Here is a 124,642-nt window from a genome sequence, read left to right as displayed (position 1 = left end):
ATGAACTGTGCTACTTCCCCTAACCTGACATACTTCTTGTCTTTATGATCATATGAGGATATTAAGTTAAGACTCAACTTCTTCTTTCTACCCCATTTCCCATATGTGTGCTTGGCTGGGAGAGCCATGGGGGCTAAGCCTCTTTGATGCTGATGATGTTCTCCTGTTACTTTATATTAAACTGAGATTGGCTTATAATTTAGCATTGCAGTACTCTGCTTCTTTTCAATGTCATCTTGTTCTTCTTTTTTGTTTAAAAAATAATATTTTTGTGCTTACTTTGTAATTCCTTACAATTTCATCAATAAAATGTTTTGAAACCTAATTGAGAGAAATGTAACCTTTGCAGAAATAATGCAGGTGGAAGTGAAGGAATCAGAATGAACAGAACAGACACTATGTGGCTGCACTACATCGAATATACATCTACAGCCTTCTAAAGGGATTGGGAATATTTCCGTTTTGTAATGGTTAGTCATTCAGTCATGGGAAAGTAAGGATCCCTCTTGTAGTGAAGTGTGTTCATGTAGACCTATTCATTTCTGATGTTCAGAAACAGTATATAAATATAAAGGTGATGGTAATTGAACAAAATAAATGAACCATTTAATTCTGCAGCAATTTATTAAACAAATTACCAGATCACAGATTACCATATATTTATCTCTACATTAATGACCTAAAATTAGAATCCGAGATACAAGATACATTTTAGAATGATAAAAATGTCAATATAGGGATTGCATTTGGTGGTTTTGACACTCAAAAGTGTGAAATTACTGATGTACATACACCCTTGGGCTGAGTTTACATAATCTTTGTGCTCTTTTGTAGATGTGTTCCTGGGGGTTTATTTTTTTAATGCAATTAAAAGGGGGTGTCTGGGATTACTATTACACTACAGAGCTGCTCTGAAGGGCTGAATTTTCTGTGCTTAAAAAGCTATTCTCTTCACAGGCATTACGCTAAATAAATAGTATATTACTGAAAATGAAGAAAACATTGCACCATTTACCAATCAGCATAAATAATATGTTCACTATATTGTGCGGCTTATTATGATTACAGGGATACCAAATACTGTTTTGTGATATTTCATACTAAATATATTACAAACACTAATGGTTTTTCTGTCATTATTATTATTATTATTATTATTATGTGTTTTTTTGTAACAATAGCTTTGCACAAAATTTTTACTTTTTCCATAAAAGCTGAAAAATAAAAAATTCGATTTATCTGCCATAACTTTTACTATAAAGATTAGTTTTACAGGTCTCAATTAGGTTTGAACCCCAGACCTTCTGTACAGTAAGCAGAACACCACCCTGAGAGGCAAGGTAATTAGTAATGTCTACAGGACAGAGCCTTACTAGCCTTGCCACGCCGATGTAGATGTGATGTCATCGAGATAGGGAACCAACACAGTGGAAAATGTCATGTGACCACAATAGAGTTCGGATAAATGGGGCAATACAGATAAGTAATCGCTATTAGTAAGTGATGCATTGTTTCCTGTCAATTGATGCTGAACATTGCAGAACTGGAAAAATCCTTTAATACCACATAGGTTTAGTAAGTAAGTCTTCCTCTACAAAGTTCACCTGTTTTTCATCCGGTTTGACATTTATCAACACTGCCATTCCCATATGCCAGTCTTGATCCCCTGTGCGCCAGAGTAAGATGCTCGTAATTTATTAAGAGGCATATGACTCTTAATAATTAGGCACATCTCTTGCTCTCCGTGTGCCAGAAACTCAGGGGGACATTTATTAAGACGACCTCTCCATAACTTCGGCCCATTTTAGCTGTCTTACATTTAGACCCTTTTCTACGCCTAAAAAGGGCATAGAAAATGGTGAATGAGATGGACCTGCCATCCGATCCCCTTCCTCGCCCACACGTCGTCCACAGTTGTAGACCTGAGCGGGGCAAAGTCCCAGATAGCAGCACAACTAACCGTTGCGCCGCTATCTGCGCCTGAAATGCGCCTAATTTAGGTGTATTTCAGCATAATAAATGACCCCTCCAGTTTCTAGAGTAAGTTATAGTAAATCTATCCCTGACGACATAGTCGAGCTCTTACACTGCAGTGGGAGAATTGGATATTCCTATATGTGATTAAAGAGGACCTGTAACCTCTCACACCTGTCTGTTTTAGCAACTTACCTGCATTCTCCTTGTGATAACAATTTTGGTTCATCTATTCCTCTATGAATCTATGTTGTACAATTCATTATTTCTTCTAGAAGTTATGAAAAAATTACTAGCAGTGAAGATCTAGATGGGTGTTGCCAGTTGGTTTGGCACTGGGAGCACTCATTGGATAGTGTCAGACTGTGCAGGGACACACCCATAGGTGGTAACACCCATTTGGACCTTCATTGCAAACTGCTATCAATTCATTTATAATCTCTAGCATGAATATTAAAGGAATGGCATAATAGAGTCACGAGAACAGATGCTCCTGAATTATTACATGGGGAATGCAAGTAGTTACTAAAACAGACATATTAGGGGAGGTTCCAGGTTCTCTAGACAATGTCCAGTGTAAAGATTATTCTTTGTGGAATGCAAATCTTCAGAGCAAGCTTTATACACTGAGTGAGCAAAGAATTGTGAAGATTTTAGCGCTGAAGTCTGCAGAAATGTGAATGCAGCTCTTGTCTAGAACACCGGCTGTATCTCAGGATTGGTCCAGGAACAGACAACTCCAATGCTGGTAACCTGGGGCCAATTAAGTAAAAAAAAAAACAACACCACTCGCGTTTTGTGGTTCCACCTTTCCCTGGTTGCTGCTTTGTCCCGGCATGCTCCCAGTCACTGGAAATGGATTAGTCTCATAACTGCTGCAGCCAATGACTGGCCTCAGCGGTGACATGTGCTTGAACAGCATGTCAATGCTAGTGATGTGACTTTCTAGCACGTGACCACTGAGTCCAGTCATTGTCCACAGTGGTCATGAGATCAAGCAACTTCTGTTACGGAAGGGAATGGGCAGTGGTGTGGGACCACGGATAGGTGAGTTTCTTTTTATTGACCACAGTTTACCACCATTGGGGTTGTCTGCTTTTAGGCCATACTACCCCCTTTAAGATATACTGGGCAAATTATAGAATTCATCAAACAAGTCATTTGATAGTTTTGTACTTTGAATATTCTTCTTTACATTAGGCTACTTTCACATCTGCGTTTTCCTTTCCGAATTTTGAGATCCGTCATACGCTTTAGTTTTGTCCCCATTCATTGTCAATGGGGACAAAACTGAACAAAACGGAACGGATTGCACCAGAATGTACAGGGTGGGCCATTTATATGGATACACCTTAATAAAATGGGAATGGTTGGTGATATTAACTTCCTGTTTGTGGCACATTAGTATATGTGAGGGGGGAAACTTTTCAAGATGGGTGGTGACCATGGCGGCCATTTTGAAGTCTGCCATTTTGAATCCAACTTTTGTTTTTTCAATAAGAAGAGGGTCATGTGACACATCAAACTTATTGGGAATTTCACAAGAAAAACAATGATGTGCTTGGTTTTAACGTAACTTTATTCTTTCATGAGTTATTTACAAGTTTCTGACCACTTATAAAATGTGTTCAATGTGCTGCCCATTGTGTTGGATTGTCAATGCAACCCTCTTCTCCCACTCTTCAAACACTGATAGCAACACCGCAGGAGAAATGCTAGCAAAGGCTTCCAGTATCCGTAGTTTCAGGTGCTGCACATCTCGTATCTTCACAGCATAGACGATTGCCTTCAGATGATACGAGATGTGCATCAAAAGTTGGATTCAAAATGGCCGCAATGGTCACCACCCATCTTGAAAAGTTTCCCCCCTCACATATACTAATGTGCCACAAACAGGAAGTTAATATCACCAACCATTCCCATTTTATTAAGGTGTATCCATATAAATGGCCCACCCTGTATTCTGTTTTGTTGGGTTCCCACGCCGGACACAAAACTGCCGGAAGAGTGCCAGCATAAAAAAAAAAAAATGTTAGCCAATGGTGCTGGATCCGGTTTTTTCGGACACGTGCTCATTGACTTACAAAGGTATTTGATGCCGGCATGTTCATTTTTGATATAATATAATCAGATCCGTTCTGAACAGATGCAGCAGGTTGTATTATTCAAACAGATGCGTTTTCCTCCAGTTTTGAGAACCTCTGCAAGGTCTCAAAACCGGAAAGTAGCCTTATCCTGAACATGAACATTTCTAAAATTGGTCTCGTTTACAGGATGTCCATTTTTTTTATCTGCATATCAAAGATGGTGAAGATCTCTTTTTTGAACTACACAGACTTTATAGGGGTGAGGCTGTAATGTCGTTTTTACAATATACTTTGTATTAACTTCTGTCACTCCTTCTGGAAGTTGGAATCTGAATGTCCTCATTAGAGTAATGAAGAAAATGACCAATTCAAATCGTGCTAATTGCTCTCCCAGACATATTCTGTGTCCTGTAATAAAATGTAATAATTTGAATGTATTAATAGTTTTCCAACATGTATTTTTTTTTTAAATGGGTAAGGCTCTATTGTGCTCTTGCACTGCATGTTTGCCATATAAGCTGGTAAATGCTCCCAACACATACACCTAACATGCCCATAGACTTCTATCCCTTTGGGCATACCTCTGATCAGCATGTGTTGGTATACCTTTTTCATAATTGTATTAAAAAGCAAAGAGTTGCATACATCAGGGGATACAGTCATTCCAGAGAAAAGCAGGCATGAATAGAGTCCACGACTATGTTCACATGACAAAAATACGTTGCATAGAACAGGCATTTCACATGGCATAACATGCGGCCAAACCGCTTCCCATTGATTTCAGTGCACATGGTCGTGTTGTTAATGCTTTAGAAGTGGCAGGTCACTTCTTTGAAGAATATTTTAGCTATATTTTCTATTGAAGTCAATGGGAAAAAGCCAAAATACATCACGTATTTGGCAGTGTTTACACCTCCAAAAATGACCTGTTCTCAAAGGCAGATTACCCTTCTGATCTGCTACTGGTTTTTTTCAACGTCTTTTGCCGTGTGAACATAGCCCAAGACATGGCAATTAAAATTGGGTTTACATAAAATCAACTGATTATCGCGCTGGATTCATTTGTAAATGGCATTGGCTCAGATTTACCAATCCTGTAGGTGCTGTAAGCTTAAACAGGCTGTCCTGACCTGCATCCGATTTATCACAGTGAATCAGAGCTGTTGCAGGCCTAGGCACTTTGTCCAACTCTGTACCATCTATTGGGTTACTTTGAGACTGAAATTTTGCCAGAATTTTGGTTAAATTTTGATGCAAATGGAGTGCATCTTAGACCACACCATCTTTCCAGTGAAGCCCTACCTATTCCCTGCTATGTCCAACCCCCTGCTCCAAAAATATTCTTGCCACTTTGTAGATGGATTCACACAGACACATTAATTCTGGGCCACTGTCTTCTTTAGACTTCCTTTTAAGTGAAGGCCGAGTTCAAACTTTATTTATTTGGTTAGTTATTTCCATCAGTTATTGTGAGCCAAAACGGGACCCTAATGGATCCGTTTGGGTCCTGTTATGCAAGACTGAAAACAAAGTCCTGTCGACAGGACTTTTTTCTCCGTTCTGCATAACGGAAACCAGACGGATCCGTGAGATTCCAATGGACTTCTATTAAGACGGAAAGCAAAACGGAATGCCTTTTAAAGGCTTCCGTTTTTCATTCCGTCATAATACAAGTCTATAGGCAGCATAACAGATCCGTCCTTCCGTCTTATGGATTCCGTTATTTTCCGTTATAACAATTTTATAGCGGAAAGCCATAACGGAATCCAGAACACAGATGTGATCCCACCCAAACTGATATAATTAACTGATCAAATAACTGATGTATGAACTCAGCCTATGCCGTATTAATTTTTCATGATGCAAGCAGAAACGCTCTAAGGCTACTTTCACACTAACGTTTCTATTTTCCGGTATTGAGTTGCGTCATAGGGTCTCAATACCGGAAATAAACGCTTCTATTTTGTCCCCATTCATTGTCAATGGGGACAAAACGTAACTGAACAGAACGGACTGCTCCAAAATGCATTCCGTTCCGTTTGCTTGCGTTCCCATACCGGAGAGATCTGATTAAGTGGAATTCGATCCGAATTTCAGGAATTATAAGATTCGCACAGAATCCGAATTTTCTCACGTTTTGTGTTAATGAATCACATTTTTTCCTAAAATGGCTGCTGCACATGTTAGGACATTAAGCAAGGAACTCTGTGGAATGAGGGATCACCCACAATGCCATGCATGCAGCAAATCAGCAGACAGCCAACCCTCTGATGTCACAGCCCTATAAATAGCCTCAGCCATCTTGGATTTAGCCATTTTCCAGTGTACTTAGTGCAGGGAGAGACGTTAGCAGGCGCTAGGGAAATTGCTAGGAAAGATGAAAAAACTTCTATTTTGCTCAATAGAAGTTCAGGGAAAGAGCATTAGAAGTGTAGGGAAAGGATAGGGAGGAATTATTACACAGTATTGAAGCAGAACAGCGTCCAATAGGGGAGTTTACAAACTGGGTAATAGGAACAATCCTATTACACCTTGCTGCACTGACTGTGGATCCAAATTACCATTATACTGCTGCTTTCAGGTTTGCAAAAGATGATACCTCTGTAATTCCAGCAAACCGTTCTCTTTATTGGGGTCTTAGCGATTGTGCGGTGCAGTTATATATATATATATATATATATATATATGTTCTAAAACCTTTTTTTGTCATGTATTAGTGGGGGGAGGAAAAAAGGGGCTTATTAGCCGTTGTGTGTTGAAGTGAGAAAATGACAGCCCTTTTTGGCGTGTATTAGTGGGGAAAAAAACTGTTTTTGCCGTTCACCGCCGCAGTTATATGTTCTAAAGCCTTTTTTTGGCGTGTATTAGTGCGGCGGAAAAAGGGGCTTATTAGCCGTTGTGTGGTGAAGTGAGAAAATTACAGCCCTTTTTCGCATGTATTAATTTCCTTTTTATTTACCTATTTGATCTAACAGTATGTCAGACAGAGAAATGACAGGTCCTGCACAGGAGAGGGGCACGGGCCTAAATGTTTCTAGCGCAGGCACAGGTCACAGCAGGGTAAGGGGGCGTGGCAGCAGGGGTCACTTAGAGAGGCCTGAGCTCCCAGTGTCAGCTGGCATTTGTGTCTTGACCAGCAACCCAGCGGTTCTTGAATGGTTGACTCTATCTTCAACTTCGCCGCAAGTGACATCCGATACCCCGATCCAACAGTCAGTGGGTTCGTCAGACACAACCCTTAGTTGACACGGCCGGGGAGCAGGCCCTTAGCCCTCAGCCCTCACCTGTCCTCAACCTGCCTCTGTCCTTTTCTGTTCCCTCAGCCAGAGAAGTACTATATGCTGTGGGCTCAGCTCCACTATACAGCAAGGACTAGCTACTAGAGGAGAGTCAGCAGCTACTGCCCAGCCAAGATCCGGAGGAGACATCCGCCGCTTCCTCCGGTAGGCGGGAAAGTAGTCATGAGGAGAGTGGCGTGGGAGCTGGTGTTATGAGCGGTCAGGCTCATGGCTCAGAGACTGTTGAGGAGAACATCAGTGACGTGCAGACAGTACTCGATGATTATGTAGCCGATCACAATTGGGAGCCGGGTGATGAAGGTGCTTCATCATCATCGGGAGAAGAGGGTGGCAGCTTGCGCGTGAGGCAGCAGCGGAGCCAGCAAGTTGGTAGCGTGGCTGGGAGTCACGGTGGCAGCAGTGGGAGGGAGCCAAACGTGCCCGGGGTAGACCACCTGCTTCACAGGAGCCTACCAGCCGGGAAATTAGTGGTGCAGGGGCTCACGGAGGCAGTAGCAGTTAGTCAGTGCCGAGTGTTGGGGGGTAAAATCACCTACTCGGCAGTTTTTTGTTAAGCCGCCGGGGAAGGTGAACATGGATCTTTGTTGAATCTGTGGGCAGAAGGTGAAGCGTGGCCATGGCCCTTCGTCAACATATGCAGCGTCACCATAAAGTGGCCTGAGAGAACCGTGGCTCCAATGTGGTGGTCCAGCCTGCCGCAGCAACTGCTGAATCGACCAGTGGCATGCACCAAATTAGGCAGTCAAGGCTCCACCAGCTCAGCTGAAGGAAGCTGTCTGTCCTTCCCATCATCTGCTTGTCCTGATGCTACTGCTCCTCCTCCTCCTAGTCAGTCATTCCGTCAGCAATCGATCACCGAAGTGACTGCCAAGAGACAACAGTATGCGTGCACTCATCCAACGGCGCAGAAGCTTAACGTGCTCCTGGCCAAGTTGCTGGTACTGCAGTCCCTCCCTTTCCAAGTGCTGGACTCTGCACCTTTCAGAGAGCTTATGGCTTGTGCCAAGCTGAGGTGGAGAGTTCCAAGCCGTCATTTCTTTGCAAAAAAGGCAGTATCAGCCCTGCACACATATGTATAACAGAAGGTAGGCCAGTCCTTGAGCCTGTCTTGTCTACCAAAGTGCACGGCGGCACCGACGTGTGAAGCTGTAACTACGGTCAAGGACAATATATGTCCTTTACGGCCCACTGGGTAAATGTGGTTCCTGCCCACCCAAACCAGCAACTTGGCCAGGTGACGCCGCTTCCGCCTCAACGTTCTCATGCCGTTGGTCCTGCGACAATGTCTGCCTCTGCCTCCTCATCCTCCACCTTGTCCTCAGCCTCCACTACAGGGACAATTCACAGTGCCCAACCAGCATACCACATGTGCAGGGCACGGCAGTGTCACGCTGTTCTGCACCTGGCTTTCTCCACGACAACTCAAAATCGGAACCATGGTGACCGAAAACGGGAAGAACATGGTGTCTGCGCTGCATCAAGGAGGGCTTAGCCATGCACCCTGCATGGCACGCGTGTTCAATCTGGTTCAAAATTGTTTCCTGGTCTTCCACCCATCTGCAAGGCATCCTAAAAATGGCCAGGAAACTTTGCATGCACTTCAGCCACTTGTACACCGCCAAGCACACCCTCTTTGAGCTACAGCAGCAGAACGGCATCCCCAACATAGGATGATATGCGACTTTCCTCCCGTTGGCATTCCACCCTTCATATGTTGGACTGACTGTACAAACAGAGAAAGGCCATAAACGATTTCTTGATGATACAGGCGGACAAAGGTACTCCCCTGTGTAACTTCGATGTTAGCCAGTGGCAGCTCATGTGTGACACCTGTCGTTTGCTCGTGCCCTTTGAAGAGACCACTTTATTTGTCAGTCGCTAGGACTACGGGATGAACAATGTCATTCCACTGATTCATATCCTGGAAAAGATGCTGGTAAATCTGGCTGGTCAGGGGACTGCAGACGTGGCACCTACATCTCATGGCCACATGAGTCTAGAGTCGCTGATGAGCAGCTTTCTTCTCTTGCATAGTGAAGAAACTACTAACCAACAGCTAGACATAGAGCAGAACCTGAACCAGCAGGTGGTGGCATACTTGGAGTGCACCCTGCCAGCCATCATTGAAGATCCGCTGTACTACTAGGCAGCCAAACTGGATTTGTGGCCGCAACTGACCGAGTTTGCCCTGGAAAAGCTGTCCTGCCCGGCCATTAGTGTGACATCAGAGCGGGTGATTAGTGCAGCGGGGGCCATAGTTACCCCGAGGAGAACTCGTCTGTCCACCCAAAATGTAGAGAGACTGACCTTTTGTCAAGTTGAATCAGGCATGGATCAGCCAGGATTTCCACCCACCAATGCCTGATGCATCAGATTAGATCATCCATCAGATTGCCTCACCTAAACCTTGATAAAAGAGACTAGTTTCTTCTGGCTACTCGCCGCAGCTACTATTCTGATGCTGCCACCCGCCTAATGCCACACATCTGATGCCAAGTGCTCCTTCTTACACCCACCATCGTCAGCAGGTACTGTTATTGCTACCCCCCACTCTGTCACCGGGTCACTGTGGTCTCCTCATGCTGCTGCCACCTCCACACTGTTACCTTGCCACTCTGTGGCCTCCTCATGCTGCTACTTCCACCTCCACACTGCGTCATTGTGCCACTCTGTGGCCTACTCATGCTGCTGCTACCTCAACACTATGTCACCTTGCCACTCTGTGGCCTCCTCATGCTGCTGCTGCTGCCACCTCACCACTATGTCACTGGGCCACTCTGTGGTCTCCTCATGCTGCTTACACCTCACTACTATGTCATTAGGCCACTCTGTGGACTTTTCAATCTGTTCTCCCACCCTCCTCACTCAATGAGTGGGCCACTATTTTGCCTTTTTGGCCTGGATGACATCACCATTTATTTGACCCTTCTTCTGATCTGTCAGAAGGAAGGAAAGATGAGACGCACAACGGATCCTGTCTGTGAATCAGCTGTAAGGCTTGTATGGTCCCATCAGAATTGGCTTATGATTAAGAGCCAAAAGCAGGAGTGGGTACAAAACGCAGAAGACATGCAAATATTTCATTCACGTGTCATCTCTGTTTTGGATCCACTCCTGTTTTTTTTGGCATTAGCAATACTGATGGATTACTAACCAAATGCTGATCGAGTGAAGGCGGATGTGATCAGTGACGTCAACATAAACTTACTGCTGACACCCTCTCCACTCTGTCGGGGGGCTCTACTTGTATAAGCGTTTAATAGAACAGGTTCTGTAGACATCTATGTGGAATCAGCTGACAACAGTGTAAAAGGAGTGGGCTTTTTCTTGACACTAACATCGACCTGTAAGGCTGAGTTCATACTTGAGTTATTTCGTCAATTTTGGCCCCGTAACTGCCCAAATAAGTGAAGTGTGCAGTGATTCTAAGAGCGATGCCTGTCATCTGCGGTTCATACTGACTAACAGTATTGTTTCACTATCACAGCAGACTCCCTATGCACGTTACAGCAAGGCACAGTGTTGTACACCACTATACAGGCTCTCTGCAGCCAGGAAATAGCTGTTTTTTAATGCGATTCAACGCAAATAAATTCGTATCGAATCGTTTCGGAAAATTCTGCGAACCCGCCGAATCAAATTTTTGAAAATTTTGCTCATCTCTAGTCATGACGGATCAGTCTTGGCTATATTAAAGACCGGATCCGTTCATAACGGATGCAGATGGTTGTATTATCAGTAACGGAAGCGTTTTTGCTGAACCCTGCCGGTGCTGCCACCTCACCAACATAGTCATGACTGATCCGTCTTGGCTATGTTAAAGACCGGATCCATTCATAAGTGATGCAGATGTTTGTATTATCAGTAACAGAAATGTTTTTTCTGAACCCTGCCGGATCCAGCAAAAACGCTAGTGTGAAAGTACCCTAAAATTTCCAAAGTACAAAAATAATAATATTGTAATAGAATATACGTATCTTTAACCCCTCTCGACATCCAGAGTACATTTACAGCGCATGTCGGGCCTTTAGCCCCTTAGGGACGCATGACGTACCGGTACGGCATGTTTCCTGAGTCCTTAAGGACCCATGATGTACCGGTACGTCATGGGTTTAAACTGCGATTGCGGCGGGGGTTAATCGGAACAGGATGCCCGCTGAAATCATTCAGCGGGCATCCTGTCACAACGCCGGGGGGGTCATGTGACCCCCCCGTATCGGCGATCGGCCAATTCAGACCTGCGGTTTGCGGCTTTACCTGCGGTTGCGGCGGCTGTGCGGCGGTGCCATCGGGTCCCCATGCGGCTGTAGGGGGGACCCAATGGCAAGGAAGGCACCGCGCTGCCTTCCGGTGAAGAGCCTGTGAGATCCAGCCCCCTGGATCTCACAGGCCCCGGAAGCTGTATGAGTAATACACACAGTATTACTCATACAGCCAATGCATTCCAATACAATAAGTATTGGAATGCATTATAAAGGAATATACCCCCCAAAGTTCAAGTCCCAAAGTGGGACAAAAAATAAAGTGAAAAATAAGTTGAAAAAATAAAGTTTTCCCCCCCAAAAAATTTAAGTTTCAAGTAAAAATAAACAAAACTTCATTTTCCCCAAATAAAGTTAAAAAAATTGGTAAAAAATAGGGGGGGGGGGAGTATACATATTAGGTATCGCCGCGTCCGTATCGACCGCCTCTATAAACATATCACATGACCTAACCCCTCAGATGAACACGGTAAAAAAATTTAAATTAAAACTGTGCTAAATAAATCATTTTTTGTCACCTTACATCACAAAAAGTGTAATAGCAAGCGATCAAAAAGTCACATGCACCCCAAAATAGTGCCAATAAAACAGTCATCTCATCCCGCAAAAATCATACCCTACCCAAGGTAATCACCCAAAAACTGAAAAAATTATGTCTCTCAGACTATGGAAACACTAAAACATGATTTTTGCTGCTTCAAAAATGAAATCATTGTGTAAAACTTACCTAATATGTATACTTTTTTTTTATTTATGTATCGCCGCATCCGTGACAACCTGGTCTATAAAAATATCACATGATCTAACCTGTCAGATGAATGTTGTAAATAACAAAAAATAAAAACGGTGCCAAAACAGCTATTTCTTGTTATCTTGCCTCACAAAAAGTGTAATATAGAGCAGCCAAAAATCATATGTACCCTAAACTAGTACCAACAATACTGCCACCCTATCCCGTAGTTTCTAAAATGGGGCCACAAATGGGAGATGGGGCCACAAAATGGACGTTTGTAAAATCTGTTTTGAATACCTTGAGGGGTGTAGTTTCTTAGATGGGGTCACTTTTATGGAGTTTCTACTCTAGGGGTGCATCAGGGGGGCTTCAAATGGGACTTGGTGTCCAAAAAAACAGTCCAGCAAAACCTGCCTTCCAAAAACCGTATGGCATTCCTTTCCTTCTGCGCCCTGCCGTGTGCCCGTGCAGCAGTTTACGACCACATATCGGGTGTTTCTGTAAACTACAGAATCAGGGCCATAAATATTGAGTTTGGTTTGGCTGTTAACCCTTGCTTTGTAACCGGAAAAAAATTATTAAAATGGAAAATCTGACAAAAAAGTGAAATTTTTAAATTGTATCTCTATTTAAAACTTTTAATAAATAATAAAACTTTTTTTTTACTTCATTTTACCATTGTCATGAAGTACAATATGTGACGAAAAAAACAATCTCAGAATGGCCTGCATAAGTCAAAGCGTTTTAAAGTTATCAGCACTTAAAGTGACACTGGTCAGATTTGCAAAAAACGGCCAAGTCCTTAAGGTGAAATAGGGCTGAGTCCTTAAGGGGTTAAAGATGGCACACGCTTTGGAGCAGAGAGGGCGCCATAGCAACCGGATGCCTGCTGCTAAAAAGTAAAAAAAAAATTGGAAAAATATAAAAAATGTAATAAAAATCAAATCACCCCCCTTTCCCCAAAATCCAAATACCGGTAAGTAAAGAAAAAAAATAACATCATGGGCATCACCACATGCAAAAACGACCATACTATTAAAATATTTTTTTAAAATTAGCCCATACAGTAAATGGCGTAACGAAAATAAAATTAAAAAAACGGCCATCCCTATCTCCCAAAAAAATGGAATAAAAAATGATCAAAGAGTTATACACACCCCAATATTGTATTACGTAAAAAAACTACAGATCGTCACGCAAAAAATGAGCCCTCTCACATCTCCATAGACATAACTATAAAAAAAAAATATGGGGGTCAGAATATGGCAATTAAAAGAAAATAATAATTTTCAGTGTTTTTTTTTTCTATTGAAATGCAAGAAAAACAACACATATGTGGTATTGCCGGATTTGTACTGACCTGGAGAATGAAGAGTACAAGTCAGTTTTACCGCATGCTGAATGCCGTAAGAAAAACAAACAAACATAAAACTATGGCGGAATTGCATTTTTTTCCATTTCCACCAATTTGGAATTTTTTTCCCCAACTTCCCTCTACAGCCTATGTAATAATATATGGTGCCACTAGAAAGTGCAACTTGTCCTGCAAAAAACAAGCCCTCATATGGCTATGTGAACGGAAAAATAATAAAGTTATGGCTCTGGGAAGGCAGGGAGCGAAAAACAAAAAAATAATTGCTGCTGCAGCCCCTTAGGGCTCAATAGTGGGGGCCAACCACGGCTTGGTAATGTCACCACTGATGATGTTACTGGGGCTTGTCAAAGGCAGGAGCTGGTGGGAAACCATTGGATGTGGTAGCATCACAGTAGCGATTGTAAATGCTTTGGTGATGTCATCGGAGATGAACATGGGGTGGTGGAAGCACTGTAGGGGACCAGTGCTTTTGGTGATGGTAAAGGATTAATGACATCAAATGTGGTGACTTTGTAATGGTCAGTGACATCACCTGGTGTGTCCATTTTAAAGCCCTAGTTTTGGTGGTGACCTCTTAAAGGATGCCAGTCGATGTACCGCTGATAATTTCATTGAGGTTTTTCAAGAATATAAGCTGGTTGGACATCAGTGCATGTGGTAACATCACAGAGACTAATATAACTGTCCAATTGACATACTCACAAGGAGAATTTCCAGGGATATAGGCTGGTGGAAACCCTGTAGCGACTGATATGTCCTTTTCAAAGCCCCTAAATGTTAATGAAGTCTTAAGGAGTGCCAGGATTAGCCTAAGATGATCAGGTGGTGCATCCCCTTTACCAATCCGATGATTTCATATTGTCATTACTTGTGATGCCATTGGGAGTTTCTCTTGGACAAGAGCTGAAAGAAATATGGCAACAGTGCATTGGCGACCTCACAGAGTAGGCAATGTCACCGATGCTAAAGTCACCATTGTGGTTATATCACATATGATGACATAGGGGGTTATTGAGTCTTTTCCTAGGTGTGTTACCCTCCCAGGTCAAAATGTGTAATATCCGTGACATTGTTGATGTGCTGTCTTTAAAGCACTAGAAAGTCATAAATTATTTCACAGGTGAGTGCTGATGTCACAACGAGTGTTTGTCCTATAAAACAAGCCCCAGGGCTGCACCTAGGAGCGGGGGTAGCCCATGCAGGAAGTGTTCCATAGTGGGTATGAGGTTAGAGAAAGGCCAATGTCACTGCTGTGGTGATATCAGAACAAACAATATACAGTAATTGGAAGGGTAAGGGGATTGTCAGGAAGATAATCTTGTGGGTTCTCTATAGGGAAGCAGTTCATAGGGTGATGTTAATAGGCATTTACGGTGAGGTCAGTTGGGGATTAGTGATGACGTCATGGGGGTTTGGAAGTCCCATTGCTGGACATCTGTTGCATCATATTTAATGTTTGATAGTGGGTGATGACACCATGAAGGCTCCAGATGCTTCCTTGGTTATGTTGCTGCTGCTGACATCATATAGATGCCGGCCTGGGACATATCATGCTGTATAGGAAGTGCAGTGTGAAATTAAATACACATAAACCAGTGGATTTGTGTGTATGGATAATTGATTTTGAAGAGTATAACATTTTGCTGCAGCCTGACATTGGAAACCTATAATAAATATATACCTGACCATTTTTGGGGCCCCCAAAAGAGCTGCCTTATACTATAGACATCCTTATTTGGCTCTAGCAATAGGTGGCACCAACAGAATGTATACAGGTGCCAATAAATTAGAATATCTCTGAAAAGCTCGTACGATCGCTGCCTTCTCTTCAAACAGCTAATCAGTGGGGTTGCTGGGAGTCGGACTCTTGCTGATCTGATATTGACGACCTATCCTGAGGAAAGGTCATCAATAGTAAAAAGCGGACAACCCCTTTGAGTCATAATCATCAACATTCCAAGGCCACATGCCAATAGTGCGTATTATGCATGGATTTTCATGTGGAAAATCTGCAGTGTAATATAGTACTAGCTACAGTAAGTACATGACATTTTCAAAAGAAATTATCTGTGCAGAAATTGACCTGTGGTGTGAATTTTAAAATCTGCAGTCATTTGTGTGGCTCTTTAATGCAGATTCATTATTTTGGTTAAATTCACGTCAAAATCTGCATGTAACATGTGGATCTTGGTTCGGAAACGCAGCAAAATCCATATAAAGTACACTGGCATTTGCATGTACCTTTAGGCTGGGGCTACACAGCAATCTTGGTCATGGCAAGATTTTAAAATAGAAAAACAAACTAAAAAGTTCACCACTGCGTTTCTTGATGTTAGATCAGCTTTGCTGACCTCCGTATGATGCAGGTAAAATCACAATAAACCAGTCTTTGTAAAAAAGTTGGTCGCGCTGCCAGGTATACGTCCCAATTCACAAGCTCAGGAGAAGCGGCAATCTTCTTTGACACAACCAGCACACCCGAATCCCGTGGGTAGTAGCCTTTTCTCAAAGCAACCTTCCTACGGAATCAAAGTTTCGGGTACATAGTGAAGGGCCGCACAGTTTAGTAAATGGAACTTTTTTTTATTATACTCACAATAAAATCGTGATAAAAAAGTCTTATAAAATTATACAATCAGGTCCATCAAATCCAATGCCCTAAGGCATTGGATTTGATGGACCTGATGGACCTAATTGTATAATTTTGTATAATAAGGCTTTTTTATCACGATTTTATTGTGAGTATAATAAAAAAAAAATTCCATTTGGGGGGGCGTGGCCAGCTATGCAGGAGTGAAGACGTGCGGCTGTGAGCTCCTCCACAGCACCGGAGATAATCCACCACCAGCGGCCCTTTAAAGATGGGCAAACTACCCAAGAAAGCCAAGGCTCGTTCTGTAGCCCCCCGGGCGTCTCCACAGGGGGACATTTCCAGGCTTTTCGCCCGGCAACCTGCAACTCCAGGCCCCGGCCTGACTGAGCGCGCCAAGCGCTTCCAAGATGGCGCCGCCGGCCCTGGAGAATCTCAGCTCCCAGCAGCAGCTGAGCCTGAGACTGAGCACCGGAATCAACGGCGGTACTCACCGGATAGAAGGAGAGTCAGGTCTGCATCGGTGCCGTCCTTGGGCAGTGGCTCCGACCGGACCCAGATGATGCATGCCCAGGTGGAAGGGGACTCTGAAGCACGCGCTGATCCCTCCTCTTCAGCCCAGGACAGAGGCCTAGCAGTCGCAGTGATGTCTCCCTGCGACCCGGCGATCCAGGTTAGTGAGGAAGAGTTCCCCCCACTTCAGGGGACTTCTCAGGTGACCCCTCACCCTGTCGCCTGGGGCCCTAGAACCCCCACCTCTCCTGCAGCTCCACTTAGCCCACCAGTGAGATCCCCCACTGGGTCCCCTTGGTCGGGTACCTCAGCCAGCCTTATGGGGTACCCCCAGTCACAGAGAGAAACTTCTCACAGGGGGCAACCTGAAAAGGATGATAAAAAGGCCTCAGATTCGCCACAGGCTGCGGCCTCCTCCCCGTATATGCTGCGGGAGCCCCCTTTAACTCACTCTCCTGAGCCGTCCCTAGCAAATTCCCCACACTGGTCCACGGGCTCGTCGTGGGACGGATCTCACCCACGCCAGGAGGGCATCGTATCATCGGGCACACAGACACTGGCTGCCCCTGCAGTGCCGGCCTCATGGGGCTCTCCACCCTTGCCCCAGAGATCTGGGTCTCCTGTCCCTCTTCCGGATGAGGACTCCCGGCCACCTACTATGGCGGACTTACGCAACCTGATGGGCTCACTCCCCACCAAGGCGGACCTCTCTAGTTTTGCAGCTAACATTTTACAGGAATGTAAAAAAGAATTCACGCAAGTACGCTCTGAGATGGCCTTGATTGATACAAAAGTGGACACTGTTCAACAGGAACATGATCACCTATCTGCAGACGTGCAGGTATTGAAAGACAAGCTGCAAGCCCATGATGCACAGATACACGCCTTACAATACCATCTGGATGATGTCGAAAACAGGAGCCGTCGCAATAATATTCGGATCAGAGGTCTCCCGGAGTCTATAACGCAGGCGGTTCTTTTACCCACCATTGTAAAAATTTTCAATGACCTCCTGGGACGTCCGCCAAGTTCCAGCATTGAAATTGACCGAGCCCATAGGGCATTGAGGCCTCCCAACCCTGACCCCTCAAAACCAAGGGACGTCATATGCAGAGTTCATTTTTATGCCATCAAAGATCAGATTCTGCTCAGGGCTCGACAGATGTCGTCTTTGTCCTACGACGGTGTCCCCTTTATCTTGCTCCAGGACTTATCCCGTTACACCCTAGCCCAACGTGCTGCCTTGCGCCCACTGTTACACCTTCTCAAAGAGCGCGGTATCCCTTACCGCTGGGGCTTTCCTTTTGCTCTATTTGCCGGCCCTAAAGACCAAGTCGTCACCCTGCGGGACCCCACAGATCTTTCCCATTTTCTACAGCAGCTGGACTTGCCACCGGTTGAATTGGGTCTCGGGCCTTCCCTCCTCCCGCCTGCCTCTGAGTCGAGGGGGCGACAACGTCCATTATCTGTTGAAAAAGCGCTCAGCTCTTCTGCTCAGGCCTCAAGGGGACGACGCCAGAGAGGACCAGATTACTCAAGTCGTAGATCCTCACCTCCCCTTACCACCTGAGGGGATCCCTGCTTTTGCTACCTGGGACTACTAATGATCTAATATACTGATTGTTTCTTATTGGTTTTTAGCCGTTTGCTCATTTTCTTTATCTGTATTTATGCTCCAATTTTGCTGGTGCTTATAAGTTTTCACTTGCATCCATTGGTGCTGTGGGGGGCCAGCTCCTGTTTGGCTGACACTTTTTCCCCCGAATAAGCGGAGACTCTCCCTTGGGGTATCTTCCCCAGGTGACAGCCTCTTTAGACCTCTGGGTCACATAAAAACCCCTTTTCGGGGTACTCCACCTGTTTATTTGTTTATAACTGTTGTTCTTCTCTTATTGTTTTTTGTCAGTTGTCTCCCCGTGCCTTCCTCGTGTTTTTTCCCTTTCCCCCTCCTCCCGTAGCAATGGGGTCTCTGAAGATTGCATCATTCAACGCGAAAGGCCTCAACACTCCCGAAAAGCGGGCACAGGTACTTCACCACTTTCATCGCCAAAAGGTACATATTATCTGTTTCCAAGAAACGCATTTTAAGGAGGGTAGCGCCCCGAACATCCGACATCGACACTACACCACCTGGCACTTAGCAAATAACGCGGTGAATAAGACCAAAGGAGTCGCCATAGCGATCCACAAATCTTTACCCCATCAAGTGCTAGCTTGTACTGCCGATCCAGATGCAAGATACCTGGCACTCACATTACTGATTGGTGGCCAGGAATTAACCTTCCTTAATGTATATGCCCCTAATCAAAATCAAGCTCTCTTTATTGTAAACCTCATTGATAATGTCATACCGTTGCTTAGGGGGACAGTTATCTTATGTGGCGACCTTAATCTGACACTTGACCCAACACTTGACAATTCGACGGGACGTGCATCCCTCACATATCCCACCATTAAAAAGGTAAAACGGGCACTGCTCCAACTGCAACTGAGAGATGCCTGGAGGATCCAACATCCTTCTGATAAGGATTACACCTTTTATTCCGCCCCCCATGGCTCATATAGTCGTATTGATCATATCCTTATTCAGCAATCGGCCCTAGCTTGGCTTGATTCCACACAAATAGGAAATATCCTTTGGTCGGACCATGCCCCCATATACTGCTCCTTGAATTTGCCCTTCCTCTCTAGACAGGAGTGGACATGGCGATTGAACGAGAGTCTCCTTCTTGACGCGGGGTGCGCTGCTGACCTTGCTAGCAGTATAACGAACTTTTTAGCGGATCATAAGGAGGATTCTACTCCAATACCGATCCGATGGGAGGCCTTGAAGTGTGTTCTTCGAGGTGTACTCATTAAACACGGCTCCCGCCTCAAGAGGGAGAAAGCCCATTCACTTAAACTTGCTCTGCAAAAAGTCACATCCCTGGAACTGGCCCACAAACGAGCACTTACCCTGCAAACCTTACATGATCTCCAGAATGCGCGTATGGAAGCTAAGCGCCTCCTAGATGCATCCTACAAACGTATGGTACAAATTTGCAGGAGTAAGTTCTACGAGTACGGGAACAAAAGTGGCCGTATGTTGGCAAGGGCTCTAAAGGGAAGACTGGCAGCCTCCCATATCCCCGCTATCAAAAATGCCCAGGATCGTTTGATCCACACAACCACTGATATTGCGGCTACTTTTCACTCCTTCTACTCGAAGCTTTACAACCTGCCCCAGACATCCTCTCCAGCAGTGGGCAAACACCCCGACCTACCCCTCTTACTTCCCAAGCTTTCTGAGCTTGATTCTGCCACGATGGAGGCTCCATTCACAGACACTGAACTCCATATGGTACTTAAGTCGCTCCCGGGTGGTAAGAGTCCAGGCCCTGACGGGTTCACGGCTAGGTTCTATAAGGCCTTTTCCTCTAATCTTTCCCCTATTATGCTCCGGGTTTTCAATGGGGTGTCTCCTGGGCTCCCCTTCCCGGCGCAGACCACAGAGGCACACATTACGGTCATCCCGAAGCCAGGAAAGGACCCGCACCTGTGTGCCAGCTATCGTCCTATCTCCCTTTTAAATGTAGATCTCAAGATCTTTGCCAAATTAATGGCGAACAGATTGAGCGCTTATCTGCCTTCCCTGGTTTCTGCTGATCAGGTTGGGTTTGTGCCGGGGAGGGAGGCCCGGGACAACACTCTTAAAACCCTGGACATTATCCACTATGCCAAGTCCAAAAAGACCCCCCTCATGGTACTTTCCCTAGACGCAGAAAAGGCCTTTGACCGGATATCTTGGCGTGCCATCCATGAGACCCTTTCACATATAGGTCTGGGCCCAATATTCCTGTCAAAGATCCTGACACTGTACCAACATCCTACCGCTAGAGTCAAAATAAATGGTGCCCTTTCCCCCCCCTTCCCAATCCACAATGGGACACGACAGGGATGTCCACTATCCCCCTTACTATACGTCCTGGTTATGGAACATCTGTTAGCTTCTATTCGGGCCAATCCAGACATAACAGGGTTAAAGATCGGATCACGAGAGTATAAATGCGCGGCGTTTGCGGACGATCTCCTTCTCTACATAACCAACCCACGTATATCTTTGCCGTCCGTACTTCGGGAAATAGCTCAATTTGGTACCTGGTCCAATTTTAAAATTAATATGTCCAAGTCAGAGGCCCTGGATGTCTCTTTACCGAGCGATCTGGCTCCTGCTCTTAAGGCTTCCTTTCCCTTCACCTGGCCACCCAAAGGCATAACATATTTGGGGATCAAAATGACAGCAGACCTCTCATGTCTTCATAAATTGAACTTTACCCCACTCCTCGTGCAGTTTCAAAAAGATTTAGATGGTTGGCGTAAGCGAGACTTTTCTTGGTTTGGAAGGATTAGTATAGTAAAAATGACCCTTTTACCAAAACTACTGTACCTTCTACAAACTATTCCCATCCGCATACCGTCCACCTTCTGGTCCCAACTCCGTAGGTGCTTCACACAATTTGTATGGGCTCCTGGCCGTCCACGAATCAAATGGGAGATAATGACCCGCACCAAAGAAACGGGAGGGGTGGGTCTGCCAGATTGCAGACTGTATTATCATTCTGCAGCATATGCCCGACTGTTGGACCTAACATGTGCTGAATCGCCCAAGGCGTGGGTACAAATTACAAAAGACACTTCAGCGTGCGCGGTATCAACCCTCCCATGGTTAATGGGCTCTTCAAGCCAGACGTCGTCACACTTGTCCTTCTCTGCTCATCATACCTTTGCAACTTTAGCATCCATTAGTCGTGCGACCTCATTGATTGACCCAAAAGGCCCTCTGGTGCCAGTCACTGACCACCCTAGATTCCCTCCAGGGCACTCTTCCAAACACTTTCTTCAAAGCTCAAGATCCCGACCGATCAGGTTCTATCACGTTCTCTCTGGCCCTGCACTAAAACCCTTGCCCCAGATTTTAGAGGCTCCACTAACCCGCAATTCCTTTGAATATCTGCAGCTCCAACATTTTCACACCTCTCTAAGCAGAACTCACACTCTGGCCAGGAAACTCACTGAGTTTGAAAGGATGTGTGTCTCATCCTCAGCGATCTTACACCCCATATCCTCAGTATACAAACTTCTGATACATCAGCGATCCTCGTGCCTTCCTCCATATTGTCAAGCCTGGGAGCGGGATTTGGGGGATCATTATACCCCAGCCCAGTGGAACAGATGCTTCCTTCTAGCACACAAATCTACGATCTCGGCCAAAGCTCAGGAAACGAGCTACAAAATTATATCTAGATGGTACAGGGTACCTGCGCTACTTCATAGATGGTTCCCGACGGTATCGGACCGTTGTTGGAGATGTCTTACAGAGGAAGGCACGATGATTCATGTGTGGTGGAACTGCAGCGGCTTAAGGCCCTTCTGGAATTTCGTTCATAAAATTATTAAAGAGGTCACGGGTATCCCTATCCAAAACTCCCCAGAAGCTCTCCTACTCTTTGATAGTGTCCTGAATGTCCCAGCATATAAGAAATCCCTTCTAAAATACATGGTTCAGGCAGCGAAGGCGGTGATCCCCAGGCATTGGAAATCCCCTTCTCCCCCTTCGTCTGAGGAGTGGTTTGACGAAATTGCCTTATATCAGAGGTTGGAGGATCTCATTAGTACTACACCCGCAGACATCACACGATTTGTGCAGACTTGGGGCCCCTGGGAAGCCTTTCGCTCTTCAGCCGCATTTCGTGATGCGCAGGTCTAACCGCTTTAGTAGAATTGTACCCTTTCCCCTTCCTTTCCCTCCCCCTACTCCCCTGTCCAATGTCTTGTCTGTCTATATGTTACTGAGATTTCACATGTCCATTCAGATATGTCTAACTCATATTTTCTCATGAGCCATACTATGTGATAATGGGTATCTACCCAACACAGTTTTGTAGACATGATGTTTAAATTGTTAAACGCTTTTTACATTTGCATATGTCTTTATTTTGGCTGTACCGAAAAATTTCAATAAAAATCTTAATTGGAAAAAAAAAAAAAATTCCATTTACTAAACTGTGCGGCCCTTCACTATGTACCCGAAACTTTGATTCCGTAGGAAGGTTGCTTTGAGAAAAGGCTACTACCCACGGGATTCGGGTGTGCTGGTTGTGTCAAAGAAGATTGCTGCTTCTCCTGAGCTTGTGAATTGGGACGTATACCTAGCAGCGCGACCACCTTTTTTACAAAAAAAAAATCTTGGTCATGGCACTATTTGCGTGATCAGTGATTGCTGTGTAGCACTGCAGCCAGTGAACTGAATAGGGTTGCAGCTGAATTCGCAAGTTGCCACAACTGCGGCCCTAGAATTTAAAAAAATATCCAGAAGTCAGGTATGAGACAGTTATAAACTCACCTGCAGAAAATGGGATAAAAGCTTCATTTGATTTAAAGTTTCCATCTTTATCTAAGAAATGTTCAGGGTTGAACTTATTAGGAGTTTTCCAGTGCTGGGGGTCACGTAGCACAGAGTCCAGATTGGGTAAAATATTTGTGTCCTGAAATGATAACAATAAACAGAACATTTATTTGAATATTCTGCCTACAGTGTTATTGATTTATTGTGCTTGTGGTATGTTCATTTTATTTATGTGACTTTGTAATAACTAAAACTGATCTTCTTTAATAGAATTGGATATGTACATGCAGCCAAACCAGGAGTGGATTAACAAAATTAATCTGTCCTTTACGGGTCATGCACATGGCCGTAGACGTTTTTACAGTCTGCAGTCCTTTCCTTGTCCATAATACGGATAAGAATAGGACATGTTCTATTTTTTTTGCGAGGCCGGGGAACGGACATACGGATGCGGATAGCACGCGAGTGTGCTATCCGTATCTTTTGCAGCCCTGTTGAATTGAATCGGTCCACAGCCGACCCGCAAAAAATGCGGATCAGTTACTTACCAAAAATACATTTGTGTGCATGAGCCCTTATACTTTCTCTTTTTTTTATTTTTTTTATACTCTCCATATTTTGGCTTTAAAAACTGCTTAAAAAAACTGTGGGTATGTTCACATGACTAAAATCTGCCACAGATTCAGTAGCAGAAAACGGGTATTTTCCGTTGCTAAATCCACAGTTTCCCCTTTAACTTTACAGTTTCCCAATTGACTGTAATGTAAAATTCTCCACCTTGTGCACACAGTGTAAAATGATAGTTTTTTTCAGTAGCTGATTTGAAAAATGCTTTAGAAGCGACATGTTATTTCTTGGAAGCATATTTGATTGAGGATTTCATGTCAATGAGGATATCAAGTCAATGGGGAAGCTGGAAAACCTAAACCAAAAACTCTTGTAAAAAATCCACCAAATTAGAAATCTGCAACCAAAAACAACCTATTCATCAGCTACTGATCATAACCTCAGGGTGTGGCTGCATCCTAAAGTTACCCATACATGTTCAACTTTTGATCAGGTTTGGTTCAGGTTCTTTGATGCGGTTTTGAAGACAAAACCAGGATTCTATATGTCTCCCCTGCATAACGGAAACAGGACAGATCCGTTATGCAGGCCACAGACTTCTATTATGACGGAATGAATAACAGAATGCCTCTAAAGGCATTCCGTTATGCATTCCGTCATAGAATTGCGTTATGGTCCGTAGTAACGGAATCCATAACGCAATTCACCTTTAACAAACAAATGAAGTGTGAGCGAATTTCTAAATCTGAAATTTGCTCATCTCTAACAGAAACCGTTGACAATGGGTCTTTCAGGATTCCAGTACTGTCGACAGCAAGAACAGTGTTACAGCCTGTGCTATTCTTGACATTAAATATACTGGAAACCCCAAGAGACTGGCAAAACACCAATGTGAACTGGTCATGCAGCCATCATCCATTATATGTTCTTATATGCTCAAGCTCATAGCAAGCAGATGTACTTACCTTCTTTATAGGATAACCATCCAGTGTGATGTCCTTTATGCTGCGTCTCATGACTCCAACAGATGCAATATTCCCAAAACGTTGAATTTCATGAATCACTGCATTTGTGTAAGGAAGCCTCTTCCTGTCTTCATATGTAATGGCCGAAGAGTCGTGAAGGACCTCATCTAACTCTTTATGTATCTTTTCTGTGATTAGAAAGTTCAGAATGTTGGTGTCTAGTTAAGTTTGGCACAGAAATTTCAATTTCATTCAAAATGTTCACATATACCCCCTTAATAGCAAAAATGGGAGATTTCTTGTGACATTATATGACACAGATAAATAGTCAGACATTAAAGGGAACCTGACACCTCAAAAATGCATCTACAGCATTACCTTATAGTAGCCCGCAGTCTGATATAATCATGTTTCATCCTGTTGTCCGATGCTGCATAAGTTCAAAAAACACAGTTTTATTCTCCATCAGTGCTATAGTGCCGGCCAGCTTGAAGTCAAGGGGGCAGCGGCCTCCTTGCGTCAAGTCAAGGTAACCGCGCCCCCTTCCCTGCCCCTTCTCCTGTGACTGACCGAGCTTATGCCCGACAGCTGGCTGGCTTTGATGAAGCATATGATTATTAACAGGCTGTGGGCTACTATGAGGTACTGCTGGTAGGTGTAGATGCATTTCTGAGGTGACAGGTTCCCTTTAAAGGCTAAGTCAACCTTCAAAACAAATAGTTTGAATTATTGCTTCTAAAACTGACAAATGTAGTAACTTTGCAATGGGTCTTAAAGTGGTTAACCCAAGGAAAGTGCTTATCTCCTATCCACAGGATTGGTGATAAGTATCAGATCCCGGGGGTCCTGCTGCTGGGACCTCCTACATTCCTGTGGACGGGGGTTCTGCTGTGTGATTAGGACAGGTTTTGTTTGTACTTATAGGATGGTGGCCATTTTATTTCTCCTAATGATTGCTCCCTAGACAAAACTAACCATTGTAACTAATGAAAGGTATTTGGGAATATATTTATAATAAAGTAATATTAAAGTTGTTGTTTTTTTTATTCCCAGAGAACCCATTTAACCCCTTAAGGACACAGCGATTTTTTCACCTAAAGGAACAGGCCAAATTTTGGAAATCTGACATGTCACTTTATGTGGTAATAACTTTGGAACGCTTATACTTTTCCCAAGCCATTCTGAGACTGTTTGCTCGTGACACATTGTACTTCAAAACAGTGGTAAATTTGAGGCAATACATTTCACCTTTATTCATAAAAAAAATCTGAAATTTACCAATATTAAGGAAAAATTTGCAATTTGCTAAATTAAAATTTCTCTGCTTTTAAGACAGATAGTGATACCTCATAAAATAGTTATTACTTTACACTTCCCATATGTCTACTTTATATTGACATCATTTTGTAAATGTTATTTATTATTTTTTTTATGTCATTTTAGATGCAATTTTTAATATTACCAATATCCGCTTTTTAAAGTCACTTTGTGGGGCTTACATAATGGAACCCAGCCATAAATGACCCCATTTTAGAAAATACACCCCTCAAGTTATTCGAATATGATTTTACAAACTTTGTTAATCTTTTAGGTGTTCCACACGAATTAAAGAAAAATAGAGGAGAAATTTCTAAATGTCAGATTTTGCATTTTAATAATTTTTTTTCTGTAAAGCAGCAAGGGTTAACAGCAAAATAAAACTCAATATTTATTACCCTGATTCTGCATTTACAGAAACATCCCATATGTGGTTTTAAACTGCTCTATGGGCACATGGCAGGACACAGAAGGGAAGGAGCAACACATGGATTTTGGACGGCAGATTTCGCTGGGATAATTTGCCATGTCACATTTGAAGACCCCCTGATGCACACCTACAGTAGAAACTTCCAAAAAGGGACCCCATTTTGGAAACTACGGAATTAGGTGACAGTTTTATTGGTACTATTTTGGGGTACATATGAATTTTGATCCCTCAATCCGACACCGGCCCAATAATCATGACGTACTAGTACGTCAAAGGTCAGCAAGTCACTTGCCGCAATGATGTACTAGTACTTCAAGGGTCATTAAGGGGTTAAGTAAAAAAAAAAAAAAAAAAGATTGCTATTTTTACCATATTTACTCATTTATCATTGGTTAAAAAAAAAGAAAAATAAACTACATATAATTAGTATTGCCGCATCCATAAAGACCTGATCTATAAGAGGATGACACTACTTATCTTGCATGATGAAGGCCATTAAAAAAAACTGTTAAAGATTGACCTAATTGCTGTTTTGGTCACCTCAAGAAATGGTATAAAAATCAATCAAAAAATCTTATGTTCCCCCCAAAATAGTACCAATAAAACTACAGCCCCTCCCGCAAAAAGTTAGCCCTTACACAGCTGCCTCAACAGAAAAATGAAAAAGTGAATGAATGAAATGAAAGTCCTAGATATGGCAATGCAATGAAAAAAAAAAGATTTTTTGTGAAAAAGTGATTTTATAGTAGTAAAACATAAACTATAAAACTACACTGCTCAAAAAAATAAAGGGAACACTTAGACAACACAATGTAACTCCAAGTCAATCACACTTCTGTGAAATCAAACTGTCCACTTAGGAAGCAACACTGAGTGACAATCAATTTCACATGCTGTTGTGCAAATGGGATAGACAACAGGTGGAAATTATAGGCAATTAGCAAGACAACCCCAATAAAGGAGTGGTTCTGCAGGTGGTGAACACAGACCACTTCTCAGTTCCTATGCTTCCTGGCTGATGTTTTGGTCACTTTTGAATGCTGGCGGTGCTTTCACTCTAGTGGTAGCATGAGACGGAGTCTACAACCCACACAAGAGGCTCAGGTAGTGCAGCTTATCCAGGATGGCACATCAATACGAGCTGTGGCAAGAAGGTTTGCTGTGTCTGTCAGCGTAGTGTCCAGAGCATGGAGGCACTACCAGGAGACAGGCCAGTACATCAGGAGACGTGAAGGAGGCCAACAACCCAGCAGCAGGACCGCTACCTCCGCCTTTGTGCAAGGAGGAACAGGAGGAGCACTGCCAGAGCCCTGCAAAATTACCTCCAGCAGGCCACAAATGTGCATGTGTCTGCTCAAACGGTCAGAAACAGACTCCATGAGGGTGATATGAGGGCCCGACGTCCACAGGTGGGGGTTGTGCTTACAGCCCAACACCGTGCAGAACGTTTGGCATTTGCCAGAGAACACCAAGATTGGCAAATTCACCACTGGCGCTCTGTGCTTTTCACAGATGAAAGCAGGTTCACACTGAGCACATGTGACAGACGTGACAGAGTCTGGAGACGCCGTGGAGAACGTTCTGCTGCCTGCAACATCCTCCAGCATGATCCGTTTGGCATTGGGTCAGTAATGGTGTGGGGTGGCATTTCTTTGGAGGGCCGCACAGCCTTCCATGTGCTCGCCAGAGGTAGCCTGACTGCCATTAGGTACCGAGATGAGATCCTCAGACCTCTTGTGAGACCATATGCTGGTGCGGTTGGCCCTGGGTTCCTCATAATGCAAGACAATGCTAGACCTCATGTGGCTGGAGTGTGTCAGCAGTTCCTGCAAGACGAAGGCATTGATGCTATGGACTGGCCCGCCCGTTCCCCAGACCTGAATCCAATTGAGCACATCTGGGACATCATGTCTCGCTCTATCCACCAACGTCACGTTGCACCACAGACTGTCCAGGAGTTGGCAGATGCTTTAGTCCAGGTCTGGGGAGGAGATCCCTCAGGAGACCGTCCGCCACCTCATCAGGAGCATGCACAGGCATTGTAGGGAGGTCATACAGGCACGAGGAGGCCACACACACTACTGAGCCTCATTTTGACTTGTTTTAAGGACATTACATCAAAGTTGGATCAGCCTGTAGTGTGTTTTTCCACTTTAATTTTGAGTGTGACTTCAAATGCAGACCTCCATGGGTTGAAAAATTTGATTTCCATTTTTTATTTTTGTGTGATTTTGTTGTCAGCACATTCAACTATGTAAAGAACAAAGTATTTCAGAAGAATATTTAATTAACTCAGATCTAGGATGTGTTATTTTTGTGTTCCCTTTATTTTTTTGAGCAGTGTATATAATTTGTTATCACCGTATTTGTATCAACCCACAGAATAAAGTTATCACATATATCGCATTGTGAACCCCATAAATAAACACTGTTGGAATTGCTATGTTTGCCCACCTTACCTCACAAATTTTTTTATCAAAAAGTCATGGGTACCCCAAAATGTTACCAATAAATACTACAGCACACCGCTAAAAAAAAAGCACATGCACAGCTACGTTGAAGGAAAAATAAAAATGTTATGGAACTTAGTACTGTATATGGCGATGCAAAATACAAATGATTTTTCATTAAAAAAAAAGTGTTTGATGCTAAATTATAACATGAAAAAATATATATAAATTTGGTATCCCCATATTCATGTCAACCTGGAGAATAAAGTTATCATATCATATATAACACATGGTGAACACCATAAATTTATTTTTAAAACACTGATAGAATTGCAATTAGTTTTTTAATCTTTTCCCTTTATTAATAATATAATATAATAATATGATATAACAGCCATAACAAATACATTGGTGACTGAATATAAACCCTCTCTCAACACTGCTGTCAATTAAGACCATTTCAAGAAAGACATAACTTCATATTTCCCCTGGAAAAAAACAAACAAAAAAAAAACCCCTTCAAACATCTACCATGAGGACCATAATTTGGACCATACTTCTAGCTTATTTTTGGAAGTATATCTGATCTTTTCATATGCCTTAACTTTATTAACCAGACTAAACCAGTTGTTAATATCAGGGGCAGCTCTAGCCATCCATCCACATGCTATAATCACTCTAAGCCAACATGAACACCATAGAAATAAGTTTATGGGACTTGATCTTTCTCTATATCCCCTAATATAGCAACTTGGACATTAAAGGGCGACTGTACCCCAGTCTTGTTTTTGACAATTCCATAAACACCCTGCCAAAATACCTGAACAGATCTGCAATACCAGCGAAGATGCATGAAGTCGGCGAACTCGTGGTCCTTCCCTAGGGCAACCCGAGTTAGGCCCCCCATGCATCCCTGCCCACATGTCCATGTTAATTAACGCCATATCAATACGAGACATATAACCACCTGTTCTGCTACAACAAGAAAAGGCCTTAATACAGCCATTTCTGTATCTCCAAATGTCGACAAAACCCGTTTCTTTACAAAATTTTGCCAACGGGGAAGTATACCTACAGGGATCATTTTCCCCCCGGTACTACTGAATCTATCCAGATCTATATCCATTACACAATTGAAGTCACCAATAATAATGGTTGCACAACTTTCCCTCTGTTCCATGAATACTAACAATTGACCCAGTATATACGGAGAGTATGGTGGAGGAATATACACGAATGCAAGGATACATTTTCTGCTGTTTAATATCCCATAAAGAAAAATATATCTCCCTTCCCCATCACTAAGTATGGAAATGCACTTAAAATCAACCCTTCTATGTATCAATACAGAAACACCCCTTGAATAGCTAGTATAGACTGAATGGTAACAAGAGCTCATCCAGTTCTTTTTGATACTATGAATGGTATCCTTAATCAGATGCGTTTCCATTAAACAAACTATACCTGGAAGATGTTTATGAATCAGGTTAAAATGGCACATCTCTTTACTTTGTCCCCCATACTCTGTATATTACATGCTAGAATCTTAACCGACATACTGGGTCACAAAAAAATAAAAAATAACTCGCTCCACCAGTCCACCAGTACCAACTATTATATCCTCCCACCCCCAGTCCCATTCCCCCATCTTCGCCCCTTCCTCCATCCCACCACTTGTCCCCAGGGTAATATTAAATTGTCTTGATCTATCCTTTTAGGGCCCCCTTTCCTCCTTTAGGAGCATAATGTCTCATTTCATAATGTCAACCTCTGACCTCAGATCTGAAGTTACAGCATCTATTTCTTGGCGTTTAGATCGCACTTTATTTAGATTGTGTCTAATAAGCGATATGTCAGTTTTTACTGATCCCATTTATGTTGTTAGGTTCTCTAAAGCCTTGTTACATCTCTTAACATGTGCAAGGATTTCACCCAACATATGCGCATCTTGGTTTTTTGCTTCTGCCAGATTAGTGGAGATAGAAGTCCCCAACAGACCTGACTCCAGGGCTTCTCCGTAATTATTTTCTTTAATACTATCTCCCTGCGTATTCTTGGAGGCCATCCTAATTTTGGTAACTTGGGATTTTAGATATTTATCAATCTTGGATGGTCGCCCTTCCAGTCTGCTCCCTGAGCGGTATTTTGGAGAGGACAGTTTGCCAGATTTTCTACTACTTTTGGGGGCCATAGTCTATTAACAGACTTATGGATAAGACTTTGAAAGTGTGAGAAGTTATTAATGACCAATATTATCCAGATATTAAATCTTCAGCCTCTATATGCATCGCTCCAGAGGTGAAAGATTGCACAGGTCAGAGGGGAAAAAAAAAGTAGATGGCCTTTAATAGTAATAGCTCTTTCCCCACTTCAAATCAAACACTTCAGACCTCTATTCACCACTGCTCGTTCCTGAACGCCTCCACTCCTCCTTCCCTTAAATTATATACCCTCTCCTCACCCTACCTTCTTACCGACCCAGTAACACGTTGTCAATGCCGCCAGGATCACAGCCAGAGTCACAGCCGGATGACACACAGGAGCTGGGATGGGGCAATGGTTCCAACCAGAGAGGGAGAGGCAGCATGGATCTCTGTCCTGCAGTGGCAAACGCTGGATCGGTCCGCGGTCCTCTCCTCACACCGCCGACCGCCGGAGCCAGGGGACACCTCCGATCTTCAAAAGGTAGAATTGCAATTTTTGCCTAACAAAAGTTATTACAAAACCAATGTACCAATAGTACCAATAAAAATTACAGTTTGTCCTGCAAGTAACAACCCCTTCACACAGCTCAGTCAACAAAAGAAATAAAAAGTTATGGTTCTTAAAAACCATTTAAGCAAATTCCATGTTACAAAATCTAGATGTCGCTCCTTCCCTTCTAAACACTGCCATGTCCCCAAACAGTAATTTATTACCACATTTTTTCGTTTTAACTTTTGCAAAAATGAAAAATTTGGGGCTAAAGCAAACTACTATTGGAAAAGAAGTAAAGTGATATTGGGTTGCTCAACCAGGAGTAATGATGGATAGGTGCACTGCTAAAAGACTCACCCAATCTAGTAGTAAATAGTTAATAAATAGTAGTAGGCAACATTTACAAGTGGAGTACGTATTTATTTACTAAAATCAGGACAATACCTAAAAAATTCACCAGCAATAATAAAAATCACCAGAAATAATAAAATAGCAATAATAATAGCAATAAGTATAAAATAGTGATAAATACAGGAGCATACACAAATAAATGATTTAATATCTCTATATCGTAGTAGATATAACAATGACTGAATAAATTAGTTTTCCAATTCACAGTGGAAGATAAAACCAGTTCAGTTCACTTCCATATTCTGATACAATTGTAGCAGCATAGATTAGGAAAATAGAAAGTTTATGTCTCCAAATTCACCGTAATTTGTTGCAATATAGGCAGGGTGTCAGTAGTTGGTAGATAACTATCGATGTCACTGTCAGCGCTTTGAAATATACCATAAAATAGAGACAGCAGGCAGTTAGTAAAGGACCTGCAATGAGGGCAAGAGGATCGTAAGCCGGTATACCTCAGTGCGGCGTCCCGTGTATTCTTAGGTATTTTAACCGGCGCCAGGGGCGTACATAGAAATCATTGGGCCCCATAGCAAGAATCTGAATTGGGCCCCTTAACCCCGCCCACTACCTTGGCCCATCCCACCTCCTGCCCTGGCTCCTCCCCTGCCACACCCCCATTTGCCAATAAAGAAATGTATACATGACCTACTGAGGACTCCAGCATAACGCAAACCGGACGGATCCGTTATGCAGGCTCTAGACTTCTATTATGACAGAATGAATAATGGAATGCCTATAAAGCTGCCTATAAAGGCATTCAGTTATGCATTCTGTCATGGAATTGCATTATGGTCCATGGTAACGGAATCCATAATGCAATTCACTATTTACCACCAAACGAAGTGTGAACGAATTTTAAAATATGAAATTTGCTCATCTCTAATTATGAACAGACTGGGGACGACTAATGCTGGCAGTTTTATTTGTGTTTTTGAGGTGACAGGTTCCCTTTAACAGCAAGCAGAGTTCATGGGGGGGCGAGGGGGGTGGCACATTCCTGAGTCCTCTGAGCCTACAGTACCGCCCACCCCCACAGGAACTCTGCTTGCTGCTGCCCTCAGAAAGTCCTATACATGAAGTTCTGGAACTGGAACGTTTTATACAGTCTCTATTAGCACTAGCGTAATTAGAAATGACTGGGCCCCACAGGAAATTTTAGAATTGCCCCCCTCCCAGCTGTCCGGCACCTCTGACCTGCAGAGACACTTGACTTCCCTAATACAGTCCAATTATCGTCCAATAGACAAGTCATGGAAATATAGAAAGTATACTGTACTAACCAGAAAACCTTTATTCTTACCTTTACTGTCAAAATATCATACTACACAGTATACATATATTTCCATGACTTGTCTTTTGGACGATAATTAGAATTTGGACTGTATTAGGGAAGAAGTCAAGTGTCTCTGCCGGTCAGAGGTGCCAAACAGCTGGGGGGGGGCCCGTTCAAAAATTTCCTGTGGGGCCCACTGCTCAGTCATTTCTAGTTACGCCAGTGCTAAGAGTAGAGACTGTTATTAGTACACTACAGACATTTTTTTCATTAATGATCCTGGTTGTAAAGATAGTCCTACTGTGTGGACGACGGCTGGCAGTGGCACAGGTCCGGACTGGCTGTGAGATTATGGTTTTGGGTGGCACTGGCGTCTGTCGCGGCCGGGCAGCACAACTCACTCTAAAGTTCTTCCATGCTGGGTGCGCGCCTGCTGCCTTCACTGGCTGGGCCAATCAGCAGCAGGATCTTAACACACTGCTAATGCTGATTGGCCCAGTATGTGAAGCAGTGCAGGCGCAGCAGACGCACGAGCCGAGGGAGCGCGGCTGGGTCCTAGGGAGCGCACAGTGAGTCAATGAGAAGTCAGACGGGGGGGGTGCGTGTATTATCGGCGGCGCTGGGAGACAATTATAAGTGTGCAGACCGCCTCTGAGCCTGCAGTGAGCGCAGTTGCAGGGGGCGGGGCCTTCCGAGCGCTCCGGGCCCCCCGCTTCCACGGGCCCCATAGCAGTGGCGTACCCTGCCTCTATTGGCGGTACGCCACTGACCGGCGCTTACCTCTCCAGAAGTTTTCCCTCTGCAGTCCCGTTAATCCTGTATGTTGTCCGTCTCTGTATGTAGGCTTTCTCGGCCTCTCACGTGGAATAGTGTTCGTGAGTGCGATGCTACAACGTGGTCCAAAAGTGGGGGGAAAATGCCCCTTCGTCTTATGGGGCGAATGCTTCCATTTTACATCGCAGTCTGCGATGCTGCAGCATCGCAGCCTGCGATGTATGAGCGGGGAGAGAGGAGGGGCTGGAGTCCGGCAACTTGCCGCGGGGCCCGATGCAGTCACTGTACTCTTACACCGGGCCTGCTCACCGCAGTATTTCTAAACATTAATCCTTAACCTCTTAATAAGTTTAACTAAAGCTGCACTCTCCCCTGTATCAGTACTGTACTTACTAACAAGCTTCCATAGCAGGCAGAGCGGACGGCAGCAGTAACGTCACTCACTGACGTCACGCGCCTGCTCCTCCCACTTTGCAGGCGGAGCAGGCGCGCAACGTCATTGAGTGACGTTCCTGCTGCCGTCCGCTCTGCCTGCTATGGAAACTTGTTAGTAAGTACAGTACTGATACAGGGGAGAGCGCAGCTTCAGTTAAACTTAGGTTACTTAACTTTAGGTTAAGGATTAATATTTATAAATACGGCGGTGAGCGGCGGGCCGGTGTATTGGGGGACACTGTTATGAGGGGGATCTGTGGATGACACATACACTGCGTGCAGAATTATTAGGCAAATGAGTATTTTGACCACATCATCCTCTTTATGCATGTTGTCTTACTCCAAGCTGTATAGGCTCGAAAGCCTACTACCAATTAAGCATATTAGGTGATGTGCATCTCTGTAATGAGAAGGGGTGTGGTCTAATGACATCAACACCCTATATTAGGTGTGCATAATTATTAGGCAAATTCCTTTCCTTTGGCAAAATGGGTCAAAAGAAGGACTTGACAGGCTCAGAAAAGTCAAAAATAGTGAGATATCTTGCAGAGGGATGCAGCACTCTTAAAATTGCAAAGCTTCTGAAGCGTGATCATCGAACAATCAAGCGTTTCATTCAAAATAGTCAACAGGGTCGCAAGAAGCGTGTGGAAAAACCAAGGCGCAAAATAACTGCCCATGAACTGAGAAAAGTCAAGCGTGCAGCTGCCAAGATGCCACTTGCCACCAGTTTGGCCATATTTCAGAGCTGCAACATCACTGGAGTGCCCAAAAGCACAAGGTGTGCAATACTCAGAGACATGGCCAAGGTAAGAAAGGCTGAAAGACGACCACCACTGAACAAGACACACAAGCTGAAACGTCAAGACTGGGCCAAGAAATATCTCAAGACTGATTTTTCTAAGGTTTTATGGACTGATGAAATGAGAGTGAGTCTTGATGGGCCCGTGGCTGGATTGGTAAAGGGCAGAGAGCTCCAGTCCGACTCAGACGCCAGCAAGGTGGAGGTGGAGTACTGGTTTGGGCTGGTATCATCAAAGATGAGCTTGTGGGGCCTTTTCGGGTTGAGGATGGAGTCAAGCTCAACTCCCAGTCCTCCTGCCAGTTTCTGGAAGACACCTTCTTCAAGCAGTGGTACAGGAAGAAGTCTGCATCCTTCAAGAAAAACATGATTTTCATGCAGGACAATGCTCCATCACACGCGTCCAAGTACTCCACAGCGTGGCTGGCAAGAAGGGGTATAAAAGAAGAAAATCTAATGACATGGCCTCCTTGTTCACCTGATCTGAACCCCATTGAGAACCTGTGGTCCATCATCAAATGTGAGATTTACAAGGAGGGAAAACAGTACACCTCTCTGAACAGTGTCTGGGAGGCTGTGGTTGCTGCTGCACGCAATGTTGATGGTGAACAGATCAAAACACTGACAGAATCCATGGATGGCAGGCTTTTGAGTGTCCTTGCAAAGAAAGGTGGCTATATTGGTCACTGATTTGTTTTTGTTTTGTTTTTGAATGTCAGAAATGTATATTTGTGAATGTTGAGATGTTATATTGGTTTCACTGGTAAAAATAAATAATTGAAATGGGTATATATTTGTTTTTTGTTAAGTTGCCTAATAATTATGCACAGTAATAGTCACCTGCACACACAGATATCCCCCTAAAATAGCTAAAACTAAAAACAAACTAAAAACTACTTCCAAAAATATTCAGCTTTGATATTAATGAGTTTTTTGGGTTCATTGAGAACATGGTTGTTGTTCAATAATAAAATTAATCCTCAAAAATACAACTTGCCTAATAATTCTGCACTCCCTGTATATAGCAGTGTTATCCACAGATCCCCCCCCTAACCGTGCCATCAACAGATCCCCCACCCCATAACCGTGCCATCCACAGATCCCCCACCCCATACCAGTGCCATCCACAGATCCAGCACCCCATAACAGTGCCAACCACAGGTGCCCCTCCCCATAACAGTGCCATCCACAGATACCCCTCCCCATAACAGTGCCATCCACAGATCCCCCATAACAGTGCCATCCACAGATCCCCCATAGCAGTGCCATCGACAGATCCCCCATAGCAGTGCCATCCACAGATCCCCCATAACAGTGCCATCCACAGATCCCCCATAACAGTGCCATCCACAGATCCCCCATAACAGTGCCATCCACAAATCTCCCATAACAGTGCCATCCACAGATCCCCCACATTACAGTGCATCATCCACAGATCCTCCATAATAGTGTCATGCACAGACCACCATTAGTTCAAAACCCACCAAAAGCACACCTTTTGGTTAAAAAAAAAAAAGTTTTCATATTTTCCTCCTCAAAAACCTAGGTGCGTCTTATAGGCCACTGCGTCTTATAGGGCGAAAAATACGGTAGTTGATTTATTGCGCTTTGTGACAAATTAATTCGGAACAAAGCTAATTTCTTGAAAAAATTTGACGGTGTCCGAATCAAATCTTTGAAATTTTTGCTCATCTGTAGACACAATGGTCAGGAGGGGACCCTATCAACTTCTATGGGAGAGTTTTCTGGTCATGCCCTGTGACCTGCGCAGAGGTCATTGTACAAGGAAAGAATAGATAAGCTCTGACAATAACATATTGTGAATGGAAAATCCTGTCTTATCTATACACAAAAGTGATATCATTGCAGGCAGGATTAGAATAATATATAACTGCAGTAAAGTGATCTGTATAAACCAAGAAGTGGCGACAATTATTAGACATAGTGGCCAGTGCAAAAACTGCAGAATTTTATCTTTTTTGTTTAAATTTATGGAATACATAGAAAATTAAAAACATCATTAAAAATTCTTTAAAAATATGATAAACATAAAAAAGTGATTTAAACAGAAGGTCTTTTTCTGATGACACATTCCCTTTAAATATATTAACCTAATAGTATATAGTTCACTTGTCTTTAAGTCTACATGGCTCACATAGTTCTCACATACTTTTTGATATTTGTTATTTCAAGGAAGTATTTCTCTGTCAGGTACCTCTGTATATGTTTATGCCTGGAACTACTGATTCCTTGTTCTTGCTTGTAGTCGTTTATGTAAACTTTGTTTTAGCTCGATACATACAGTCAGGTCCATTAATATTGGGACACCAACACAATTCTAACATTTTTGGCTCTATACACCACCACAATAGATTTGAAATGAAACGAACAAAATGTGCTTTAACTGCAGACTGTCAGCTTTAATTTGAGGGTATTTACATCCAAATCAGGTGAACGGTGTAGGAATTACAACAGTTTGCACATGTGCCTCCCACTTGTTAAGGGGCCAAAAGTAATGGGACAATTGGCTTCACAGCTGTTCCATGGCCAGGTGTGTTATTCCCTCATTATCCCAATTACAATGAGCAGATAAAAGGTCCAGAGTTCATTTCAAGTGTGCTATTTGCATTTGGAATCTGTTGCTGCCAACTCTCAAGATGAGATCCAAAGAGCTGTCACTATCAGTGAAGCAAGCCATCATTAAGCTGAAAAAACAAAACAAACCCATCAGAGAGATAGTAAAAACAGAGTGAATACAGAGGGTTCACCACAAGATGTAAACCATTGGTGAGCCTCAAAAACAGGAAGGCCAGATTAGAGTTTGCCAAGCGACATCTAAAAAAGCCTTCACAGTTCTAAAACAACATCCTATGGACAGATGAGACCAAGATCAACCTGTACCAGAGTGATGGGAAGAGAAAAGTATGGAGAAGGAAAGGAACTGCTCATGATCCTAAGCATACCACCTCATCAGTGAAGCATGGTGGTGGTAGTGTCATGGCGTGTGCATGTATGGCTGCTAATGGAACTGATTCTCTTGTATTTATTGATGATGTGACTGCTGACAAAAGCAGCAGGATGAATTCTGAAGTGTTTCGGGCAATATTATCTGCTCATATTCAGCCAAATGCTTCAGAACTCGGCGCTTCACAGTGCAGATGGACAATGACCCAAAGCATACTGCAAAAGCAACCAAAGAGTTTAAGGGAAAGAAGTGGAATGTTATGCAATGGCCAAGTCAATCACCTGACCTGAATCCGATTGAGCATGCATTTCACTTGCTGAAGACAAAACTAAAGGGAAAATGCCCCAAGAACAAGTAGGAACTGAAGACATTTGCAGTAGAGGCCTGGCAGAGCATCACCAGGGATGAAACCCAGCGTCTGGTGATGTCTATGCGTTCCAGACTTCCGGCTGTAATTGACTGCAAAGGATTTGCAACCACGTATTAAAAAGTGAAAGTTTGATTTATGATTATTATTCTGTCCCATTACTTTCGGTTCCTGGGAGTGGGAGGCACATATGCAAACTGTTGTAATTCCTACACCGTTCACCTGATTTGGATGTAAATACCCTCAAATTAAAGCTGTCAGTGTGCAGTTAAAGCACATCTTGTTTGTTTTATTTCAAATCCATTGTGGTGATGTATAGAGCCAAAAATGTTAGAATTGTGTCGATGTCCCAATATTTATGGACCTGACTGTATGTCCTGTACTTGATATATTTTTGTTCTGTTATGCTGCACAATTTCACCAATAAAACTAAGTTAAAAGAATACAACATATATTATTGTTAACATGTAATTTTTGATTTTCATGCCTCAATTCTGATAAATTCTGTGAGACACTTGTACGGTCAAAATGCTCACGGCACCCCTATGTTAATTCCTTGAGAGGTGTAGTTTTAGCACCACAAGGCAACTTGAAATGGTAACTGAAAAACTTCCTAAAGAAAACAGAGATCCCAAAATCCACAAGGTGCTCCTTCAGTTCAATAGTCAGTCAAGTAGAATTCTAGGGCCACATTTGGGATACTTCTAAAAACTGCAGAACCAAGGTAATCAATTTGGACTATTCGTTCCATTCTACAGTATAATCTGCTGTGTTCCAAAAATGGATTAAAATTTAAAATCCCCCCCCAAAAAATAAAAAAATATTAAATGTCACCTCCATTTTTCAATGAAAGGTTAAAGAGCTTCCTAAATGCTATTTTGAATACTTCAAGGAGTGCAGTTTTAAAATAGGTTGTTCTAATATATAGACCTCTTAGAGCCACTTCAGAGCTGAATTGGTCCCTAAAAAAAAATAGGATTTGGCAATTTTCTTGAAAATTTGTAAAATGATGTCATTTAACTTCTCCAAAAAATAAAATATGATTGAACAATGATGTCAACATAAAGTGGATATATTATAAATATTAATTATTAACTATATTGTGAGCTATGGCTGTTTTAAAAGCAGAGAAATTCAAATTTTGAAAATTGCTAATTTTGTCAAATGTTCATTAATCCCATGGCGACATGTGACATACTAGTACGTCACAGCGGGAAGTGACTTTCCGCAAATTGACATACTAGTACATCACGATGACTGGGCAGGCACCAGATCTGTGCGCGCTGGATCAATGCAGGGACATTGTGCCAAAACAGCCATTTTTTTTTAAATGCTTTATTATGTAACTGAAAAAAATAGACCTATTTGGTATCTTTGCGTCCATAACAAGCTACTGTTTAAAAATACCACATGATCTGTCCTGTCAGGTGAATACCGTAAAAGAACAAAAAATAAAAACTGTGCCATTTTTTGGTTACCTTGCCTCACAAAAAGCTAATATCGAGGGATCAAAAATCGTAGGTACCCAAAATAGTACCAATAAAACTGTTACCTTATCTTGTAGCCTCCAAAATATAGTCACTTTTTTGGAGTTTCTATTGTAGGGGTGCAACAGAGGGGGTCTTCAAATGCGACATGGCAACTTAAAATTATCACAGTGAAATCTGCCCTCCAAAATCCATATGTTGCACTTCTGAGCTCTGCTGTGTGCTTTTACAACAGTTTCCGACCACATATGGGGTGTTTCTGTAATATTGAGTTTTGTTTTGCTGTTAACCCTTGCTGTCTTACAGGAAAAAATGTATTAAAATGGAAAATCTGCAAAAAGAGGTGATATTTAGAAATTTCTCCTCTATTTTTATTTAATGCTTGTGGAACACCTAAAAGGTTAACAAAGTTTGTAAAATCATATCTGAATAACTTGAGGGGTGTAGTTTCTAAAGTGGGATCATTTATGTGTGGTTTCTATTATTTAGGCCCCACAAATTAACTTTACAATTGAATTTGTCCTTTAAAAAGCAGGTTTTGGAAATTTTCTTAAAAATCCCCCAAAAATAAAATGACATTTACAAAATAATGGCAACATAAAGTAGACATATGGGAAAGGTAAAGTAATAACTAAAGTATTTTATGAGGTATCACTATCTGTTTTTCCACTATTTTTAAATATTTTTGGCAACTTTCGGATTTTTTTAAAATAAATAAGGGCTCATGCACATGGCCGTTGCCCGGCCGTGGCCGTATTGCGGTCTGCAATCACTTGAATGGGTCCGCAATCTGGGACATGCGGTGCTGAATGGAGGCACGGATTGGAAAGCCCATGGAAGCACCATGGGTTTTCTGTCTGTGCCTCTGTTCCACAAAAAGTAGTGCATGCACTTCTTTTTTGCAGTGCGGACAGTCGGATGCGGATCGCGGACCCCATTCAAGCGAAGCTAATGGGTTCGTGATCCGCATGCGGCTGCCCCACGGTCAGTGCCCATGCATTGTGGACCCCATTTTGCGGTCCGCAGCACGGGCCCATCTGGCACACAATCGTGTGCATGAGCCCTAAAGGGTTAAATATATCGCCTCAAGTTTACCACTGTCATGAAGCACAATGTGTTATGAGAAAACAGCCTCAGAATGGCTTGGATAAGTAAAAGCGTTCCATAATTATTACCACATAAAATGACACATCAGATTTGCAAAAAATGGCTCGGTCCTTAAGGTGAAAACTGGCCCAGGGTAGAAGAGGTTAAGTTTTGGATTTGTTTTTATAAATAAATTTACCACTAACATAAAGTACGATGTCACAAGAAAATACTCTCCGATAAGTAAAAGCGTTCAAAAGTTATTATCCTCTAAAATGAAATGTCAACTTTGAAAAATGTGGCTGCGTTCTTAAGGCCAAAATAGGCTTCGTCCTTAAGAGGAACCTATCAGCGGCAAAAGCCATCCCAAACTGCCAGCAGTACCTTCAAGTGAGTTTCTAATGATGATTTTCTTACTGCATTCTGATGAGGCACAAGTATGAAAAACATTATTTTATCCTCCGTCCGCGCTATTTTCCAGTCAGGGTTGAAGTCAAGGAGGCAGCGGCCTCCTTGCTTCAAGTCAAGGTAACCGCGCCCCCTTCCCTGCCCCTTCTGCTGTGACTGACAGCCGGCTGTTCGGCAAAGCCAGCCGGCTGTCGGGCATAAGCTCGGTCAGTCACAGGAGAAGGGGCAGGGAAGGGGGCGTGGTTACCTTGACTTGAAGCAAGGAGGCCGCTGCCCCCTTGACTTCAACCCTGACTGGAAAATAGCGCGGACGGAGGATAAAAAAACATTTTTCATACTTCTGCCTCATCTGAATGCAGTAAGAAAATCATCATTAAAGATTCACTGCCAGCTACTTAAAGGTACTTCTGGCAGTTTGGGATGGCTTTTGCCGCTGACAGGTTCCCTTTAAGTGGTTAAAACAGATCCATAGCTCAGCAATTGTGAAAACATTTCTCCACCAATGTTATTTAAAAAAAATTCAGCCTGTGGATAACTTTTCCGCTTCATAGGATTCAGGGGAAGTGGGGTGGGGGTTCATAGGTACAATACTAGCGATACTTTACCACAGTCATACATTATTTCTCAGTCATACATATAGTCTGGCAGGTAATCTATTTACATTATATTATTGCATTATACATTTTTATTTTTTATGTTATCAGTTTACAATATCAAAACTACTTCCATGTGGCTGAACTGTAGGATTTACATACCCTGTATGTCAGGATAAGCCAGCATGAACAAAATGGCCCACTGTAAGGAGGTGGCTGTACTTTCTGTCCCTGCAGTGAAGAGATCGGACACTATTTGAGTCAGGTTTTCCATATCAAAAGTAGAGTCTGGATCACCAATTGTCTGGAAGTAAAACAGATAATTTATGATGACAAGTATATCAATTATGATACATATATGGCAGGAATATGTGTAAAATATACTTAAAGGGGTTTTCCCACAGAAAAATATATTCTACACTTTTCAAACCAGAACCTAGATCTGAATACATTTGTAATTGCATGTAATAAAAATTTAGTATAGCCATTGAGTTATTCAATAAAATGTATCAGTATATGTAATGACCCAGAGTGCCATTACCAATTTTGCACCCCGCTACTATCTTCTATGGTTAATCTAGTGTCATCTTGTGTAATTATTGCAGGTCCAAACAATATGCATTCCTGTGTTTGAAACTACAGGGTGGGCCATTTATATGGATACACCTTAATAAAATGGGAATGGTTGGTGATATTAACTTCCTGTTTGTGGCACATTAGTATATGTGAGGGGGGAAACTTTTCAAGATGGGTGGTGACCATGGCGGCCATTTTGAAGTCGGCCATTTTGTTTTTTCAATAGGAAGAGGGTCATGTGACACATCAAACTTATTGGGAATTTCACAAGAAAAACAATATGGTGGTGCACCATCTTGCTGGGTGTCAGGTCCGAGCATTCCTAGATGAACAGTTTCCTGGAAAGTGGATTGGTCGTCGTGGGCCAGTTGAATGGCCCCCAAGGTCTCCCGATCTGACCCCCTTAGACTTTTATCTTTGGGGTCACCTGAAGGCAATTGTCTATGCTGTGAAGATATGATATGTGCAGCACCTGAAACTACGGATACTGGAAGCCTGTGCTGGCATTTCTCCTGCGGTGTTGCTATCAGAGTGTGAAGAGTGGGAGAAGAGGGTTGCATTGACAATCCAACACAATGGGCAGCACATTGAACACATTTTATAAGTGGTCAGAAACTTTTAAATAACTCATGAAAGAATAAAGTTACATTAAAACCAAGCACACCATTATTTTTCTTGTGAAATTCCCAATAAGTTTGATGTTTCACATGACCCTCTTCCTATTGAAAAAACAAAAGTTGGATTCAAAATGGCCGACTTCAAAATGGCCGCCATGGTCACCACCCATCTTGAAAAGTTTCCCCCCTCACATATACTAATGTGCCACAAACAGGAAGTTAATATCACCAACCATTCCCATTTTATTAAGGTGTATCCATATAAATGGCCCACCCTGTATTTATGTTATCATGTAATGTGCCTGGTTCAACAGCAGGTGGCAGCAAACATGGCAGAGCTACAGTTAGGTAGAATGGAGCTTTCCATTCCATTCTAACCCCCCCCCACTGCGGAGGAGTGGGCGAGTCCCATTTCCTGCAGGAAGGGTGGGGACCAGTCAGAGTCAGTTCATCTTACCCCCTCCTAGGGGAAGGTCTAGCTTACCCCCCTGCTACGGGAAGGTCTAGCTTACCCCCTGCTAGGGGAAGGAAGCAAGGGCTGGGCACATCGCCGTTTGATACGCCCACGCCAAGCCTTGTCTAAGCCAGCTAGAGCAACTTCAGCTCTGCTGGATGTTGAGGCACAGCTTGAAGCCTCTAAAGCTAGAAAGTATAGTGCCCTGGACAAACCTAGAATCAGACTACAAGAGAGAAGTTGCAACATCCTGCAGAAGCAGATATTCTATTTAAGCCTGTAAGTAGTAAGGGACGCCAATATTCGGCAAACTCAAAAGTGACAGATACCACGCCCCCTTTTCAGTCAGTGACAACTGTTCCTAGTGACCTTAGGGCAGGTAATAAAAAAATCTAGGATACTTTATGCACAGCTGTTCAGAGCAACAGCCGGTCAGATGACTTTCTGTGATTTTCACAGAATCAGCCATTCTCAGTTTTAACATGTTTAAAAATAAAATCATAAATGATGTCAAGCTTGTATTAAACTTAATATCAATACATAAAGCGGCAGCGTCCTTACGCATAGATATTATATATAATTAAATACAGCCTTCCCTGACAGCCTTCCTATAAAAATCCTATCAAACTATTAAAAATCCTAATAAATTCCAATAAAATCCTATAAAACCCCTATAAAAAGCTATTAAAACTAATAAAATCCTAATAAATTCCTATAAAAAATCCTATAAAACCTTTATCAAGCTATTAAAAACCTAATAAAAATCCTAATAAATTCCTATAAACCCCTATCAAGTTATTAAAATCTAAATAAATCCCAATATCTATCTATGTATTTATCTATTTTTCTATCTATCTATGTAGTAGACCCGTCCGTCTTTTGTACCGTCACAGCAGCAGCAACTGCGACAGAAGCAGAATCTGCGGCAGTCGAAATAATTTTTGTTGCGTTAGGAAATTTACATTATTACGTAATTATGTTTTAATAAAAATCAAAGGCATACGTGATTTAAGCAAAATATTTGATCGGCACATCTAGAGCAGATACATAACATTTATAATCGATACGTCGAACTTCCTAAAACTAAATGACCAGCAGCACACAACTTTTTTAGGGGTCCGATAACATCTAGCAGACATATCCGTCTTTTGTCCCGTCACACCCGCGGTAGATGCGACAGAAGCAACAGAATTCTGTAACAAAAATATGTAAAACTTGAAAGTAAAGTAACGTTAACAAAACTTTCTGTAACAAAGACATGTAAAACAAATAAAAATGTAGGCCATTTTTTCTTTTGACGGTAAATACACTATCTTAACCAGTTAAAATTACATAAACCGCTAGGAGATACCGTTGATAGCAAATACTTAAAAATGTAGCTAAAATGACGGCAAGCGCTAATTTCTGTTAAAGAGGTCTTGTTATATCTCATGAAGTATGTTTTTTTTTTTTACAGAATACTTGTATTTCTCATGAAATAACAAGGCTGACACTAGAATATTTATGTCAGCTGTTTGTACCTACAATTACATATTTATAAATAACTAGACATTATGCCCGGCACAATAACGGATGTTAGAATTGGCCGGCGTGCAGAGCTATCATCAGGCCGTGTTCCGACCGATCAACGATGTTCCCCACTCGCCGTCCCAACCGGCCACACCGACCGCACCTGAGCGCCGGCCGTTCAACGCCGCCCCACACGTCGCCCGCGCCGTACATGGATCGCTGTGCGATGATTGCTCTGCGTGCCGACCAATTCTAAAATCCGTTATTGTGCTGGTCATAATGTCTAGTTATTTATAGATATGAAATTGTAACTTTACTTTGAAGTTTTACATATTTTTGTTACAGAATTCTGTTGCTTCTGTCACATAGATATGTAGATATAAATATAAATAGATAGACAGATAAAATGAGATAGATGGATAGGTTGATAGATAGATAGATAGATAGATAGATAGGTAGATAAAATGGGATAGATAGATAGATAAAATGGGATGGATATATAGATAGATAGATAGATAGATAGATAGATAGATAGATAAAATGGTAGATAGGTAGATAAAATGGTAGCTAGGTAGATAGATTGATGGAGATAAAAAACAACACTGGGCAGCACAGCAGTTTCATTGCGTAGGTGTGGAGTGCCAGCGGCTGTAGTGGCGATCCATCTCCAAATAATCAATAAACGTAGAAATTCCACGGCACATCCAGAGCGTAAAATCAAAGTAGTTTATTTTGATTCACCAGATAACGACGTTTCGGTCCGCTTGCTGGGACCTTTTTCAAGCATTGACGAATTTAATGGTGCCATGTGCATATTTATAGAGGTACACATAATTAATAATCAATCAATGTAACTAATCAAATCAAGTCTAAAAATATCTATATAACTCGTGTTTTTACACTATTTCCATAAATATCAATGTGATCATATCAGTGTATATTAGAGTGAAGTCATATACATATTGAGAATAATATTTTGTACCACTCTCTAACGTTATGTAACATATCTCATTAATAACTATCATGATTATAATATAGAAAACACCTGTAATAATATAAACAAAATACCTTAGTGCAGGTGTATATAATAAAAACAATGGAGAGGGAGGCCATAGACTAGGCGGGGATTCGGTCCACATGGATACTGGCGGGCTGTATTGCTTAGTGCGCATGTCCAAGGTAATTTCAAGAGACCAGTCGCGCTTCCGAGTACTCTGGTCAAGTGATCACAAGTCAACTCACGTGATCGTAAGTCCGAACACGTGATGCCACTCCCGGTCACGCGAACACTACCTGCGGAATACGTACTGCGTTCTACAGGAAAAAGAGTCCTGGACCGCAAGCCTCACCATGGTATCAGAAAAACATGGGGCCAGTCCGGTTCACAGGCACATTAAGCCAAGGGAAATAGTCTGTACAAATTTAATAGCATAAGTATCTGCCATGTAACGGGGATAGTTAGAGCTATATAACGCAATTTTTTGCCTAAAAGGTACAGGGGATATCAAGGGACCGACCCAATATGAAACATATAGTGACTTTAGATACAGCAAGTATATCATACGGAAATAACCGCATGGAACAGGACAATAACCCACTGATCACACTGTGTATCCAACCTGGACACCAAGCAAGCTATCAGTTGGAAATTAAATCCCCATCGTATACCAGGTAAAATGAACAAAAGGTAAAGTTGGAAATGGTTTAGGGGATGTGTTGACGACCATGTGCATGCATTTCTGGACACACCTTTAGCTCTCAGCACAAAGAAATCCCCCATTGTGTACTCTATCAATCATAAGGAGACTCCAAATGTGTCATGTGGTCATCTCACAAGACAACATATTGGAAACCCACAAATGCCACTGGGTATCTATTCCTAGACATCCAATGTAGCACTGTAAGGTCCAATCTCCACCCGATTGTGGGGATCTCAACCCAATAGGTAAGTATAATGTTAGTAGACATACAGTACAGACCAAAAGTTTGGACACACCTTCTCATTCAAAGAGTTTTCTTTATTTTCATGACTATGAAGGCATAAAAACTATGAATTAACACATGTGGAATTATATACATAACAAACAAGTGTGAAACAGCTGAAAATATGTCATATTCTAGGTTCTTCAAAGTAGCCACCTTTTGCTTTGATTACTGCTTTGCACACTCTTGGCATTCTCTTGATGAGCTTCAAGAGGTAGTCACCTGAAATGGTCTTCCAACAGTCTTGAAGGAGTTCCCAGAGATGCTTAGCACTTGTTGGCCCTGTTGCCTTCACTCTGCGGTCCAGATCACCCCAAACCATCTCGATTGGGTTCAGGTCCGGGGACTGTGGAGGCCAGGTCATCTGGCGCAGCACCCCATCACTCTCCTTCATGGTCAAATAGCCCTTACTTTCAAAGTTTTCCTAATTTTTCGGCTGACTGACTGACCTTCATTTCTTAAAGTAATGATGGCCACTAGTTTTTCTTTACTTAGCTGCTTTTTTCTTGCCATAATACAAATTCTAACAGTCTATTCAGTAGGACTATCAGCTGTGTATCCACCTGACTTCTCCTCAACCCAACCCCATTTATAAGGCAATAAATCCCACTTATTAAACCTGACAGGGCACACCTGTGAAGTAAAAACGATTTCAGGGGACTACCTCTTGAAGCTCATCAAGAGAATGCCAAGAGTGTGCAAAGCAGTAATCAAAGCAAAATGTGGCTACTTTGAAGAACCTAGAATATGACATATTTTCAGTTGTTTCACACTTGTTTGTTATGTATATAATTCCACATGTGTTAATTCATAGTTTTGATGCCTTCAGTATGAATCTACAATTTTCATAGTCATGAAAATAAAGAAAACTCTTTGAATGAGAAGGTGTGTCCAAACTTTTCGTCTGTACTGTACATATATACATTACACTATACATATTGGTCGGACCCAAGTTATACACCAATGATATAAAAATATGTTAGATAGGAAATCCCTTCATGTACTGTACATTATCCCCATAAACTTGGCACACACAGTTATAACTTGAATCCATACTGTATAAAGATGGAAAGAATATATCAAATTGTTGCTACAAAAAGAATAAAAAATTATTGTTAATCAAGATGATATATATTTTATTGTAAAAACCATCAGTATCCAATGGGAACCATAGATCACTGCCTCCTCTTCCAAATTGGTCTCTTCCTCTCCCAAATTCTACAAGAGATAAAGAGATTTAATTAAAAATCATCCTTATATTCGAAAAAAAGCACCAATACATATCCAGGATGAGCGAGGAATTCAATAAATGCATATTCAGGTAAATAACCAAGGCTTATAGTCTACTTTCAGCCCGTTGGGCCTAAGTGTATTCAGCGTAAAGATCCAATGGATCTCCTGTCTTTTCAAAAGGAGGTTCCTGTTTCCACCCTTTCTGGGGATAGGGACATGATCTATTAACATGCATCTTAGTGTTCAAAATCAACTAAGTGTTTTGATACAGGAAGGTCCATACATTTTTTTCGAATGGTGTATCTGTGTTGGTTAATTCTAGTTTTAAAGTCAAGAGAGGTCTCTCCTACGTACAATAAATTGCACGGACACCACAATACGTAAACAATGAATGTCGAATCACAAGTGTAGTATTTGGATGTAGAAAAAAACTCCCCTTTTTGCATATACTGACAGTTCACACAATTTAAGCAAGCGAAACACCCCATTTTTTGGCTTCGGAGGAAACTTTTTCCACGTATGTTCTGTGGACCTATATCTGTGTGTACTAATTTATCCTTCAGATTCTTGGCTCTTTCATATGACATTAATGGGGGGACCCTGAATTCTTCTATAGCCCCGTACACAGAAGACAGCATATGTATTAAACAGATCATTACCAAACATTGGCCTATCTTAAGGAGTGGACATGGGGATATAGAAGAATTCAGGGTCCCCCCATTAATGTCATATGAAAGAGCCAAGAATCTGAAGGATAAAATAGTACACACAGATATAGGTCCACAGAAAATACATGGACAAAGTTTCCTCTGAAGCCAAAAAATGGGGTGTTTCCCTTGCTTAAATTGTGTGAACTGTCGCTACATGCAAAAGAGGAATTTTTTTCTACATCCAAATACACAAAAGAAATACTTTATTAAATACTACCTCACTTGTGATTTGACATTCATTGTTTACGTATTGTGGTGTCCGTGCAATTTATTGTACGTAGGAGAGACCTCTCTTGACTTTAAAACTAGAATTAACCAACACAGATACACCATTCGAAAAAAATGTATGGACCTTCCTGTATCAAAACACTTACAGGTCCTTCTCAAAAAATTTGCATATTGTGATAAAGTTCATTATTTTCTGTAATGTACTGATAAACATTAGACTTTCATATATTTTAGATTCATTACACACAACTGAAGTAGTTCAAGCCTTTTCTTGTTTTAATATTGATGATTTCGGCATACAGCTCATGAAAACCCAAAGTTCCTATCTAAAAAAATTAGCATATTTCATCTGACCAATAAAAGAAAAGTGTTTTTAATACAAAAAAAGTCAACCTTCAAATAATTAAGTTCAGTTATGCACTCAATACTTGGTCGGGAATCCTTTTGCAGAAATGACTGCTTCAATGCGGCGTGGCATGGAGGCAATCAGCCTGTGGCACTGCTGAGGTGTTATGGAGGCCCAGGATGCTTCGATAGCGGCCTTAAGCTCATCCAGAGTGTTGGGTCTTGCGTCTCTCAACTTTCTCTTCCCAATATCCCACAGATTCTCTATGGGGTTCAGGTCAGGAGAGTTGGCAGGCCAATTGAGCACAGTAATACCATGGTCAGTAAACCATTTACCAGTGGTTTTGGCACTGCGAGCAGGTGCCAGGTCGTGCTGAAAAATGAAAAATGGGCTACAGGTGCCGCATTCCCCAGGTCAAGCCACTTTTGAACCAGAAACAGCGGCAGAAGCGCCTGACCTGGGCTACAGAGAAGCAGCACTGGACTGTTGCTTAGTGGTCCAAAGTACTTTTTTCGGATGAAAGCAAATTTTGCATGTCATTCGGAAATCAAGGTGCCAGAGTCTGGAGGAAGACTGGGGAGAGGGAAATGCCAAAATGCCTGAAGTCCAGTTTCAAGTACCCACAGTCAGTGATGGTCTGGGGTGCCATGTCAGCTACTGGTGTTGGTCCACTGTGTTTTATCAATGGCAGGGTCAATGCAGCTAGCTATCAGGAGATTTTGGAGCACTTCATGCTTCCATCTGCTGAAAAGCTTTATGGAGATGAAGATTTCATTTTTCAGCACGACCTGGCACCTGCTCACAGTGCCAAAACCACTGGTAAATGGTTTACTGACCATGGTATTACTGTGCTCAATTGGCCTGCCAACTCTCCTGACCTGAACCCCATAGAGAATCGGTGGGATATTGGGAAGAGAAAGTTGAGAGACGCAAGACCCAACACTCTGGATGAGCTTAAGGCCGCTATCGAAGCATCCTGGGCCTCCATAACACCTCAGCAGTGCCACAGGCTGATTGCCTCCATGCCACGCCGCATTGAAGCAGTCATTTCTGCAAAAGGATTCCCGACCAAGTATTGAGTGCATAACTGAACTTAATTATTTGAAGGTTGACTTTTTTTGTATTAAAAACACTTTTCTTTTATTGGTCGGATGAAATATGCTAATTTTTTGAGATAGGAATTTGGGGTTTTCATGAGCTGTATGCCAAAATCATCAATATTAAAACAAGAAAAGGCTTGAACTACTTCAGTTGTGTGTAATGAATGTAAAATATATGAAAGTCTAATGTTTATCAGTACATTACAGAAAATAATGAACTTTATCACAATATGCTAATTTTTTGAGAAGGACCTGTAGTTGATTTTGAACACAAGGAAGGAAATCTAAGATGCATGTTAATAGATCATGTCCCTATCCCCAGAAAGGGTGGAAACAGGAACCTCCTTTTGAAAAGACAGGAGATCTCTACGTTGAATATACTTAGGCCCAACGGGCTGAAAGTAGACTATAAGCCTTGGTTAGTTACCTGATTATGCATTTGTTGAATTCCTCTGTTGCTCTTCCTGGATATGTATTGGTACTTTTTTTTCGAATATAAGGATGATTTTTAATTAAATCTCTATCTCTTGCAGAATTTGGGAGAGGAAGAGACCATTTTGGAAGAGGAGGCGGTGATCTATGGTTCCCATTGGATACTGATGGTTTTTACAATAAAATATATATATCATCTTGATTAACAATAATTTTTTATTCTTTTTGTAACAACATTTTGATATATTCTTTCCAGCTTTATACAGTATGGATTCAAGTTATAACGGTGTGTGCCAAGTTTATGGGGATAATGTGCATGAATGGATTTCCTATCTAACATATATTTTGATATCATTGGTGTATAACTTGGGTCCGACCAATATGTATAGTGTAATGTATATATGTATGTCTACTAATATTATACCTACCTATTGGGTTGAGGTCCCAACAACCGGGTGGAGATTGGACCTTACAGTGCTACATTGGGTGTCTAGGAATAGATACCCAGTGGCATTTGTGGGTTTCCAATATGGCTTGCGGTCCAGGACTCTTTTTCCTGTGGAATGCATTATGTATTCTGCAGGGAGGGTTCGCGTAACTGGGAGTGCGATCATGTGTTCGGACTTATGATCACGTGAGTTGACTCGCGATCACGTGACCAGAGTACCCGGAAGCGCGACGGGTCTCTTGGAATTACCTTGGACATGCAAACTAAGCAATACAGCACGCCAGTATCCATGTGGACCGGATCCCCGCCTAGTCTATGGCCTCCTTATCCATTGTTTTTATTATATACACCTGCACTAAGTTATTTTGTTTATATTGTCACAGGTGTTTTCTATAATATAATCATGTTATTAATGAAAATATGTTAGATAAATATGTATATGACTTCACTCTAATATACACTGATGTGATCACATTGATATTTATGAAAATAGTGTAAATACACGAGTTATATTGATATTTTTAGACTTGATTTGATTAGTTACATTGATTGATTATTAATTATGTGTACCTCTATAAATATGCACATGCACCATTACACTCTGTCAATGCTTGAGAAAGGTGCCAGCAAGTGGACCGAAACGTCGTTGTCTGGTGAATAAAAATAAACTACTTTGATTTTACGCTCTGGATGTGCCGTGGAATTTATACGTTTATGGATAGATTGATAGATAGATAGCTGGATAGATAAGTAGATAGATAAAATGGTAGATAGGTAAATAAAATGAGATAAATGGATAGATTGATAGATAGATAGCTAGATAGATAAGTAGATAGATAAATAACACTATGATGACTAGATAAGTGGATAATAGATAAAATAGATGTGTTTTTTATTAAAATTAGTTTTATATATTTTTATATAAACAGCTATTATTTTATTATAAATATTTCTCTACGCGATAGTCTGAGTTATATAGATAAATAGATAAAATAGATATATGGGGATTAGATAAAAGAGATAGTTAGATCGTCTGACATGTCTGCAGAGATAGATAAATAGATAGATAAATAAATAGATAAAATAAATATATGGGGAGATAGATAAATGGAGTGATTCATAGATAATGGGAGATAGTTAGATAGATAGATAGATAGATACAGTATATGGGGTGATACATAGATAATTGGAGATAGATAAATAGCTGTTATTTTATTAAAATTAGTTTTATATGTTTTTATATAAACAGATATTATTCTATTATAAATATTTATGTACGTGTCAGGGAAGGCTGTATTTAATAATATATAATATCTATGCGTAAGGACGCTGCCGCTTTATGTATTGATATAAGTTTAATACAAGCTTGACATCATTTATGATTTTATTTTTAAGCATGTTAAAACTTAGTTATATTACTGTTATAATCTGTAAGAGAATGGCTGATTCTGTGAAAATCACAGAAAGTCATCGGACCGGCTGTGGCTCTGGACAGCTGTGCATAAAGTATCCTAGATTTTTTTAGGACCTGCCCTAAGGTCACTAGGAACAGGTGTCTCTGACTGAAAAGGGGGTGTGGTATCTGTCACTTTTGAGTTTGACAAATACTGGCATCCATTACTACTCCTGTCAGCACAGCAGAGCCAGAGAGCAGAGACAGAAGTAGCAGAGAGGAGTTTGCCTGCCAGAGTTTTGTTAATGCTAAAGCCTGCTGGGAACCGAGACAAAGTCTGTAAATCGTTTGGAGAAACGTTTATACAAAGTAAAGCTGTTATCAACTTCATCACAAGATCTGGACTCAATTTTTTCCCTTTCATCCTCCATGACGGCATACCATGAGAGATGACCCGCCTTCAACCAGGTAGGGACAGGAAGTATAAATTTTACCCTCCTTTGGCTCTTCCTCAGTGTCTTCCTGTCCTTCCAGGTGGGAGATGGATCATCCTCATGGCATTGCTATGAGCCCGTTTCTGTTATAAGGCAGGCAGATGTGTAAAGAAGAAATGGAATGCCTTATACACATGAGGGAAACAGGCAGCACCCGTGCCCTAGTTCGGTATTGAGGTGCTGGGGAGCCCTTCAAGATACCTGCTCCTTACCTCCCGCTCAGCGCGTCTGGCGTGGAGGTCCATGTGTGACCGGACACTCAGCGAGTCCCTCCGGTTCTTTGGTAAGCTCTTCATCGCGATACGATGACGATGACGCCAGCGGAAGTCGTATGTGGCTCGCGTGCGTTCCAGAAGGTACTTCTGGTCTGTGGAACGCACGCTGTGTAGGCAGGGCTACAATTGGCGTGCAGGATCATGGCGTAAGTCGCCCGCTGATCTGAGGTCTGCAGGTAAGTGGATTTAAAGGGGATCAGAGGTGGTACAGTTAAACATGTCTGAGCCGGTGTAGACAGCCTATGGTGTACGCTGTGAAACTTTTGCCACACTTGCAGTTGCCTGTGGAAACGTGTTGCTGTTTCAGCATGCGGGGGCAGTGTCATGGCCTTTGTGGTCATCAATGTTTTCCCGGTGTCTCATTCCCTTCCTGTCCCTATTTGTATGGAGTGGGTTATGTTCAGGGTGTTTGTATGTCTAGGTTGGTGTTACATATCTGGTGGTGTTTGGTGTCCAACATGTTTATTAGACATTCCCCTGTCTCATGTTTATTGCAGCTATGGTTGTTCTGGGTTCCTGTGTGGTTTTGTGGTGTGTGCTGTGTCTTTTAATGTTTGTGTGGACAGCAGCACTAGTGCACGGGTTCCAGTCAGTGTGTCTGTGGCAGGTAAGTGTGTTATTGGTTTAGCTTACCTTCCATCTCCTTATGCTGTATGTGTTCCCCTCTCCTTGCAGCCTGGCCTCAGATAGAGACTCCTGTTCCTCCATTACTGGGATGAACAGGTCGTCTCTTCCCTGCTCCTTGGTGAGGGATTACCAGGGCGACTTAGGGTCTGTAGGAATCCTGAGTATGAGTTGTCCTACCATCGGGGTCCGCTCATATGGTGACGAGTCAGGGAGAGGATTAGGGATGCTGTAAGAGGTGACCTGCTCCCTTATTACTCCTTTTGGCCAGGCTGATCCCCTTTTACCCTTTGACACCGCACGGTGGGGTTTTTTCCCCACTCCCCATCGTGACAGCCGGGTTCTGGTTAGATGGAATCTTCTAAGGGACCATCTACTGTAAGTAAGATAGTCTCTGTGGGAGAATGCTAGTTATGTTACTTATGCTAACCCCTTTATACCTATGTCTCCCTCTCTTCCTGTATGTGTGCAGAGTGAGAAGGATGGGGCTCGGAAAGCTAAAGCTAGACCAAAAACTAAAAAGTGTTATCTGTTCAGTTAGATTGCCTGATAGATACAGTCAGGTCCATAAATATTGGGACATCAACACAATTCTAACATGTTTGGCTCTATACACCACCACAATGGATTTGAAATGAAACAAACACGATGTGCTTTACCTGCAGACTGTCAGCTTTCATTTAAGGGTACTTACATCCAAATCAGGTGAACGGTGTAGGAATTACAACAGTTTGCATATGTGCCTCCCACTTGTTAAGGAACCAAAAGTAATGGGACAATTGGCTTCTCAGCTGTTCCATGGCCAGGTGTGTGTTATTCCCTCATTATCCCAATTACAATGAGCAGATAAAAGGTCCAGAGTTAATTTCATGTGTGCTATTTGCATTTGGAATCTGTTGCTGTCAACTCTCAAGATGAGACCCAAAGCTCTCACTATCAGTGAAGCAAGCCATCATTAGGCTGAAAAAACAAAACAAACCCATCAGAGAGATAGCAAAAACATTAGGCATGACCAAAAAAACTGTTTGGAACATTCTTTAAAAGAAGGAACGCACCGGTGAGCTCAGCAACACCAAAAGACCTGGAAGACCACGAAAAACAACTGTGGTGGATGACCGAAGAATTCTTTCCCTGGTGAAGAAAACACCCTTCACAACAGTTGGCCAGATCAAGAACACTCTCTAGGAGGTAGGTGTATGTGTGTCAAAGTCAACAATCAAGAGAAGACTTCACCAGACTGAAAACAGAGGGTTCACCACAAGATGCAATCCATTGGTGAGCCTCAAAAACAGGAAGGCCAGATTAGAGTTTGCCAAACGACATCTAGAAAAGCCTTCACCGTTCTGGAACAACATCCTATGGACAGATGAGACCAATATCAACTTGTACCAGAGTGATGGGAAGAGAAGAGTATGGAGAAGGAAAGGAACTTCTCATGATCCTAAGCATACCACCTCATCAGTGAAGCATGGTGGTGGTAGTGTCATGGCGTGGTCATGTATGGCTGCTAATGGAACTGGTTCTCTTGTATTTATTGATGATGTGACTGCTGACAAAAGAAGCAGGATGAATTCTGAAGTGTTTCGGGCAATATTATCTGCTCATATTCAGCCAAATGCTTCAGAACTCATTGGGCGGCGCTTCACAGTGCAGATGGACAATGACCCAAAGCATACTGCAAAAGCAACCAAAAAGTTTTATAAGGGAAAGAAGTGGAATGTTATGCAATGGCCAAGTCGATCACCTGACCTGAATCCGATTGAGCATGCATTTCACTTTGCTGAAGACAAAATGGAAGAGAAAATGCCCCAAGAAGAAGCAGGAACTGAAAACAGTTACAGTAGAGGCCTGGCAGAGCACCACCAGGGATGAAATCCAGCGTCTGGTGATGTCTATGCATTCCAGACTTCAGGCTGTGATTGACTGCAAAGGATTTGCAACCAAGTATTAAAAAGTGAAAGTTTGAATTATGATTATTATTTTGTCCCATTACTTTTGGTTCCTTAACAAGTGGGAGGCACATATGCAAACTGTTGTAATTCCTGCACTGTTCACCTGATTTGGATGTAAATACCCTCAAATTAAAGCTGACAGTCTGCAGTTAAAGCACATCTTGTTTGTTTCATTTCAAATCCATTGTGGTGGTGTATAGAGCCAAAAATGTTAGAATTGTGTCGATGTCCCAATATTTATGGACTTGACTGTATAACAAAAAACTCTGCAAAAAGTGTACCACTAATATGGTAAAAGACCTGGTTCCATCTATTAAGTAGGAATTAAGGGTTGTAATTAGAGAAGAAATGAGATCTGCCATAGCCGAAAATCCTGTAGTAGTCCCTGGGACATCTAGCTCAAAACATAGGATTACTAAAGTAAGTGTCTCCAGCTCGTCTTCTGCAGATTCGGATCAGGAATCAGATTCAGAGGATCCAGACTTTTGGGATTCCTCTGGGTCTGATTCCGAATTCAAAAACTTCCTCTTCTCTTCTGAGGACACAAAAGAGTTAGCAAAAGCGGTCAGAGCAACGATGGATATTTCGGAACGAAAAAGTCCATAGGTCCGTCCAGGACCAAATATTTAGTGGACTGGAACAAAAGAAAAAGAGGGAGTCAGTCAGGATGGCAGCAAAAGCCTCTGGACTAGCAGTTGGTCTGGAGATATCAGTTCCAAGATGAGACTATGTAGTTTACCGTTTCATGGAAACTTAAAGTTTGGCCAAGACTTAGAAACTATTTTAAAGAAGACCTTAGACTCAAAAAAGTCCTCCCCTAGGGATACGAATAAAAGAAAATTTTCCTTTCGAAGAATTAATAAAAGGGGGTTACTTTCAAGCAAAAAGAGCCACTAGAGAAACACATTGGTCCAAAGGGAAAAATTAGAAGAGTGAAAACAGAGGCTTCCTGTTTACCCCAAAACATACAGAATCTTCCAAAAGATGACGCCAGGGTTCAGGTGGGAGGAAGACTGAAGATTTTCGTAAAAGAATGGGAAAACATCACAGTAAATCCCTGGGTATTAAATATTATTGCAAAAGGTTACAATATTACCTTTCGTCTTCCTCCTCCCTTAAACGTATTCAGAGTAACCCCAATTCAAAAATCCTCCGTCTTACAAGAAAAATTGGAAGAGGGGATTCAGAATCTATTGGCTCAAAAAGCCATTATCCCGGTTCCTTTCTCACAATAAAGAAAGGGCTATTATTCAACAGTCTTCCTGGTAAAAAAAACTGTTGGAAAATTCCAACTAATAATAAACCTAAAGAGCTTGAACAGGTTCATAAAATACAACAGATTCAAAATGGAGACAATGAGATCCACAATAAATCTGTTAAAAGAAGGCGATTTTTTTTAGCATCGATAGATCTAAAAGATGATTATTACCATGTTCCGGTATGCGAGAAATCTCAGAAATTTCTCCGCATGGCAGTTTTCTTGGGGAAAAAACGACATCATTTCCAGTTCTAAGTACTTCCCTTTGGAATCACCTCCGCCCCAAGAGTGCTTACCAAAGTATTGCTAGAGGTACTGGCTCATTTAAGGAGGCGAAACATCCTAATTATTCCCTACTTGAACGATCTGTTAATTGTAGGAAACTCAGAACAGGCACTGGAAAACAATTTGTTCATAACTTGTCAAACCCTTTATCAGAATTTAACATTTTTAGGGGTCCTTCTAGATTCTACTCGTCAAAAGACATTTCTTACAACCCAGAAGGTGATGGGGATAAGCGGAAAGGTCACGAGATTCCAAAATCAATCTGCATGTACAATCAGAGAGGCAATGAAGCTACTGGGTTCTTTAACTTCGTGCATCCCGGCTGTAAGATGGGCACAGTTCCACACTCGCATTCTACAACAGTGGATATTAGAGTGTTGGGACAAAAGTCAGGAATCAATAGAGGGGAAAGTTCAAATCCCCTTACTAGTAAATCAGTCCCTGCAGTGGTGGAAACATTCAGAACGTCTGTTGAGAGGAGTTCCATGGAATCCTGAACATCTGATTATCATCACGACAGATGCAAGCCTTTGGGGATGGGGAGCGCACTGCTCTCATCTCTCTTTCCAAGGGAAATGGTCCGACAGTCAGAGATCCCTCTCTTCAAATCAGAGGGAGTTGACGGATGTCTGGGAAGCAATAAAGGTGTTTTCTCATTACATAAAAGGAAAGGCGTTCAAGTAAGGGTACTTTCACACTTGCGGCAGAGTGATCCGGCAAGCAGTTCCGTCGCCGGAACTGCCTGCCGGATCAGGCAATCTGCATGCAAACGGACAGCATTTGTAGACAGATCCGGATGCGGATCCATCTCACAAATGCATTGCAAGAACGGATCCGTCTGTCCGTTTGTCACACGGACAAACTGATCCGTTTCTATTTTTTTCACATCTTTAAAGGTCTGCTCATGCGCAGACCGGAAAGACGGATATGGCATTGCGGTATTTTTAATGCCGGATTAGGCACTAATACATTTCAATGTAAATTAATGCCGGATCCGGCATTCTGGCAAGTGTTCCGGAATTTTGGACGGAGATAAAACCGCAGCATGCTGCGGTATTATCTCTGTCTTGAAAAGCCAAAAAGACTGAACTGAAGACATCCTGATTAGGGTTGAGCGAACCCGAACTGTAAAGTTCGGGTTCATACCGAACTTTAGGTTTTTTGGACCCCGAACCTTAACATTTCCGTAAAAGTTCGGGTTCGGTGTTCGGCGCTTTCTTGGCGCTTTTTGAAAGGCTGCACAGCAGCCAATCAACAAGCGTCATACTACTAGCCCCAAGAGGCCATAACAGCCTTGCCTACTAATGGCATGGCTGTGATTGGCCAGAGCAGCATTTGACCCAGGCCCTATATAAGCTTGAGTCACGTAGCGCTGCACGTCACTCTGCTGTTACAAGTGTAGGGAGAGGATGCTGCTGGACTTGTGATTTCAGTGAGAGAATAGGAGAGAATCTAACTCAGCGATCTACAGACAAATAGTTGTGTGGGTGCAGGGCACAATCGTTTTAACCTGCCCTGAGGCCATTGACCAAAAAAAAAAAAAACTTTTATAATTCTGTTAGTTAGGTGGGTGGCGGCGGCGGCCATTTTATGCAAGCTCAGTGCACCAGCACTGCACCTGAGCTTTTGGGACATTGCAAATCACCATTTTTTTGGGCAAACTACAACATCTGGATTAGTCAGTGTGCAATTTAAGGTAGAAATACACCCATCATTTTCTGGGGTTTGAAAAACACACTTTTTTCTTTCAAAAAACTGTATTTTCCAGATCTGCAAGTGTTAAATTCAAGTTTAATATATACAGCTTTCATATTCTGTTACCAAAAAAAGACTTTTTGGGCAATCTACAACATCTGTATTAGTCAGTGTGCAATTTAAGGTAGAAATACACCCATCATTTTCTGTGGTTTGAAAAACACACTTTTCCCCCCCAAAAAACTGTATTTTCCAGATCTGCAAGTGTTAAATTCAAGTTTAATATATGCAGCTTTCATATTCTGTTACCAAAAAAAGACTTTTTTGGCAATCTACAACATCTGTATTAGTCAGTGTGCAATTTAAGCTAGAAATACACCCATCATTTTCTGGGGTTTGAAAAACATATTTTTTTGACAAAAAACACTATTTTCAGGCCTTGCAGCATCAGCACGTGTGAAATTACAGGCTTATATACTGCTGTCAAATTCAGTTGTTAAACAAACACTCGTTTTGGCACAAAAAATTTAGTTGGCAGCCTTTGATGCAGATATCATTGTGAGATACACCCTTAATACATTTGGGTTACATTCAGAGATTTTAAATACCGCCATTTGGTGCACCAATATTGAATTCAGGCCTACACTGGTTCAGGTCCTGTGAGATACCACCTCTACATACAGGGGTTTGATTCAGGGATTTGAAATACAGCCATTTGAAATACAGCCATTTTGGGCAAAGAAATATTTACTTCAGGCCTACACTGGTTCAGGCCCTGTGGGATACTCCCTCTACATACAGGGGTTTGATTCAGGGATTTGAAATACAGCCATTTTAAATACAGCCATTTTGTGCAAAGATATATTTACTTCAGGCCTACACTGGTTCAGGCCCTGTGAGATACTCCCTTTACATACTGTCGTTCTATTCTACTATTAATTAAATACCCATTTAGGGCAAGATCCTAAATTCGAAAAATATGAGGAGAGCGTCAAATAAGGGACGTGGTGCTGCTGGTGGAGCTCCTGTTGCAGGGAAAGGACGTGGTCAATCTGTGCCAGCTACACGCACAAGTGAAACCTTCCTCAGGTGCGAGTATGCGACAAAACCTGCAGCGGTATTTGGTCGGGCCTAATGCTGCTCTACGAATGGTGAGGCCTGAACAAGTACAGGCGATAGTAGATTGGGTTGCTGACAGTGGATCCAGTTCCTTCACATTGTCTCCCACCCAGTCTCCTGCTGAAAGACCACAGTTGACACCTGCAGCCGATGTCCATCAGTCTTTCACCTCACCCCCTTGCAAATCAGCCAAGCAGTCTGAGCCCCAAGTCATGCAGCAGTCTCTTCTGCTTTTTGATGACTCTGTTATCAGGGTTTCCCAGGGCCATCTACCTAGCCCTGCCCCAGAAGTGGAAGAGATTGAGTGCACCGATGCCCAACCACTTATCTTTCAAGATGAGTACATGGGAGGACCATCGCAGCACGTATCGGATGATGACGAAACACAGGTGCCAACTGCTGGGGCTTTCGAAAGTGTGCAGACCGACAAGGAAGGCAGGGGTGAAGACTGGGTGGAAGATGATGTGGAGGACGATGAGGTCCTCGACCCCACATGGAATCAAGGTCATGCGAGTGACCTATGTAGTTCGGAGGAAAAGGCGGTGGTCGCACAGAGCCACCAGCACAGCAGAAGAGGGAGCAGGGTGCAAAAGCGGAGCGGCCGTCCTCTAGACAGTACGCCTTCTACTGCCCACCGCAGCAAGGGACCGAGCACACCAAAGCCAGCTCCAAGGAGTTCCCTGGCGTGGCAGTTCTTCAGACAATGTGCTGACGACAAGACACGAGTGGTTTGCACGCTGTGCAATCAGAGCCTGAAGCGATGCATAAAGCACGAGCTGCAGTGGAGTAGACACCTCAAAAACCAAGAAAGGTCTCTGGCTCCTCCTGCTTCCTCTTCTGCTGCAGTTGCGGCCTCTTCACCTCTGGAGTGACAGTGCCACCTGCCACCCCGCAAACAGAGGATCTGCCAGCAACACCAACACCTGGGTCACCAAGCATCTCCACAATGTCCCACGGAAGCATTCAGCTCTCCATATCCCAAACGTTGGAGAGAAAGAGGAAGTACCCCCCTACCCACCCGCGATCCCTAGCCCTGAATGCCAGCATTTCTAAATTACTGGCCTTTGAAATGCTGTCATTCCGTCTGGTGGAGACGGATAGTTTTAAAGGCCTTATGGCGGTGGCTGTCCCACAGTACGTCGTGCCCAGCCGCCACTACTTTTCAAGGCGAGCCATCGCTTCCCTGCAAAACCAAGTAGGGGACAAAATCAGGTTTGCACTGCGCAACGCCATCTGTGACAAGGTGCACCTGACTACGGATACGTGGACCAGTAAGCACGGTCAGGGCCGTTATATCTCTATAACAGCACACTGGGTAAATGCAGTGGCGGCTGGGCCTGAGGCGGATAGCAGTTTGGCGCATGTCCTTCCACCACCGAGGATTGCAGGGCGCTTCAGTTTGCCTCCTGTTGCTTCCTCCTCCTACTCTGCTTCCTCATCCTCTACCAGCTCCTTATCTGGTCCGCGTAACATCTTCCCCACCAACTTCAGCACAGCCACGGGTAAACGACAGCAGGCAGTTTTAAAACGTATCTGTTTGGGGGACAAACCCCACACCGCGCAGGAGCTGTGGACGGGCCTTGAACAACAGACCGATGAGTGGTTTGTGCCAGTCAGCCTCAAGTCTAGCCTGGTGGTGTGCGATAATGGTGGTGTGCGATAATGGGCGAAATCTCGTAGCAGCTCTGGGACTAGTCGGTTTGACGCACATCCCTTGCCTGGCGCATGTGCTGAATTTGGTGGTGCAGAGATTCCTTAAAAATTACGCCATGTCAGAGCTGTTGCATAAAGTGCGGGCCGTCTGTGCGCGCTTTCGGCGTTCTCATCCTGCTGCTGCTCGCCTGTCAGCGCTGCAGCGTAACTTCGGCCTTCCCGCTCACCGCCTCATATGCGACGTGCCCACAAGGTGGAACTATCCCACTTCTATGCCTCCTTGAAAAAACGCTCCTGGCGATGATGGAAGAGGATGTGGCACAGGAGGAGGAGGAGGAAGAGGGATCATTTCGTAGGGTTTCCGGCCAGTCATTCCCAAGTGGCTCTGAGGGTGGGTTCCTGCACCCACAAACCCAAGATACACAATTGTCCAGCCAGGGCACAGTTCAGGAGGATAACAAGGTGGAGGATGAGGGGGAGGAGATGGAGGAGGAGGAACCATGTTCACAGCAGGGTGGCACCCAGACCAGCCCATGGCAATCACTGGTGCGTGGATGGGGGGGATACAGAGGACACAGACGATCCCACAGAGGACAGCTTTTCGTTGCCTCTGGGCAGCCTGGCAGACATGAGCGATTACATGCTGCAGTGTCTCCGCAACGACCGCCGAGTTGCCCACATTCTAACTTGTGCTAATTACTGGGTGGCCACGCCTCTGGATCCCCGTTACAAGGACAACGTCCTTAATTCCGTCACTGGAGCATGATCGTAAGATGCGCGAGTACAAGCGCACGCTGGTAGACGCGCTGCTGGTGGCATTCCCACCTGACAGCGGGGGCACAGTGGAAGCACAAGGCGAAGGCAGAAGACGAGGAAGAGGTCGCCAACGCAGCTGGGGCACCACCAGCACCTCAGAAGGCAGGGTTAGCATGGCCGAAATGTGGAAAAGCTTTGTCAGCACGCCACAACAACCAGCACCACCAGCTCATATGGAACGTCTTAGCAGTAGGCAGCATTTCACCAACATGGTGGAGCAGTATGTGTGCACACGCCTACACTTACTGAATGACGGGTCTGCCCCCTTCAACTTCTGGGTCTCCAAATTGGGCACATGGTCTGAGCTTGCCCTTTACGCCTTGGAGGTGCTGGCCTGCCCTGCAACCAGTGTATTATCTGAACGTGTGTTTAGCACGGCAGGGGGCGTTCATCACAGACAAAGGCAGCCGCCTGTCCACAGCCAATGTGGACAAGCTCATGTTCATTAAAATGAACCAGGCATGGATCCCTCAGGACTTGTCCGTACCTTGTGCAGAATAGACATGTATACCGGCACTAAGCAGCCATTGTTATACTGCAGCACAATTGCTCATGTTTGTATTTTGGATATTTTACGCTCTGGAGTGTACCTTAATTTTACTAAATTAAATTAAAACCAAAAAATCTGTGTTGGCTATCTCGTCCTCCTCCACCGCCGCTTCCACCTACTCCGCTACATCCACCGTTTCCTCAAACTCCTACTCCATATGGAACTCCACCTCATAAATCTAATTTTTTTTTGTACGTGTTTTATTTTATATCATTTCACTACTTTGTCATTTACATTTTCGGGTGAAATTAACAATTTTTTGGGTGTATAGTACCACTGCTATACCTAGTAGACAGGTTAAACAAAAAAAATAAAAAAATTTCATTTACTTTTTCGGGTTAAATTAACCAATTTTTGGGTGTATAGTGCCACTGCTATACCTAGTAGGCCGGTTAAAAAAAATAAAAATTTTAATTTACATTTTAGGGTGAAATTCACCAATTTTGGTGTGTATAGTACCACTGTTATACTAGTGGACTGGTAAAAATAAAAATTGTCAGTTACATTTTATGGTGAAATTAACAAATTTTGGGTGTAATATACCCCTCCTCTACCTAGTTGACAGCTTAATAAATTTCAATAATTTTTCTGTTACATTCTTGGGTTGACATTATACAATTTTAGATGTGAATAAACACCTGCTATGCATAGGTGACAGGGAATAAATTTTAATAAATTATTCAGTAATTAATGCGCACCACATCCTTTCATTCAATGCTTAAACTTTGAAATGTTGTTACACTTTTATGCTTTAATAATTTCTCCCATATTTCAACTCTAATTTTAAATTTGAAAAAATTAATCCTCCCTTTGGATGTGGTCTCTCTTTCTCACGCTCCCTCTCTGGCCTGGAACCCTGATTCCCCGCCACCCGTGATCACCATGGTAGGTGCATAAAAGAACATCGAAAGTTGATAGGGCAGATATCAAATTGGATCGTGAACATCACGGGGACGTGCGACATGGTGGGGCAGTAAGTGTGCACACGCCTACACGAACTGACTGACAGGGGTCAGCCCCTGCAACTTCTGGGTCTCCAAATTGGGCACATGGCCTGAGCTTGCCCTTTTGCCCTTGGAGGTGCTGGCCTGCTCTGCAGCCAGTGTATTGTCTGAGCGTGTGTTTAGCATGACTGGAGGGGGTTATCACAGGTTATATTTCCCAATGTTTTGGGGCGTACCCTAATTTTAAAAATAAAATTTAAAACCAGTGTAGGCTACCTCCTCCTCCACCGCCGCTTCCACCTACACTGCCACATCCACCGCCTCCTCAACCTCCTACTCCATATGGACCTGGTCCTCCTAGATCAAGATTATTATTTTTTATTTTTACGTATTTTATGTTATTTAAAGTCATTTCCCTATCTACATTTGTTTGCAGAGCACTTGCCATGCTCTTAACCACATTTTGACGCCATTTGCAGCCCTCTAGCCCTTTCCATGATATTTTTACAGCCATTTTAGTGCTCAAAAGTTTGGGTCCCCATTGACTTCAATGGGGTTCGGGGTCAAGTTCGGGTCCCAAACTCGAACTTTTTTCCGGAGTTAGGCCGAACCCGTCGAACCCGAACATCCAGGTGTCCGCTCAACTCTAATCCTGAATGGATTGCTCTCCATTCAGAATGCATGGGGATAAAGCTGATCAGTTCTTTTCCGGTATTGAGCCCCTAGGACGGAACTCAGTGCCGGAAAAGAAAAACGCTAGTGTGAAAGTACCCTAAGAACAGACAATACAAAAATAGTTGCTTACCTAAATCATCAAGGTGGAACAAGAAGCCTAGCTCTGAGCCAGTTAACAGAAAAAATATTTTCCTGGGCGGAAGTTCACTTAAGATCCCTGTCAGCTATACATCTAAAAGGGTCCCTAAACATAAAGGCGAATTTCTTAAGCAGTATTTCTTTAAGATCAACAGAATGGAGCCTGGAAAAACAGTTTTTTCTCCAAATCACAAGTGGATCTATTTGCCTCAGCAGCAAATGCAAAATTAAAAAAGTTATTTTCCCTGAACCCCTTCGACGGGAATATAGGCATGGACGCACTATCACAAAAGTGGGATTTTCAACAGGTGTATGCCTTTTCCCCTCTTCAACGAATTCCCAGGGTTCTAAAAAAGATTCGGCTAGACAGGCCCCATGTTATTCTGATAGCTCCTCGGTGACCGGGAAAAAACATGGTTCCCCTTGCTGGAGCCCATGGATTCTTCCTTGGAAACAAGATCTATTGTCACAGGGTCCTATCTGTCATCCCAAAGTAGAAAGGTTACATCTGGCAGCCTGGAACCTGAAAGGGTGATATTGAGGTCTAGTGGTCTATCGGATGCCATTATCGACACCATGACGGCCAGCAGAAAAGAAGTGAATTCTAAAAATTTACGCTAAAGTTTGGAGAAGTTTCTGCAGTTGGTGTGTTCAAGCAAAAATTTCTTCCCAGAAGTTTTCGGTCCAAGCAGTTTTAGGATTCCTGCAGTCAGAGTATGAGAAGGAATTACGTCCAAATACATTGAGGGTACACATATCGGCGTTAAGTGCTGTATTTGAAGAAAAAATTGCGGATCACCCATGGGTTATTCGTTTCTTGAAAGGGGCAGACAGGTTAAGACCATTCCTAAGACCTACGGTTTCCCCTTGGGACCTCAATTTAGTGCTATCAGGTCTGACAAATGCTCCCTTCTAACCCCTGTCAGAAGCATCTCTGAGGTGTTCGTCACTAAATACCTTATTTTTGGTGGCAATTACCTCAGCACATAGAGTAAGTGAAATTCAAGCTCTAAAAATAGTGGAACCCTTCTGCATCGTGTTTTTAGACAGAATTGTTTTCAAATTGGCTGTCTTTTCTTCCCAAAGTTGTATCAAATTTCCACAGACAAGAAGAAATTATTGTTCCATCATTTTGTTCAAACCCAAAAACTGAACGGGATTAGAGAAGTTCCACAGGTTAGATGTGCATAGGGCTGTTTTATCTAGAAACCACAAAAACGTTCAAAAAGACAGACTACTTATTCGTCCAGTTCAGTGGAGCACATAAGGGACATAAAGCCACAAAGAACTCATTGTTTAGATCAGTGGTGCCCAACCATTTTTTGTCTGAGGGCCGCACTAGACTTGGTATAAATTTTGCGGGCCAGAACCAGGTAGCTTTGCCAGAAAGAAATGCAAACACTGTGAGGGGCACGTGTGAGCATTACTACTGTGAAGAGGGCACATATCTGGCCATTATTACTGTGAGGGGCATGTGATGTATACATGTGTATGATGTATGTAGTGCAGTATGTGATGATCACACACTGCTCTACATACATTTCACACATCGATACATTACACCCTGCGCTGTCACCTTCTTTTGCAGGTACATCTCGATGTCTGGGCTGTAGGCTTCAGCTCCTTAGCCATACTTCTCAGGGTCTTTGCGCAGCGCACCCGGCACTCTTTTCTTCAGCCACCCCCGGGAGCCGGCCCCTCCTCCTTCCAGCTCCTGCCAACTTCCCCTACTGCAGGACGCTGTATCGCTCTGGCTCCCGGCCAATCTAACCAATAGCAAAGCTCCTTGTTGTCTGGAGCTTTGCTATTGGTTATTGCTGGCACAGGCAGCATCGCTGCGCTGCCTGTGCCATTCACAGCACACCCTGCGCTGATAAAAAACAGGGAAAAGTCTAAGGCCTCCGGTCACTGCGGGGCCCGCATGACACAGCTTCGCGGGCCGGATTTGGCCCTCGGGCCATAGGTTGGGCATCACTGGTCTATATGGATAAAAATGGCCATCTCAGAATCATGCAAATCTTTAGGAAATTCTCCACCAAAATCCTTTGTGGCACATTTCACAAGATCTGTTTCAGCATTCTGGGCTGAGAGGGCGAGCGCTTCATTAGAACAAATATGCAGGGCAGCAATGTGGTCAAGCCTTCATACATTTATTAAACATTATAGAGTGGATACTAGGGCTAGTCAGGAAATCGTCTTTGGAAAAAAGGTGCTTCAGGCCATAGTCCCTCCCTAAACAGGAAAAAAAAAATCTGTTATATTTCATGGCATGCCGTCATGGAGGATGAAATGGAAACACCAAATTACTTACCAGTAATTACCTTTTCATGAATCCTCCATGACGGCATGGATTTCATCCCCCACAGCGCCCCACCCAAAAAAAAAATAAAAAATAATAATATATATATATATATATATATATATACATATACATATATACATACACGCACACACACACACACACACACACACACACATAGGTGTTGGTGTGAATGCAAAAAAAATATAAAAATATATAATCCTTTATATATGAGGAAAAGACTCTCTAGGCTGTCGGTCCAGAAAGACACTGAGGAAGAGCCGAAGGAGGGTAAAATTTATACTTCCTGTCCCTACCTGGTTGGAGGCGTGTCATCTCTTATGGTATGCCGTCATGGAGGATTCATGGAAAGGGAATTATGGGTAAGTAATTTGGTTATTTCTCCATCCCCTTCATCAACAACCCCCCTTTTCATTGCTTCGGAGCCAACGCCTAGGGTCCAGGCTATCCAGGTAGGAGCACCGTGACACATGCTCCAACATTAAAGGGACATTTAGGCTACCCTACACCACTCTGGCATTCCTACACCTGGGTACCATCCACAGTATCACTAAAAAGGGGCCTTGTGCCCTTGTTGCTTCACTGCAACTAGCATCACGAAAACAAGTACTTTTTTCCTCTTACAGGGCCCTGGGGAAGGCGCCCATTGCATATAGCACCACCTGCTGTTTGTTCTTTTTCTAATTTCTTTGTCCTGCTCACTGAGATGGCCACACATGCTCAGTTTCATCCTTCAGCTGCCTCCTGAGTTGTGATAGGGAGAGCATGGACATGCCCCATTAGCTGCAACAGAAAAGACACTCCCCTTGAGCTGTCAGCTTGATATAAATCTAGCAGAGCAATGAATGGGGAGATCTCTGGATCCATGTGAGGTACAGGGCTGGATCTAGCTTTGTTAGAAAAAAGTTGTCATGTACAGTCGTGGCCAAAAGTTTTCAGAATGACACAAATATTCGTTTTCACAAAGTTTGCTGCTAAACTGCTTTTAGATCTTTGTTTCAGTTGTTTCTGTGATGTAGTGAAATATAATTACACGCACTTCATACGTTTCAAAGGCTTTTATCGACAATTACATGACATTTATGCAAAGAGTCAGTATTTGCAGTGTTGGCCCTTCTTTTTCAGGACCTCTGCAATTCGACTGGGCATGCTCTCAATCAACTTCTGGGCCAATTCCTGACTGATAGCAACCCATTCTTTCATAAATCACTTCTTGGAGTTTGTCAGAATTAGTGGGTTTTTGTTTGTCCACCCGCCTCTTGAGGATTGACCACAAGTTCTCAATGGGATTAAGATTGGGGAGTTTCCAGGCCATGGACCCAAAATGTCAACGTTTTGGTCCCCGAGCTACTTAGTTATCACTTTTGCCTTATGGCACTGTGCTCCATCGTGCTGGAAAATGCATTGTTCTTCACCAAACTGTTGCTGGATTGTTGGAAGAAGTTGCTGTTGGAGGGTGTTTTGGTACCATTCTTTATTCATGGCTGTGTTTTTGGGCAAAATTTGTGAGTGAGCCCACTCCCTTGGATGAGAAGCAACCCCACACATGAATGGTCTCAGGATGCTTTACTGTTGGCATGACACAGGACTGATGGTAGCGCTCACCTTTTCTTCTCCGGGCAAGCCTTTTTGCAGATGCCCCAAACAATCGGAAAGAGGCTTCATTGGAGAATATAACTTTGCCCCAGTCCTCAGCAGTCCATTCACCATACTTTCTGCAGAAGATCAATCTGTCCCTGATGTTTTTTTTGGAGAGAAGTGGCTTCTTTGCTGCCCTTCTTGACACCAGGCCATCTTCCAAAAGTCTTCGCCTCACTGTGCGTGCAGATGCGCTCACACCTGCCTGCTGCCATTCCTGAGCAAGCTCTGCACTGGTGGAGCTGAATCCTCTTTAGGAGACGATCCTGGCGCTTGCTGGACTTTCTTGGACGCCCTGAAGCCTTATTAACAAGAATTGAACCTCTTTCCTTGAAGTTCTTGATGATCCTATAAATTGTTGATTGAGGTGCAATCTTAGTAGCCACAATATCCTTGCCTGTGAAGCCATTTTTATGCAACGCAATGATGGCTGCACGCGTTTCTTTGCAGGTCACCGTGGTTAACAATGGAAGAACAATGATTTCAAGCATCACCCTCCTTTTAACATGTCAAGTCTGCCATTTTAACCCAATCAGCCTGACATAATGATCTCCAGCCTTGTGCTCGTCAACATTCTCACCTGAGTTAACAAGACGATTACTGAAATGATCTCAGCAGGTCCTTTAATGACAGCAATGAAATGCAGTGGAAAGTTTTTTTTTGGGATTAAGTTAATTTTTATTGCAAAGAAGGACTATGCAATTCATCTGATCATTCTTCATAACATTCTGGAGTATATGCAAATTGCTATTATCAAAACGCAGCAACTTTTCCAATTTCCAATATTTATGTAATTCTCAAAACTTTTGGCCACGACTGTACTATATGATCTCTGATTTTCATTTTTCACATTTTTCACTTTAATTAATCAGTTATGCTGATCAAGTCAGGCTTTTTTTAGGCATTTTTTTTTGCCCTCCAAAAATGCCAGGACACAACTGCATGGCTGTCAGTGAACGGGTTAAGTCTCTGTGGAAGGGTGTTCTGTGGTTACTCACCTCCTCAGGTTCCAGCACTGCCTGGTGCTGCATTCTTTGGTCTACAGTTCTAGTTGCTTAAAGGTGTTGGCCGTTTTCTGGCTAATGTTGACCAGTGTGTATGTAAGATGACGATTTGGCATTACCTAATATAGCCTTTGTTAACATTATGTGCCATTTGCGATATTTCATAAGCTGTGTGCCTTTGTTGGGCAAATAGAATGGAAGAGACTGAGTGATCTGCCTGGTCACATGACCTTCCATGGACAGAACCTCCATGTGGACAGCACAAAAGACTTGGCCACCGAGTGGACATACACTTACCAACACATTGATCAACAGTAACCAGAAAGTGGCCAACCGCTTTAAGGACTGTTGATCACTTGACAAGCACATGTTATTGTAGTATCCCAGACCTGGGGGTACTACAAGTTGTTTATTGTTATGCATTGTATTTTACAGTTTGTTTCCTGGCTATTACTACCAGCAGGTAAGGTACGGTATGGCAAAGGTTTGGCTGAACAGGGTTAACCAGCTTGTTCCTCCCCTCTTGTTAGGGGTGGGCTGGTCCTGCTTCTTGACAAGAGATGGAGAGTTCCTGTGTAGCTAAAGAGTGGAGAGGACGCAGACGGCAGTGTTCCTTCTCCTACATTGGATTCTCCAGAGAGAACCACCATTGTCTCATGTAAAGCCTTGAAAAGATAAAAACAGCAGAAGTAACTGCTATATTCAGCTTTTTCAGACACTGCGATAAAGTGAGGGAATACAGCCAAGCCACCCTTCACCAAATAACCACTAGGCCCTAAGTGCTGAATCGCCACCAACCAACCTGCCTCAATATCCTTGCTGGTGCCAGAGAAGAATAGCACTAAAGCCTGCTGCTACTGTATGTATTTCAAGTTCTACATTGTATTTAGTAAAAAGGACTTTGTTACGTTCAAGTCTGGCCTCTTCTGCAACGGACCACAGAGAGCGACGGCCTTAGGTAGGACACAGTGACACTATAACAATACATCAGGGCCACAAACACTTCCCTCCTCTACCCCAGCTTGTGCAGATGCTCTCTGCATAAATTGGCCTCACAAACAGGATTTGTGCCTCTGTGCCTTGCTATTGTCCTAATGGTGTGTTGACCCTAAGAGAGACTTTATTGCCTTGCCAGAGGAAATTCAGTGAAAGCTACAACCACCTTATGTTAACAAGACTCTATATGGGAGTTTCACACTCACCATCACTTACTATAAAGGCCCAGAAACACTCCTTTTATCACGCACCAGCACAGAAGGGGTTAATAGGCCATCTTGGATCCTCTCCATGTGTGCCAACACGTTGAAGCACTACCCCTACATAGCAGGAAACCAGAGAAAAATGCCCAGGCGTGGAGCAGGCAAACTGTGTCTGCCTGATGCCCCACTGGGTGTGGGGGTCCGGTACCTTCAACTGGGCTCCTGTTTATTCTTTTGCCAAGATCAAAGGGCCTTCGGGCCAGAAGAGTACTTTGTACCTGGGATAGAGAGTTTTCCTGTCGCCAGAAGCTGCTGTCTTGCTGAAGTGCTAGAGACAAAGGCAGAAGAGCTCGCCATGTACTCAAGATGGTGGAGAAGAAGAGGCCCAATTGGTCGGTCATGATTCGAGTTGATGACCCTGAACTACCCTAGTCCATTGAAGAAGTGCGGGTGCCCCAAGTTCGGAGCCAGGCATCCGCAACTTTCTCACGACCCACACCGGCCTTTGTGCCAGTTGTGGCTGTGGCTCCCATTTGGTTGTCCAGCTGAGGAGGATCAAGGCCTCAAGACTCCCCTGCAATAGGCTGTGGCTGGAATCCTGCTTCTTCGGATGAAGAAGTACTGCAAGATCCTCTTCGGCACAATATGGAGGAGTGGGTCATCCACGTGCTGGTGTAATGTCCCGGAGTGCCATTACCACTCCTTTTTGGCACCTTGCTATTGTCTCCTATGTGCTAATTTATATCACCTAATGTACCTCATGTCATCTTCTAATTATGTGCATATTTATTCATGAAACTGTTTAATGTTCATGTAGTGTGCCTGGTTCACCAGCAGGTGGCAGCAAACATTGGCAAAGCTAGTTTCCTGGAGAGGAACTATCTAGTTCCTTCCAACCCTTTTAGAGAGGGGAGGAGTTTAGTTAGTGAGTCAGTGTCTAGTTCACCCTCCATAGGGAGAGGTTGTGTGTTGGCTAGCAGAGCACTGCTTGCTCTGCTAGGCCCAGAGGCCTAGCCTCTGAAGTCTACATGGTTGCCTGTCCCCTCCTGGGCTGGAATTGCCTTCATCCAAGCTGAACTTAGAGCTTGAGGTACTTAAAGGCAGGACAAGAAGTTCCTAGGATTCAAGATAAAGTAAGAGAGAGACTACGGCTAACTTAAGTTCCAGCAGAAGAGAAAAGTTCCTATTTAAGCCAGCCTAGCATAGCAGAGCCGAGAGAGTTACGGCATAGCAGTGCTGAGATTGTTGCAGAAGTGTTTGCCTGCCAAAGTAAAGCCAATACCTGCTGATGACCAAGAAATCATTTGGAAACCGTGTTTATTACCGTTTATACCAAGTAAAGCTGTGTTAAACGTTACTACAAGTCTGGACTTAATTTATTCCACCTTCTACACCATCCAAGTTCAGCTACCCTCTTTTTGCACGGCTTCGGACTATACCACTTCTGTGATCCACCGATTTCCAGGTAGGAACACTGTGACACATGCATGCAACATCCACAGAGACATTGTAGGCCACTCTACACCCCTCTGGCAATACTATACTGGGTACCACAAACACCATTCCTTAAAGCGACTCTGCCCTGTTGTTGCTTCATTGCAAACTGGCCTGTCCCCTCCTGGGCTGGCAATAGGCCGCTGCATCCAAGTGGTGTCACGAGCAAAAACTCTTATAACGCCTTAAAGGGACGTCAGGCCTTTAGTGGGTCTGTTGCACTGGACCATCCTAGGCCCAGGGACCCTGTTCTCGAGTGGGATGTGGGGACCATGATGTGGTTCTCGTTGGAGAGGGGTTTTGGATTCCTGCTGAACGACGAGACCAACGAAGAAATCTTAGTCAATCGCCGGTCAGTGAAAAGGCCGTACTTGCCATCTCCCCTCCACAGCCTGTACCAAGGGGATCAAGTAAAATTAACCCCAATGCCAGGACCCAGGGGCGTATTTGCCGCAAGAGTGATGCATTTGGCTAAGCTGCTTGTTGCGACCTGTCCACCTGAAGCAACTTTATGAAAACAGCAAAAAAAACGCATACTGTATGTGTACTGAGTTTCATATTTCCTCTAGATCTTTAGATAACATCTGGAGCTAAAGTTTTTACTACAAAAAAAAAGGAACAAAAAACAAGTGCAAAAACGGCACTAAAATGCAAAAAGCGCAGGAAAAACACCAACAAGAACCTACATGTGAGGATTGTCCAAAGAAAATTGTTTTCAGAAAAGCATCTGAAACCACTGTGTTAATCAACAGATTTGGCTTTGGGCTAAACCTAAGGGCAGACACCTGTTATTCACCTTTTAAATCCTATACAAATATCTGAATTTTGCTGCAGGGGAGCTACCAGGTTGCTACCTCCTAGAGTAGTTTCTGTGTGGTTGACAGCTGGAGGGTCAGAATCCAGTGAACGAACAAAGAGTTGGTACATTGGCAGACAACAGAAACAGTACACCTTCACAGGAACTTAGCAAGCTATGGAACCTATTGCTCAAGCACCTACCCACAGAGGAAGGTGCCTTAAGTACCCCAGGGTTGTTAGCTATTGGCTGGTGAAGATTTGGGTCTGCTCGTGCTGAAACTTTAAGAACTGGAGTAAACACATGTGCCCTAGGGGCAGAGAGGGAGATGCCTTGCCAGCAAGCAGGATGCAGCCTGCATGGAGTAACAGAGAGGACTTTGCGACCAAGAAGAAGAAAGTGGGAGTTGGTTCCAGGCTGCCGCAGGGGAAGGGGTCCGCAGGGGAAGGGGTAAGCAGGTCAGTGGTAGCCCATTGCCACCACTTTAACAATTTAACAATTTTGTACAGCCACTGAGTTATTAAATAAACTGTATCTGTATAACACCATCTGCTGTTTGTTCTTGTTTGTCCGTCCACCTCCCTAACATCACTGAGGTTGATGCGCATGCTCAGATCCATCCTTCAACTGACACCGGCCATATCTACTGTTACAAGTTGTGACAGTTACAGGAAGAGAGCTTCAGCATAAAGGAGACGTCCCATGAGAAAGGACACACCTCTTGAGCTGCCTGATTTAAATAAACCTAGTAGAGCTATAGGAGCAGTGAATGAGGAGATTTCCTAGCTTTGTTAGAAAGAGATTATTTGTTTTTCATTTTCTACATTAATCATGGGATAACTCCTGTGAAGGGTTGTCCAGGATTAGAAAAAAACAATCAGACTTTTCTCGAATCAGCATCACACCACTCCACTGTACCTGGAATTGCAGTTCTTCCCTAAAGTGAATGAGGCTGAACTGCAATACCAGACACAGCCCATGACTAAACATGGCGCTGTTTATGCACAAAAAGCATCTTTTTGTGATTCATTTAATCATGAGTTTTATTTTACTATTTTACTATACCTTTTCAATCTGTGCCAAATAGTGGTATATGATATCGTCAGGCTCTTCTGGGGATTCATTTTGCTGGTGAATTCTGACTTCTTTGCTTACAAAATCACCCAGATTTTCTCGATTTTTAAATACTTTCTGATGGGGGCCTGGTAAGTGCTTCATCAGCCAAGGGAATGCATCATAAAGCTGTTAAACAAAACCAGAGATATCACAGGAAGGTCATGAGTCATGACTACAATGCAACATCAACTTTTGACTTCCATCGATTTGTGTTATGGGGGTATGATGCATGCTATAAATGCTAATATATGCAATTCCTCTATGTAAGTTATGCCTTTTTATGACATTATTTTGGAGTATATGTAATATATTGCATACATTTTACAATTTTTTTTTTGCCCCTGTTAAAAAAACCCACAGCGATTCCACTTTTTTTTTTGCATTCGCCATGCTGTATAAGTGACGTAATGGCGGACATTTATCAAAACTCACGATAGTTGCAAAAATAACTCACAAATTATGGTGCACTGCATGTTTGCGGCATAATTTTCAACTTTTTGAGCTTCTTGCTAATTCTCTAAAGTGCCACTAAAAGGGGGTGGGGCTTCTTCACCTCGTCAGATTCTCTATAGCTTATGTCAGACACTGGTGTAAATTATAGCTCAAGCTCATACAAGAGGGGAACGCCAGTATTGATAAATCTCCCCTAATAACTTTATATTACGGGTTAGTACAATTATGGCAGTAACAAATTTGTATTTTTTTTTATTTTTTTTTTGCTTTTGTGTCGCTCCAAAGATTCATAGCATTTTTTTTTTTTCTATCAACTAAGCTGTGTGACAGTGTTTTTTGTGGGATGAGTCTTCAATGATGCCATTTTGGAGTACATACAACTTTTTTATTATTTTTTATTGTGTTTTTTAGAGGGTAAAATAGAAACAGAAATATTGTTGTTTTTTTTTTCAACTGTCAGGGTGATACCAATTCTTTATATATTTGTTAGGCACATGAAAGTCTTTGCAAGCAAAAAAAATGGTTTATTATTGATTATAAATGAATTTTTTTTTTTCATTTTCTTTTTTCAAACACTTTGGGGAAGATTAGCAGCCAATCAGATTCCACCTTTTATTTTTCATTACGTCTTTGGAAAATTAAAAGATCAATCTGATTTGTTGCTATGGGCAACTATGTCTGATTGCCCTTATAATATACTCTACTTATGTGAATACAATAGATAAATGGATGGCTCACTGTTAATGAATATGGATATTATGTAAAACTTGCATAAATGGCGAGTACTCTGGACCAGTCTGGTGGACACAGAAAAAAAAAAAAGAGGTTTTGTGATTTTACATATATTTAATCTTTTTTTTTCATTCTACTATTTCAACTCTTTATTTTATTCATATGTGGTCTTAAAGGGGTTGTACAGGCAGTATACATTGACAGTATATCATCGGGATAGGTCATTAATATCAGATTAGCGAGGGACCGACACTCACTCCGATCAGCTGTTTGAAGAGGAGGCGGCTATCCATGCGAGCACTACTTCCTGTTCTTTACACTGACTGTCATCTCGGAAGTGGAGCGTAATTACAAGTACTCGCTCCATTCACTAGAATGTGGCGAGTACTTGTAATTACACTATGCCGCCGCTGCAGACGAGATGAGTAATGAACAGTGTAATGAACAGGAAGCAGCGCTTGCATGAAGCACCACCTGATCAACGGGGGTACCTGTTGTCAGACCCCCACCAATCAGATATTGATGACTTATCCTGATGATAGGTCATCAATATAAAACCCCTGCACAAACCCTTTAATAAATAATCTCAACTTTATACTTTGAGTACCTGACCATTTTATACAATTTTGTAATACTGCAGTGCACTTTATCAGTTATTGTAAAAAAAAAGGACATAACTGACATAATAAAGGAGATTTATCAAAATTGGGGTAAAGGAAAACTGACTTGGGCTACATGCACACGACGTGCTGTTTTTGCGGTCCGCAAACTGCGGACACGCAAAAACGAAAGCCATCCGTGTGCCTTCCGCAATTTCTGGAACGGGCGGCCCATTGTAGAAATGCCTATTCTTGTCCGCAAAACGGACAAGAATAGGACATGCTACATATTTTTTTCAGGGCCACGGAACGGAGCAATGGATGCGAACAGCACACGGAGTGCTGTCCACATCTTTTGCGGCCCCATTGAAGTGAATCGGTCCGCATCCGAGCCGCAAAAACTGCGGCTCGGATGCGGACCCGAACAACGGTCGTGTGCATGAGGCCTTAGTTGACCATAGCAACCTGATTCCATCTTTTTTTTTTAAGAACTGATTAGTTGCTATAGGAACATAAGCCAGTTTTTCTTTACAACAGTTTTAATAAATAATTCCCAATGTCTATTCCAAAAAGACATCGTGGCATATTCACTGGACTCATGTTCACTGCACTTAATTGTATTTGTTATTGGTGCCTCTATTTCTGTGTGCACTATTATTTGCATTTTTTACTTTTTAGATTTCATCATATTCTATTAAAGTATAATATATTTTCAGTACATTCTGTTTCCTGTGCTGCATTTGCTTGGATAGGAGGTATGCCTGATTAATTTTTCTGGCTCAGGGGTGCACAGATTTATCTTATGCTCTAGTACCTTTGACGGTTCAGCTAAGCACCTCACTGCTCTATATGCTGATATCAACATCTTTACATGAGGTTTAGCCACTTATATGAAATTGATAATTCTAGACAGATAAATTTACTTACTATTCCCCACTTAGAGCCTAAATTATCAAGGATCTCTTGATTTGCTGTTACCAACTTTTGGAAAGTTGGATCATCAATGGAGAAACGATGTCCAAACACAACGGCAGAGATTACATTTGCAACAGAATGTACAATAAAGTGTGACACATCAATGGGTTTACCTATATACAGAAGAAAGCCATTAAGCTCTTGTTCTTGGCAACATTCTAGACAAATATACAATATATTCTGGACAATTATGTGTTTTATTTTAATATAATATTTTACATGATATTATACAGTATGTGTGAAATCATGGGAAGTCCCAAATTTGTGGGATCCTTTCTTATCTTGAAAATGATGGGCTCATTTGCGCTATGCTTTTGAAAAGAATGGCAGTGATGTTGATTTCTGAGTCTTCTCACTGCTGTGCTCCCACTGTTTTGGCCCTTTGACATTTCTGATTGACATGATAAAGATTTAGAATGACATGTCAGTGTTTCTAGTATGTGATTGTGAGCATACATACAGAGATTGCTGTCAATAAATGCACAAAATCATCAGACTAATAATATGAGTAAGGCTACATTCACACGTCAGTATTTTTCTATATCCCGATTTTCGGTCCGTTTTTTGCGGATCCGTTGTTCCTGAAAATGTTTCCGTATGTCATCCGTATGTCATCCGTTTTTTGCGGATCCGCAAAAAACGGAAACATGTATAAATTTCAATAAGCAAATAAAGTTGTTTGGATTTCTTTTGAAACAAAAAAAAAATTTAATTTCCAGGAACAGAATCCGCATAAAACGGATGACATACATAATGACATCCGAATGTCTTCCGTTTTATGCGGATCCATTGACTTTGTATTGTACCAGGATCCGAATTTTGCGGCAAAGAATAGGACATGTTTTATATTTAAACGGACATGCGGAACGGAACAACGGAAATGGACAGCACACATTGTGCTGTCCGATTTTTTCCAGGACCCATTGAAAATGAATGGGTCCAGATCTGGTCCAGATCTGTTCCGCAAAAAACGGAACAGATCAGAAAATAAAAAACGGACGTGTGAATGGACCCTTACCCAGATTTCTTTTCACAAAAACTATTGTGAAAGTATCTGCCCTATTAGTGTGTTACTCCATTTATTTAAAACTGTAAAGATTTTTTTTCTTAAAATATGAAAATTTAAGTCAAGCGTTAAACAAAGTTCCATCTATGTTTTTTGTAGTTTTGGATGTTTTTGAGACCAAGTTTCAATTTTATAGGTATTTCCTTGTTAGCTGGCCTTGGCTCTGTCTTGGCATGAGAATAAATTTTGATATGAATTCTTACTTTAAAGGCTATGTACACCTTTGGGGGCAATTCTTCCTTTTCTCTGTACAGAGTTGAGATGCTCTACTAGCAGGATCTGATGGTGTTTATAGCCTTTAAGTTAAAAACCTATGTGCTATAGATATAAAGAACAAAAGAATGATATTTAGATATGGAGCTGTGGTTATAGTCACTGTTTCTACAAGCATGATAGCTTACATTAAAGGATAACTGTCACATTTAGACCCTAAATTAAATTTTCATATATGTAGTTACTAATAACATGATATTCCAGAATCAGTTACTATTAGACTGACTTACCCCATATTTAATAATATTCAGCCCTTAGCAACCAGTCTGCATAAAACTGCAATTTCACTATTCAGTTAAGATGGCCGCCACTGCCCTCACCCTGAGGCTAATCCCGCCTGCCCTCACTAGCCAGTAACAATAGCCCCCCAAAAAGTGTCAGTAACCAGAGCCCTCCCCCCTAAAGGGTTAATCTTCTGCAGCACAAAGGGGTCCTTTTACCACATGTCGCTTTCATTTATATACTGAGCAGATGGCAGATCTCCCTTCCCTGTTGTGTGCTGCTTCAACTCTGCATTCTCAAGCTCTGCTGAGTGAGGGAGCGTCTGCCAAGCGCAGGGGCAGGGAGAAGTGCACACAGCTCAGGCACTGTTATCAGCTGCTGGGGAGGACCTGGCTTTAATCATTTACTTACAGTCCCTGGCTGTCAGTAATGTGAGCTTGCACGCAGCGTGCTCCGTCTATCAACAGATAGACGGACCATGCCTAGCAACCCTATTTTAAGCACAGGTAAAAGTAGGCAGTACAGGGAACAAAAATGTGGAATTAAGGGGTAATTGAATACACAGTGAAAAGTTGAAATAGGGCCACCAAGGTGATATTAATCACCACAATCCAATACTCAAAAAAAAAAATACAGTTATCCTTTAAACTTGCCATTTCCTCCCTTCTATCCTGCCAGATATTACTCTTCTGTGGTCACACTCCACTGACACTGAAGAGAGAAAATGCCTGCTTGAAACAGTGCTGATGCTGTTGTAATCGCAACTTTATTAGGTAGCAAGTTTCCTCTACAGACAACCAGACTGCTTGTAAATTCCTGCTTGAGTAAGATATTCATGTTATTTTAGCTGTGTTTCTCAGCAGGCAGGAAGTAAAGCACTACAGTAATTAAAGTCTCTACCTACTCAGTGTGCAGTTTGCAAGTGATTGAAACTAATAAACATCATAGAACACTATATGATATTCAGTTGTCTTTGACAGCAGGGAGTAAGTAAAGTACTACACAGTGATTCAAGTCTCCATCTACTCTGCCCTATGTTAAACAGATGTGTAAACATCATAGAATGCTTTAAAACTTGATTTTACACCCGAGGTGCATTTTCTTTTTTTTTTTATAATTTATTTACTTTTTCAACAATTTGTTCCAAACGAAACCATCAAAAAGTTAACATAATCGAACATGTAGGTTACCTGTCCCAGTCTCTGACCCACTAGACAAAGTTAATTAACCTGTCTTGGGAAAGGCAGATGTTTTAAGTTCAAGATGGCAACGATTAGGGTTGTCGATAAAAGCAGTGGTAACATGACAACACAAAATCATCAAACTTAAAGAAGATGGTATGGGTAAAAGAGACTTGGACAACAGTTGGGGACAATGATCCAACACATCTGGAAACACTGTCCCCTCTCTTCACATTAATACAGAGAACAAACAATTTTATAAGAAAACAAAACAAAAAAACAAATCTAAGGGAAGGAAGGGTGAAAGCCTGTGACTCCAAGGCTGCTCCTTTGATAAGTGGTGTTATATAATGTTTAAAGTGACTTAAATCGGGGATCATCCTGTAGTTCATGTTCCAGGTACTAGGTAGTATATTTGAAGTGTAGTAAAAAGGCGCTGAGCGCTATATAGGGTAGTACAGCCTGATAATAGTGAATACTTGGCATCAAAGGAGCTTGCTACATAGTTATTGCTCCCACATTTTGGGGTTGTGATGAGTCTCAACCACTATATAAGTGTAGGTATGTTAACTGGAAGAAGTATAGCAGCAGGTGTCCAGTCATCGTCTATGGAGTTATCCAGATGTGTAGACCACAGATTAGGTTCCAGAGGACCTAATGTGCCTCAGAAGAAAAACAAGCACTCCAGTGCTTATCCAGTTGCTTTATTAGTTCCCAATCAGCGTGCTTTAGAGACACAGTGTCACGGCGGACGTGCACAGTTAAACAGACAACACACCAACCAGGCTCTGGACGAGAGACAGGGAAAGGGTCACCTCCTAATTTATCCCTGACCTCTTTCCCTGCAATGCTCAGCCCACAGAAAAATCTTGATGGTAGATTTGCTGTGTCCACCAGCCTATACTAACAGAACCCTGAACTCCCTGAGATGGTGAAGTGGGGAGAAAGGAGCAGCCAGCTCGCACAGAACCTGGATGGGTAAGATGACATAAACAACCAAACAAGAAAAGGCACTTATCTGCTGAGAGCAGGAACAAACAGCCAACCTTCCTTCCAAACTTCCCAGACACAAATGAACAGTATAATCCGCTCAGAGCACTTTAGCTGGAGACCATTTAAACTAATGACTCCACCCAGTGCACCTGATGCGAGGCGGATCCAGCACAGCATCAAAACAAATGCTAGACTCGTGCTGCAATCCTGGCTGACCTCCGCACATCGTCAGAGGGGGGCATGACAGTACCCCCCCTTCTACGGGTGACCTCCGGACACCCTGGACCAACCTTATCCGGATGGGACCTATGAAAGGCCCTCACCAGACGGCTGGCGTTGACATCTGACGCCGGAGCCCACATCCTCTCCTCAGGACCGTATCCCCTCCAGTGAACCAGGTACTGGAGGGAACCCCGCAGAACTTTCGAGTCGAGAATCCGGAAGATCTCGAACTCCAAGTTTCCCTCGACCAGAACAGGAGGAGGAGGCAATGGCGACGGTACCACCGGTTTAACATACTTTTTTAGTAAAGACTTGTGGAAGACATCGTGGATCCTCCAAGTCTGCGGCAGATCAAGTCGAAATGCCACAGGATTGATCACAGCAGAAATCTGATATGGACCAACAAATCTTGGACCCAGTTTCCAAGATGGCATTCTCAACTTGATATTCCTAGTGGACAACCACACCAAATCACCCACACACAGGTTCGGACCAGTCACACGTCTCCTGTCAGCCATTTGTTTATACCTCTCACCCATCCTCTCCAAATTCCCTTGAATCCCCCGCCAGATAGAGGATAAGGCAGAAGAGAATCTCTCCTCCTCTGGCATCCCGGAAGAACCAGACCCAGAAAAGGTACCAAACTGAGGATGGAAACCGTATGCGCCAAAAAATGGCGACTTACCCGTGGACTCCTGCCTACGGTTATTCAATGCAAATTCTGCTAAGGGCAAGAATGAGGACCAGTCCTCCTGATTCTCAGCCACAAAGCACCTCAAGTCGGTCTCCAGGTTTTGATTGGTACGCTCCGTCTGACCATTCGACTGTGGATGAAAAGCTGACGAGAAAGAAAGTTGAATGCCAAGTCGAGAGCAGAAGGCCCTCCAAAACCTGGAGACAAACTGCGTGCCCCTATCAGAGACAATATCCGAAGGAATACCGTGCAATTTAACAATATTATCCACAAAAATCTGCGCCAGAGTCTTAGTGTTAGGCAGACTTGTTAGTGGTATAAAGTGAGCCATTTTACTGAAACGATCGACTACCACCAAAATCACTGTTCTCCCGGAGGAACTCGGTAGGTCCGTAATAAAGTCCATGGACAAATGTGTCCAAGGACGAGATGGAATAGACAATGGAAGAAGTGAACCAGGCGGTCGAGTATGAGCAACCTTAGACCGAGCGCAGGTTTCACAAGCTGCCACGTAATTCTCAATACTCTTACGCAAACCTGGCCACCAGAACCTCCGGGACACCAGATCACAGGTGGACCTACCACCAGGATGTCCAGCAAGAACAGTATGGCTGAGATAGTATTCCTTGAACACCTTGTATCGTAGGCCCTCAGGAACAAACAACCTCCCTGGGGGACACGAACCAGGAGCCCCCTCCTGAGCTCCCAACACCTCCATCTCCAATTCAGGGTACAGAGCGGAGACCACCACTCCATCCGCCAAAATCGGCGCTGGATCTTCTGAATCACCTCCCCCAGGGAAGCTGCGAGACAAGGCATCTGCCTTGACGTTCTTGACCCCTGGGCGAAAGGTAACCACGAAATTGAACCTGGTAAAAAACAATGACCATCTGGCCTGTCTAGGGTTCAGACGCTTGGCAGATTGCAGGTAAGCCAAATTCTTATGGTCTGTATACACAGTAACGGGGTGAGAGGCCCCCTCTAACCAGTGACGCCATTCTTCAAAGGCCAACTTGATCGCCAACAACTCCCTATCTCCAACATCATAATTCCTCTCGGCGACCGAGAGCTTCCTGGAGAAGAAGGCACACGGGACCCACTTGCCAGGAGAAGGACCCTGCGAAAGCACCACCCCAACCCCCACCTCTGATGCATCAACCTCGACCACGAATGGCTGAGATACATCCGGCTGCACCAGAATGGGAGCAGACGCAAAACGCTCCTTAACCACCTCCGGACCGCTGTACGCACAGACGCGTCCTGGAGGTGGTTGTTTCATTCCGAGTGGACGCGCCGGCGCGTCTTCTCGCGAGACGCGAGATTTCGGTCACAGCCGGCCCGCGCATGCGCATCGCGGGCCGCCAAAAGTTCGAGGAGAGTTGCATCAGCAACCTGCCAGCCAATGATCGTCGCTGGCAGGTTGCTGATTTTTAAAAAATCGAATCACAAACCAGATAACAGATCATATTAGTAAATATGATCTGTTATATGGCTTCTCTGCTCCTGTGCTGGTCCTTTTCGTCGGTTGGATCCAGCACAGGAGCAGACTTCACAGTGAGTACATCAAACAGCACACCTTAGCCCCAGATCACCCCCCTGCACCCCAATTAACCCTTTGATCACCCCTTTGATCGCCCCTGTCAATCACTAGTGAAAGGAAAAAAAGTGATCAGTGTAAACTGTCACTTTTTTTTTTCCACTGGTATTGGCTGTTAGGTTTTAGGGATAGTTTAGGCCCCTTGGTTAGGTAGTTAGCGTCAGTTAGCGCCCACCCCACCGCACCGCAGTCACTTTTATTTGCTGATTAGCGTATCGCTAATCAGCATTTGTACTTTTATAGTATCTGTAAGTGATCAAAACTGATCACGGTCAGATCTATAATAGTATTAGTGTCACTTTAGTTTGCCCTCCACCCAAAACGCAGTGTTTGCCCGATCAGGCCTGATCGGTCGCCCACACGTGCGTTCACCCACGCCCGCCCCACCGCAGTGACAAAAAATTATTATTTTTTGATCACTGCACATTCACTTTACACGCACTGCGGCGATAAAAAAATCTGTTTTGATATTTTTTATCAACCGCAGCGGCCCCCGGTACTTCGCTAGCCTCCCCTTTGTAAGACAGGTTTGCTTTTTTTCTTGGGTAGTCTCAGGGAATACCCCTAAATTTAGTAGTCCAAAATGTCAAACAGGGGGTATTCTTCTGAAGAGGCCTACAGGATTCTGACCCAGTCGGATGAGGAGTGGGAACCCTCATCTGACGAATCTAGCGGGTCAGAATATGAACCTGTAGAAAGCAGTGGCTCTCTGACCCAAAGTTCGGACGAGGAGGTTGAGGTCCCTGGCAGCACCAGGCGTACCCGGCCCCGTGTCGCTAGACCACAGGTTACGCAGGATCCGCTTCAAGAGCAGCAGAGTGGGGCTGTCGCTGCCGGATCACGTGGTGAGGCATACACCAGCAGCGCAGCCCTTCCTGGACCTAGTACCAGCACTGCCGTACAACCTGGTGAAGTAGCGAGCACCAGAAGGGCAGTTGAAGCTGGTACGGTGGCACGTGCAGTAGTTACCCCGTCGCAGCCACCGCGCAGACAGGCCTGTAGACCCCCTAGAGTCCCTGAGGTGCTGGCAAACCCTGATTGGCAGTCACCAACTTCAGCCGCACCTGTAGTTCCCCCTTTCACCGCCCAGTCTGGAGTTCGGGTTGAGACGGCTCAAATCGCTTCGGCCCTGGGATTTTTTGAGCTGTTCTTGACTGCGGAGCTCTTGGACTTAGTCGTGGCAGAGACCAACCAATATGCCACACAATTTATAACCGCAAACCCGGAAAGCTATTATGCCCAGCCTTTCCGGTGGAAACCAGTCCAAGTTTCCGAACTTAAAATTTTTCTGGGCCTTCTCCTCAACATGGGCCTGACAAAAAAGCATGAATTGCGGTCATATTGGTCCACGAACCCAATTCATCACATGCCCATGTTCTCTGCTGCTATGTCCAGGACACGATTTGAGACCATCCTGCGTTTTCTGCATTTTAGCGACAACACCACCTCCCGTCCCAGAGGCCACCCAGCTTTTGACCGGCTCCACAAAATTCGGCCCCTCATAGACCATTTCAACCAGAAATTTGCAGATTTGTATACCCCTGAGCAAAACATCTGCGTAGACGAGTCCCTAATACATTTTACCGGGCGCCTTGGCTTCAAACAATACATCCCAAGCAAGCGTGCCCGGTATGTGGTCAAATTGTATAAGCTCTGTGAAAGGGCCACAGGCTATACCCACAAATTTCGGATCTATGAGGGAAAAGATCAGACCCTGGAGCCGGTCGGTTGCCCTGACTACCTGGGGAGCAGTGGGAAGACAGTCTGGGACTTGGTGTCACCCTTATTCGGCAAGGGGTACCATCTTTATGTGGACAATTTTTACACAAGTGTGGCCCTCTTTAGGCATTTGTTTCTAGAACGGATTTGCGCCTGTGGCACCGCGCGAACTAGTCGCGTGGGCTTCCCCCAACGGCTTGTAACCACCCGTCTTGCAAGGGGGGAGAGGGCTGCCTTGTGTAACGAAGAACTGCTCGCGGTGAAATGGAGAGACAAGCGTGACGTTTACATGCTCTCCTCCATTCACGCAGACACGACAATCCAAATTGAAAGGGCAACCCGTGTCATTGAAAAGCCCCTCTCAGTCCACGACTATAATGCGCTCATGGGAGGGGTGGACTTCAATGACCAGATGTTGGCTCCCTATTTAGTTTCCCGCAGAACCAGACGCTGGTATAAGAAGGTGTCTGTATATTTAATTCAATTGGCGCTGTACAATAGTTTTGTTCTCTACAGTAAGGCTGGGAGAACAGGATCCTTCCTCAAATTCCAGGAAGAGATCATCGCGAACCTCCTTTACCCAGGAGGTTCCGTGGCCCCATCCACCAGTGTAGTTAGCCGTCTACACGAGCGACATTTCCCCAGTGTCGTTGCTGGTACCTCAACCCAACCGCCACCCCGAAAAAAATGTCGTGTCTGTAGCAGGAGTGGAATAAGGCGTGACACCCGCTATTTCTGTCCTGACTGCCCTGACCACCCTGCCCTATGCTTAGGTGAGTGTTTCCGGAAGTACCACACACAGGTACACCTAGCATAGGGATTGCATCTCACAGGACAGGCACACAGGGCTATTAGGGCCCTTTTACTCACAGCTGCTGCAAACCTCTCCTTTCACCTGGGATAAAGTGCATAACGTACTTCGCCACATCTTTGGGCGATTTGCGCTTTGCACATTGTCCCATGGGGAAGGAGAGGTTTGTTCTATAAAGGTAAAAAAAACTAAACAAAAAAAAAATTACCGGTAAGTAAAAAAGTTACAAAAGTTAAAAAAAGTTAATATGTTCTGTTCTAAAGTTAATAAAGTTATTGCTTTGCGGCCTGGTTTTTTCTTTTTTTTTATTTTTTTTTTTACCTTTCAGGTGGACCAACCGATCGACTAGCTGCAGCACTGATGTGCATTCGGACAGAAGCATTGCGCTGCTGTCAGATTACACGCAAGTCGGTGTATGCGGCGCTGCAAGACGAGATTTCTCCTCTGCAGTAAAAGATACGTTTGCCGAGGCATATGAGCTGAGGAGGTGGCGGTGTTCATATACTTTGGCAAACACTTTGTATATATATAAAAAAAAAAATCCCGGCAATGATTTATTCATCCACATCGATTGATGTGAATGGAGAAATCGGGTTCTTTGGAATATGGGCCCCTTTGCCCACCTAGGCTGCAAAAAAGTGTCACACATCTGGTATCTCCGTATTCAGTAGAAGTTGGGGAATGTGTTTTGGGGTGTCATTTTACATATACCCATGCTGGGTGAGATAAATATCTTGGTCAAATGCCAACTTTGTATCAAAAAATGGGAAAAGTTGTCTTTTGCCAAGATATTTCTCTCACCCAGCATGGGTATATGTAAAATGACACCCCAAAACACATTCCCCAACTTCTACTGAATACGGAGATACCAGATGTGTGACACTTTTTTGCAGCCTAGGTGGGCAAAGGGGCCCATATTCCAAAGAGCACCTTTCGGATTTCACTCGTCATTTTTTACAGAATTTGATTTCAAACTCCTTACCACACATTTGGGCCCCTAGAATGCCAGGGCAGTATAACTACTCCACAAGTGACCCCATTTTGGAAAGAAGAGACCCCAAGGTATTCGCTGATGGGCATGGCGAGTTCATGGAAGTTTTTATTTTTTGTCACAAGTTAGTGAAATATGAGACTTTGTATGAAAAAAAAAAAAAAAAAAAAAAATCATCATTTTCCACTAACTTGTGACATAAAATAAAAAATTCTAGGAACTCGCCATACCCCTCACGGAATACCTTGGGGTGTCTTCTTTCCAAAATGGGGTCACTTGCGGGGTAGTTATACTGCCCTGGCATTCTAGGGGCCCAAATGTGTGGTAAGGAGTTTGAAATCAAATTCTGTAAAAAATGACGAGTGTAATCCGAAAGGTGCTCTTTGGAATATGGGCCCCTTTGCCCACCTAGGCTGCAAAAAAGTGTCACACATCTGGTATCTCCGTACTCAGTAGAAGTTGGGGAATGTGTTTTGGGGTGTCATTTTACATATACCCATGCTGGGTGAGAGAAATATCTTGGCAAAAGACAACTTTTCCCATTTTTTTATACAAAGTTGGCATTTGACCAAGATATTTATCTCACCCAGCATGGGTATATGTAAAGAGACACCCCAAAACACATTCCCCAACTTCTACTGAATAAGGAGATACCAGATGTGTGACACTTTTTTGCAGCCTAGGTGGGCAAAGGGGCCCATATTCCAAAGAGCACCTTTCGGATTTCACTCGTCATTTTTTACAGAATTTGATTTCAAACTCCTTACCACACATTTGGGCCCCTAGAATGCCAGGGCAGTATAACTACCCCACAAGTGACCCCATTTTGGAAAGAAGACACCCCAAGGTATTTCGTGAGGGGCATGGCGAGTTCCTAGAATTTTTTATTTTTTGTCACAAGTTAGTGGAAAATGATGATTTTTTTTTTTTTTTTTTTTCATACAAAGTCTCATATTCCACTAACTTGTGACAAAAAATAAAAACTTCCATGAACTCGCCATGCCCATCAGTGAATACCTTGGGGTCTCTTCTTTCCAAAATGGGGTCACTTGTGGGGTAGTTATACTGCCCTGGCATTCTAGGGGCCCAAATGTGTGGTAAGGAGTTTGAAATCAAATTCTGTAAAAAATGACGAGTGAAATCCGAAAGGTGCTCTTTGGAATATGGGCCCCTTTGCCCACCTAGGCTGCAAAAAAGTGTCACACATCTGGTATCTCCGTACTCAGTAGAAGTTGGGGAATGTGTTTTGGGGTGTCATTTTACATATACCCATGCTGGGTGAGAGAAATATCTTGGCAAAAGACAACTTTTCCCATTTTTTTATACAAAGTTGGCATTTGACCAAGATATTTCTCTCACCCAGCATGGGTATATGTAAAAAGACACCCCAAAACACATTCCCCAACTTCTACTGAATACGGAGATACCAGATGTGTGACACTTTTTTGCAGCCTAGGTGGGCAAAGGGGCCCATATTCCAAAGAGCACCTTTCGGATTTCACTCGTCATTTTTTACAGAATTTGATTTCAAACTCCTTACCACACATTTGGGCCCCTAGAATGCCAGGGCAGTATAACTACCCCACAAGTGACCCCATTTTGGAAAGAAGAGACCCCAAGGTATTCGCTGATGGGCATAGTGAGTTCATAGAACTTTTTATTTTTTGTCACAAGTTAGTGGAATATGAGACTTTGTAATAAAAAAAAAAAAAAAAAAAAATCATCATTTTCCGCTAACTTGTGACAAAAAATAAAAAGTTCTATGAACTCACTATGCCCATCAGTGAATACCTTAGGGTGTGTACTTTCTGAAATGGGGTCATTTGTGGGGTGTTTGTACTGTCTGGCCATTGTAGAACCTCAGGAAACATGACAGGTGCTCAGAAAGTCAGAGCTGCTTCAAAAAGCGGAAATTCACATTTTTGTACCATAGTTTGTAAACGCTATAACTTTTACCCAAACCATTTTTTTTTTTTACCCAAACATTTTTTTTTTATCAAAGACATGTAGGACAATAAATTAAGAGCAAAATTTATATATGGATCTTGTTTTTTTTGCAAAATTTTACAACTGAAAGTGAAAAATGTCATTTTTTTGCAAAAAAATCGTTAAATTTCGATTAATAACAAAAAAAGTAAAAATGTCAGCAGCAATGAAATACCACCAAATGAAAGCTCTATTAGTGAGAAGAAAAGGAGGCAAAATTCATTTGGGTGGTAAGTTGCATGACCGAGCAATAAATGGTGAAAGTAGTGTAGGTCAGAAGTGTAAAAAGTGGCCTGGTCTTTCAGGGTGTTTAAGCACTGGGGGCTGAGGTGGTTAATAGCCGAAAAGGCCTGCAATGCCTCATCCGACCAGACAGAGACATCAACGCCCTTCTTGGTCATATCAGTAAGAGGTTTGACTAACGTGGAATTATTCAAAATAAATTTTCTATAATAATTTGTAAACCCCAAAAATCGCATCAAAGCTTTCTGATTCTCCGGTCGATCCCACTCCAGAACCGCCCGGACCTTTTCGGGGTCCATACGAAAACCAGAATCAGAAAGCATGTATCCCAAAAATGGAAGCTCTTGCACCGCAAACAAACATTTCTCCAATTTGGCGTATAACTTATTCTCCCGCAGGATCGTCAAAACCTGTCTCACATGATCCCGATGGGTCTTCAGAGCAGGAGAATAAATTAAAATGTCATCAAGGTAGACTACTACGAACCTCCCCACCAAATGATGAAAAATATCATTGACGAATCGCTGAAATACCGCTGGCGCATTCGTCAACCCAAAAGGCATTACCAGGTTCTCAAAATGACGCTCGTGCGTATTGAAGGCCGTTTTCCACTCATCCCCCTCCTTGATCCTGATCAGATTGTATGCTCCTCTCAAATCCAACTTGGAGAACACCTTGACTCCAACAATCTGATCAAAAAGATCAGAGATCAAAGGCAGGGGATATGGAGACCGGACTGTAATACGATTCAGCTCCCGGAAATCCAAACACAGTCTCAGTGATCCATCTTTCTTCTTCACAAAGAACAAACCTACAGCCACTGGAGACTTAGATGGTCTAATATGACCCTTTGCCAAACTCTCGGCGACATACTTTCGCATGACCTCTCTCTCGGGTTGAGAGAGGTTGTAGAGCCGAGACTTGGGCAACTTAGCCCCTGGAATGAGATTCACAGGACAATCATAGTCACGATGAGGGGGCAATTCCTGAGCCCCACCCTCCGCAAACACGTCCGAAAAATCTGAGAGATACTGAGGCAAGGCCGTAACGGACACTTCAGAAATAGATGTGACAAAACAATTATCCGAACAAAACTTGCTCCAACCAATGATTTGTCTTGCCTGCCAGTCTATAATTGGGTTATGTTTAGACAACCATGGCAACCCCAAAACTATTGGAGCTGGCAAATCCTTCATGACGAAACAGGAAATAATCTCAGCATGTGAATCACCCACCCTTAAATGAATATCATGAACAACGTTAGTAAGGCTCCCTTGAGAAAGAGGGGAAGAATCAATGGCAAAAACACGAATCTCGTTCTCTAACGTGCAAATACTTAGTCCCAAACCCTCAAGAAACAGAAAGTCAATTAAATTTACCCCAGCACCACAATCAAGAAAAACATCAACAAAACACATTTCGAGACTCTAGCGCCACCATTGCTGAAAGGAGAAAATGGGAACTGCAGGGAACTTGCATACCAGTCTTTTTTTTTCTTTTTCTTTTTTCTTTATCACTTTCCCCTGTGATTCAACATACGGACAAGAAAAAACAAAATGACCCCTCTTTCCACAAAAGAAACATAAATTGTGCGCTTTACGAAAGTCTCTACTATCCGAATGGATAGATATCTGACCTAATTGCATGGGTTTCTCTCCTACTCCAGAATAACAAGCAATATCACCCTGGGCAGCTAGTGAAACAAAACCACACGCAGGAGGAATCCCCTGCACAGAGGGACCCACACACCTCTCTCTGATACGTCTATCCAAACGTATCGCCAAAGACATTGCATTTTCCAAAGTATCTGGGTATTCATGAAAAGCCAGAGCATCCTTCAACCTTTCAGATAACCCCTGACAAAACTGGCTACGTAACGCGGGGTCGTTCCACTCTGACTCAGTAGCCCACCTCCTAAACTCTGTGCAGTAAACCTCAGCAGTATGTTTACCCTGTAGTAAGTTACGTAATTTTGACTCTGCCATCGAAACTCGATCTGGGTCATTGTAAATCAATCCCAGGGCTTTAAAAAATTCCTCCACCGACCGGAGAGCCAGAGAACCGGGCGGCAGGGAAAAAGCCCAGGATTGCGCGTCCCCTTTCAGCAAAGACATGACGATACCCACCTTCTGATCCTCATTATCTGATGAAAATGGGCACAATCGAAAGTACAACTTACATGATTCCTTGAAACAGAAAAAATCATCAGTACCCCCTGCAAATTTCTCTGGAAGAGAGACTTTAGGCTCCCCAACAATTTGACCTGTACCTGAAGCCGACACTGTGTGACCATACTACGTAGATCCGCAACCTCCAGGGACAAACCCTGCATGCGGTCAACCAGTGCATCAATTGACGCCATCACAAAAACGCTGAGCAATGGCAGTCACAGTATGGCGGATTATAATGTCACGGCGGACGTGCACAGTTAAACAGACAACACACCAACCAGGCTCTGGACGAGAGACAGGGGAAGGGTCACCTCCTAATTTATCCCTGACCTCTTTCCCTGCAATGCTCAGCCCACAGACAAACCTTGATGGTAGATTTGCTGTGTCCACCAGCCTAAACTAACAGAACCCTGAACTCCCTGAGATGGTGAAGTGGGGAGAAAGGAGCAGCCAGCTCGCACAGAACCTGGATGGGTAAGATGACATAAACAACCAAACAAGAAAAGACACTTATCTGCTCTCAGGAACAAACAGCCAACCTTCCTTCCAAACTTATCAGACACGAATGAACAGTATAATCCGCTCAGAGCACTTTAGCTGGAGACCATTTAAACTAATGACTCCACCCAGTGCACCTGATGCGAGGCGGATCCAGCACAGCATCAAAACAAATGTTAGACTCATGCTGCAATCCTGGCTGACCTCCGCACATCGTCAGAGTGGGGCATGACACACAGACCCTTCTTCAGAAGTATATATTCATAATCATCTGAAGAAGGGGCTGTGTCCCCAAACACATTATGTTTAGCAACCAATAAAGCAGGATTTTATTTCAACTGGATGAGCGCTGGAGTCCTTGTTTTTCTTCTGAGGCACCTTCGGTCCCTTTGAACCTAATTTTCTGTGTATTTGAAGTGATTTTTGACTTTATTCTGAATGTGGTCTGGGAGAATGACTATGAAACTTACTACCAAATTTGAAACTTTTTAAGTTCTTTATAAACAATTGCTTCAACCCAATTCAACATTTTCTGAGGTTTTTAAGTCAATCACCAAAGGTATGGTATACATGTGTGCACAGGTGTCACATGTATCTACTTCACATTTTGTTTAATAAAGTTAATAAAAATGGCCTCTAGTTATACCTTGAGTACAGAAATGAAACTGACAGAAAAAATTGTTAAGTACCATTCTGGGTTGCTAAGATCTCCACAAGACCCTGAGCTTCTTTCTGTATTCGTGACTCCAATCCATGTTTTCCTAATCCAAGATTCCTTAAGGTCATCAAGCTAAATCGTCTCTGCTGTTTCCAGATATGTCCATTTGACACTACAATACCTAAAGGAGTGGGAAATGAAAAAGATCATTGGTTCAAGGTTTTACTTTTTTTTTTTTTTACATTAGAGAAACCTATTAACACTTTCAAGACTGGGTGATTTCTGTTTTTCTGTTTTGATTTTTTACTACCAGCCCTCCCAAAGCCATAACTTTTTTTTATTTTTACAGTCACATAGCCGTATGAAAGCTTATTTTTTGCGGGACAAGATGTGCCTTTTAATGGCACCATTTACAGTAGCATACAATGTGGTGGGAAGCAGGAAAAAAAAATTCCAAATGGTGTGGAAATATTAAAAAACACCATTCAGCCACAGTTTCTTATGCGGTAAAATTGACCTGTTACTTTTATTCTCTGGGTCATTATAATTACAACTATCCCCCACATGTGAAGTTTTTCTTGCTTTCTAGTACCGAAAAAAAATTCTAAACTTTCTGGAAAAAACTGCCATGGCGTTTCTGTCCGTGCCTCTGCACCGCAAAAAAATAGAACCTGTTCTATTTTTTTGCGGTGCGAACGGATCACGGACCCATTCAAGTTGAATGGGTCTCGATCCGTCCCGGCCGCCGCATGGATGTTGCCCGTGCATTGGGGACCGCAACTTGCACGGAATGGATGCACAACGTTCGTGTGCAAGAGGCCTCACTTTGATTTGCTCAACACTAGCTGCCACCATAAACTTAGCGAAAATAATATTAGGATTAAATTGATCATCTAGCACAAGGAGATGTGTATAAATATACATAGTAGAGGTAAGCAAATAAATTCTTTCAATTTGGAATTCATCCTGAATAAAAAAAATTAAAAAAAAGTTTGCTTTGATTTCTCAAACTTTTTGAAAAGTTAAATTCTGACCAGAATCAATACTGGACTAATCAAATATGCTTCAATTAACCTACAAATTGGTATATAACACCTTCTAGTCTCCTAAGAGATATTTTTTTTCTAAAAAGCCCTAGCAAATGAACATGAGTCTAGAAGATTTACGAATATTGACTTTCAGTTGAAATTTATGTTGGGGGGGGAGTCTCACGCCGGTTTGTCTGAAATGAATCCCAAAAATGTAGGTTCATTACAATCCGAAATTTTGGGAAACTATGGATGAATTCGGAAAATGCTAGAAAGAATTTACACAGCCTTAAAGGGTTCTTCCAAGACTTAAATATTGATGACCTATCCACGATCAGCTGTTTGAGAAGGCAGCCTGCTCGCAGTAGCGCAATGGCTCTCTTTCAGCTTTCCTTAGGCTACATGCATTCGACCGTTCCGTTTTTTGTGGTCCGCAAATTGCGGATCCGCAAAATACGGAAGCCGCCCGTGTGCTTTCCGCAATTTGCGGAAAGGAACGGGCGGCCCATTGTAGAAATGCCTATTCTTGTCCACAAAATGGACAAGAATAGGACATGTTATATTTTTTTTGCGGGGCTACGGAACGGAGCAACAGATGCGGACAGCACACTGCTGTCCGCATCTTTTGTGGCCCCATTGAAGTGAATGGGTAAGCATCCGAGCTGCAAAAACTGCGGCTCGGATGCGGACAAAAACAACGGTCGTGTGCATGAGGTCTTAGGCTGAATGATGAAACGTTCATTGGTCACATAACCTAGCAACACCAAGCACAGCTGCTATACTGTGTACGGCACTGTGCTTGGTGAGCACCGGTGCCTTCTCAAACAGCTGATGGGAGGGGGTCCTGGGTTTCGGACCCTCACTGGTCAGATAGTGATGGATCCTGAAGATAGGTCATCAGTATTAAAATCTTGGAATACCCTTTTAAGGGTCCATTCACACGTCCGCAATTTCGTTCTGCATTTTGCGGAACGGAATTGTGGACCCATTAATTTCTATGGGGCAGCACGATGTGCTGCCTGGACACGGAATTGCGGACCTGCACTTCCGGGTCCACAATTCCGTTCCCGAAAAAAAATAGAACATGTCCTATTCTTGTCCGCAATTGCGGACAAGAACAGGCATATTCTATTAGTGGCGGCAATGTGTGGTCCGCAAAATGCGGAACGCACATTGCTGCTGTCCGTGTTTTGTGGATCTGCAAAACACGTTGCAGATGTGTGAATGGACCCTAATTCTAACAAACCCAAATATTATGCAATTCATTTCAGACAAATACAAAGACATCTGCACGTCAAAAACATGTTGAATTCAGCTTTCAGCATGGTGGCTCAGTGGTTAGCACTGGTGCCTTGCAGCGCTGGGGTCCTGAGTTCAAATCTGACCAAGGTCAACATCTGCATGGAGTTTGTATGTTCTCCCTGTGTTTGTGTGGGTTTCCTCAAAAGACATACTGATTGGGAACTTAAATTGTGGACATTGGGGACAGTTGGATGCTAATGTCTGTAAAGTGCTGTGAAATATAGTAGCGCTATATAAGTGACTATAATAAATAAATATAGCATACCCTTCCAGTCTTTTAAACATACTTACATAGTAAAACTAGGAAAATAGTTAAGCCAGTCACACACCTGAAACAAGATCTTTCAGGACAAGAGCAAATCAGATAGAATCATCTTTTCCAGTTGAGAGGCCTTGGGGGACCTCTGAGTACTATTTCTGCTATGGAAACCAGTTAATATACATAATGACTATTGTAGGCTAGGCAATGCTTCGCTCAGTTTCTGGGAAAATTACATGCAAATTAACATGTCTAGCATCAGCTGGCATCATATCAAATTACCTTTCTAATCCTTTTTGTCAAATGGGCTAATTTAAATTTGGGATTCTGGTTGCCCCTCATGCTCCTATCCTGCTGGGGTTGTGAGCTCTTTCCCCCTTATCAAGTTTATTGCTTAGTGCTCTAAATTATATATCTGTGTCATCACGATATAGCTGTTAATAAAGCATGCATAGTTGCTCAAGTGCAGATAGCTTTTATTGTTTTTGCTGCTTTACACAAATGTTACACCTATATGCAACCTTCATTGTATTTGTCTGATATGGTCCCTTGTTGAACCAATGGGCAGGGGCGGACATATCACCTGTGCAGCTGGTTCGGCTGCACAGGGGCACAGTGCAGGAGAGGGCCCCTTCTTACTGGCAGCAGGGCGAGATGAGAGCTTCCATTGTGGAAGCGCTCATCTTTCTATATTCATTTGTATTGCCGTCCTTAGGACGGCGATACATATGGATGCTGCGGCAGGGGAAAGGCATCTTCCTTCCCCAGTCCTCTCATAGGCTGCAGGCCTAGTGCCTGGAGCCTATCAGAGGCAGGCGCAGGTGGAGCGATGATGTCATCGCGCCACCTAAGCCATACACCACGGGACACAGGCCGGAATAGGATTGTATCGCATTGCTGAAAGCGGCAAGGAGGTAAGTTTATGTGTTTATTTATTTTTTACTTACACTTTGCTAGGGGCCCTATCTGGCACTCATGGGGGCATCTACTGGGGGCCCTATCTTATGTACTGGCACACATGGGGGCACTATGGAGGAGGAGGAGCACTATGGGAGCCCTATTTCAAATACTGACACACATCGGGGGGGCACTATGGAGGGGGAGTACTATTGGGGTCCTATTTTATATACTGGCACACATGGGGGGCACTATGGGGGGCCCTATCTTATTTACTGGCACACATGGGGGGCACTATGGAGGGGAGGAGCACTATGGGGGCCCTATCTTAGTTACTGGCACACATGGAGGGGGAGGAGCACTATGGGGGCCCTATTTTAGTTACTGGCACACATGGGGGGCACTATGGAGGGGGAGGAGCACTATGGGGGCCCTATCTTAGTTACTGGCACACATGGGGGGGCCCTCTCTTATATACTGGCACATGGGGGGCACTATGGAGGAGGAGGAGCACTATGGGGACCCTATTTTATATACTAGCACACATGGGGGGCACTATTGAGGGGGAGGAGCAAGATGGAGGCTCTATCTTATATACTGGCACACATGGGGGCACTATGGAGAAGGAAGGGAGCACTATGGGGGCATCTACTGGTGACCCTATCTTATATACTGGCACACATGGGGTCCACTATGGAGAATGGGGGAATAGGAGCACTATTGGGGTCATTATATAGGTGCATTATACTGGCACACATTATGGGGGCATTTTATACTGGCACATTGTCAGGGACCATGGGGACAAGGGAAGGCGCACTTTTGTTGCACAATATAGGAGTATTTTATACTGGCGAAAATTATAGGGCACTATAGGCACCTTGGCTCAACTGGGGGCACTAACAGGGTCTTTTGGGCACGCAGTAGGGGGCATTGGCACACATTATGAGGATACTATGGGGACATTGGCTCTACAGGGGGCTAGTGCCCCTGTAGAGGAGGTATTTTTTTTACACATTATAAAGACAATTATTACTACCCGGGGCTTTATAGTGGGCTTTATTACAGTTGAGGGACTATGAGGGCCTTGAATACTAGTATGAGCACTATGGGAGGATTATTACTTCTGGGACACAGTGGGAACAATATTACTGTAGGGGCACTATTACTACTACATGTTGTGTGGTAGATAATTATTTCTATTGGTGGGACTTTGGGGAGCACTGTTACTTTGGTGGGCACACTGGCACGGTATCAGCTTAGCACAATTATTTTTGGGGAACATTATGTTTACACTATTATTGTCAGGGACACTGTTTCCTGGGCGCAGTTATTTTTTAGGACACTGTGTGGCAATAATTATTGAAGGGAAACTATCTGTGTGTAACTAGTATAGGGAACACAGCAGGTACAATATTAGAGGTGGTAGGATGGGGTGTTCAGAAGGTGGGAGGATGATGGAAAACTAGGAAACTAAGATGTCTGTCTGTTAAACTCTGCAGAGAGAAGAGATGGCTGAAATAAATCATCATGGCGGTGTGGTCTGAAAGGAGAAGATGAGGACAGAGAACATCTACATCAAAGGAGAAGCCACTGGATGGAAGAGGTACAGTGGATATAAAAAGTCTACACACCCCTGTTAAAATGTCAGTGACCTATAAACTGTACAACTGAATTGAAAAACAAACTGAAATCTTTTAGGTAGAGGGAAGAAAAAATATAAAAATAAAATAATATGGTTGCATAAGTGTGCACACCCTTAAACTAATACTTTGTTGAAGCACCTTTTCATTTTATTACAGCACTCAGTCTTTTTGGGTATGAGGCTATCAGCATGGCACATTTTGACTTGGCAAGATTTGCCCACTCTTCTTTGCAAAAACACTCCAAATCTGTCAGATTGCGAGGGCATCTCCTGTGCACAGCCCTCTTCAGATCACCCCACAGATTTTCAATCGGATTCAGGCCTGGGCTCTGGCTGGGCCATTCCAAAACTTTATTGGATGGATGCTTTGGGTCGTTGTCATGCCGAAAGATAATGTTCCTCTTCATGTTCAGCTTTCTAGCAGAAGCCTGAAGGTTTTGTGCCAATATTGACTGGTATTTAGAACTGTTCATAATTCTCTCTAGCTTAACTAAGGCCACAGTTCCAGCTGAAGAAAAACAGCCCCAAAGCATGATGCTGCCACCACCATGCTTCACTGTGGATATGTGCAGTGTACTCAAGTTGTGCGTAGTAGGTGTTTCTGAGTGTAGTAGTGCAATATACACTAACCTGGTACAGCTGACTCTCTGCAAGGGCAGGTATAGGTAGGAATAGTTCGTGACGCCAGTGCCAAGTAAACGGTGGCACGCCGTTTGCGGATGCAGGAAATAATTTGAGGAAACGCGGTGTTAAACAGAACTTCAACTTTAGTAGGTTGCAGGCAGAGACAATATTGGAAACGCAGTTCCTCAGCATACAGTCGATTTTGCAATTCGGTCGATGCAGGCAATTCAGTACAGCAGGGTAATTACAGAGTGTAAAACGCAGGATTCTCAGCACAGGAGCTAGCACTCTAATTCTGTCTGATCCTGGAATGTAGCAATTCTTCACCAAGGCCCATTAACCTAATACTGGCTTTATATCCTTGATTATGGCTTTCATAAGTACCTCCTCTGTTTCCTCAATACCTCTGGCTCCTCTGATATTTGCCTCAGTCTCTCCTAGCTTCTGAATGGTTCCTCAGGCTAAGGTATTCCTGCTTCAGCATGTAGGAATTCAGGAGGGAATCTTCTCCTGAACAGCAGGCTTCAGGCCTGGACTTGTCTCAGACATTGTCTAATCTCCCACTGTAGATTACAGACACTAGACTCCGTCTGCTTTGCACTTCCCTGTCTGGCCTTATATAAACTAGGGCTCTCTAGCTCCCTCTATGGACTAGAACCTGTAATAACACCCCTAGCAGGCCTGTGCATGCAAGTTTCAATGACAGGGAAATACACACAGTACATTACATTTTATAAAACTGACATACAACAACTTTCCATAATTAAGAAGGGACAACAGCACACCAAGTGACCTTTGGTAGTAACGGGTATTACAACTCCCGTATACTACATACCCCACTGCTTTAAGCTGAGTACGACCTCGTACTCCATCCTGGGTCTCCCAACTGGAATCTCTACCTGAAATAGAAAAAGAGACATGCAGGCATACATACATGTAATTCATCTGCATTTATATTGACATCAGGTCCAATTGGCAAAAATGAAGTGTGGTGACAAGGGGCGTCGTTCTCTTCTCTCAGGATAGTGAATGGAACGGGGGCGCTGACCTGGCACAGCGTAACATTATAACCAGGATAGTCCATGACAATGAATAAGTCCATGATAAAACAGTAGAAAACGGTATAAAAGTTCTTGGAGGCTCAAATAACAAACATGAGTCCGTACCCAGGTTATTTCTCATTAAATCACAGAGGCTCTCGTGCGGTGGAGTCCATCTCTGGGCACAATACTTTTAAAAGCGTAAGAATCTCGGAGGCTCAGGTCCTTTTGAGTCTGTCTCCGGGCACGGTTCCTTAGTAACAGGTTGCACAATAAAATGACAGCAGGAAAAGTGCTGTAAAACCCCTTATCAACCTGAAAAGGGGGTGAAGGGTAAAAGGTGCAACAAAGGAACAGGCCACAACTTGGCGTGGGGTACCAAAGCAGGCAGGAGATCCTGGAAAACAAGCCTGGCCTTGCTGACTTTGTAATTTCAGTGGTCAACACCCACCACTGAGCCGTGGACAAACTGGCAGCCGCAACAAAGGACCAGCAACATAGGACTCCTGTCCTGGAAGGGTTAACATTAACTTCTTAGGAAATAAATCAAAGGCCTAGCAGGCTGATTACAGTGGCACATCATATCCACTTGGCTCCGCTGGCAAGTACCGTCTGTAGTATTCTTCTACAGGAGGATGTGCCCACATAACAGTGTCAGGGGGCAGCTGTAGGGTAAAGGGGCCCCTAATAGGTATAGGCCCCATAGGCCTAGGGGTGAACCCTCTGGTGGACCGTGCCGGCCCTGGCATGATCACTGCAGGGTGTGACGTGCTTGGCACCGCCGCAGCAAGCGGTCCGGTGCTCTGGGTGCAGCAATTTACGGCAATCGCGGGTCCGGTCTGGGGCACTGACGGAGCGGTGGCAACAGAAGGCGGTCGGCGGGTGGTGACAGGCACCCTTACCTCATCCTTCCTCGGCGGTGTCTGGATCCTGGCGGTGTAGGTCTTACGCAACTCCCGCAACTTCTCCTCCAGCCGGACGATCTGCTCACCAATACTCTCGGTGTCGGAGTCGCTGTTCTCTGCTGGCGCCTCCGGCGCAGGTACAGTCACCGCTGATGCAGACTCGGCCTCTTCAGGTTCTGGACTTGCCTCTGGTCTCCGTCCCATCCGGATGTTCTGGAAGGTAGCACTCAATCCTCTTTGCTGCTCCAGCTCAGATAGTGTCTTCTCCCGACGTGGCAGCTCGGGGGAAGGGTAGGGGCTCACCCATTTCTCCAACACGGTTGGCTGCCAGAAGACGTTCGGCCCAATGAAGGAGCTCCGCTCCTGGAAGGCGTGATGGGCCGGCTCTGGAGAGCGTTCCGGTTCTCGCTCGCAGCCAGAGTAGTCTTCTCCTTCTTCTGCCTCCCAATCCTCAGGTCCTCGCTTCGGACGGGTCACAGCAGTCGCATAGGGGCCTCGCAGGCTCTCGGCAGGGGTGTACTCCACTTCCTCTCCCTCGCGGAGGCTGTGCTGGTACGAAGGGAGGTAGTCTCTCTTGACAGACCTGCGATTCACATAGAGGTCTCTGCCAGTAAGATAGTCCTGAATAAACCCGTAGCCACGGGATTTGTCAAACGACAGCACCACTCCCTTTCTCCTTTCCAGGCGGGGTTGGGTGTGCGTATGTCTTTCATGTATGGTCTTGGTTAGCTCCTCATACACGATCTTAGTCTTAGTATTCCGCTTGATAGCGGCCTCTCGGATCTCCGCCATCAGGGAAGACCATTTGAACGATGGCTGAAAAAAGTCCCTCCATGAGCCATAGTAGGGCTCGGGTTCCTTCTCCCTGGTGCGGCAGGCGGGTTGCTCCGGTCCCGGAGCGTAGGCCGGTGGAGCCTCCTCTGGCTCTACACCGGTGTCAGTCAACATGTCAATTACAGGTGCGGACGCTGCAGCAACACTCTGCTCACAATCCAACATGCTCGATCCTACTGAGGAGAGCGATAGGGTCGCGTCAATTAAAGTAGCCAGCTCCTCCCACTGCACTGGGGGGCCGCCCCCCAGGTATCTCAATATAGGGAAGGCGGTGTCCATGCTGGCAGACATGCAAATGTCCAGATAAGCCGTGGCGCCTGCCCTTGACCTTCTTCCCGCCTTTTCCTCAGAAAGGCGCCAATTTTTCCCGCCTTTTCGGGATGAAGGTGACGCAGCAGTAAATTCAGCCAGCTCAGCGGCCATCTTTAGGTACAAACGCTGTCTGTTCACTGACAGCAAGCAGGAATGTTTAAAGTCCACAAAACCACAATCCAATGCGGCGATTTTCTTCCTCTGGGTAGCGCAACCCTGCACAGCGCTTTTTAGAGGTTTTTGGAACACTTTGGGTACTATTTTCAGTCCACAAAGTCCACTTTCATTAAACAGGAAAATTGTCACTTTGGTCACAGGGCACTTGTATAAGGCACAAAGTTCACGCTTCTTGCACTATAAAGCGTGCGTATCCTGTTCGTGACGCCAAAAGAGAAGTGCAGTGTACTCAAGTTGTGCGTAGTAGGTGTTTCTGAGTGTAGTAGTGCAATATACACTAACCTGGTACAGCTGACTCTCTGCAAGGGCAGGTATAGGTAGGAATAGTTCGTGACGCCAGTGCCAAGTAAACGGTGGCACGCCGTTTGCGGATGCAGGAAATAATTTGAGGAAACGCGGTGTTAAACAGAACTTCAACTTTAGTAGGTTGCAGGCAGAGACAATATTGGAAACGCAGTTCCTCAGCATACAGTCGATTTTGCAATTCGGTCGATGCAGGCAATTCAGTACAGCAGGGTAATTACAGAGTGTAAAACGCAGGATTCTCAGCACAGGAGCTAGCACTCTAATTCTGTCTGATCCTGGAATGTAGCAATTCTTCACCAAGGCCCATTAACCTAATACTGGCTTTATATCCTTGATTATGGCTTTCATAAGTACCTCCTCTGTTTCCTCAATACCTCTGGCTCCTCTGATATTTGCCTCAGTCTCTCCTAGCTTCTGAATGGTTCCTCAGGCTAAGGTATTCCTGCTTCAGCATGTAGGAATTCAGGAGGGAATCTTCTCCTGAACAGCAGGCTTCAGGCCTGGACTTGTCTCAGACATTGTCTAATCTCCCACTGTAGATTACAGACACTAGACTCCGTCTGCTTTGCACTTCCCTGTCTGGCCTTATATAAACTAGGGCTCTCTAGCTCCCTCTATGGACTAGAACCTGTAATAACACCCCTAGCAGGCCTGTGCATGCAAGTTTCAATGACAGGGAAATACACACAGTACATTACATTTTATAAAACTGACATACAACAACTTTCCATAATTAAGAAGGGACAACAGCACACCAAGTGACCTTTGGTAGTAACGGGTATTACAACTCCCGTATACTACATATGGTGTTCTTTTGGTGTTGTGCAGTGTTGTTTTTGCGCCAAATATATCTTTTGGAATTATGGCCAAAAAGTTCAACCTTGGTTTCATCAGACCATAACACCTTTTCCCACATGCTTTTGGGAGACTTCAGATGTGTTTTTGCAAAATGTAGCCTGACTTGGATGTTTTTCTTCGTAAGAAAAGGCTTTTGTCTTGCCACTCTACCCCCATAGCCCAGACATATGAAGAATATGGGAGATTGTTGTCACATGTACCACACAGCCAATACTTGCCAGATATTCCTGCAGCTCCTTTAATGTTGCTGTAGGCCTCTTGGTAGCCTCCCAGACCAGTTTTCTTCTCGTCTTTTCATCAATTTTAGAGGGACGTCCAGTTCTTGGTAATGTCACTGTTGTGCTATATTTTCTCCACTTGATGATGAGTTCCATGGTATATCTAATGCCTTGGAAGTTCTTTTGTACCCTTCTCCTGACTGATACCTTTTAACAATGAGATCCCTCTGATGCTTTGGAAGCTCTCTGTGGACCATGGCTTTTTCTGTGGGATGCGACTAAGAAAATTTCAGGAAAGACCAACTAGAGCAGCTGAACTTTATTTGGGGTTAATCAGAGGCACTTTAAATGATGGCAGGTGTATGCTGACTCCTATTTAACATGATTTTGAATGTGATTGCTTAATTCTGAACACAGCTACATCCCCAGTTATAAACGATATATATGCAACCACATTATTTTAGTTGTTTTTGTTTTCTTCCCTCCACCTAAAAGATTTTAGTTTGTTTTTCAATTGAGTGGTACAGTTTATAGGTCACATTAAAGGTGGAGAAAGTTCTGAAATGATTTATCTTTGTCTCATTTTTTATATCACAGGAACCTGACATTTTAACAGGGGTGTGTAGACTTTTTATATCCACTGTATGTTGACCTGTATTAGGCTACCTTCACATCTGAGTTAGTGATTCTGGCAGGCTCTTCCAGCAGAGAACAGCTTGCTGGAATGCTCCATCAGAATCACTGATGCATGCCTGAGTTTGTGTCCGGCCAATTCCTTGCATTCTCTGCCGGATCAGGTGGCTGGAGCGTATGTTTTGTATTGCTATATTGCTATAAGAAGTTATGTTAGGACGGAATAGGTTACGTTGAGAATTTGGCTTGGGGGGAAGGGGGGGGGGGGGGGGTGTCACATACTTTGCACAGGGGCCCTCTGCTGTATGTGTCTGCCACTGCCAATGGAAATGGGGAAATCCATTTGAATATTAGACATGATTTAATTTGTGTATTGTTTGTTTTCATTGTATATTGGTTTTGTTTTTGATGTTGAACCCCCCTCATTTAACCCCTCAGATGTTGTTTGCAGAATCTGTGAGGTCTGACAGAGAAAATTTGTATTTTTTTCAAAGGTTTTTATTTTTATTAAAAGTAGTTAGTAAAATAAAAAAGCTGTTTAAGTTTGGTACTGCCATATTCGGATTGAGACGCAGAATAAGGGCTCATCCACACGACCATATGTATTTTGCGGTCCGCAAAAAATACGGATGTTGTTCATGTGCATTCCGTATTTTGCGGAACGGAACAGCTGGCCCTAATAGAACAGTCCTATTCTTGTCTGTAATGCGGAAAATAATAGGACATGTTCTATTTTTTTGCGGAACGGAAACACGGATTTACGGAAACGGAATGTACACGGAGTAACTTCTGTTTTTTTTTGCGGACCCATTAAAATGAATGGTTCTGCATGCGGTCCGCAAAAGAAACAGACATAGAAAGAAAATAAGTTCGTGTGCATGAGCCCTAAGGACATTATGTAATTTTTAGAGTACAGTGAATGTCATGATGTCAAAACCCTTGTCGGAATTCTGTTTTGTTTTTTCAATTTAACCCCACAAATAATTTTTTCCCATTTTCCAATAACAGACAAGACAAATTAAATGGTGCCCAAAAAAATACAACTTATCCTGCAAAAAATGATCCCTCATATGGCTATATGAACGGAAAATTATAACTACTGGAACGTGTGGAGAAAAAAATAAAAATGCAAAACCAGAAACTGACCCGTTACTTAAGGGCTTAAACTAAACATAACAGTATAACAACAGTCCAAAAACAGTCCACTGGTGTACACAGATCAACATGCCATACAGTCAATGAGGCCATGCTAAGAATAGTTTCTCTGATATTATAGCCATGCCACCCAAACTAATTGAAATACATGAAATTTAGAATGACTTATAGCTATAATGTGTTCGTACATACAAGTAAGGTCTATTAAAGAAATCATCTCCTTCAAGGTAAGTACTGAGTTGGTCTTCCAATAACGAGCAATTGCAATTTTAGAAATAGTTAAGATCTTGGAAGATAAAAGATACAGTTTTCTTTTTTTAAGATTTTCTTTTCTTGAAGAGTTGAGGTGATGAGGTGAGTTGAGGCAGATGTTGTGTGAGGAGTTGTAGCGTGGCAGTGGATAAGTCTGCATATAAGGAAATCTGATGGTATGGTTCCAGTAGACCTTTCAACTTTCTAGCTGCCTTCAATAAATAATTTTTAACTGGATAAAAGTCGATGCAAGCTATTAAGGTTCTTTCAGGTAAGAGGGCTTAGGCAGTCAATGGAACCTTTCTATAGTTAATACTGTATCAGATGAGATTGCGCCACAGACTAAGGGATCCCCCGAAAATTCACATTATTTCGGTGGGACCTGTCTTCAAGGTCTGCCAATTTCACCTTCATTTGATTTACTTCTGACTCGAGGCCATAATGAGCGTCTATTACCGTTTCCCCCATAAACCGTCTCTTCCGTTTGTTAGAGAGACATAAGCAGGGGGTGCACTAACCTTGTTAGATTTGATTGTAAGGATCTGCGCAGAGCTGTTAACATAGCTTTTATGGTAGCTTCTGTATCCCCATTATCAGAGGAAGGGATATCCTCTGCTGCTGTGGAACCGCCTGGTACAGTTTCATCAACTGGGGTATGCAGGGAAGTAGTTTCAGGTTGTATGCGCTTTTTGTGCTTTACAGGGCTGCAGAGGAGGGGGAAAAGGTGCACTGCTTGCAGACAGTGGGGAGTAAGTTGTTTAGTAAGCTTTTAATTGATTGTGATTAAAACAGTGGTGGCGAACCTATGGCACGGGTGCCAGAGGCAGCACTCGGAGCCCTCTCTGTGGGCACCTGCACCCTGGAAAAAGTCTATGGTTTACCAATATGCCTTAGAATTTTCTTGCCATTCATCAGAGCAGGGCGCACTATGAACAGCACAAGCAGGGCACTGAATGTAGGCAGGTTATTATAGATAAATGATAAAGTACATTAGAGATATACTATTGGACTGTAGTATTCAGGTTAAATTTCCGTGTTGCAGTTTGGGCACTCGGTCTCTAAAAGGTTTGCTATCACTGGATTAAAAGTTCCATTTTAATTAATCTGCTAACTAGTGATGTGTGTTTAATTGGCATATACATGTACCTGTTTAGTATCAACCTATGTTTGGTATGCTTGGTACGCTTTCTCAGTCAGCTCTTGACATGTAACAAGAGATCCTACCTTTTCCATTTGACATGTCTTTCATGAGGTTGGAAACTGGACGTCCAGACAGCTCTTCTGAGTGAGAGACAATTGCATTCTTCACAGCCTTGTATCCCTGTAGCACTATGACAGGTGTCTCACCAATCCAGACAGTATATATATTCCCATAAAGTTTAGACACCTGTGAAAAAGTTGTACTAATGAAGCCCAAAAAGTTCTTACATTCGTATGCATCACACTATATAAAACCATTGGTCCACTATGAAAACAAATGTGCTTATAGGTTAACTCTTTGTTGGCCACATACTGTATAATAAAATTACATTAAATGTGATGTAAATATATATTAAACAGTACCTTACTGAATGTTTCTGGATTCATATTGAAGCACAGGGTCCAAAGATTTCCAATTATTGGTAATGGAGATGGTCCAGGAGGGAGACTTCTTGCCATCCATATTATTTTTAAGTACTTGCCAAAAAAGAGGAAGAAGACAAATACTAACAGGAGCTGTTGAATAAACCACATAGTCTATATTCAGAGAGCCCACCCCAGTGATCTGACACGTTTTTGCTCTGGCCAGTTTCTCCTCAAGCTTGTTGGACTTTTTATACTGCCACGTTGATTTTTCCCATTATCAATGATTAACATAGTTTTGTACTGGAAGATCTTTAAACTATCATGAACTGTGTTTTATCCATAAAGTCTATAGCACAGGTATTGACCATGTTGTAAGTATGGATGCAAATAAAACTTGTTCACAACATCTACTAGGTAAAAGTAATTTTGGATTCAATATCTAAGTCTCGAGTTTGGTAGATTATTCACTCAATCCCCGCAACTCCTTTTGAGAAATGGGGTGACACTGATGGAAGAAAACATTACCTTCTTCCTCTTCTTTGTGCAATCACCAGAATGTGTTGGTTGCAATGGCACTTTCTTATCAAAAGCTCAAATAAAAAAAACAACAACCTTAGGCTACTTTTCCACTCTAGTTTTGGCTTTCCGTTTGTGAGATCCGTTCAGAGCTCTCACAAGCAGTCTAAAACAGATCAGTTTTGCCCTAATGCATTCTGAATGTAAAAGGATCCGCTCAGAATGCATCAGTTCGCCTCTGTTCCGTCTCCATTATGCTTTGGAGGTGGACACCAAAACGCTGCTTGCAGCGTTTTTATTGTCCGTTTGACACATAATATAGGTCAATGGGTACGGATCCGTTTTCCATGACACAATCTGGCTGTCACGATAGGTAGGTAAATAACCAAACACAGGAAAACAAACAGAACAAATGACTAGGCCCAAAAGCTAGGGAGAAAAGGGTCACCTCCTAGCGATCCCTAAAAGTTTTTCCTAAACTGCTGTGCCCATGTGCATACCCTAATGGTGGATATGCACATGCCCTCGTGCCTAAACCTATACACCCTGGGCAAACCCTAAGCTGTAGGGAAAAGGGAGGAGGCAACCTGCTTCTTCAAACCCGGAGTAAGCAAGCGTCTCCCTAGAGGCCTAGATAAAAGACACAATTGGAAATAATGGAGAGGACTTATCTAGAGCAGAGCTGTAGCAGACGATCCACCACACATGCAGAGCTCACAGGAAAGAACTATAACCCGCACAGGCCACTGGGGGAAGGAGGGATAAATAGCCTCAATAACAATCAAACCCAGTACACCTGAGGGAAGGTGGATTCAGCTCAAACCCAAACCAAAACAAACAGAAAAGTCAGACATGTGCAGCCAGTCTGACAGACCTCCGCACATTCACAGGGCAAGGCGTGACAGTACCCCCCTTTCTTCGGGTGACCTCCGGACACCCCAGACCAACTTTTTCTGGGTGTGCCCTGTAAAAGGCCCTCACAGGCGGCTAGCACTAACATCAGTAGCCGGAACCCACTGTAACGGTCATGTCCACACACACACAGGGGGAAGGATAGTGACCACTGCGCTCCACCCTCACCCCTGGCCCTGCCTACTTGCCTCACGAGTCCTGATGACAGGGGACAACTGGATGACAGTCCCTAACTTAGGATATGTGCAGGGAAGACAGACAAGACAAAATACGGAACATGAACGGACCGGGTCAGAACCAAGAGCGCTACGCAGTACAAAGGGTTAAGCAAAGAATGGTCAGGAGAAGCCGGGGTCGAATACCAGGAGAGTAGAGAAGTACAAGAGGAGTCCTAAGAGAGTAGTCAGGTGGGAGCCGAGGTCACAATACCAGGACGGATGCGCAGTACAGGAGGAGCAGGCAAAAGGATCGTCAGGGAACGGAATCAGGTGAGTATTCAGTAGTCCAACAAATAGCCAGGAACCTAGAAATTAACAGGCAACCTGTGGCTAGCAGGCTGCCTGTATTTATAGTGGGGAGTGAGGGTCATGTGACGTGGCCAGCGTCACATGACCGACAGACCAACCAGTTGAGCACCGAGTGATCAGTCTAAAGGCAGACTTAGGAGCAGGGAGCCACCCAGCAGTAAAGCCGCCCTGGGAATGAGGTCAAACACAGATCCTCATTCCCAAAGCTAAGCAACAGTTCTGCGGGCAATGGGGGACCGAGTGCACCTTCGGAACCCCGTTACAGTACCCCCCCTTTTACGAGGGGCCACCGGACCCAAGACTTCAGGCGATGGCTTTTCAGGGTGTTCTAAATGAAATTTACGAACCAGTCTAGGAGCATGAACCTCCCTGGCAGGTACCCAAGATCTCTCTTCAAGTCCATACCCCTTCCAGTGAATCAGGTACTGCAAGGAGTTACGCACCTTCCTGACATCCACTATTTTAGACACGACATACTCGACAGGATCATTAACAAGAATCGGCGGAGGTGAGGCTTTCGATGGTACTACCGGTTCAAAATATTTTTTAAGTAGAGATTTATGGAACACATTATGAATGTGGAATGACTCGGGCAGCTCCAACCTAAATGATACCGGGTTAATCACCTCCGTGATCTTATATGGTCCAATAAAACGAGGAGCAAATTTTCTAGAAGCTACCTTGAGAGATAGATTCTTGGAGGACAACCATACTTTATCCCCAACCTGAAAGTTCACCCCCCTTGAACGTCTCCTATCGGCCTTGAGTTTTTGAGAACTTTGAGCCTTTTCTAGGTTCGATTGAACCCGGGCCCAAACTGTGCACAGTTCGGAGGAGAGTTTATCAGCTTCAGAGTTAGAGGAGGAGACGGACGACCCAGAATGAAAAGAGAGATGAAAACCATGGTTACAAAAGAAAGGGGAGACCCCAGCAGAAGAATTGACACGGTTATTCAAAGCAAATTCAGCCAACGGAAGGAATTTGACCCATAATTGCTGGTCATCAGCAACATACAACCTCAGGAATTGTTCCACAGACTGATTAAGGCGTTTAGTCTGCCCATTACTCTCAGGATGGTAGGCGGAAGAAAAAGACAACAAAATTTTACATCTTTGACAGAAGGCCCTCCAGAATTTGGACACAAACTGCACACCCCTGTCCGAAACAATATTTTCCGGGATGCCATGTAAACGAACAATCTCTCTCACAAAAATAGACACCAGAGTTTTAGCATTCGGAAGTTTAGACAGGGGAATGAAATGAACCATCTTGCTAAACCTATCGACCACTACCCAAACCACAGTCTTACCCTCTGCCAGCGGTAGGTCAGTTATAAAGTCCATCGAGATATGGGACCAGGGTCCTACTGGGAATGGGTATGGGTCGTAGGTTACCAGCAGGGCGAGTCCCAGGTGTCTTAGACCTGGCACAAACCTCACAGGCTGACACGTAGGACTTGACATCCCTGGTCAGAGTGGGCCACCAATAAGATCTAGAAACCAGATCCTTAGTGCCCTCAACACCCGGATGTCCACAAAAGGCAGAATCGTGACACTCACCCAACAGCTGGAGACGAAATTGTACGGGAACAAACAACTTATCTGTTAGGATGGATGCCGGTGCCAGATGTTGTTCAGCCGTAATGCGAGCCGAGATATCCTGGGTTAGAGCCGCTAAGATGTTTGCTGGTAGGATGGATTCAGGCGGCGTCTCAGTGGGTTGAAAAGCATGGAAGCTCCGAGATAATGCCTTCACATTTTTACTTCCCGGCCTGAACGTAATGGAGAAATCAAAACGGGTAAAAAACAGAGCCCATCGGGCTTGTCAGGGATTCAACCTCTTAGCGGACTCGAGAAACATTAGGTTTTTATGATCAGTGACAACAGTTACTCGATGCCTTGCCCCCTCCAAAAAATTTCTCCACTCCTCAAATGCCCATTTAATAGCCAGCAGCTCCCTATTCCCTATGTCGTAGTTTCTCTCCGTGGGAGAGAATTTCCTAGAGAAGAAGGCACACGGTCTCAGGTTAGTGAGGCTAGCAGGACCTTGTGAAAGGACTGCTCCTGCGCCATCCTCGGACGCATCCACCTCCACAATAAAGGGTCTCTCCTGATCAGGCTGGATCAGAATGGGAGCGCTACTAAATGCCTTTTTTAATGTTTCAAATGAAGAAATGGCCTTGGTAGACCAATTCTCCAAATCCGCCCCTTTCTTAGTAAGGTCGGTCAATGGCTTAGCAATTACAGAAAAATTCATGATAAATTTACAGTAGTAATTAGTGAAACCCAAAAACCGTTGTAAAGCCTTTAAGGATGAAGGCCTTACCCATTCCTTAATTGCTAAAACCTTACCAGGATCCATCTTAAAGGCGTGAGGAGTCAAAACATGCCCTAGAAACAGTATCTCCTGTACACCAAAGACACATTTCTCTTGCTTAGCGGATAGCTGGTTTTCCCTCAACACCTCTAATACTTTTCTTTTTTTCTTTTTTTATAATAATATTTTATTTTGTTTTCAAAATGAAATCACAAAAAAGAGAAAGGGAGAGGGATTACAATATATCAAGGAGAGGTCCTGAGGAGAGGTCATGGGAGCCGGAGGAGAACATCCTGGACCGCAGTCTCATCCGCAAGTTCTTCGGTACCAAAAAGGGAGGGAGACCAAAGGGGGGGGGGGGGGTACTGTTACACTGAGCGCTCCGGGTCCCCTGCTGGCCTCGGAGCGCTCACAGCGTATGCCCCCAGGCAGCACTCCAGCGTCTCGGCGTGTGCGTCCTCGCTCTCTAGGGCGCGCGCGCGCCGGGACTTTTAGATTCAAAGGACCAGTGCACCAGTGATTGGTGCCTGGTCCAAAGGGGTTATTAAGGGTTAAGGTTGTGAGAGGCAGTGCTGACTTAATTAGGCTGCACCTGTGCACTGCCCATTTATACCTTCTCCTCCCACAGCCTTCTGCCGGATCTTTGTGCCTTGTGCCTCAGAGAAAGCGTTCCCTACGATGTTAGTTTGCCTTACCTGTTGCCGTACCCGTTGCTACCGTCCACTCGCCTTTGAACCTTTGCCGCCTGCCCTGACCGCTGCTACGTCCGACTACGCTCTTACCTTCTCCCTGTGTACCACGCCTTATCAGCTGCCAGAGAGGTCGAGTTGTTACTAGGGGACACGACCTGGTAGTTACCGCCGCGGCAAATCCATCCCGCCTTGCGGCGGGCTCTGGTGAAGTCCAGTAACTGCTTAGAACCGGTCCTCTAGTACAACCCGCGCAATCGCCTCTCTGGTCCAGAGGATTCACTACCTGTCCTGCCGGTTCGTGACAGTGTGATTGCTTATTTCTGAACACAGCTACATCCCCAGTTATAAGAGGGTGTGCACACTTATGCAACCACATTATTTTAGTTTTTTTTTGTTTTCTTCCCTCCACCTAAAAGATTTCAGTTTGTTTTTCAATTGAGTTGTACAGTTTATAGGTCACATTAAAGGTGGAAAAAGTTCTGAAATGATTTATCTTTGTCTAATTTTTTTACAGCACAGAAACCTGACATTTTAACAGGGGTGTGTAGACTTTTTATATCCACTATATGTAGGGGGCACAGCAAAAATGTGGATGAAGGTGCTCTGATCAGATGAGACCAAAGGTGAACTTTTTGGCCCAAATGCAAAATGCTATGTGTGGCGGAAAACTAACACTGCACATCACCCTGAACACACCATCCCCACCGTAAACATGGCGGCAGCATCATGCTGTGAGGATGCTTTTCTTCAGCAGGGATAGGTAAGCTGGTCAGAGTTGATGGGAAGATGGATGGAGCTAAATACAGGGCAATCCTGGAGGAAAACCTGAAAGAGGCTGCAAAAGACTTGAGACTGGGCAGAGGTTCATCTTCTAGCAGGATAATGACCTTAAACATACAGCCAGAGCTACAATGGAATGGTTTAGTTCACAGCATATTCATGTGTCAGAATTTGTCGTCAAAGTCGTCAAAGTCCAGACCTAAATCCCATTGAGAATCTGTGGCAAGACTTGAAAATTGCAGTTCACAGACACCCTCCATCCAATGACTGAGCTTGGGCTATTTTGAAAAAGAATGGGCAAAAATTTCTGCCTCTGGATGTGTAAAGCTGGTAAAGACATACCCCAAAAGACTTGCAGCTGTAATTGCAGTGAAAGGTGGTCCTACAAAGTATTGACTGAGGGGGGCTGAATACAAATGCATGCCACCGTTTCCAGATTTCTATTAAAAATTTCGAAAACCATGCATCATATTGACTTAAAGGGGTTTTCCGGGATTTTGATAATGATGAGTTATGCTCCAGTTAACCTAAAAATTGGTATACAACACCTTCTAGTCTCCTAAGACTCATGTTTTTTTCTAAGAAGCTTCTCCCTGCTCCGGTTCTATTTCACAATCATATCAACAATAGTGAAGATCTGTAAGCAAGAAGTACTTATTTTGTATCACAGGATAGTAGTTTCAAATCGCATATAAAATACCACTTTGTATCAATGTGTGACCCACAGTGTTCCAGTTCACTTTAAGAAGTGTCAGTTAGTGGAAAAAAAATGAAGAGGTGGTGATCCAATAAAAAACATAAACCAAAAAGGTGGATTTATAGATTAGGCACACTCAACTCAATGGCAAATGTACAGTTCAGTTTGAAACCATGTTTGGTGCAGTTAAATTATTACAGAGTGTGCAGTATTTTTGAAAAAAGTAGGGAACCCTGTATAATGATAAAATTGATTGCGTAGGAAAAATTTGTGTCATAGATGATGAACATGGAACCCCCAGTGTGATACCACCCCTTCAGGACCCTGCAATTTTTCACGTGTCACTTTATGTGGTGATAACTTTAAAACGCTTTTACTTAAACAGGATATTCTGAGATTGTTTTCTCGTCACATTTTGTACTTCATGACAGTGGTAAAATTACCCAAAATTTGGAAACATTTGCAATTTTCAAAATTTCTATTACTCTACTTTTAAAACAGATAGTGATACCTCCTAAAATAGTTATTACTTTACATTTCCCATATGTCTACTACATGTTTGGATAATTTTGGCATTATGACATTTTCTTTTTTTGGGACGTTAGAAGGCTCCAAAACCCACTTTTTAGGCCTCTTGCAGACAAAGGTAGGTGCCCTGTTGACGTATTGCGCACCGCATATGTGGATCTGCAATACACGGGCACCATTACGTGTGCATTCCGCATCATGGATGCGGACCCATTGTCTTGAATGTGTCTGAAAATCCGGAGATGCGGAGCGGAATCAAGGAACGGAACAGTACAGAAGCACTACAGAGTGCTTCTGTGATGTTCCATTCCGTGTTTCCGTTCCACAAAAAGATAGAACTTGTTCTATCATCTTGCGAAACGGACGAATCACGGACCCCATTCAAGTGAATGGGTCTGCGATCTGCATGCCTACAGCCCTCAAGGTATTCAAAACTCATTTTAAAAACTTTGTTAACCCTTTAGGTGTTCCACAAGAATTAAAAGAAAATGTTGATTAAATTTCCGAATTTAACTTTTTTGGCAGATTTTCTATTTTAATCCATTTTTTCCAGTAACAAAGCAAGGGTTAACAGCCAAACAAAACTCAATATTTATTATCCTGATTCTTTAGTTTACAGAAACACCCCATATGTGGTCGCAAACTATTGTACCCGCACACTGGAGGGCGCAGAAGGAAAGGTACACCATATGGTTTTTGGAAGGCAGATTTCACTGGGATAATTTTAATTTGCTATGTCACATATGAAGCCCCCCTGATGCACCCCTAGAGTAGAAACTCCAAAAAAGTGACCCCATTTTGGAAACTACGAAATAAGGTGTCAGTTTTGTTGGTACTATTTTAGGGTACATATTATTTTTGGTTGCTCTATATTGCACTATTTGTGAGGCAAGGTAACAAAAAAAAGCTGTTTTGGCCCTTTTTTTTTTACAATGTTCATCTGACAGGTTAGATCATGTGCTATTTTTGTAGAGTAGGTTGTTACGGACGCAACAATACTAAATATGACTTTTTTTGGTTGTTTGTTTCAGTTTTTTTGAAAAAAATATTTTTTAGTGTCTTCATATTCTGAAAGCCATATTTTTTTTTATTTTTTGGGCGACTGTCTTATGTAGGTACTCCTTTTTTTAGATATGAGATGACGGTTTGATTAGTACTATTTTAGGGCGCATATGACTTTTTGATCGCTTGGTATTACACTTTTTGTAATGTAAGGTGACAAAAATGGCTTTTTTGACACAGTTTTTTTTTTTTTTTTTACGGTGTTCATCTGAGGGGTAAGGTCATGTGATATTTTTATACAGCAGGTTGTTACAGACGTGGTAATACCTAATATGTATACCGTATTTTTCGCTTTATAAGACGCACCTCCCCCCCCCAATAGTGGGGGGAAAGTGGCCATGCATCTTATAAAGCGAGACATAATAGGTGAGCGTGGTGGCATGACGTGAACAGGGGTGTGCCGCGCTCTCCACCCTACCCGCCCACCTCTCCTGCTTGTCCGTGGGTCTGTGCCGCTTGTGATGCCTGGACGGTGGCTTGGTTCTGTCTCTGCCCCTGGCTGCTGTCCCCTGTGTCTGCTCCTAGCCCCGGGACATCTGCAGTTACGATCCTCCCAGGGCTCGCTCCAGTCTTCCTGAGCCATCTACATACACCCAGACCACACTTTCCTCTGGAAGGCTTGCCCATCTCCATGGGAACCTCCCAGGGCTAAAGTGTAGTGTCGGATCGGAGGTTTACGATTGCACAAACGCGATCCTACACCTCGAACTAAGGGCCTATATATTTCTTATTATTATAGATTTCACATCCCCAATCATTTCACCATGGTATCCTATTATAATATGACATATTATATGCATAGTGAGTACTGCAGATAAGCCATTATTGCTAGTTTAGCAAAGCAGCACTGCTAGGGGCTGCTGCATACACTTTATATGTGATGGCTGGGCTGCTATTACTGGGGCCCAATGTAATGGGGTCAGATCCCCCATAGCAGAGTCATCCACAGATCCCCCAATAAGTATCCTCCACAAATCCCCCTATAATACTGTCCTCCACAGATCCCCATAACAGTGTCCTCCACAGATCCCCATAACAGTGTCCTCCACAGATCACCCAATAAGTGTCCTCCACAGATCCCCCATAACAGTGGGCAAACCACAGACCTCCCATTAGTTCAAAACCCACCAAAAGCACACCATTTAGTTCAAAATATTTAATTTTATTAATCTCATCCACAAAAACCTAGGTGCATCTTATCATCAGGTGCGTCTTATAAAGCGAAAAATACGGTACTTTTTTATTTAAGTTTTCTACAATAAATGCATTTTTGAAACAAACAAAAAAATCACGTTTTAGTGTTTCCATATTCTGAGAGCCATAGGTATTTTTTTTTTTTTGGGCGATTGTTTTAGGTAGGGTCTCATTTTTTGCAGGATGAGATGACGGTTTGATTAGTACTATTTTGGGGTGCATATGCTATTTTGATGGCTTGGTGTTGCACTTTTTGTAATGTAGGGTGACAAAAAATTGTTGTTTTAGCACAGTTTTTATTTTATTTTTTCTACAGCATTCAGGTGAGGGGGTGGATCATGTGATATTTTTATAGAGCTGGTCATAATGGACACAACAATACCCAATATGTCTGTTTTTCTCTTTTTTTTTTTTACAATTTTATGTTTTATTTTGAGAAGGGGGCTTTTTTTTTATTACTTGAAACTTTATTTTTGTTTATTATGAAAAACACTTTTTTTTTACTTTTTATTTTTGTCTCACTCTGGGACTTCAACTTTTGGGGTCGGATGCCCTCTGCAATGCATTACAATACAACCTGTATTGTAAAGCATTGGCTGTCAGCTTGTATGTTGACAGCCTGCCTGTGAGACCCATTCTCTCTAAGATAGCTCTCCCAGGAATGATGCCACCTGCTGTTGAACCAGGCACATTACATATGAACAATTGCATAAAGATATTAGGAATGCACATTGTGGAGGACCTGAACAAAATACATAAGATTATGTTTTGTTAGCCCATTAGAGATAGTAGCAGGGTGCAGGAGTGGTAATAAAACAAACCTGGGATTGTTAACAAGCCTGAAAGTCAGTATTCAATATTGCAATAATGCACAAGATGAAAAAACTCAGCTAAACTTTTAGGAAATATCATGAACCGGGGTGTTCTATCACTACACCGATATTTGTGTTACACCTTGTCCTCATACTGTTTATCACTTTGCTAATAAATGCGGCTCTATCTAAACACAGTTGAACTTTTAACTCTCTAAAAAGTACTTTCACAATTATAAACTCAGCTAACCTTAGCTTAGCACTGTGCATATGAGATTGTACAAGCACCTTTAAAGTATGACTAAACTTATGTGAACTATGCCTAAAGCTGGCCATACACATTAGATTTCTGTCCGCTGAACTCACTGATTTTGGCAGGCCTGGCCATCCAATTTGTATAGAGACTTCTAAACTTACCCTCGACGGCAGGTTTCAATCTAGTAACATAGTAACATAGTACATAAGGCCGAAAAAAGACATTTGTCCATCCAGTTCAGCCTGTCATCCTTCAAGTTGATCCAGAGGAAGGCAAAAAACAACAACTTTGAGGTAGAAGCCAATTATCCCCACTTTAGGGGAATAGAAAATTCCTTCCCGACTCCAATCAGGCAATCAGAATAACTCCCTGGATCAACGACCCCTGTCTAGTAGCTATAGCCTGTAATATTATTACGCTCCAGAAATACATCCAGGCCCCTCTTGAAATCCTTTATTGTTTTCACCATCACCACCTCCTCAGGCAGAGAGTTCCATAGTCTCACTGCTCTTACCGTAAAGAATCCTTTTCTATGTTTGTGTACAAACCTTCTTTCCTCCAGATGCAGAGGATGTCCCCTCGTCACAGTCACAGTCCTGGGGATAAATAGATGATGGGATAGATCTCTGTACTGACCCCTGATATATTTACACATAGTAATTAGATCTCCCCTCAGTTGTCTTTTTTCAAAAGTGAATAACCCTAATTTTGATAATCTTTCAGGGTACTGTAGTTTCCCAATTCCAGTTATTACTTTAGTTGCCCTCCTCTGGACCCTTTCCAGCTCTGCTATGTTTGCCTTGTTCACAGGAGCCCAGAACTGTACACTGTCGTTGATCCAGGGAGTTATTCTGATTGCCTCATTGGAGTCGGGAAGGAATTTTTTCCCTCTTAAGTGAGGAAAATTGGCTTCTACCTCACAGTTTTTTTGCCTTTCTCTGGATCAACTTGCAGGATAACAGGCCAAACTGGATGGACAAATGTCTTTTTTCGGCCTTATATACTATGTTACAATGTTACAGCTGTTTGTTCAACTCTACCCACAAGTGTTCGATTGGGTTGAGGTCTGGGGACTGTGGGGGCCAATCCAGCGCCTCTACTTCATTATCACTGAAGAATTCCTTTTCATACCCATAGTACTCGAGTGTTCGAAATAACTAGTCTTGTAGAATACTGACATACAGCTCAGCATTGAGACCAGCATCGATCCTGGTCAAGTATCCAACACCTTTGGCTGTGAAATAACCCCATATCATCAGGCTTCCTCCACCAAACTTGACAGTTCCATCAATTACCAACCATCAGAGCCCTGTCTATTGACTTTTGTCCCATCGCTCCAAAGCACCCGTTTCTACTGTTCACTGTTTTTTGCAAATTCGACGCTTCTTATGACAATATTAAAGCCAAGGCTTTTTCACCTTTTTTCGTGTCACCACTAGAGTTGAGCGAACACCAGGATGTTCGGGTTCGAGAAGTTCGGCCGAACTTCCCTGAAATGTTCGGGTTCGGGATCCGAACCCGACCCGAACTTCGTCCCGAACCCAAACCCCATTGAAGTCAATGGGGACCTTTTGGGCACTAAAAAGGCTGTAAAACAGCCCAGGAAAGAGCTAGAGGGCTGCAAAAGGCCGCAACATGTAGGTAAATCCCCTGCAAACAAATGTGGATAGGGAAATGAATTAAAATAAAAATTAAAAAAATAAATATTAACCAATATCAATTGGACAGAGGTCCCATAGTAGAGAATCTGGCTTCACGTCAGCAGAGAATCAGTCTCTTCATGCGATAGCAAAGAATCTGGCTTCATGTCAGCAGAGAATCAGTCTCTTCATGCCATAGCAGAGAATCTGGCTTCATGTCAGCACAGAATCAGTCTTCATGTCATAGCAGAGAATCAGGCTTCACGTCACCCACCACTGGAACAGGCCACTGTCACATATTTAGGCCCAGGCACCCAGACAGAGGAGAGAGGTCCCTTAACAGAGAATCTGGCCTTATGTCAGCACAGAATCAGCCTTCATGTCATAGCAGAGAATCAGGCTTCACGTCACCCACCACTGGAACAGGCCACTGTCACACATTTAGGCCCCGGCACCCAGACAGAGGAGAGAGGTCCCGTAACAGAGAATCTGGCCTTATGTCAGCACAGAATCAGTCTTCATGTCATAGCAGAGAATCAGGCTTCACGTCACCCACCACTGGAACAGGCCACTGTCACACATTTAGGCCCCGGCACCCAGGCAGAGGAGAGAGGTCGCGTAACAGAGAATCTGGCTTCATGTCAGCACAGAATCAGTCTTCATGTCATAGCAGAGAATCAGGCTTCACCTCACCCACCACTGGAAGAGGCCACTGTCACATATTTAGGCCCAGGCACCCAGGCAGAGGAGAGAGGTCGCGTAACAGAGAATCTGGCCTTATGTCAGCACAGAATCAGTCTTCATGTCATAGCAGAGAATCAGGCTTCACGTCACCCACCACTGGAACAGGCCACTGTCACATATTTAGGCCCCGGAACCCAGGCAGAGGAGAGAGGTCGCGTAACAGAGAATCTGGCTTCATGTCAGCACAGAATCAGTCTTCATGTCATAGCAGAGAATCAGGCTTCACGTCACCCACCACTGGAACAGGCCACTGTCACATATTTAGGCCCCGGCACCCAGGCAGAGGAGAGAGGTCGCGTAACAGAGAATCTGGCCTTATGTCAGCACAGAATCAGTCTTCATGTCATAGCAGAGAATCAGGCTTCACGTCACCCACCACTGGAAGAGGCCACTGTCACATATTTAGGCCCCGGCACCCAGACAGAGGAGAGAGGTCCCGTAACAGAGAATCTGGCCTTATGTCAGCACAGAATCAGTCTTCATGTCATAGCAGAGAATCAGGCTTCACGTCACCCACCACTGGAACAGGCCACTGTCACACATTTAGGCCCCGGCACCCAGACAGAGGAGAGAGGTCCCGTAACAGAGAATCTGGCCTTATGTCAGCACAGAATCAGTCTTCATGTCATAGCAGAGAATCAGACTTCACGTCACCCACCACTGAAACAGGCCACTGTCACACATTTAGGCCCCGGCACCCAGACAGAGGAGAGAGGTCCCGTAACAGAGAATCTGGCCTTATGTCAGCACAGAATCACTCTTCATGTCATAGCAGAGAATCAGGCTTCACGTCACCCACCACTGGAACAGACCACTGTCACACATTTAGGCCCCGGCACCCAGACAGAGAAGAGAGGTCCCGTAACAGAGAATCTGGCCTTATGTCAGCACAGAATCAGTCTTCATGTCATAGCAGAGAATCAGGCTTCACGTCACCCACCACTGGAAGAGGCCACTGTCACATATTTAGGCCCAGGCACCCAGGCAGAGGAGAGAGGTCGCGTAACAGAGAATCTGGCCTTATGTCAGCACAGAATCAGTCTTCATGTCATAGCAGAGAATCAGGCTTCACGTCACCCACCACTGGAACAGGCCACTGTCACATATTTAGGCCCCGGCACCCAGGCAGAGGAGAGAGGTCGCGTAAAAGAGAATCTGGCTTCATGTAAGCACAGAATCAGTCTTCATGTCATAGCAGAGAATCAGGCTTCACGTCACCCACCACTGGAACAGGCCACTGTCACATATTTAGGCCCAGGCACCCAGGCAGAGGAGAGAGGTCGCGTAACAGAGAATCTGGCTTCATGTCAGCACAGAATCAGTCTTCATGTCATAGCAGAGAATCAGGCTTCACGTCACCCACCACTGGAAGAGGCCACTGTCACATATTTAGGCCCAGGCACCCAGTCAGAGGAGAGAGGTCGCGTAACAGAGAATCTGGCCTTATGTCAGCACAGAATCAGTCTTCATGTCATAGCAGAGAATCAGGCTTCACGTCACCCACCACTGGAACAGGCCACTGTCACATATTTAGGCCCAGGCACCCAGGCAGAGGAGAGAGGTCGCGTAACAGAGAATCTGGCTTCATGTCAGCACAGAATCAGTCTTCATGTCATAGCAGAGAATCAGGCTTCAGGTCACCCACCACTGGAACAGGCCACTGTCACACATTTAGGCCCCGGCACCCAGACAGAGGAGAGGTTCATTCAACTTTGGGTTGCCCCGCAATATAATGGTAAAATGAAAATAAAAATAGGATTGAATGAGGAAGTGCCCTGGAGTAGAATAATATATTGTTAAGGGGAGGTAGTTAATATCTAATCTGCACAAGGAATGGACAGCTCCTGTGGGATCCATGCCTGGTTCATTTTTATGAACGTCAGCTTGTCCACATTGGCTGTAGACAGGCGGCTGCGTTTGTCTGTAATGACGCCCCCTGCCGTGCTGAATACACGTTCAGACAAAACGCTGGCCGCCGGGCAGGCCAGCACCTCCAAGGCATAAAAGGCTAGCTCTGGCCACGTGGACAATTTGGAGACCCAGAAGTTGAATGGGGCTGAACCATCAGTCAGTACGTGGAGGGGTGTGCACAGGTACTGTTCCACCATGTTAGTGAAATGTTGCCTCCTGCTAACACGTTCCGTATCAGGTGGTGGTGCAGTTAGCTGTGGCGTGGTGACAAAACTTTTCCACATCTCTGCCATGCTAACCCTGCCCTCAGAGGAGCTGTCCGTGACACAGCTGCGTTGGCGACCTCTTGCTCCTCCTCTGCCTTCGCCTTGGGCTTCCACTGGTTCCCCTGTGACATTTGGGAATTCTCTCAGTAGCGCGTCTACCAACATGCGCTTGTACTCGCGCATCTTCCTATCATGCTCCAGTGTAGGAAGTAAGGTGGGCACATTGTCTTTGTACCGGGGATCCAGCAGGCTGGCAACCCAGTAGTCCGCACACGTTAAAATGTGGGCAACTCTGCTGTCGTTGCGCAGGCACTGCAGCATGTAGTCGCTCATGTGTGCCAGGCTGCCCAGAGGTAAGGGCAAGCTGTCCTCTGTGGGAGGCGTATCGTCATCGTCCTGTGTTTCCCCCCAGCCACGCACCAGTGATGGGCCCGAGTTGCTTTGGGTGCCACCCCGCTGTGAACATGCTTTATCCTCATCCTCCTCCACCTCCTCCTCATCCTCGTCCTCCTCGTCCTCCAGTAGTGGGCCCTGTCTGGCCACATTTGTACCTGGCCTCTGCTGTTGCAAAAAACCTCCCTCTGAGTCACTTCGAAGAGACTGGCCTGAAAGTGCTAAAAATGACCCCTGTTCCTCCTCTTCCTCCTGGGCCACCTCCTCTTCCATCATCGCCCTAAGTGTTTTCTCAAGGAGACATAGAAGTGGTATTGTAACGCTGATAACGGCGTCGTCGCCACTGGCCATGTTGGTGGAGTACTCGAAACAGCGCAACAGGGCACACAGGTCTCGCATGGAGGCCCAGTCATTGGTGGTGAAGTGGGGCTGATCCGCAGTGCGACTGACCCGTGCGTGCTGCAGCTGAAACTCCACTATGGCCTGCTGCTGCTCGCATTCTGTCCAGCATGTGCAAGGTGGAGTTCCACCTGGTGGGCACGTCGCATATGAGGCGGTGAGCGGGAAGGCCGAAGTTACGCTGTAGAGCAGGCAGGCGAGCAGCGGCAGGGTGTGAATGCCGGAAGCGCGAACAGACGGCCCGCACTTTTATGCAGCAGCTCTGACATGTCGGGGTAGTTGCGAATGAACGTCTGCACCACCAAATTCAGCACATGCGCCAGGCAAGGGATGTGCGTCAAACCGGCTAGTCCCAGAGCTGCAACGAGATTTCGCCCATTATCGCACACCACCAGGCCGGGCTTGAGGCTCATCGGCAGCAACCACTCGTCGGTCTGTTGTTCTATAGCCCGCCACAACTCCTGTGCGGTGTGGGGCCTGTCCCTCAAACATATGAGTTTCAGAACGGCCTGCTGACGTTTACCCCGGGCTGTGCTGAAGTTGGTGGTGAAGGTGTGTGGCTGACTGGATGAGCAGGTGGAAGAAGAGGAGGAGGAAGCTGAGTAGGAGGAGGAGGAGACAGGAGGCAAAGAATGTTGCCCTGCGATCCTTGGCGGTGGAAGGACGTGCGCCAAACAGCTCTCCGCCTGGGGCCCAGCCGCCACTACATTTACCCAGTGTGCAGTTAGGGAGATATAGCGTCCCTGGCCGTGCTTACTGGTCCACGTATCTGTGGTTAGGTGGACCTTGCCACAGATGGCGTTGCGCAGTGCACACTTGATTTTATCGGACACTTGGTTGTGCAGGGAAGGAACGGCTCTCTTGGAGAAGTAGTGCCGGCTGAGAACAACATACTGTGGGACAGCAAGCTGTTTGAAGCTGTGTGTGTCCACCAGCCTAAATGACAGCATTTCATAAGCCAGTAGTTTAGAAATGCTGGCATTCAGGGCCAGGGATCGAGGGTTGCTAGGTGGGAATTTACGCTTTCTCTCAAATGTTTGTGAGATGGAGAGCTGAACGCTGCCGTGTGACATGGTTGAGATGCTTGGTGACGCAGGTGGTGGTGTTGGTGGTACATCCCATGTTTGCTGGGCGGCAGGTGCCAACGTTCCTCCAGAGGCGGAGGAAGAGGCCGAGGCGGCGGCAGCAGCAGAAGAGGCCGAGGCGGCAGCAGCAGAAGAGGTAGCAGGGGGAGCCTGAGTGACTTCTTTGTTTTTAAGGTGTTTACTCCACTGCAGTTCATGCTTTGCATGCAGGTGCCTGGTCATGCAGGTTGTGCTAAGGTTCAGAACGTTAATGCCTCGCTTCAGGCTCTGATGGCACAGCGTGCAAACCACTCGGGTCTTGTCGTCAGCACATTGTTTGAAGAAGTGCCATGCCAGGGAACTCCTTGAAGCTGCCTTTGGGGTGCTCGGTCCCAGATGGTGGCGGTCAGTAGCAGGCGGAGTCTCTTGGCGGCGGGTGTTCTGATTTTGCCCACTGCTCCCTCTTTTGCTACGCTGTTGGCTCGGTCTCACCACTGCCTCTTCCTCTGAACTGTGAAAGTC

At 43.7% G+C, this 124,642-nt stretch overlaps 1 protein-coding gene across 1 annotated transcript; it reads right to left on the bottom strand.

Moving 5' to 3' along the window:
* Positions 1-3,937: 3,937 nt before the first annotated feature.
* Positions 3,938-107,635, bottom strand: LOC120989179 (cytochrome P450 2J6-like). Its single transcript, XM_040417104.1, has 9 exons — positions 107,409-107,635; positions 107,070-107,232; positions 93,435-93,584; positions 78,031-78,191; positions 75,269-75,445; positions 42,408-42,549; positions 24,751-24,938; positions 23,216-23,357; positions 3,938-4,469 (listed from the first exon to the last, which is right to left on the bottom strand). The coding sequence occupies exons 1-9, from the start codon at positions 107,577-107,579 to the stop codon at positions 4,273-4,275; spliced, it is 1,491 nt and encodes a 496-aa protein (XP_040273038.1). The 5' UTR covers positions 107,580-107,635; the 3' UTR covers positions 3,938-4,272.
* Positions 107,636-124,642: the final 17,007 nt, after the last annotated feature.

This window comes from Bufo bufo, chromosome 2, assembly GCF_905171765.1.
Source record: "Bufo bufo chromosome 2, aBufBuf1.1, whole genome shotgun sequence".
In the NCBI taxonomy this organism is placed as follows: Eukaryota; Metazoa; Chordata; class Amphibia; order Anura; family Bufonidae; genus Bufo; species Bufo bufo.
Note: the sequence above shows the minus strand (reverse complement) of the source record. Positions and strands in the feature narration are given on the sequence as shown.

Excerpts from the sequence above, each read along its gene's own strand:
- LOC120989179 (XM_040417104.1), bottom strand. The coding sequence starts at position 107,579 with ATGTGGTTTATTCAACAGCTCCTGTTAGTATTTGTCTTCTTCCTCTTT. Across the intron at positions 93,585-107,069 it reads AGACATGTCAAATGGAAAAG|GTATTGTAGTGTCAAATGGA; the intron begins GTAGGATCTCTT and ends CCACTCCTTTAG. Across the intron at positions 42,550-75,268 it reads ATTTGGCACAGATTGAAAAG|ACAATTGGTGATCCAGACTC; the intron begins GTATAGTAAAAT and ends TTTTACTTCCAG.